Source organism: Alternaria viburni (assembly GCF_023758015.1).
Source record: "Alternaria viburni strain BMP 2772 chromosome Unknown scaffold_9, whole genome shotgun sequence".
In the NCBI taxonomy this organism is placed as follows: domain Eukaryota; kingdom Fungi; phylum Ascomycota; class Dothideomycetes; order Pleosporales; family Pleosporaceae; genus Alternaria; species Alternaria viburni.
Window position 1 is genome coordinate 1022025 of NW_026055778.1, and position 140386 is coordinate 1162410.

General features: G+C 44.1%; 36 protein-coding genes across 36 annotated transcripts; 19 read left to right on the forward strand and 17 right to left on the reverse strand.

Annotated features, from left to right (window-relative positions):
• Positions 1-2742: 2742 nt before the first annotated feature.
• On the reverse strand, positions 2743-4669 carry J4E79_005238 (uncharacterized protein; the record flags this gene model as incomplete). Its single annotated transcript, XM_049354116.1, has 2 exons — positions 2743-4350; positions 4424-4669. 2 exons carry the CDS (start codon positions 4667-4669, stop codon positions 2743-2745), a joined length of 1854 nt encoding a protein of 617 aa, XP_049211736.1.
• A 4639-nt stretch (positions 4670-9308) lies between these two features.
• J4E79_005239 (uncharacterized protein) lies at positions 9309-10286 on the forward strand (the record flags this gene model as incomplete). Its single annotated transcript, XM_049354117.1, has 1 exon — positions 9309-10286. One exon carries the CDS (start codon positions 9309-9311, stop codon positions 10284-10286), a length of 978 nt encoding a protein of 325 aa, XP_049211737.1.
• Positions 10287-11965: 1679 nt separating this feature from the next.
• On the forward strand, positions 11966-14819 carry J4E79_005240 (uncharacterized protein; the record flags this gene model as incomplete). Its single annotated transcript, XM_049354118.1, has 2 exons — positions 11966-13711; positions 13761-14819. The coding sequence occupies 2 exons, from the start codon at positions 11966-11968 to the stop codon at positions 14817-14819; spliced, it is 2805 nt and encodes a 934-aa protein (XP_049211738.1).
• A 180-nt stretch (positions 14820-14999) lies between these two features.
• J4E79_005241 (uncharacterized protein) lies at positions 15000-16646 on the reverse strand (the record flags this gene model as incomplete). Its single annotated transcript, XM_049354119.1, has 1 exon — positions 15000-16646. One exon carries the CDS (start codon positions 16644-16646, stop codon positions 15000-15002), a length of 1647 nt encoding a protein of 548 aa, XP_049211739.1.
• A 413-nt stretch (positions 16647-17059) lies between these two features.
• Positions 17060-19516, reverse strand: J4E79_005242 (uncharacterized protein; the record flags this gene model as incomplete). The annotated part of the gene is made up of 1 exon (XM_049354120.1): positions 17060-19516. The coding sequence occupies one exon, from the start codon at positions 19514-19516 to the stop codon at positions 17060-17062; it is 2457 nt and encodes an 818-aa protein (XP_049211740.1).
• Positions 19517-20403: 887 nt separating this feature from the next.
• Positions 20404-25903, reverse strand: J4E79_005243 (uncharacterized protein; the record flags this gene model as incomplete). The annotated part of the gene is made up of 3 exons (XM_049354121.1): positions 20404-21329; positions 21379-21470; positions 21522-25903. 3 exons carry the CDS (start codon positions 25901-25903, stop codon positions 20404-20406), a joined length of 5400 nt encoding a protein of 1799 aa, XP_049211741.1.
• Positions 25904-26558: 655 nt separating this feature from the next.
• Positions 26559-28556, forward strand: J4E79_005244 (uncharacterized protein; the record flags this gene model as incomplete). The annotated part of the gene is made up of 1 exon (XM_049354122.1): positions 26559-28556. One exon carries the CDS (start codon positions 26559-26561, stop codon positions 28554-28556), a length of 1998 nt encoding a protein of 665 aa, XP_049211742.1.
• Positions 28557-29689: 1133 nt separating this feature from the next.
• Positions 29690-33671, forward strand: J4E79_005245 (uncharacterized protein; the record flags this gene model as incomplete). The annotated part of the gene is made up of 2 exons (XM_049354123.1): positions 29690-31608; positions 31712-33671. 2 exons carry the CDS (start codon positions 29690-29692, stop codon positions 33669-33671), a joined length of 3879 nt encoding a protein of 1292 aa, XP_049211743.1.
• A 550-nt stretch (positions 33672-34221) lies between these two features.
• J4E79_005246 (uncharacterized protein) lies at positions 34222-35277 on the forward strand (the record flags this gene model as incomplete). The annotated part of the gene is made up of 1 exon (XM_049354124.1): positions 34222-35277. One exon carries the CDS (start codon positions 34222-34224, stop codon positions 35275-35277), a length of 1056 nt encoding a protein of 351 aa, XP_049211744.1.
• A 274-nt stretch (positions 35278-35551) lies between these two features.
• ALTA10 (Aldehyde dehydrogenase) lies at positions 35552-37281 on the reverse strand (the record flags this gene model as incomplete). Its single annotated transcript, XM_049354125.1, has 5 exons — positions 35552-35661; positions 35718-36049; positions 36104-36693; positions 36742-37144; positions 37223-37281. 5 exons carry the CDS (start codon positions 37279-37281, stop codon positions 35552-35554), a joined length of 1494 nt encoding a protein of 497 aa, XP_049211745.1.
• A 1630-nt stretch (positions 37282-38911) lies between these two features.
• On the reverse strand, positions 38912-40403 carry J4E79_005248 (uncharacterized protein; the record flags this gene model as incomplete). The annotated part of the gene is made up of 4 exons (XM_049354126.1): positions 38912-39173; positions 39225-39466; positions 40091-40120; positions 40170-40403. 4 exons carry the CDS (start codon positions 40401-40403, stop codon positions 38912-38914), a joined length of 768 nt encoding a protein of 255 aa, XP_049211746.1.
• Positions 40404-40968: 565 nt separating this feature from the next.
• J4E79_005249 (uncharacterized protein) lies at positions 40969-44004 on the forward strand (the record flags this gene model as incomplete). Its single annotated transcript, XM_049354127.1, has 3 exons — positions 40969-41061; positions 41111-42280; positions 42328-44004. The coding sequence occupies 3 exons, from the start codon at positions 40969-40971 to the stop codon at positions 44002-44004; spliced, it is 2940 nt and encodes a 979-aa protein (XP_049211747.1).
• A 782-nt stretch (positions 44005-44786) lies between these two features.
• Positions 44787-46165, forward strand: J4E79_005250 (uncharacterized protein; the record flags this gene model as incomplete). Its single annotated transcript, XM_049354128.1, has 4 exons — positions 44787-44965; positions 45017-45179; positions 45281-45865; positions 45947-46165. The coding sequence occupies 4 exons, from the start codon at positions 44787-44789 to the stop codon at positions 46163-46165; spliced, it is 1146 nt and encodes a 381-aa protein (XP_049211748.1).
• Positions 46166-46511: 346 nt separating this feature from the next.
• Positions 46512-46957, reverse strand: J4E79_005251 (uncharacterized protein; the record flags this gene model as incomplete). The annotated part of the gene is made up of 2 exons (XM_049354129.1): positions 46512-46535; positions 46601-46957. 2 exons carry the CDS (start codon positions 46955-46957, stop codon positions 46512-46514), a joined length of 381 nt encoding a protein of 126 aa, XP_049211749.1.
• A 781-nt stretch (positions 46958-47738) lies between these two features.
• J4E79_005252 (uncharacterized protein) lies at positions 47739-49506 on the forward strand (the record flags this gene model as incomplete). The annotated part of the gene is made up of 3 exons (XM_049354130.1): positions 47739-47795; positions 47894-49055; positions 49124-49506. The coding sequence occupies 3 exons, from the start codon at positions 47739-47741 to the stop codon at positions 49504-49506; spliced, it is 1602 nt and encodes a 533-aa protein (XP_049211750.1).
• A 294-nt stretch (positions 49507-49800) lies between these two features.
• On the forward strand, positions 49801-51299 carry J4E79_005253 (uncharacterized protein; the record flags this gene model as incomplete). Its single annotated transcript, XM_049354131.1, has 3 exons — positions 49801-50424; positions 50523-50868; positions 51001-51299. The coding sequence occupies 3 exons, from the start codon at positions 49801-49803 to the stop codon at positions 51297-51299; spliced, it is 1269 nt and encodes a 422-aa protein (XP_049211751.1).
• A 270-nt stretch (positions 51300-51569) lies between these two features.
• On the reverse strand, positions 51570-52707 carry J4E79_005254 (uncharacterized protein; the record flags this gene model as incomplete). The annotated part of the gene is made up of 2 exons (XM_049354132.1): positions 51570-52473; positions 52523-52707. The coding sequence occupies 2 exons, from the start codon at positions 52705-52707 to the stop codon at positions 51570-51572; spliced, it is 1089 nt and encodes a 362-aa protein (XP_049211752.1).
• Positions 52708-55224: 2517 nt separating this feature from the next.
• J4E79_005255 (uncharacterized protein) lies at positions 55225-55681 on the forward strand (the record flags this gene model as incomplete). Its single annotated transcript, XM_049354133.1, has 2 exons — positions 55225-55478; positions 55531-55681. The coding sequence occupies 2 exons, from the start codon at positions 55225-55227 to the stop codon at positions 55679-55681; spliced, it is 405 nt and encodes a 134-aa protein (XP_049211753.1).
• Positions 55682-56029: 348 nt separating this feature from the next.
• J4E79_005256 (uncharacterized protein) lies at positions 56030-56489 on the forward strand (the record flags this gene model as incomplete). Its single annotated transcript, XM_049354134.1, has 2 exons — positions 56030-56115; positions 56174-56489. The coding sequence occupies 2 exons, from the start codon at positions 56030-56032 to the stop codon at positions 56487-56489; spliced, it is 402 nt and encodes a 133-aa protein (XP_049211754.1).
• Positions 56490-57019: 530 nt separating this feature from the next.
• Positions 57020-58011, forward strand: J4E79_005257 (uncharacterized protein; the record flags this gene model as incomplete). The annotated part of the gene is made up of 3 exons (XM_049354135.1): positions 57020-57302; positions 57358-57577; positions 57627-58011. 3 exons carry the CDS (start codon positions 57020-57022, stop codon positions 58009-58011), a joined length of 888 nt encoding a protein of 295 aa, XP_049211755.1.
• Positions 58012-58433: 422 nt separating this feature from the next.
• J4E79_005258 (uncharacterized protein) lies at positions 58434-59968 on the reverse strand (the record flags this gene model as incomplete). The annotated part of the gene is made up of 3 exons (XM_049354136.1): positions 58434-59481; positions 59537-59657; positions 59719-59968. 3 exons carry the CDS (start codon positions 59966-59968, stop codon positions 58434-58436), a joined length of 1419 nt encoding a protein of 472 aa, XP_049211756.1.
• A 1703-nt stretch (positions 59969-61671) lies between these two features.
• Positions 61672-62401, reverse strand: J4E79_005259 (uncharacterized protein; the record flags this gene model as incomplete). The annotated part of the gene is made up of 2 exons (XM_049354137.1): positions 61672-62315; positions 62365-62401. The coding sequence occupies 2 exons, from the start codon at positions 62399-62401 to the stop codon at positions 61672-61674; spliced, it is 681 nt and encodes a 226-aa protein (XP_049211757.1).
• Positions 62402-62851: 450 nt separating this feature from the next.
• Positions 62852-65204, reverse strand: PRP43 (DEAH-box ATP-dependent RNA helicase prp43; the record flags this gene model as incomplete). Its single annotated transcript, XM_049354138.1, has 2 exons — positions 62852-62971; positions 63021-65204. 2 exons carry the CDS (start codon positions 65202-65204, stop codon positions 62852-62854), a joined length of 2304 nt encoding a protein of 767 aa, XP_049211758.1.
• Positions 65205-65568: 364 nt separating this feature from the next.
• J4E79_005261 (uncharacterized protein) lies at positions 65569-68068 on the forward strand (the record flags this gene model as incomplete). Its single annotated transcript, XM_049354139.1, has 3 exons — positions 65569-65685; positions 65731-67836; positions 67892-68068. The coding sequence occupies 3 exons, from the start codon at positions 65569-65571 to the stop codon at positions 68066-68068; spliced, it is 2400 nt and encodes a 799-aa protein (XP_049211759.1).
• Positions 68069-68458: 390 nt separating this feature from the next.
• Positions 68459-70026, reverse strand: J4E79_005262 (uncharacterized protein; the record flags this gene model as incomplete). Its single annotated transcript, XM_049354140.1, has 5 exons — positions 68459-68545; positions 68605-69066; positions 69116-69532; positions 69580-69881; positions 69939-70026. 5 exons carry the CDS (start codon positions 70024-70026, stop codon positions 68459-68461), a joined length of 1356 nt encoding a protein of 451 aa, XP_049211760.1.
• A 1771-nt stretch (positions 70027-71797) lies between these two features.
• On the reverse strand, positions 71798-73333 carry J4E79_005263 (uncharacterized protein; the record flags this gene model as incomplete). The annotated part of the gene is made up of 1 exon (XM_049354141.1): positions 71798-73333. One exon carries the CDS (start codon positions 73331-73333, stop codon positions 71798-71800), a length of 1536 nt encoding a protein of 511 aa, XP_049211761.1.
• A 1727-nt stretch (positions 73334-75060) lies between these two features.
• Positions 75061-76876, reverse strand: J4E79_005264 (uncharacterized protein; the record flags this gene model as incomplete). Its single annotated transcript, XM_049354142.1, has 6 exons — positions 75061-75535; positions 75597-75921; positions 75984-76148; positions 76205-76366; positions 76425-76523; positions 76585-76876. The coding sequence occupies 6 exons, from the start codon at positions 76874-76876 to the stop codon at positions 75061-75063; spliced, it is 1518 nt and encodes a 505-aa protein (XP_049211762.1).
• A 564-nt stretch (positions 76877-77440) lies between these two features.
• Positions 77441-78223, forward strand: J4E79_005265 (uncharacterized protein; the record flags this gene model as incomplete). Its single annotated transcript, XM_049354143.1, has 2 exons — positions 77441-78036; positions 78088-78223. The coding sequence occupies 2 exons, from the start codon at positions 77441-77443 to the stop codon at positions 78221-78223; spliced, it is 732 nt and encodes a 243-aa protein (XP_049211763.1).
• A 541-nt stretch (positions 78224-78764) lies between these two features.
• On the forward strand, positions 78765-80037 carry J4E79_005266 (uncharacterized protein; the record flags this gene model as incomplete). Its single annotated transcript, XM_049354144.1, has 3 exons — positions 78765-78888; positions 79031-79359; positions 79420-80037. 3 exons carry the CDS (start codon positions 78765-78767, stop codon positions 80035-80037), a joined length of 1071 nt encoding a protein of 356 aa, XP_049211764.1.
• A 904-nt stretch (positions 80038-80941) lies between these two features.
• Positions 80942-82527, forward strand: J4E79_005267 (uncharacterized protein; the record flags this gene model as incomplete). The annotated part of the gene is made up of 5 exons (XM_049354145.1): positions 80942-80981; positions 81090-81317; positions 81374-81660; positions 81713-82196; positions 82268-82527. The coding sequence occupies 5 exons, from the start codon at positions 80942-80944 to the stop codon at positions 82525-82527; spliced, it is 1299 nt and encodes a 432-aa protein (XP_049211765.1).
• A 130-nt stretch (positions 82528-82657) lies between these two features.
• Positions 82658-83739, reverse strand: J4E79_005268 (uncharacterized protein; the record flags this gene model as incomplete). The annotated part of the gene is made up of 2 exons (XM_049354146.1): positions 82658-83332; positions 83386-83739. 2 exons carry the CDS (start codon positions 83737-83739, stop codon positions 82658-82660), a joined length of 1029 nt encoding a protein of 342 aa, XP_049211766.1.
• A 1204-nt stretch (positions 83740-84943) lies between these two features.
• On the reverse strand, positions 84944-86206 carry J4E79_005269 (uncharacterized protein; the record flags this gene model as incomplete). The annotated part of the gene is made up of 3 exons (XM_049354147.1): positions 84944-85102; positions 85156-85797; positions 85919-86206. The coding sequence occupies 3 exons, from the start codon at positions 86204-86206 to the stop codon at positions 84944-84946; spliced, it is 1089 nt and encodes a 362-aa protein (XP_049211767.1).
• A 1190-nt stretch (positions 86207-87396) lies between these two features.
• Positions 87397-88758, forward strand: J4E79_005270 (uncharacterized protein; the record flags this gene model as incomplete). Its single annotated transcript, XM_049354148.1, has 2 exons — positions 87397-87445; positions 87491-88758. The coding sequence occupies 2 exons, from the start codon at positions 87397-87399 to the stop codon at positions 88756-88758; spliced, it is 1317 nt and encodes a 438-aa protein (XP_049211768.1).
• A 1615-nt stretch (positions 88759-90373) lies between these two features.
• Positions 90374-92036, forward strand: J4E79_005271 (uncharacterized protein; the record flags this gene model as incomplete). Its single annotated transcript, XM_049354149.1, has 2 exons — positions 90374-90454; positions 90507-92036. The coding sequence occupies 2 exons, from the start codon at positions 90374-90376 to the stop codon at positions 92034-92036; spliced, it is 1611 nt and encodes a 536-aa protein (XP_049211769.1).
• A 3128-nt stretch (positions 92037-95164) lies between these two features.
• On the reverse strand, positions 95165-96017 carry J4E79_005272 (uncharacterized protein; the record flags this gene model as incomplete). The annotated part of the gene is made up of 3 exons (XM_049354150.1): positions 95165-95530; positions 95588-95749; positions 95808-96017. 3 exons carry the CDS (start codon positions 96015-96017, stop codon positions 95165-95167), a joined length of 738 nt encoding a protein of 245 aa, XP_049211770.1.
• Positions 96018-97908: 1891 nt separating this feature from the next.
• Positions 97909-98210, forward strand: J4E79_005273 (uncharacterized protein; the record flags this gene model as incomplete). Its single annotated transcript, XM_049354151.1, has 1 exon — positions 97909-98210. A coding segment is annotated over one exon (302 nt), but the record flags the coding sequence as incomplete, so codon positions are not given.
• Positions 98211-140386: the final 42176 nt, after the last annotated feature.

The window sequence follows — 140386 nt, forward strand, 5'->3', positions numbered from 1 at the left end:
AATTCTTTGGAGTAGTTTCAATTCATCCCAGATGAAGTTCCGATGTATCGTATAGATGCCTATGGCCTTACATGGAGGACTAGTAAGAAACATGGTGCCAACGAGCTGCTCAAGAGTCGGTTTCATGACGAGTGCTCTGTCTCTTAGACAATGCAGTATGTGAGGCTTTACATCGATAGTGTAGCAGCCCTGTAATAGCTGCACATTTCCCTCAAACTGGTGCGTAAAGTATGGGTTGAATTCGAATTGACTCAGATCCATCCAGCGAGGTCCTCCAACACGACGAAGCAGCCTGTCCGCAGACTCCTGGGGGAAAACAGCCTCGCAGAATCTACGGAAAGAATTGAATGACGACTGCGGAAGGTTCTCTGCATGCGATAGTCGGGCTGCAAGAAAGGAAGCGGAGAATGACCTGGGGTTTGGAGCATCTGGCAATCGCAACATTCTAAGCACTGTCGCCTGGAACTCGTCGATCTCTGATTTGAATGGTTGCAACCAGCCCAGATTTGGCCGAATGACTTCACCATACTCGACCGGTTCGCAGGGATACGGATCGCGGAATTGCGGTTGCAGGATGTAGGTTACCATGTTTCTCCAACTTTTCGATACGCTCCATGCAGCGCATTGAGCGTTTGGCGTGGCGCAACGAAGTATCTTTTCCAGCAGCTCGTTGACACCTAGGGCACGATGGGGTACGCCATGCCCAGTATGCGAGATGATCGCTAAAGTTGCAGGCGATGACTCGGGTTCAAGGGTGTCGTAGCTTGCGATGCGCATGTCGATTTTATGCAGGCAGGAGGCTCTCCATTCTTCGACACCACACTCCAACTCCTCGCGCGGGCGGGTAGGCGGGAGAGGCCACGGTATCCGGTGAGGTGGTGCCCCTATTTCCTCTTTCATAAGCGCCATGTCGTAAAGTTGTTGACGGTTTGGTCGTGTTGTTACGTCCTCGGCGGAGTAGTACTTGTAGATCAGAACGTCGTGCGGATGGTATTTGTCCGGGTCAGCATACCTGATATCGTCGATGAGGATGGGACTTTCCTTATCGGCCGTTGTTTCGTTGTCCATGGCTTGGAAGTGGGAAGAAGAGATGTACGAATGGAATTGTGGGAGAAGTAAGACTGCGGTAGCCGCGATGAACCGAGAGCGTATCCGAAGGCGGGCTACTGCTACCTTATATACGTTTCTCAAATATTCGAGTTTTCGCTGCGAACCAAAAGTTGAGAAACTCTTGGAGCTACCTAAGGCTCCAGTCACCACGTGATGCTGCCTGTTTGGTGTTCCACGGCGCCGCGTCCCCGCAAGCACAGACTTCACGCGTCATCGGTCTCACTCGCATCGACGCGTCGCACCCATCACGACATCAGAAAGCGGGCACTTTATTTCATTGTTCACGCTGTTCATCTCTCTACCGCTTCGATGGCGTCGCGCAGTCTGAACAGGGCACTATCAGTCATGTCTCGATGCAGTCTCTGCAGTTCTTTCCGTGTACGTGCGGAGTCATGACGAAAGCCGCCCAACAAGAAGCGTCCTCTCCACAGGCAAACTGCGTAACTACTGGAAAAGTGCAGAAGGTCGCTGCGCACATCGCACCCAAACACACTCACGTACAACCGAGACGTGATCAGATATAGCCTGAGATGCCTCCAGCTAGCTTGGCTGATGAATTCGGCTAGCCTTGGTCCTGCACGTGTGCTGGCGTCTCCGCGACTAGGCACCAACGCGCCTTTCCATCGCCTCCGTGTATCAGTCTCGTCAGCCTGCAACAACCCGCTCGATCCCAAAGAGAGACGAAAACAGCGCGACCATGAGCGGAGGCCTGGGGAAAATGGGTCGCATATATCGCGTCAAAATACATGTTCTTCCATTCACCGACCATGCTGGCAAAGATGCGCTCATGGTGTTTAGAGGCAGACAAACATGTCCACTTCCACCGCTCTACAGTTTCCACGTCTATTTCACCCATCAAGACGTCAATCCAGGGAATGTCCAGCCGGTCGAACTTCTCGAAGCTCTCATCCGAGACACCCCGTACTTTGCCTATGGATGTCCCTACCGTCTGGAGTTACATTTCCTGCCCCTGCCTGGTGTAACGGTTGAAGAATGCGACAAAGCCTGCATCGCCCACTATCTCGAAGAGAAACGCCACCGAGGCGACTATTCGAGCCAGATCATACACTATGAGACATCCATCATCCCCAGCGGTAGTCTACCTGGCTTCGTACCGAGTTACATACAATACGAAAATTGCGATTGGCTACGAAGTCGTCTCTACAGCTACCAAGGAGCCGACTGGAGCACGGATAAGCAGCCTGCACGCAGTATAAGCTTCGATCCTCTCCCCGAAGAAAAGCTTCGTGTATTGGCCGAGGAAGTAATGGAAGAATGTGCGGTTGATGGTGTACTTCCGCCAAATCGAGTCGATCTACGAGTATTTCAAAAGGGGGAAGAATATGGTGTTGGCCCGCAGCATGCGGGGGAGGATATGTATTACCTTTCCAACGGCGATACGCAAAACATCACGCTCGAGCCGTATCAGCAAGCGGTTGAGCGTGGTTGGTCGACGTGGTAGGCAGAGCTGAAAGCAAACAACTCGAGCAAGTCAATTCGAACATCGCCTGTATGAATTTCCTCTAACAACGTTCAGACGCCATTTCCGAGCTTTGTGGGCATGTGATGATAGTGCTAGAATAGGCTGATCTCGATTCCTTATAGTCATACGGAGGTACTCGCATGTCGTTCTCACATCTTCCAGTCGTCTTTGATGATGTCGGCTGCTTTCTCCGCCACAGCGTACACCGTTGCCTGTATATTACCCAACGTCTCCATCGGGAAGATCGACGCGTCGACAACCCTAAGGTTCTTTGTTCCGTATACCTTCAATCTGCTGTCGACGACTCCATTCAATTCCTTCGGCATCATCGCACATGTACCGGTCGGATGGAACGTGCTCAATAATCGCTCTTTGACGATCTCCTTCGCCGTATCCAAATCCTTAGCTTCTTTGCCCTCCGGCAACCTTCCACTCGGCTTGAGAAGAGAAGCGAACGGCTCGGTCTTGACGATGGTCTCGATGTATCGCGTATACCGGGCGAGGATTTCTAGATCCAGTGGATGAGAAAGATACTGGGGGTCTAGAATCGGCTTTTCCTTCGGATCTGATGATCGGATATGGCAGAAGCCGCGTGAGAAGGGATGATTGTTGACTGCCATTATTGTGATGAAGTTGTTGGGGTGAGTTGGCGCAAGCAATGCATTCATCTGCGTAGCGCCAGAAGAGATGTTCAACTGCAGTGGCAGCATCATCGCGTATCCTGCTGCTTCCTTGGGGCCCAGGATTTGCTTCTCGAGCTGCTCGTACTGCTTCTTCTTCCAGAGTGGCAGTTCCTTGTCGTTGATGTACTCCTTTGTCAATTTCGCGATCTCTTCGTGGCTAATGCGACCGTCAGAGTCGACGAGCGGAAGCATGGTCATGCTGATCGGGATACCGACGAGTGGGCCGGCCTTGGTGGTCATGTATTGTTGGAGTACGGCTTGAACGATATTCGGATCGCGCATGATGTCTCCAGAGAACTGGTCGTCGGCGATCTCGAAAGAAGGAGCAGAGATGGCGTGGTCTTGGAGGTTCTCACCCACACCAGGGCTATCGAGAACTACCGTTATACCATGTTTTTTAAGAAGCTCTTTCTGGCCGATTCCGGAAAGCTCAAGGATTTGCGGTGATTGAATGGCTCCCGCAGAAAGGATGACCTCTTTCTTCGCTACGACCTCATGGTTCGATCCATCTTTTGTTCGCACACTCACACCAGTCGCCTCTACAGAACCGTCAGAGCCCTTCGTCAGTATCTTTTCGACGAATGCCTCCGTCAAGACCTCGAGATTTGGTCTCTTCGCAACTTCTGGGGTGTAGTATGCTGACGCTGCATAGCCGCGAGTCTTCGTCTCGTCATCGATGGACAATCCGCACGCGAATGTACCCAACTTCTCGCCCTCAATAGGATCATCCGTGTTGCACCAACCCATCTTGTCCAGGGTTTTGGCCCACGAGGCCTGGAATGGCCCATACACGTCTGGAATCGTTACGGGGACAGGGCCGTCTTTTCCATGCAGCTCCTCGTTAATGTAGTCTATGTTGAGGAGGTCTTTCGTTTCCGCACTCGGTGGTGTGAAGCGACTGAACTTGCGAAGGTACGGTGCGATTCCGGCAGCGTCCCAGCCCTCGTTTCCGAGTGCTTTCCAGGCTTCAAAGTTGGCGTTTGACGGATATACGATCGCGCCAAAGTTGATGGCTGAAGATCCACCAAGAACTTTTCCTCGGGGATGCGGGATCTGGCGACCGTTGACGTGTGTCTTACAAGCCCGATTGTCAGTTGGGTTCGATGTTCTTTTTCACGGCAACATGGCATCGTGCCGCTGGACTCACCTGAGGCTCAGACATGAAGTCCCAATCGTAGTCAGGGTCTCCATAAAGCGTTGATAGCATACCAACAGTATCGATCCTGGGGTCTCCTTGTCGGTTGGCGCCAGCTTCAATCAGTAGCACGCTCTTGTCCGCATCCTCGCTCAGACGATTGGCAACCACCAACCCGCCGATACCGCCGCCAATGACGATGAAGTCGGGCGCTCTCGTGGAGAGTGCATCGATAGATGTAACGCAACCGATGTGCATGCTGTCGATTGGTAAATCTGTGTGCTTATGGTGGCACAAGGGAGACGCTGTGCGACCATCGCAGCACAAAGCGAAAGCCTAAGCGACTGTCCCGCCATAGGATCGAGGACCTTCTCGAAAGAGAAAGACCTTTAATCTGGACTCATTATCGACTCAACGCGCAACGGGCGGCTGCTCCCTCGGGAGATGGCAAGCGATGATTGGGAGGCACTAAGGCTGCGGGCCGGGGTATGCGGGTCCACAACGGTATGCCGAGCGCCTATCTTGTCGCGAACTTGCCAAATATCCACCTGTTTGCTTGATGACAGAAGACAGAGCGCGATTGATACGGCTAGTATCCCTCCAGGTGAGGGCGCGGAGCCGGAAAGCTTTGCAGCCTCAAGGCCCGGTCCCGCCCGCGCTCCACTGCAGCCTCGAAACGTCCCTAGCCAAAGCAGAAGTGCTCCAGTTACGATTTTCTTGTGGTTAATCGACGCGATAGCAAGCGGCTCACTTTTCATTCCACGCATCTAGATACCGTTGCATCTACCTGGCAACACAATGTAATTACATCCGCACAATAAAGACCCGCACGACTTTCTTTGACGAAGCTTCAAGATTGCAACGCAAGATCCGACGAATGTTACCGCTCGCGTGCGCGACTGCGGGGCATGGTCCTCAACCAATGCCGCAACGCACCCTTCACAGCCTTTTCGACAACAGTGCTTGATGCAATTCCGGTGGCCTTTGGTGACACAACTTTCCAGGGTTCTGCAGAATGCCCGTCCTATTATTATTGATCGTACAATTCGCTGAACGGACCGCTCCGCAGGGAAAGACGTCATGGAAGCATGTAGTAGGCAAGCTTGAGACTGTAAGCTGACATGAGATTGCCAGCTGAATGGGGCTGTCAACTAATATGCGAAGTGCAGTCCTCTCAGGCCAAGCTTTCAAGACCTAGCCTAAACAAGCCCGAGCTGACTCGACCTAGGCATATACACCTGACAATCGCTATCGTAGCTCGATGGCGATTCGTCTCTTGTCTTTCAGAAAAATACACCTGCTTATTGAATCCTGACGTGCATCCACCTCCGTAAAAGATCTTGTTGTTTGACATAAGCATGGGGATATGTCGCATGCACTGCGCAGCAACATATTCTCTGCCTTGCGCATAGCCCCTCGGGGCCGTATGAGGTAGTATGCCATTACGCTCGCCACATTGCGAATGGTTTGAGCCAACGCCATGGCGTTTTCCAACCACACCATCTACCCTGTCGGGTTATTGAACGCATGCGGGGGCGAGATGATTCTGCTATATCAAACAACAGTCAGTCCTCAAATGCCGGTATCTCGTCCCATATCTTTCCAAGGCTATCTAGAACACTGTATCCATTTGCAAACATGCTACCCTTTGATCCATTAACGAAGACGAACATCTTCCATTCCGATCTGGTCACAAGGCACTTGGCTGCGAACATCTCCCTCGTCGGTTTTGCTACCATACTCGTTGTGTTGCGGTTCATCACGAGACGAATCTGCGGGACTAAGATATGGTATGTGAAGACTGACAATATAGGCTAAGGGTCACGTGATCTGACAAAGCTGTAGGTGGGATGACTTTGCCGCAGTGGTTTCACTGATCTTCACTATCGGTAGGTGCAAACAGGCCAGGGCGCAACGCCCATGCGATGCGATACCATACCGTTGGACCGGGACACTAACCAGCAACGCAGGCATGCTCGCAATGCACATCACAGACGCGAATTACGGGATGGGATACCAGACCAAAGAACTACCCATTGCCAATAGCATCTTTCTAGCTAAGCTGCTCATAGCTTACCAAGCTGTGTACTACGCCGCCGTCTCCAGCGTCAAGCTATCCTACCTCTTGTTCTACTTACGCTTTTTCACACTCAAGGAACATCGTATCTGGGTTTGGATATGCATGGGCTTGGTCGTTGCGTACTGGCTCGGTAGCATGCTCGCGACTTTTCTTTTGTGTACGCCTCTCGAGGCGAACTGGAACCCTCTTTTGGCCAGAAAGTACTGCCCGGATCACAAACACAGCACGGCGTTCGTTGCGACTGGCATCTTCAACATGATAACTGATCTGATTATCATCCTGTTGCCCATACCATTCATCCGAAAACTACAAATGACTCGTGGTGCCAAGATCGGCTTGGTGGCGATCTTTGCAATAGGCCTACTGTACGAAACTCTGGGACTTGCTTGTCTGGTTCATGTCAGCTAATCTAAATCGCAGTGTTACGGCCATTTCCATCCTCCGTATCGCCGTTATCTTCGACCTCCTTCATACCGCAGGCAACACTAAAAACCTACCCTACGCAATGACCGACGCGGCTTTCTGGTCCGTCGCTGAGCCTGCTGTAGCCATCATCAACTGCTGCATCATGACTCTGCGCCCGCTTCTCAGACTGATATCTCCTACCCGTCTGTGGACTTCCAACAGAGTCAGCCCCTCGGACGAAGTGAGCCATCCTGCAACTATCGGCGGGGGCTCTAAGCTCAGGCACAAGATTGGAGATGAGCATGACGAGTACCCGATTACTCTGTTAGAGGATGGGAATGTAGACGCGGAAATCGGACGTGTAGACAGTGGGGCTTGCCGGGGTATACATGGTTATGCCGTCAGTGAGAAGAGTGGCGGAAGCATGCCGACCGTGAATGACGTATCGAACTACTTGGGTAGAGATTGATCTCTGCCTAGGCCCTTTGCTAACGAAGAAGAGGATGAGCCTTTGACTCAGGGTGGAGCCTGGCCGTGGTTCGGGCTGATCATCAATGTTACTTTGAGATGCGGAATGATCGTGGTAGCTTTGAGGTGCGTCGCTGTCGGTTGCTTTCCCGTCGAATATATATGAGACATTCCATCCAGACTCAGACTCACATCTTTTGCCTTGTACCAGCAAAGACGGCAACAAGCAAGCGACACGCTCAGCCGTGAGTTTTGACGTGTAGGCAACAGCGCACCACGTGCGCGGCAATGCAACCCCTTGGCCAGGCAGCAGTCTCACGTGCGCCCGCCTAACACCGCACGGCCCCACCCCCATCGTCTATATAAACCCCCCCATCCCCCGTCCCTCATAGACTCACCAGCTCTCTTTGCCAATCTGGCTCTGATCAAGTGTAGTATCTGTTCTTCATAGTGTAATAGCTATGATACCGCTACCGGCGGTTCATCCATTACTCTTATTTTTGAAAGTTTGACCACGAGGTCCCTGAGCTCGCTCATACCTTGAGGTCACGGTGCCGCCAGTATCTCGCACTACTTCTGGCTGGCGCGACTCTTTTTTTCATTGGGTGTTCTTGCTTGCGGGAACCTTGAGGAAGAAATGTTGATGTGGTTTGCTGATGTGTATTTCTAAAGCTAGTAGGCTGGTTCGAAGAGGAGAGCTCTGCAGCCACGAACATCTGGAGATGGGCACTCTGTGTAGTGCTAGGCCAACGTGAACATTTGCTCAAGGCGTGTCAATGTTGAAGTATGTACTCCGCACGTTGCATGAAGTCTACCGATCGTATCCTTTTGCGCCTTCAATAGTCAGTACGGCTCAGACGGAATGAGCTCCTTTGTACCTTCTGCTTTGAACGACGCGTGAGAGCAGCTAACGGAACGCGTCCCGCTGTCGGGTTTAACATGCGCCACACAATGGTGGCAGCAACGGCAGGACGCCTATCGATAATTGCGAAGAATCTTTCCTGCACATGCTCGAGCAGACGTTGGGCCTTACCACGCGACTCTCCTTCACTGATAAGAGGCACCTAGACTCACGATACCTGCACCTAATGTTATACAGAAATCTTGATGCTGCGTATTTGCTCCGTATAACGCGAGTATCACGCGCATGTCAGGGTCCTCTAGCGCCCCTTCGTATCGCAATCGCGCACGCGATGAGACGGCAGGTAGTTGACTCGACCTCGAACCGTTTGCGGAGAAGATATGAGCAATCAATACATGTGCCAAGGCTCGCCCGAGTCTTGTTCTGCCATAGCTGGGAGCGAAAAGTACGAGAGAGGGGTAGGACAAGCTTCTAGTAGTGCCGAGCGTGCCGGGTCTGGGCGAGTTTCTATTTTCGGTCCCTTGCCGACTGACACCTGGGCCACAGCGCGCTTCCAACAGCTTCACAACAGCTGTTTACGCGCCCACGTTCAGAAGCTCGCTGTCCGAGATGTTGAGTGCCAACGGAGGGGTCAAGACACGGTGACCGAGACCCAGGAACGCGTTTTTTGGTCCTGCATGGGACCCGGAGAGGGGTTCTTTGAAGCCATTAGGTTGGACCGATCGCACGCCGGGCTAGCTCGTATACCCCTAGTGCCCACGGAACAGTGGGCGGATCCACAAGTCCCTGACCAGAACCTCGGATCCTCTTTGCCTTGACGGTACGATCGGATGTCCATGGACGACTCCTATAAGGCGTCGGGAGTCGCCCCGTTGATGGAGTGAGGGGACGACGAGCGTACCGCCGTTGTCGTTGCCGCTTCTTCACCCACTACTCCCTTACTCACCACCGTCGCTCTTTCACGCTGTGCCATCTTTTCTTTCTGCACCTGATCCTACGAATACTCGGGTCCGCTCTTTATTGTAGTCGGTTCCTTACGCTCTCTTCTTTCTTTGTAACAATCTTCATCTCACGACTTTAAAATGAAACTCTTCGGTCTTCTTCTGCTTGTGCCTTTGGCTAGTGCACGAGCTGTACGATACCACCACCAAATACCCATTGTCGAAGAACCCCTCGACAAACACACTAGCGCGGAAGCACTTGATGCGCCTCCCAGTATCGGCGTCCATTTCACAACATCACAAGCAGTAGCAGCCGCGCGGTACCCAAACGGCACAACAATCGACCTGGCCCAAATCCCCGGAGATGCCGAATACATAGACCTAATGTCGCGGTGGATGACACCACACAAGACATCATCAAATTCCCCAAACGACAGCAGAATCCTCACAGAATTCCTATCACAAGTCCACGCAACCCTCGAAAAGGAACTTAAACACCCAATCACAAATATCACGTCCGCTGTCACATTCCCCTTCTACGGATCCCATGAGAAGGACTTTGAAACCGCTTTACTATCAGCCGGCCTCGCTCTATCGGAGGATACCCCTTCGATATACTCGGAAGCATACGCCACCCACGCTGGATTAGAACACGCAACATGCGTGTCTGCAACGCTTCCCCACCAACATCAACACATCCTCGTCCTGGCCTTCGACTCCAGTTCCTTCAGCGCAAGCATGCACGAAAGCAGCTGCTCCCCCACCAAGACCAAACCACCAACCCCCCACTCCCGCATGATCAACTACGTCGCGCGAAACGATCTCGGTTGGTGGAGTCTCCCCGTGTACGAAGCGCCCCGCGCAAAGTTCTGGGCGAAGCTGCAGGAAGCTGTTGTTCATGCTGTGGGCGGGTTGGGTGTGCCGCCGGGGAAGATTGTGTTGCTGGGGAGTCATGGTCAAGATAAGGAGTTTGGGGTGCAGGTGGAGCAGGCGCTGTGGAGGGAGTTGGAGGTTGATGTTGGAGCGCTGCTTGGGGGACGGGGTGGGAAGAAGGAGAGTGAGTGGTTGGCTGCGAGGGGGGCGGCGGGGCTGGGATGGCGGAGTCAGAATCGGAGGTGAAATGTTTTTTTTGTGTATTTGGGAGTTGGGAGTTTGGGGCAAAAGTATGTGTGCGAGTAACAAAGATACCCATAATTTATATCGTCATGAACGGAGTCATATTCATTCCCTTGGCCTGAATGCAAATTAGGTTATGTTTTATTCGACTTCGACAACAACCTTTTACTTTCCTCGGGCGCAGCCTTTAATCTAGTCCCCAGAGTGTTACATACATGGGCCTGCCCATGTACAACCAGACTGGAGTTCTTTCACTAAAGACCTTGTCCTTCCCCTCAATCACCTCTTCTCCTCACAGCTTCAGTATCGAAGCACGCGATGTACGCATCTCCGAGCTGGTCACGAGCCTGTTTTCATCTCAGCTTACCCACAACTCGGTGGCCGAGATGTTCCTCTGCTGTATACGCAGTTTCGCAATGCTTGTCTTGTTTGGCGGTGCCAGAGAGAACAAGCGCGTCGTCTCCGGCAGCGTGGTATAGGTAGTTCCTTGCTAACCGTCAACGTGGTATTCCGTTGTTATGGCTTGTCTCGGCTTGAGGTCTTGCCTAACGGTAACAGCAGTAGTGACTCTGAACATATTTTCCTTTCGAACGTTTCCTCTACTTTGTAGTTTCAGCGAACCAGCAGTACCGTTACTATTAGCGTCATAGCGTACAAACACTGCGTCAGGGCTCTTTCGTTCGCGTACAGACACTTGGTCAGGAAGCCGATATGCTCCATCCCAGCAATTCTTTCTTCTTCGTACTCGGCGATGAGTTCGGAAGCCTGGTCCAGCCAGGCTTGTTGTTCATTACATTTGGCTTCCCACGCTGCGATTTGGCCATCGTAGAATTCGGTGAGCTCGTCGAGGACGCCTACTAGAGGTCCGGGAGATGATGGTGGTGGTGGTGAAGGCTTTGGAGCATTCGCGCCTAGCTTTCTTGGTGGTTCGTCGAAGGCGCTTACTAAGGGGTGGGGAGATGGTAGCGGTTTGGGGGTGGACACGCACAGCGTGTTGCCTAGTTTTCTTGGTGAATCCACGAAGGGGCTTATGAAGGGTTGAGGAGATGGTAGATATTTGGGGGTATACACGCACAGCGTGTTACGCTGATTACGTATCTTTCTTGATGATATGGTCATGGTAGTGGTGGATGACATGGTGGTATTGCTGTGCGAATTTTGGCTCAGACTGCTGTGAATGTAGTGGTTTGCTTAGAGAGTTAGTGAGAATGTTTGCTTGAAAATACTTATATTCAATGTCCAGGTGAGGTCACGATGTGTGATATGGGTCGATGACTATGGATCGTTGGCATTGTGAAATAACGGTATAGACTCTGCTTGCACAACTTAGAGCACATGCCACTTCGGATGTTTCGGCGCAATTTCGCGCAAACGTGGATGTTCTGTGTATAGGTGTGGTGGGTGAGGCGGCTGACGGAGGGCTGTTCACATGTCGAGGCACGCGTCGGTTTTAGCGCGGCGGTTGCGTCAGTGCTCCGAATGCTGATCGGAAATATACCGCCCTAGAACAACAAGGAACAACATCCATCCTCAGGCTGCCACCGCGTCCACGCCAGCTGTCTTCTTCACATGAACACGTGAGGAACGGAATACGCGCTAGCACCATGATATGATGGGATTCTCCCACGACTGCTTCTCTTGAAAGTTGCAGCTCACGCCCACACCAAACCACGCCAGACGTCATGGCAGGCAACGAGCCCACACTATCGTCTCGCGCGAACCAGTACGTTCGTGAGGTCCTGCACAACACCGAAGCCCCGCCCACGATCCCCGTCCGCTACTTCTACACGTCGCCGCTCGCTATAGACGACCCGCTGTCTCCGCTCCCGCCGCCGCCCACGGGCACCTCGACTGCGAAGAGAGTGCCACCGCGGCCCTTCTCCGAATACGACAACGAAGCCATCCAGGAGTCGTGGCTGGAGCTGCGCAAGAAGATCCTGAAGCACACCGAGGAGTTTGGGGAGAAAGATGCGACGGGACGCGGGACGCCGACCAATCCGGCGGTGGAGCGGCTGAAGAGGAAGAGAGGCGCTAGTGCTTCGAGCGAGGAAGGCTCGATCCAGGGACGAGACATTCCATCCGGACGGTCCTCGAGCAGAGGGCAGTACTCGAGGTCTGCCGAGCTGGTGGACAAGAAGACACCCGGCTCGGGTGGTGGCAGCTACGGCCAGTCCATGTCTGGCTCGCTGAAGGCCTACGACCCCGGCCCAATATCGCCCCTCGAGCCTGCGACGACCGGCACCCCATTCATCCGAGCCCCATCGAGAGGGAATCTTGCCAAGTCGTGGAAGCCTGCGCCTATGGAGGGAGGCCATCGGCCGACTATACACGAAGTGGACAGCTACAAGTGGGATGACGACATGGAACCTGCTCTGTCGACGGCCAAAGACAAGGCGCCCGCGCGAAGGTCCTCCAAGCCGAAACCAGGGCCATCCGCGAAGGTGCCCGTGGGAGTCTCAAGACTGCATCACGTAGTCATGGACACAGAGTCAATACGGATGGAGCCTATATACTGGTCGCCGCTTAGCGATGTCGCCCAGATAGTGCGAGGAACGTGGTTCTACAAGGACAGCATGATGCCCGTCGAGGTCGAAGTCGCCAACATGCTCGAAGCTGGGTACATCGAACTGAGACCCTGGACGCAGACGTGGACGGACGAGCTCAACAGCGCTGTTGAAGTCGGTGCATTTGGCGAGATGAAGATACTACACCACCTCTGGCCCGAACGGCCGAAGAGAGCAGAGAGCAGGCCGTCGACTTCGCAGCAGATGATGCAAACGGCAGGTCTCGTTCAAAGCACTCTCCCCGAAGAGGATGACGATCCGGAGAAGGAGCGCAAAGAAACCGTGGAGAATGCCTGCGACTTGATCGACATCTCCACAGGTCCAGAGGGGCCAGATCACAAAGCAGCGGGTGATTTGGAGTACGGTGCCGATGGAAGAAAGCGTCTATATCTCAAAGCGGGCGTGATATACTCTAACGACAAGGAAGCCTTCATCCTCAAGCCAGCACTCCAACCATCAGACTACTACGGGCGGCGACCGCTAGCAAACTACATCCGCAAGGGCAGAGCGATCGGCGTCCACGTAGTGCGCGGTTTCGACCAGGCCGTCTGGGACAAGATACATCCGAACAAAAACACACCAAAGGCACAGGCAGCACGGGAAGGCGTCTCGTCATCGCAAGGTGGCACGCCTCAGTATCGAAGGCAGAAGTCGGACCCCGACCTCGCGCAGTCAGAACGACCCAAGGTGTCAGACCTGGTGTTGGTCATACATGGTATTGGGCAGAAGCTATCAGAACGAATGGAGACATTTCATTTCACGCACGCGATGAACGCCTTTCGAAGAGAGATGAACGTCGAACTTGGGACTCCGGATGTCAAGCGGCACCTGCGAAAGGATATGGGAGGTGTCATGTGTCTGCCAGTAGGTCATCGTCGCTGTGATTCTCGATCAACATACTAACACAAGGCAGGTCAATTGGCGACACCGCGTATCTCTCGACGTCGATAATACCGAGGCTCCCGAGCTTGAAGACCCATCTGCGAACAAATATACACTCAAAGACATCACACCCGATACGCTCCCCTCCGTACGTGGTATTGTTAGCGATGTCATGCTCGACATCCCATACTACCTCTCGCCGATGCACAACCCCAAGATGATATCAGCTTGCATAACAGAGGCGAACCGCATCTATCGCCTCTGGTGTAACAACAACCCCGGGTTCGCAGAGTACGGCCGAGTGCACTTGATCGCCCATTCGCTTGGCTCAGTAATGGCCATCGACATCCTAAGCCAACAACCAACCTATGTCGATCCGCAATTCACCGACCCATCCTTCCCCGAAGCCGACCTACCCCAAGACCAATTCATCTTCAACACAACCGATCTCTTCGTTTGCGGCAGCCCAGTCGGCCTCTTCCTCCTCATGAAAAACGCAAACCTACTCCCTCGTCGCGACAAAGAGAAACCTGGCGCCGACTCCTACGCCGCCCCCGGTATCGCAGGTGAGCAAGGCACATATGGCTGCCTAGCCGTCGACAACATCTACAACATCATCAACCCCTACGACCCCGTTGCCTGCCGCATAAACCCCACCGTCGACGTCGTCTACGCTTCAATGCTCAAACAAACCACCATCCCCTCCGCCTCAACCTCCTACTTCGCCTCGCTCAACCCCTTCCGCTCGTCCACCTCCTCCGCCAACAACGCCGCAAACGACAGACCCACCACTATCCGTCTACCCAGCAACGTCGAGCTCGAAACGCACAATTTCACGCGCGAGGAGATTGCGGAGAAGAGAGCTTATCTGCTTAACGATAATGGTCAGATCGATTATTATATGAAGTACGGTGGTGGGCCGCTGGAGATACAGTATCTGACTATGCTGGGCGCGCATAGCAGTTATTGGCTTAGTAAGGACTTTGTTAGGATGATTGTTGTGGAGGTGGGGAGGGGGTTGGGGAAGGAGGGTACGGTTAGGGAGATGAGGGCGCAGAAGAAGAAGATTGCTGTTGGGGGTGCGACGTAGTGGTCTTATTGTTGATGGAGGGGGTTAAGTGGATGATGGCATTATGGTATCGGAGTTTGTGTTTGTTGACACTTTCAGAAGTTATACCCCGTTTTATACACAATTTGGAAGGAGTTGGAAGTAGTATTCGTTTAATTCAGATTAAAGCTATCTGGCACTCCGCGGTTCCTCAACGTCTTCTCACACAAAACCCGCGTCTAAACACAACTCGCGCGACGCAAATTTATGGTGCTGCTCCTGCGCCTCGTCTTCCCAATCAATCTCCACCTCTTTCCCTGCATGCATGGTCGCGAAAGCGCTGCGACGGGATTTAAGCCAGCTTGTATGCGTCGTATCGAGTACCATGGCCACTCGATCGGCGATGGATCTATCGTTTGTACTTTCGTCGGAGGGGCCCTTCAACGTAGGTCCTAGCGCGAAGATAGGCTCGGGGTCATCGATGAAGCCAACGTGCTTCAGAATCGCGTGCATGGTGGATCGTCGGAGCGATTCACCGGGTGCGCACCATGAGTTCTTTCCTAGGGCTTCTATGTCTGCCTCCCAGCCTGGCGCCTGGAGTCTATGTCGCACTGCGATGTTCAAAACGGCGCGATACCACAAATACATCTTCTTTGGCCGGTTGTTGTTTGCAAACTGCAGAATCCTGCCATCGAGCTGTGCAGGGGCAAGAGGCCAAGTTCGGTGTGTCAAGTCGCCAACCCCATTCCTCACTTTTGGGTCCAGCACTCGTATCTTATACGGGTCTTTGTCGGTTTCTTGTACTGTCTTGCCGGTCTCGGGGTCGGTGTCACCCACACGAGCAGGAACGATGATGATCTGAGCTGTGTTGAGCATACGCTTGAACTCGAAGCCAAGAAAGAGGCCGTTTGATGGGTCCATCAAGTGGCCGCGTGTACTTTCTGTTTTGCCGAAAAGATAGTCACAAGCATGGTCGCCCGTGTTGTAGTGCACTAGGTGGATAGCCCCGGTGTCATGTGGCCACGGGTGTACACCTGTGCGTTGCCACGCGATAGGGCACCAGACGTGAAGCCATAAGCGGATATTTTCAGTGAAGTTGCTGCCGCCATAGTAGTCACTGGCATCTTTGTCAAACCTCTCTGGCGCATCGACATCGCGGCCGTCGGGGCCTTTGTACCATGTTTTGTGGACCTGGGGTGACTGGTACGGCTTTATCAAGCGCTGGATCATGGAGTTGGTATACGCCAAATCAATGGCATCAGCATGCTGATGTGCGTCAATGTATTCTCCTTTCATCTGGTTCTTGAAGTCCCTCAGTATGACCAGTAGCTTTCTGAGGTTGGCGGTAGTTGTCTCAGCCTGCACTATCAAAGGCAGTGTTTCTGACTTTGGCATGTTTCCATGTTTCTCGGTTATCTGCCATTGCCGGATGGAGAAGGAATGCGCGTCAATCTCTGCACTGAGCTTGTTGGTGATGTCGCTGTGCCAGGTTTGGTATTGGTGCTCGATTGCTTTCTCCCATTCGTCCTGTGCCATTTTATACGTCCTCTCCAAGGTCTTTGGGATTGACCATGTATCGAAATGATGATCGCTCGAGCTCTTTGCAGCCTCTAGTAACTTGCTAAGTTCGACATGAGCGGTCAAAGATAGCCACATCTTCCTTCGAAGCTTGGTGGTTGCTGGTGACGCAAATCTATCAAGGTTCAGAACGCCTATGAGCGCAACGTTGACCGTTTGTGATGAATCTGAGTCGCTTGCTGAGTCGTAATGACGTGTCTCTTGCACTTTCGCTTCCTGTTCCGTCTTGAGACTTAGCTCTTCTTCTTGCGCCTGAAGCCGCTGCTTCTGTTTCTTGTTCAATTTTGGCATTCTGGGCTCTCTTTGGTGGGCCATAACGGAATATTGGTTTGAGGTGCTGTGGTGTAAGATGGTGTTAAAGTTCGGGTTTCGAGTATGGCGAGTATTGCTACCTCTTAGAATAAAACAAAGAAGAGTGAGTAACATCGAATTGTGAGTCACGTAGATGCAAAAAGACGTGGTTCGCAGGGCGAGCATGACTGGAAACTAGAAGCGACCACGGTACGCATCAGTGAGAACCCTTGGATGACGAGCCACTAACAGTCATCGCAATACAAGCGACCAAAACAACGTGACTCGCCGTTCAATGAGCGTTTTGATGCGACAAGACTCAATGTATCCGCGCGGCGCGAGGGGCTTTTTCAATGACAAGATAGAGCTAAATACTTTTCAAGTCATCACATCCATCCATCACACACCCCAACCTACTGCCCCAACAATATCTTCATAGTCTCGACCCCCACGCCCAGTACCTCCTGACTCCTACTCCCTTGTAACACACCCTTCAACTCCTCCACCACACCCTTCTTCTTACAAACCTCCACCCCCTCCTTAACATCCACCACACTCCTTAGACAAACAATCCCTCGATACCTAATACCTTCATCTTCATCCTGGCACAACCCCACAAGCCACTCCACACTCTTATCCTGCTTGAGGAACTCGAGAACCGCAAGATCCACACTCAGCAACATCGCCAGCGCACCTCCAGCTGCTGATCTCGTCGCGGCATCATCGACATCCGTCATAGCGAGCAGGAGATGGAGTCTATGTTTCGCCCGCGGCGAACCATCCGCGAAGTTCGAGATACAAACAGGTGAAGCCATGAGATTACAAAGGAGTTCCGTAGCCGCACGCCGAATCATCGTGTTGGAACTAAGTAACAAATCATCAACCACCGTGTCGAAAGACTGGCGGATGATATGGTCCTGTGTATTCCTATCCAGAGAAGCGAGGTTCGTGAGTGCGAGGAGCGCTTCAAAAGCGTGCAGTTGCCAGGTCGTAGACTCAGTCCGTGTGAGTTGGCTGAGGAGGGGGCGAATGGCGGATGCGCTGGGGAGTGCGGCGTTGAAAGCGTGAGACGGGTTTATGCTGATGAGGAGCCGGGAGAGGGCTTGGGCTGTTGTGGGGAGGGCGGCGGGAGGGAAGGGTGTGGTGCCGGTTGTTGAGAGGTCGTTGGTCGAGGAGATGTGGTCGTAGATCTGGATGAGCAGTTTTACTGCGCCTTGTTGTGCCATTGTGCCGCGCGATTTGGTGTCTTTGGAGAGGGAGAGTAGGATTAGACTGCTTTGGGTGAGGATGGATGGGGAGCCCTTTTTGCAGACTTGCACCAGCAGAGGGACAACGCCGGCGTCTAGTACGCGCTTGCAGCGTATGGCGACGTCTTCGTCGTTGAGGAGAACGTGCGGGGTCGATGGCTTTTGCACGTTGGCGTAGGCTTTGAGCTGTGCCATGCGCTTTTCCTCTTCGGATTGTAAGGGCAGGTATTGTGTGATGTTGACGAAGATGGTCAGGCCACCGAATACGATGTTCTTGGGTGATGAAGGGTCGCTCATGGTTTCGATGAGGCGTTTGAGGAACTTTGGTGATTTGGAGAGATCTTCTCGTACTTTGGGTTGGAGCGAGGCGTAAGCGAGTCCTTCGACTGAGTCTTGCTTTGAAGATGTGTCGCCGCCTATGACCATGGACTTGAAGCTGGCGATTAGGTCGCTTTGGTCTACCTTTTCTGCCCTCACGATTCTTGGTGCATCCTCAGACGGTTGCTCTTCGCCTAGTTTGACGAGGACAAGCGCGGCCAAGTTGGCACGCTTCTTGTTCTGGCTTTCTGCGACAACATCTTCCAGCCATTCTCTGCAGTTCTTGCTGATCGCCTCTCGACAGTTCTTGTCAACGCAGGCAGCGCTGATTAACTCCAGAGTAGCTTGCTCCAGGTTGTGCGACTTCTTGCTTTGAACTCTTGACACCAACGTGCTGACAAAGCCGTCTGTGAGAAAGAGCGCAGCAGCAGCTGTGACAGCGACCGGAAAGATAGCTGCAGCCGCCGAAAAAGCGATAACAAGATCGTTCGCTTCCCCCTTTTTCGTCCGATGCGTAACAAACTTCGAGATCAACTCGCTAGCAGTCTCCGGCGCAAGCTCAAACAACTTGATACTCGCAAGAGTAGCCTGACTACGCAGACTAGCAGGCAGACGAATATCGAGCGAAGTGAGGATAACATCGAAACTGTCCGCATCGATAATGCCCTTAAGATGCTCCGCGTAATGAGCAAGCAGCTGCGCAATCCCCTTCATCGCACGTTCAGGATGCTCAAGCGCCTCCTCCATCATCATCGCCAAACTGAGCATGAAAATATCTCTATGCCCCGTCTTGAATGATTCGTCGTCGGGCCAGACCGCCCGGTTGAGACAGACTTTGAGTAAGCCGTCGATGGAATCGTCGCCCCGCTCGAACATCTCGTAGTAAATGCGTGTCGGCTGCTCGCGGATGGCTTTGGCGACCCACATCTGGGCTCCGGGGTTCTGGAGTAGTTCGCCTGAAACCTGGTCGAGGATGTCGTCTTCGCCTTTGAAGTCGAAGAGGATGGCCATTGCTTGTTCTGCTTCGTCCTGCTTCAGGCCATGGGTCCGGATCGCTTTGAGTGCCTTTTCGCCATCGTGTTCGTCTTTGCTGATGACCCAGGCTCGACAGTGGCCCAGTAGTTCGCTCTTTCCCTCCTCTTCTTTCAGTGCGACCCATGCCTCTTTGATCCGCGGATGCTCGGGTGCGATCGTACTAGCTTCACGCAGGTACCGGGCTGCAGCGGTTAAATCGCCTGATTTGGTGCTCTCACTTGCCTTCTCGGCAAGTTGCACCGCTCTGTCTTCTTCAGATGTGGAGGACATTGTTAAATGTTTGATGGAAGAAGATCACTCCAGAGTGGTGACCTTTCGAGTTCATGGATGCCCACGTGTCACGGGGCCTGGAACGATTTGATGGACGACGCACGGGCCTCTGCGGAGCTGTTTAGTGGAGCGCGGGGAGGTTGATCATCACTACAGCAGGAGCAACCTTGAAATGTTCCCTTTTGATAACACACCAACTCTATGTGCCTATAGATCCTACGCGTGCTCTCTATGCAAACCTAGTGAAGACCTCGAGAAAGGAGACTTCCACCTCCGCCCCTCCTCCACCCCGCCGCCTCCCCTCCGCCTCCCCCACCCACCCAGGTTGATCATCCCTTCCAAGTTCAGCCCTGGAAAGAAGTAATAGAGTGCGCCTCTGACTCAGACTGCGGTCTGGTCCTAGGTTAGGCTTAGTCTTTGAGATCGTACTCTGGTATACAGGATGATTGTAATAGCCTTGATCAGTTCAGCCCTAGAGCTTTCAGCAGCTATGTCAAAGTGCTCGTATCGTCATGATTCGCCTGCAATGATGACTGTGACTGGTACTTTGGGCCATGGATGTCAAGGTGTCGTCACTGCATCAAATTGCGTCCAGAAGGTAGTATGCAAAGACTATTCTTGATTACCAAATGCACCTCATCCCGTCATTAAAAGATCTAATCCTCGCTTTCCCGCAGTGAAGCGTGTGCGAGGTCCAAAAATATATACCTACGCCTCGAAGATGCTCAAGTATAAATGCTTCGCGAACGAGAAACAATGAGACCGACCACTCTGAAATGATCATACAAAACGCCATGCCAAAACGCTATGCAAAACGTGCGCCAATACCCAACCGACCTCCCATGTCCTTGCGACTCCATGCTCACATGTTCTGATACACCACCACCCTACTTCCCCTCATCAACCGCCGTATCCGCCCTCTTCCTCTGAATAACGCCCAAAAACAGCAACCTCTCCCAAACATCATCCTTAACCAGCACCCTCGTCTTATCAAACGGCAGCCCATCCAACTCCCTCAGACTCCTACAAAGATTCGCCAACATCATCTCAGTAACCCGACGCCTAATCCGGGTCTCGTAGTCCAATCGCTGCAAGTGCTGGACATCGGCTTCGACTTCGCCCTCAGGCAATACAAAGCGGTTGGTGAGTTGCTCGTCGGAGGGTTTCTGCCGGAGAGACAGGATGCGGTTTTCGCACGTGGGGGCGTAGAAGCGGAGGGTGAGGGGGTTGTCGCGCCAGTCGAGGGTGGAGAGCGTGGGGAGCTTGCCGAGGACCATGGCGTTGGCGCGCAGACGCTCGAGTTTGTTGCCGGCAAGGAGGAGGGTGCTGAGGCGCTTGATGTTGAGGAGGGGCCGGAGGTCGGTGAGTGAGTTGAAGTTGAGGTTTATGGAGCGGATGTTGGGGGTTAGCTGTCCGAAGTTGTCGGGGAGTTCTTTTAGGCCCATGGAGGCGAGTTCTAGGCGTTGCAGACTTAGTAGGTGTGAAGATATTTGCAGGCCGTAGGTTGGGTTGAGGGAGAGATAGAGGTTGCGGACTTCGGTGTTGCGGACTAGGTTGCTTGCGCACATTTCCATGTCGGATTCCGAGTTTAGGATCTGTTCGCGGGCGGAAAAGGTGCGGAGGTGGCGCAGATGTTCTAGTCCAGATACTTGCGTCAGGCAGTTGCCGTCGACGTAAAGCGATTCAAGCTTGGGGAAGTACTGGTCGACGTCGAGAAGTGTTGTTCCGTTTCGGCACATACGGAGCGAGCGCAAGAATCTGCATGGCTTCAGAGGCCCATCAAGAAGGGGAAACTCCTCGATTTCGTTGTCATCTTTTGAAAGTCAGTATTGGTCGGATGAGTATAGCAAGGAAAGACATACCAAGGTTGAGATGCTGAAGCTGGGGTAGGCAATGCAGGTTCCGCACTTCAAGCAAACGATTCTTGCGCATATCCAGGTCTGTGAGGGATTTTCTATCGCACGGATTAGCAGGGAACAAGGCATGTTCAAGTTCAAATACTTACAGATTCGTTCGGGTGAATTCAACCATGTCGATCTCGTTACCACGAACACTCAACTCCATCAGACCATCGAGGTGTAGGATGCCTTGGAGGGATTTGATCTTGTTGTTGTCGGCTTTGAGTATGCGGAGATGCACAAGCTCAGCGAGACCGTCAAGCCTATCGACATCGTTGCCGGAAATGTCAAGGTGCTGAAGGTTGACGAGGGTCGTCCAGGAAGTAAGTCCGTTCAGGCAGTTGTTCTGTACTTGTAGTCGCCGCATAGTGTAGGGGATGCCCTCGACCTGATTGATCTTGTTGTCAGAAACATCAAGCTCTTCGAGTGAGTAGCAGAGCTCATCAAGGCGGTGTAAGCTATTGAGATCCTTCTTCCGGAGATTGACGCTGCGAAGATCCTCCCAGTACGGCTCATCAGGCTCAACATCTTGCAGCGCCTTGACGAGCTCCGCAGTACCCTGTGCATAGCGGTCCTCCAGGGCCTTGGAAAATCGACTCCCGTTGTGCTTTACGACAACTCGATCCGGAAGGTCAAATTCGTCGATCTGGTTGAGGGTGAATTCGGGGAGATCGCTGAGCATGAATGTGACGTCCTTGACAGGTGATGACGGTGCGGCCACAAGTGTGTCTCGTCGTTCGTGTCTGAGCGGAGGCGCGACGTTCATCGATAGCTGCATTCGATAGTTCTTTGACGGGGCATCGTCCAAAATTGACAGATCGCCATCTCCATTGAAAACTGGCAAACGACTGGGCCGCCCATGCGACACAGTCCGGGTACCGTTCGTCTGTTCCCAAGCAGATTGTTTCTTTTCAGACCTCTGCTGCGCACTTGATGGTCCCCATTGGTTTTGGCGGCGCTGTGGTGGTGCGCTTTCGGAATGCTGGTCACGCGTGGGAACCTCGTGCTCAGCGATCGAAATAGTAACATTGCGCACTCGCGGACGTTGCACACTGGCAGAAGCATGGTCTCTTCCTTCAAAGTACTGGATCTCATGTTCAACGCCATCTTCCTCCGACTCTGGTATGGCATACGTTGTAGGCGCATGAGGCATCTTGTGTGTACTGTAGTTTCGCGGAGCTTGCGTGCTCCAAGAAGTGGCCCGTGTGTCAGTCTTGGGGAAGCTCCACCCGAAGTTGGAGGCCTTGGAAGGCGCCGAGCTTGTATCTGTGTAAGCGACACCTTTGCCTTCACGGGTCACAGGGCGCGAGTCCTCTTCGGCCCCGGGTCTTTCCGTGTCCTCAAGTATGGTTTCTGCCGTAGGTTGAAGACGAACTGGAGAGCCTGCTTTGTAATCCTGCTCGTGGGTGTCTTCGACTGTCAGATCGGGAATGTTGCCAAATGGATCGTCTTCGCTTGCGTTCATACCACTAGGCTCATCCTCTAGTAGGTGCTGTTGCCTGGAAGGGCTCTTCTGACGCACCCATATATTCTTGTCGCGATCAAAGCTCATTCCGGCTACCTGCTGAGGGATCAAATGCGCGACCGCTTCGGGTGCAAGGGTCGCGACACATTCGGAACGGCGTGATGCATTTGTGACAATTGTGTTTCCAAATGATGAAGCTGTGGATAGAAGCGTGTTATTTCCACGAGGCTGGGAGCTGGGTCGCTCGTCGCTATCGGCCCGATGCCTATTGGGATTGTCGGTGATCCGGATGTCATCTTGCTCAACCACCACACTTTCGTCTTCCGGTGTCGCAGATCCTCTCAAACGTGATACTCGTATGGAATTAACTGAAGAGTTCAGGAATGTGTCGTTCTCGTGTTCCTGATATTTGCGGAGGTGGTCCATGATATCAGCATCCATGTGTTGCGTTCTTTGGTCCTGCCAGGATGACTGCCGACCCTCTTTGCTTGGAGGCCTTTCAAATGTCAACATACTAGAGGGATCATCGTTGACCTCCTCAAGCAGTTGCGTCTCGGCTTCCGTCTCCTCAAGGCTGCCCAGACCGCTAGTTGGTCTGCCCTTGGTACGGATGAAGTCCATGATCTTGAGCGCTTCGTCGAGGAAGTCCTGTGTTGTGACAGATCGTTTGCGGTTCTTATCGCGTATGTTGGGCTTTCTCTTCAAGGTAAAAGCGGCAATCTGATTGGCAACCGCCTTTGCTCGATCTCGCTCCGAGTCAGTATCTGACATGATTGACGAGTCTAGGTGTTCGCGGATGGTGTTGAGCTTCGGTGACGACAGGATGAATGCTTCAGTAGCTTCCATAATCTCTGCTTGTATCTCCTCTCTCCTGCGTTGACTAGGCGTAGGGTTCCGAGGTCTCAAAATGTGTCTGCGGGCCAGTGTTTCGGAATCGGCAATCTTCTTTGAAGGGTCTTGGCCAGCTTCCTGTCGTGTACGTCCAACAACGGCTTGTATGGCTGCGTGCGAGCGATGTACTGTGCCCTGCTCAGCATCACTAGCCGCGTTCTCGTCGTCTTCATCCTCATCCACCGCGGTTATCGTCCTCCTACGCTTCGGCGTCGGGTTTTTGAAAGGGGATGTGGGACCTCTCTTTCCATCTGCGTACTCGTGCACGATTTCTGAGAAGGATTCTGGCTCTGTCTCAGAGACCTTTCGATGTGGTACGAATTTTGGCCGGCTAGCACTAACATTCCTAGAAGAATTCCTTGTGTGGCTTGACAGGTGCCTCTTGGCCTTTGAAGGTTCCACTTTGCCTGGTGATTCGTCGAGCTGGAACTTGAAGGGTGGACGACTGCCAGGGGGTGCGACGTCTGAAGAAGGCGAAGCGTCGGGTGCGCTGTCGTCGTGTGCATCGTAGTCATCGTCGGAACATATCGCCGAATAGTCGCCGGAGTACTCGTATTGGTTCAGTTGACCTTGTCCGAAAGACACAACTCTGGAGGGTAGTTGTGACTTATCCTGGTCGGGGTTCTGGAAGCTTTTCTCTTCTACCGAAGTCAACCTCGATTTGTTCGGCGCCGCCTTGGCTGACTCTATCGTGCCCTCCTTGACACTTGAGGCTTTCACGCTGGAAGCCTTCTCGGACTTGTACTCCAACTGACTAAGTCGTCGCTGTATCCGGTTGCTTGTGAATGTGTCGTGGGCATCGAAGAGTTTCAAAGGACTTCCAGAGCCCTTTGCGCGATCCGGGCTGAGGAACTGTTCGCGCCGACGATGTGGCGTCGTTGGGTTGTTGGTCTTCAATGCTGGGGGAGGAGTAGGGTGCTTCGCGGTGGTACTAGACTGGGCCGTGCCAGCACGGCTGGTAGACGGTCGCGCCCCAGCTATTCTTTCCGGCGATGGGCTGAGTGGTTTCCGGTGGAATGATCCGTCTCTAGAGTATCCGCCTCTTCGGAGCTCCACATTGCGATGGACCTCGCCCATGTCTGGGGTACCGGCGGGGAGGCCTTCGGGTAGCGACTCGTCCTGTAGCCTGGCGAAGGATGAATCCTCGCGACTGTGTCCCAAGGCACTCTCCTCGTGCTCAGTCTCGTACTGTTCTGGCGGCGGAGATCCAATCTGGCGTAGGCGGTTGGCAAGCTCGGATCCTCGGAAGTTGGGAGCAGGCTTGGCGGCCTGGCTGACCTTCATGTTGGCGGTCATGGTGAGATAGACCGGACTGAAGTTCTCGTTCTCGTATTCTATCTGGCCGCTGACGGTGCGAACAGGATCGCTGGGTGGTGGCATGAGGTTTGTGGAGCATTCCGACGATCCCTCTTCGTGTACTGTTCCGTCCTGCGAAGGTCCCTCTTGGTCTGTTTGTTGTTGTTGCCCATCTTGTTCCGTCTGTTGCGCGTTGGGTCGCGATTTGGGCCATGGCGGCGGGCTCGACGGCAGCGGCACGGCACTGAGGCCCTTCAGCAGCCCAAGCCTGCGCTTTGGCTGGGCAGAGTCGTCTGATGCGCCTGCAGCCGGCCGCTGGAAGATGTTCTCGAGGCCTGTGGGGCCGAACAGGTCGGTCTGGTTGCCGTAGCCGACTTCGCCGTTGACGAGCCTGCGTCTCCACTCGGGCGTGTCCTGGGATCCTGGCTCTTTCGTGGGTGATCGCGCGACCGTGTGGTGCGCTACTGTTCCGAATTGCATGCCGGAGCCTTGCGACATGGAAAAGGACGAATACGAGGCGCGACGCGGGGGCTCGACGTGTGACGCGTTGGGCGACGACGGGGCGGGGGGCACGTTGATGTCGCTGAGGCTGCGCTCGAGGAGGGCATTGCGCTGCTTGGGCGGGCGCAGCTCTTTCGCGATGCTGCGCACCTGGATCTCGGAGAAGGAGCCTGACGACTGCCGCATGCGGGGAAGGCGGCTGCGGGCTTTGGCCGACGCGCTCTGGGGCGTTTTTGTCGCGGGCGGGCTCTGGGCATTGTGGGCGCCTGTGTCGGGCGAGGGCTGGTCAACCCACTCCTCAGACAGGCCCTCGAGGTAGGCGAGCGTGTTGGCCATGGTGGTGGTGGTGGTGGATGTCTCGCGTAGGCCGGGTGGCCGTGATGTTTCGGGAGGGCGACGCTGAAGATGCGGTGAGAGGGAAACTTGTTGGCGAGTCCCCATGCGCGTCGAAAGAATGCTATGCTAGCGCAAACGGCATTGCTTCTGCAGCGGCGGCTTCAATGGCGCAAGAGTGGTGCTGCAACGCGTCGCCGAGTCGTGCTGACTTGTTTATCGATATCCTCCAGGGCTAGCATCTACTATGACATCTCGTCCCGACTGCACGGCCATAAAGGGTGCGCTAACTCGTCATCACCACGGCAACCACATCGATCTCCCGCCTCGCGACAATGCGCCGACGAGGCCTATCCCGATAATCCAGAGGACTAGGCCACCCCAAAAAACGGCTATTCCTTCTCGGCGGCGTAGCAGATCCTCCACAGCTGTCTTGGCGATATCCTTCGCTTGACACCCGAGCTCCTCCAGGCCTTGTTCTATTTACGCCGCGTGGCAGCCACGATACACACACGCCGCCCGAACATGCGATCCGACCTGGCCCCACCTATTTCTACCACACCGTCACCACTACGCACATAATACTGTCACATGTTGGACTATACTCGAAGAGGTTGCATGAACAAAAGAGGGCCCTTGGAGCGCACCCTTCAGAGCAATGCCGCTGAGCTTGCATCCTCACTTGAAGCGGGGACTGGACTTTGACGCCTTCCATGTCGACCCCGAAGACACCATCGAAGAACCACCCGCGGAGTACGAAGACCCTGCGCATAGGGCAGCAAAGCGACGCAGAATCGAGGCGATTGCATCCCGATACCTACGCGGCCGACCGCCCGTCATAATCACAGCCGCGCTGAGAGGGCCTTTCGACAATGGCTGGAAGAACCCGTGGACGAAGCCCATAGTAGAGAAGCGGAGGATATCAGGCAAGAAAAATGCGGTAGCGGGCACAAGTAACGCCAATAGCAAGAAGGTCGCTGCCGGTCGCAACAACACCACCAAACGCAGGAGCAGCTCAAGGCTGAATGGAGGCATTGGGAAGGACGTCGCGGAAGATGTTGCGCCCCAGATGGCGTCACCGGAAACATCTAGAGCTGCCAGGGATGATATGGACCAACGCGAACACGACGATAGCCTCGACGAAATCGAAGTCCCGCCCGCGACAGCACCCTTACCCGACGATGATGACGCACCCGGTACCGCAGAGCCCTTCAGCACAAACACGAATAATCGCATACAAAACCGCTCGCCCATGACCAACCCCTTCTGGTTGCGCCGTCCTGAGTCAGCACGAGTCGACATGCGCAAGGCTACGAATAGGAACACTGACACGTCTCCATCGCGGTCGCGGTCGCGAAATAGCACCTCACAAACACAAACGCAAACGTTGTCCGAACTGCGACTCAGCCTGCCAAAAGCGCCCATCCAGGCTCAGAAGTCAGCTCCGGAGACACCAGCACAAGAGGGGTGGAGATCAAGTGCCTCAGCTTCGATGGTCATCTCATCGCCGGCCAAGGACGCTGATACAAATGCTCAGGCTCAAGCTGCACCAACCGCAAGCCCGCCACGGTCACAGCGAACCATACCGATCATCACCTCCTCCATGGGCAGTCAAGGAGGGCCGACAAGACAAGACGTACAACAGTCTGCAGAACGTCTAGGCCACCAAACACCTGGATTGTCATCAGAAGGACAGCCACGGCGCTCAAGTCGTCGATGTACGCAGAATGCACCCACGTTTACAGAGCCCCAGCACGGTCGTGTGGCCTCGCCTTTGCCGGCTCTTTCAACTGGCAAACCCCGTAGAAAGGCCAAGCTGAAGCCGAGAGCAGTGAATTTCGACTCATCGCCAGAGAAGATTCCTTCTGCCAAGAAGTCATGTGCAGAAGACGTCATCCGCAACGAGGCCGACGATGAGCTGCAGGTGGATCCAACAGAGGCAATTGTGGTCGATGTACAAGCGTCTCCACAAGTCGAAGGAGATGCCAGTGTGATCCAGAATGAAAACTCTGAACTGCGCACGAGTCGGTCTAGTCGAGACTCTGACTGGTCTACACAAGCCGCCATGATGCGAGCTCAGCTTGAGTTTCAGCAAAGCACTTTCCCCATGATGTCCCCGGAGGTTCTCCAATTGGACTCGCAAACCTCACTTCTTGATACACCCCGTCCCATAATAGCCGCAGCCAGTGCAGCCGTTACACCTCTTTCTGCCTTCACTGTCCAGCGAGACGAGCCACTTGCACCCGAGACTATTCTCCAAGCTCCACCGATCAGCACGCAAGACCTCTTCGGCGCAGCGTCTCCGTTCGCATTTAGTACCGTGAAAAAGAAGCCGGAAGAAACGCAAAGAAGCAACTTGAGGTTCGCTTTCAGCCCTAGTGATGGGGTACTGAGAGCTGACGCGGTCGCTAAGAGCCCCACTCCCACTGCTGAGCGGGTCCCGCTGAAGAACAAGGACAACTTCACGTCGTTTTGGAGCTTCGCCACGGACAAAGCTTCCCAAATATCTCACGGATCCTTTGGCGACAGGTCGAAAGGGGTATTGAATGAGGTCGGATTTCCAGCGCTGAACATCGACACGTCACTTGGCGACTTCGGCCCTACCGGTAGTCTGGATTTCACAGATCGCTTTCTTCGCAATATAGACGACACTTGAATACTATGACAAAGAACCAAGATCATTTCTGCACGCAGCGCACTCCCGGTAGGAGCACCGCGGAAGCATCGGCATGGCTACGTGCTCCAAGTGGCTCTGAGCGCCGTGGCACTTGGATATTGCCAGAGAGAAGCATTCTGTACCGGTATCACAGCGACGTGCAGCGATAGTCACGTAAGGATGCAGCAGGCGGTGAGAGGCCACGTTCTCGAGTGATTGGCCGTCGACACCTGTCGCCCATGCACAGTCGATGCAAGCAGCAGACCTTGGGGGAGCACGGATTGATATCGGCGAAAGGGGGTGAGGCAATCGCGATGGGACGGTATAGCCGGTACCGCATAGTTTGGATACGGGCCTTTGCACGGCCACGCTGGGGAGGGCGCGGAGGCGGGAGGAAGTCTAGCTTGTGTTACGGTGCCCGGGAAATTGACAGTGGTGTCCAAATAACGTGCAAAGTGAAGCGGCAGCGAGTCTCTGCGCCCTATCGTGACAGCATGTGTCGTGGGTTGTAGCGTCAACGTTGTGCTGCTAGTGCTGTCCGTGAACCGATATCGTCTGCGAGCACGGACGCTCCTTCCTCGTCTTCACCAGACAGGAACCCATGACAAGAGCTGCTAGCATTGCGTGCGCAGTTGCCGCCAAGCCCGATTGCCTCTGTCGCTATCAATCAACAAGCCACCTGTTCACTGCCTCCGTACGGCAGCAAAACAAACTCGCGTCCACTCACTGCACTCGGCGTCGCGAAACAACCACCACCACTCGGACCACCTGCACTGACGCGCTTTGTTACGCGGTAGCAGTCAGGCAGACGTCATTGGGCCGCTCGCTTGGGATAATCTTTGCGCCACTCTGGACTGGACGCCAAACCACACAGAATTAGAACGTGGACCTCTCGCCCTTCTCACTGGTCTCGTCGCTCGCTAGCACCCTGGAACACCGCCTGCAGCCCTCGCATCCGCCAGCGCCTGCTCTGCACGCTAATCTAGAAGATCCGCCCCTGCTGGCCCTCCGCTGTGTCTCCGCCGCGCCCAAACGACCGCATCCTGGCCAACGTCCTGAGCGCCCGCCCGGCAATATCTGCCACCCATCCCGCCACGAGGTGCCTTCCTGACGGTCGAATCAATGTCGAGCCCATGTCACCCCAGCCGGACGCCCAAGGAAATACCTCACCCCCCGCATCGGTGAGGTCGACGGCCAGCCATGGACTGCCCACGCCCGACGCCGAGCACGACCAAGTGACGCCCAAGAGCCTCGCGCAGACGGGCCGTTCACGCACCGCGCCCATTGTCAACGAGAGCAACCTCTGGAAGTCGTCAATTGACCGCCCCCAGCTCGACGAGCGCGACAGCATCTTCGCAACCACGTACCTCGTCTCCGACAGCCCCATCTCCTCCCCGCGGGCCAGCGCACGCAATGTAGATTCTGCCAACGATGCTCCCGAACACAGTCTGGCTGAGATGGCAGCGCCAGCACCTCCCCAGAGGCGATTGATGGATCCGCCCATCATACGCAGGAAGCATTCCACCCTTCCTCCGCCTTCTTCCATCGACCACCAGGCCGTCCTGACTACCCCCTTTAACCCCCGCGCAGCCATTGCAGCCGGCATGACTTTCGACGCCATCCATCACAGTCCTCCGCCCTACATGAGCCCAGTCGACTCGCCCGTACAACACCCCACCACCCCGCCACGTCCCGAGCTCCAATACGAGGCTCTGCTGGAGAGCGAAGAGAGGCGCAGGAACAGGGAGTGGCGCGAAGGGAAGCCTGTGCCATTCAAGGGCAATATGATCTTGGATCAGCCCGTCATGGACGTGGAAATGGAGAAGAAGATTGAAGCAACGCTTGCCAAGACCGAACAACCCACTTCCGCACGCAGTCGAAAAGCAAGTCACTATCTGCGCGTATTCAAGGATGGCGATCCTACCGAAGAGCCCAAGAAGAAGGACAACAAGACAAAAGAGCGTCCTTCTGCTGAGAGGACCCTGTCCGCACTTTCAGAAGAAGGCTCAACCGAGACTATCGGCCTCATTGACCAGCTGCGCCGCGCATCACTAGCTTCCTCCGTCGTGCAATCACCTCTAGGCGGTCCGACTGATTCATACTTCGATGCGAAAGCGGCGCCCCGCACCGAGTCAGGCGTTGCCTCTCCACCTCCCAACGGAAGCACGCGACCAGACGCAAGTTCTCAGGACAAGCACAAATTCCCAAGGCGTCTTCTCGAGGACATTCGCGGCTTCGGCAACCTGACTCCTGGTGCGGACCCACGGTCTTCGTTCTCTCGCAGTCTACCCACATCAGCTGTCGAAAAGGTTCACGCGCATGCACCAACGAACGGAGCGACACCTTATGACGAGCCGTCCGATTATTTTCAGGTTAAAGACGGAGGCGATAAAGAACGTACGCCAGGCTCGGAGGAAGATGAAGAATCGGAAAAAGAACAGATCTCTTCGGCTCTCTACTTTCCCCATCGCCGGCTTAAGACAAGTGAGCAGGTGCCTACAGAACCACAGAACCGAGATAGAGAGGTGAATGCTGTCGATAAGCGGGCTTCAACTCACGAGGTTGCGGGGCCGAAAGGGTGGGCCACAGAGAAGGATGTTCAAACTCCACAAGAAGTAGAAATTTCTCTAAAGGCCCAAGATACCAATCAATGCCTTCATGGTGATATCTCCACGGCGACTTCCTTGAAGAAAGATAAAGAGCAGCCGCTGACCGCTCCCGATGCGCTCTCAGCTGAATCTGAGTCTGAGTCGCACGCCGAGTCTACTCAATCAAATCTTGGTTATGAATCCAGTGCGACTGATGAACTAGGAACGACGCCCACTGCGACTTCGCATAAACAGGAACCTAAGGCTGCTGCGCCTCAGGTGGCTCAGCCGCCGGCCCCACTGGGTGCTGTGGAGCTGAAGCCATACGATCACCAAGTTGGCGGTCATTCTACTGTTTACCGTTTCTCTAGGCGAGCAGTATGCAAACAGCTAAACAATCGAGAGAATGAGTTTTACGAAACAGTGGAGCGGCAGCATCCTGAGCTGTTGGAATTCTTACCAAGGTACGACCTCTCCCCCCGCTATTGATCGAGGCTGAGACATCAGCGAAGATCATTGCCTTCGCCTCGGTTCTTGATTAGGATATTTGCTAACATTGACATCTAGATACATCGGTGTGTTGAACGTGACCTACCGAAAAGCCCCCAAGAAGAAGAAGGTTGCCAAAGACAAAGCGAAATCTGATGCGGTTCCCACTGCTTCAGCGACGCAGTCGGAAAGCGCGTCAAGACAGGCTTCAAAGGCTCCCGAAGACCGGGGCAATGCGGAACAACCTCGAGTGGTCAGCCACTCGCAGCAGATTATGCCCATCCCCCAGGTCATCTTTGAGAACAACCGGCACATAATCCCAGACAATCTGTTCCGCGTGCCACCGCGCTCCACCACCCCAGATCCATGGATGCGCAATGCTTCCTTGTTGCAACAACAACATCGACGAAACCAAAGTGACTATGGTCACATTTCTACGAGCCCAAGTCGGCCCCCATTGCAGCATGCCAGCAGTTGGGGTGTGACGACGATCAACAGAAAGCTACAGGAGGAGGTACTCCGGCAGGTTTTTGCGCCGCCAACTATTCATCATCGACCACGCCATCATCATCACGGGATCTCAGCTCGTAAGGCGGGAGGAGACGTTCCGCAGAACGTGGCTGGCTCTGCGCCTACGATAAGGAGGAACAGCACAGATGTAGCTGGATTGCATCCACCACTCACAGAAGAGTCCACACGGAAACAAGTTCTGAAAGCTGAAGCGCACCGCTTTGCCTCGGAAAGGAGCGCTGATGCTCCCGTTTCCAGCTCCCTTGGCCAGCCAGACACCACCGCCGATGCCCTGAAGCCGCCATCGAACAATCTTCCCCGCCGTCGTCATTCTGGCAGTGGACTTACTAGAAGACCCTTGGGGATAGATACTGTCCAGAGACATAACCTGGAATACTACGAAGAGGATGGCTACGGTGGTGACGCAGAGGAGGAAGTATTTGCTATGGACGAGGATCGCAATGCCATGTCAGACGCAAAAGATCAGCACCGAGGCCGATCTGTGCAAGCATCTGGCGCAACAAACGGGGTTCATCCCCAGACACCATCAGAAGGCACAATGCTACCAGCCCCTGCTGCACCAAATGGCAACGGCGCCCTGCTTGGCGATGAGCCTTCCAATCCCGAAGAAGCGCAACAACAACCCGACGAGCGCGTTCAGCACTTCATCCTTCTGGAAGACCTTACCGCAGGCATGTCCAGGCCTTGTGTCTTGGACCTGAAAATGGGCACGCGGCAGTATGGAGTGGAAGCCGATGAGAAGAAACAAAAGTCTCAAAGACGCAAGTGTAAGATGACAACGAGCGCCCAGCTCGGCGTACGTGTTTGCGGCATGCAGATCTGGAACGCCAAAACCCAAAGCTACATCTTTGAAGACAAGTACTTTGGCCGCGACTTGAAGGCTGGTAGAGAGTTCCAGGATGCGCTGAAGCGCTTTTTCTGGGATGGGACAAGTTATAAAGCAGCGACAAGACATATTCCTGTCATACTGGAGAAGATCAGTCAGCTGGAGCGCATGATACGGAATCTTCCAGGCTACCGATTCTACGCAAGCAGCTTGCTGATGCTCTACGATCGTGGGGATGGAGAGTCGAAGGAAAAAGACGCGCAGCCCTCTCTGCCCAACGGTCTATCGAACCCAAGCAGCGAAGACGTGTCAGTAATACCATCCGGACCTACGTCACCAGGACCAACATCCGCCACCAAATCGACACCTAAGAACCTCCCAGAGATTAAGCTCAAGATTGTCGATTTCGCAAACTGTGTCACCGCAGAAGACCCGCTACCTGACGACTTACCTTGCCCACCCCAGAACCCGGATGGCATTGATAGAGGCTACCTCCGTGGTCTACGCTCGCTGCGCCTCTACTTCCAGCGCATCTGGCACGACATCAACGAAGAGTGGGTTGAACGAGGCGAGGGCGAAGGTATGGCGCGCAACCATCACCACGGCCCTGGCCTAGGTGAAGTCGGCGCGGGTTGGATGGACGATGCTGGCGGCGAAGACACAGGCTATGCCAGCTTCTAAAGAAGAAGTCGAGTGAAGTCAGCAGAGCAGAAGTTGGTCCCCAGACACGTCTTTTCTCTAATTCCTTTTTGACTGGCGTTTTGATTTTTCTTCGGCTTCAGGGACGCAAGCATGGCGTTTGGGCGCAATCACGGAAAGACAAAGGTAATGAAATTGGTACCTACTCTGGCATGCATCGGCGCATAGCATTTATGGGCGGCAAATCCTTTGCATTGCTTTTCTTTTTTTTTCATTCTGGGGTTTGTCGGGCTGGGGTGGGGTTTGTGTCTAGGAGTCCGGTTGGGGTTTCTTGTATATTATCATTGAAAGAGTAGGGTAGCGCTAGCTTCATTAATGCAGCATTTTGAACATTGAACGCTTGTCCGTGGTAATGGCGGAAGTAGTGACCTTCCTGTTACGTATCTCAAGCTATCATGCTCCCAGCGGCACTATACAAAGCTTATCACCGCAACCCCACTTGCGCAGCCAGATGCCACGTGCCATCAAACTCGCAGAACCCGTTCACTTTCCAAACCATTTTCCTACCCTGACCGGCAATCGGTATTCAAAGATGGCTTCCTTGAACATCGACCCACCCCTCCTCAATTCCGCAAACCCATGGTGCACAAGCCTTGAGCAACTCCAGGAACTTTACGATAGTCCACACACAGGCGCCATCACAACGCGCACATCCTTCTTGAAAGGCTTCCCACACGATCCCGCGCACCACCAATTCACTTTCTTCAACCCATCCACCCATAGTTCCAGCACCCCAAATACCGATCTGGCCGGCGATGCCACAACAACAGGCAGTTTAAACACACTCGGCTACTCACCCCTCGTTCTCGGGCAGTACCTCAACTTCGTAGGCAAGATCAGCGATGCCCTGCTTTCCGACCCGCCAAAAGGAAGGGAAACCTTCAAACCAATTCTCATCTCCGTAACCGGAAGCGTGGAGGAAGTGGCGCAATGCTACCAGCTCATCTACACTATCCAACACAGTGTGAAAATGCCACTAGCCATGGAAATCAACCTTTCCTGCCCAAACATCCCAGGGAAGACACCACCAGCCTACAACGCTGACGCCCTACGCGAATATCTCGCCGCGCTCAAAGTAGCCATCGATGTTGGCCTCACGAAAAGCGGGGGCGAGACACAGATACCCGTTGGCATCAAGATACCGCCGTATACGTACCAAGAGCAATTCGATGCCTTGATAAGCGTATTGGAGGAGAGCGCGGAGAACAAAATGAAACCAGTCTACCTCCCCTGCCCTATTTCTTTCATCACCGCCGTGAACACACTCGGTTCGTCTCTGGTCTTGTCTCCACAGGACGTGGGTGGTGAAAGCAAGATCAGTCCTGCGCTCAACTCAGCGAATGGGTCTGGGATTGGGGGGCTGGCGGGCGCGCCGTTGCATCCCCTTGCGCTGGGTAATGTGCGCATATTGAGGGAGATGCTGGATAAGAGGGAGGCGTTGAAGCGGATTATGGTCATTGGGACGGGGGGTGTGGAGGATAAGAGTGGGTTTGAGAGGATGAGACATGTGGGTGCGGGGGCGGTGGGCGTGGGGACTGCGTTGGGAAGGAAGGGGGTGAAGGTTTTTGGGGAGATTGTGGAGGGATGATGTCGTGACTGTCATGTACATAGTTTCTATAACTTTTTCCCGTCACAGAGTCTTGGGCAGTGTGACGTCGTATCATCAGCGTCTTCACAGGATCGTAGACACTGGTCTTGCGCATTGGAGTTGACGTTTCCTTCAAACACCGTGTATACGAGAACGGTCATGTCACACCATATATCAGAAAACTTGCTGTGGTTCTTTACATTCATTCATTCAGATTCTCCATGATTACTTGAACTATACACAGTACTCACTCGAACCCATCTCCACCGCTTACTTAACCGAACAGCACATCACCAAGACGAATGGAAACAGTCTTAGTCTGGATGTAGTTGTCCAGCGCCGCCTCACCCAACTCGCGGCCAATACCAGACTCCTTGTAACCACCTGTAGATAAGAAGTCAGTATATATCTCACAAGCATTTCGTACAGCCAGAACTTACCGAATGGCAGCTGCCAGTGAAGAGTGTTGTAAGAGTTAACCCAAACAGTTCCGGCGCGGAGCGCGTTGGCAACCTCGATGGCAGTGGTGAGGTTGGAAGTGTGGACCGCGGCGGCAAGACCGTAGGTGGTGTTGTTGCCGATCTTGATGACGTCGGCCTTTGTCTTGAACTTGGAGATTGTGCAGACGGGGCCGAAGATTTCTTCTTGTTGGATCTTCATGTCTTCGGTTACGTTGGAGAAGATGGTGGGCTCGATGAAGTAGCCCTTGTCGCCGTGGCGGTTGCCGCCGGTCTCGACGGTTGCGCCGGACTTCTTGCCCTCCTCGATGTAGCTAGAATTTATATTAGCATTGGCTTCAGTTTTGGAAGGATATGACATTGCTCACCCCATGATACGGTCGAATTGGAGCTTCGAGACCTGAGGTCCCTGGAAGGTGTCCTTGGCGAATGGGTCACCGACAGCGTTCTGGGCGGCCCTCTCCTTGAAGCGGGCGATGAACTTGTCGTAGATTTCTTCTTGGACGTAGATACGCGATCCAGCGCAGCAAGCCTGTCCGTGGTTGAAGTAGATACCGAAGTTGACCCAGTGAATGGCCTCGTCGAGATCGGCATCGGCGAAAACGATGTTGGGGCTCTTGCCTCCAAGCTCAAGAGTGACCTTCTTCAAGTTGGAGCCAGCAGCGGCCTTCATGATTTGACGGCCGACGACGGTCGAACCAGTGAAGGCAACCTTGTCGACGTCCATGTGAGCGGAGATGGCGGCACCAGCGACCTTTCCGAAACCGGTGATGACGTTGATGACACCTGGTGGGAAACCGGCCTCTTGGATGAGCTTGCAAGCTACGTATGCGGAGAGAGGAGTCTGTTCAGCTGTCTTGATGACAACGGTGTTACCAGTGGCGATGGCAGGACCAATCTTCCATGACCACATAAGAATGGGGAAGTTCCATGGGATAATTTGTCCGCAAACACCAATCTGAAATTGTTAGTCGCGGTTTTGGGCATGGAAATACGTAGAACTTACGGGCTCCTTGCGGATGTAGTTGAAGCTGTCGGGTGCTGTGTCGACGACCTTGCCCTCAATCTTGTCGGCCCATCCTCCGTAGTATCTCAAGCAACCAGCGGCAGCAGGGATATCGACGTTCCTGGCCATGCTGAAAGCCTTACCGTTGTCGAGAGCCTCGACTGAGGCGAGAAGATCGGCATTCTTTTCAAAGAGGTCGGCGAGCTTGACAAGCAGCTTTCCTCGGTTCTCTGGTGTCTCCTTCCGCCATGGGCCGTTGAAGGCCTTGCGTGCGGCAGCGACAGCAATGTCAACATCCTTCTCGGTGGCCTCGGCAACATTGCAGATGACCTCCTCGGTAGATGGGTTGATGACCTCAAAGGTCTTGCCGTCAACGGCCTTTACGAACTCATTGTTGATGAAGCTGGTTGATGTCAGTATTGAAGATACCGAAGCATTACGAAGTCCCCGAAGAATATCGGAAACTGGATATCTGACTTACAGTCCGGTGGGCTGCTCGTACTCGCCCGTTTGGGGGGTTGTTAGCTTTACGGATGTCATTGCGAAAGCGAATTGGGGTATATGGACAAAACAAAGCTGTGAAGTGAAGGAGGGGTAGAGGCACAAGCAAATCCTTAAGTACTTTCAGGAGCTCCGCATGACGACACTAGAGGTTATCTCCACTCGAGACAGGACAACAGTACGATCGCCCAGACAGCCTCGGCCATCAGGAGCCAGTCTCAGGAAAGCGCTGCAGCCTATTGCGTGTCTCGACGATGCATGGCCGGGTGGCGCTTGATGCAACGGCGGAAGCTCTTGCCCCGCTTTCGTAGCCAGTGGTAAGCTACCCCTCCCCCGCAGTTCTGCTCTGGAGGTCGTCGAAGCCGCAGCTAACCCTGCTACACGCGGTATTGGAGTCTCTAATTTGGAATAGACACCTATTGGCAACTGATGCGCATCCGCAAAAGGCATTTCTCCACTTGCGGCGCGTGGTCATCTCGATACAGCATCTTTCTGTAACGCATACCGCAGGACTAAGCTCGGAGCTCTAGACACGTATCCAAGCAAAACATACCCACCATCGGAGCCACTACACTAAAGCCGAAGGGGCAGCCCTACGGACCATATCGTCGTACCCCCAGCTAGCTCGGCCCTTTTTCGAGCGAGCACCGGTATGGCGAGGATAACACTGATCCACAACCCCGAGCTAGAGTAATCGCTGTATGCACGTGGGCGACGTGGATTGCAAACATTGAGAGTGCAAGATACTCAGCTCATCCGGTCCGTCAGCTGTGTCGGATGAACGCTCCTTTCACCCAGCCGAATCCTGGTCAGAAGCTAGAGTAGCCGCGGGCCTCCACACCACCTAGTAAATCGCGGGGAAGGTGCGACAAAATTTGAACTAATGACGTTGGCGTGAGAACTTCGCACGAAGGGGTACTGCGGCGCGAATAGGAGCATGCAAGGACCGAATAGCTATCAACCGGAGAGCACTACACATGAGCAGATGGTGGTGTGATCCGGGCTGCTGGGAAGCGCCAACCCGGTCAGCACGAGTAGAGTTCACATTTTGTTGTTGCGGAGTCCTTCGGGGAGAAAAGCACGGAGCGATTCCGCTGTACCGAGTCGTACTGTCTAGCAAGCTTTCTAAGCCTCGCTGATCTTCTATATGATCGTCTCTCTGCAGCATGTCATTGCCGTCTTGGGTTCGTGCAAGCCTCAGTATTGCCATGTTGCCACGCTCTAGGAATGTGGCAGCTCTCCATTTCGGTGTGTTTCAGCCAACACACTGGCCGGGTTCCGTCCATAATATCAACAGAGCCGGAAGGACAGTGTATGTGAACATTCGGATAAGGGTACTTCACAATGGATGAGTCGACGAGATAAGTCTTCATGATCATGTTTCCGATTCATAGCCATTCTGATTGAAGCTACCAAATACCCGGCGTGCAATTTAGGAGCCGTGAATAAACGTCCATGAATAGTGTACAAGAGCCGAATTGTGTCCGATGCTGACGTTCCGTTGGCAGCAGTAGACGTTCGTTATAACGCAGTTTCCGAAAAGATGACGCCTCCAAGAAAAGAAAGATTGAAGCAGACCGACTAGCAAAGGGTCGAACCGATTCCGTTGGATGTTGGATTAAACCGTGACAAGTGAAGTGAGTGGAAAGCGTCTCAAAGCGAAAGAAGCTCAGAGCATCTCGTCGTCCATAGCAGTGTCACCGCCGGCGGTGATTTGTGCAACCTCAGCGCCGCCGGCAGCAGCAGTGGTTTCGCTGCCAGGGAAGTAGTCGGCCATCTCGGCATCGAGCTCCTCGACGGTCTTCTTCTTAGGGCGGGCCTCGCGACCACCACGGCCCTTTCCTTTGCCACGGGTCTGGCCACGTCCACGAGCGGCACCGGGAGCAGCCTTCTCAGCGGTGGCCGGCTTCGGCTTGTCCTTCTTCGGCTGACTGAAAACTTGTTAGTTGCTGGTTACACTGCAAGGAACTTTTGGTACGTACGTTACACGATCGGCGAGCGAAGATGGGCGAGTGGCGGCGGGAAGGGCGGCGGCGCTGACGAGCATCTCGACGCGAACAGGGCGGCCGTCAATCTTGACGCCATTGAGGTGGGAGGTGGCCTTGGCGGCTTGGTCATGCTTGGTGAAGATGACGGTAGCGCTGCCAACGCTGCGGCCCTGGGCATCGTACTGGAGAAGAACCTTCTTCGGGCGACCTACACCAACAGCATTCACAAAGTAGTCCTATGAGGCGTATTAGTCGTCGTACCAGGGTAGTTTTCACGCGCGTAAAGCAAGATCGACAATGAGGTTCCGGCGTCGGCGGTGGGTCGTCGTCGATTCCATATACTCGGTCAGAAGGTACCGCTCAGAAAGTGGGTGTCCTGGTCAGATTTCAATGACCGTAAGTTCTGAGACGAAGCAAACTCAGCGCGAGAGCAGTTGTGCGAGAAACGTATGGAAACGCTGCGAACCAATCTTATAGTGTCTGCCCACACCCATCTGTAAGCCAAAAGGCTATCCGAACGGATTGGTTTCGCATCTCGCTGCTCTGTATCGGGCTAAAGTTGCTGCAAGGCTGCCGGGAATATCACCGGTGCGCTGCCGTCTGTGCTGACACAGTGAAGTGGAGCATATTGACTTGGATCACCCACTTTCGTCGCGGCGGTACCTCGGAATGTTCGCATGCTGCTAGTCTTCTTCCTGTCTTGTGTGCCCAACACAGATCTTGGAGTGACTTTGGGCAAGCTATGGCTCAACATCCATACCGGTGCGGAGGAGGAAGTCTCGGTTCGTCGGATCGAGTTCGTTCATGCTTGCAAAAGCGAAGCTGCAGTAGGCTCAAAGACCTGCATCGGTCTTACATACCTGGAGTTGGGAGTTGTCAATGTCCCGTGGCTGCGACATGTTAGTGATGATTTGGGTGTGGTTGTAGGACTGAACATACCAAGTTGGATACCATGATCTTGGTCTCACCGCCGCCGAAAGAAGCGGCGGGAGCAGTGGGCGCAGGCTTGGATTGCTTGTTGCCTTGCTTGGTCGACTTGGCGACACCGCCTACGGGGGCGGCAGCAGCGGCCGGTCGTCCAGCGCCAGAGCGGCGAGCGCCACGGCCACGGCGGGAGGTCTTGGAAGCCTTGAGGATGTCGTCGAGGCTCTGCTCCATCTTGTTTGAAGACATGATGAGTGGTTGAGGGATGGTAATACTTGGGTGAGCGGGCGTTGATGGAAAGGCGCGCTCGTGTCGAGTGGGCGACGTAGATGCAAACAAGTAGCGAAGGCTGAAAGTCTCTTTTATGGAGGCGCGACTGAACCGGTGAGGTCTGAGGACAAAGGGGCGCGCTGTTCGATGACAGGGCGCGTCGCAGGAGGTGAGACTCGTGAAAGGAGAGTCAAAGTGGGCTTGCGCGAATGTAGAGTGAGTTGCGCGGGTTGTGGGAGCTGCTGTTGATGAAGAGCAGATGGGTGTGGGAGTATTATGTGGGAGGAGTGTGAGAGTGAGATGAAGAAAAGGGAGAGCGCGAGGCAGCACTCAAGAACAGAGGGACGCGCCAAGCCCCGGCACTGCCACGCACTGCTACCTGGTGATTGGCGGTCCGCGCACGGACGCACTTGCCCGCAGCTTCCATGGGAGTCGCGAATGACGATAGCTCCTGCCATTCAGGCAGTAGGCGATGACAATGGAGCAATAGCAGTATGGCAGTCACTCCGGTGCGTATTGGCTCACCCACATTCCGCTTCGCAAAATGTCCAGGCTAATGCGCGAACAGTGGCAGTTCAAGTTCTTCGACGTCTCGCAAGTCAAGCTCCCCGACGACGAGAGCTCCTTCCTGTCCGAGGTATGACGATACCTCCTCTGCGCATGCACAGTCTCATAAATGCCATTAGATCGGGAACATCACGTGCATAGTATCTGGGTCAGAGAGCATCTTCCTCGGCAGCGCAGATGGCATCGTCCGCATCGTGTCGCAGGCCTTCAAGGTCGTGCGCGCATTCAAGGCCCATGACGCAGGCGCAATCACCCACATGAAGCAGGTTGAAGGCACCTCGCTTCTCGTCACCATTGCTGAAGACCTTTCTGGGGAGCCAGTACTGAAAGTATGGGCTTTGGACAAGCTGGAAAAGAAGACGGGCATTCCGCGATGTCAGAGCACCCTCACCGTCCACAACGGGCGCAAGCAGTTCCCCATATCCGCTTTCGCAGCGCTCGATGACCTATCACAACTCGCAGTTGGATTCGCCAACGGTGCCGTCACTGTCGTTCGAGGTGACCTCATACACGACCGCGGCGCGCGACAACGGACGGTATTCGAGTCGGAAGAGCCCATCACAGGCATCGAGTTCAGAGAAGGGAGCATCACGACCTTGTATATCGCAACGACCGGACGTATAATGACACTTGTAATATCTGGAAGGGGGCAAGGACAGCCGGCCAAATCGCTTGACGAGTATGGCTGTGGTGTGGGTTGCATGGCGGTGGATAAGGCGTCGCGGGACGTTGTCGTCGCACGAAACGATGCCATATACTACTACGGTCAGCACGGCCGCGGACCACCGTACACATATGAGGGTGAGAAGAAAATGATCTCCGTATTCAAGGACTATGTCGCGATAGTCGCACCCCCCAAATCAAATGCGATGCCTCGGTCGAACCCTCTCCGTGCTTTCGGCGTCGGTGCCGCCGACGACGTCTTCAACACTTCGAGCTTCACCCTGCTCAACACAGAGCTGAGGTTTGTCGCACATCAGGAACAGTTGACTTCGCAAGTGAAGGCCGTCATTTCCGAATGGGGCGACCTGTTCGTCTTCACGATCGACGGCAAGATCTTCAGATACCATGAGAAGCCCTTCGCTCAAAAACTCGACATACTGTACCAGCGCAACCTATACGTTTTGGCCATCAATCTGGCCCAGAAGGCCGGACTAGACTCGTCACAACAGAACATCATCCTCCGAAAGTTTGGTGACTACTTGTATTCGAAGCAAGATTACGATACAGCTATGCAGCAGTATCTGAAGGCTATCGATAACACAGAACCCTCTCAGGTCATCCGCAAGGTATGCAATGATGCCATCGCCATACGACCAATACTAACATCACGCAGTTCCTTGATACGCAACGGATACATAACTTGATTGAGTACCTCGAGGAGCTCCACGACCACCACAAAGCCACATCAGATCACACAACGCTCCTGTTAAACTGCTATGCCAAGTTGAAGGATGTGGAGAAGCTTGAAGAGTTTATCAAGTCACCGGACGATCTGAAGTTCGACCTCGATACGGCCATTTTGATGTGTCGACAGGGCGGTTACTATGACCAGGCGGCCTTCCTTGCTCGGAAACACGGTGAGCATGAGTTGGTCGTCGATGTACTGATCGAAGATTCGAAACGATACGCCGAAGCTCTGGCCTACATATGGCGACTGGAGCCCGAGGTGGCCTACTTCAACCTCATGAAGTACGCGACAGTACTGCTGCAGCACCTTCCCAAGGATACGACGCAGTTGTTTATCGACTATTACACTGGAACATTCCGACCCAAGCAGGATGCTATAGTCATACCCAACACGCCTGCAACGGGAGGAGGCGGTGGTATGAGTATGGGTCTTGGAGTAGCTTCCAGCGCTGTACAAAACCTTGCTGCACTACTTCCACTGCCATACATGAACACCAACGCGTTGGCATCGCCTCCGAGTGGTGAACAGAAGAGTACCATGAGCCAAGCTCAGATCGTCGAGACGACCTCAGATGAGCCCGCTCCAGAGTACAAAGTACCGAAACCGCGAACTGCGTTCTCCGCATTCGTTGATCACCCTCAAGAGCTCATAGTCTTCCTTGAGGCCTGCATCGCATCCGATGATCTCCGCGAAGATGACAAGGTCGATCTTTACACCACCCTGTTCGAGATGTACCTACACACTGCATCGTCGAAGAAGGATGGCGAACGACAAGAGTGGGAGAACAAGGCCAAAAAGCTTGTCGAAGGCAAGGACATACCCATAGATACGTCCAACGTCCTGCTACTTTCCCATCTGTCCAACTTCCGCGATGGCGCGATTCTTGTACGCGAACAGCAAGGCCTTCACTTCGACATCTTCCGCTCCTATACGGCAGCGAACGATACGCAAGGTGCCATCCGCGCACTTCGCAAGTACGGTCCCCTAGAACCAGCACTTTACCCCGCGGCACTCGCCTACTTCACCTCCACGCCCTCCGTCCTTGCCGAAGCCGGCGACGAGCTCGACTCGGTCTTGAAGAAGATCGACGAAGACGGCCTCATGGCTCCCCTCCAAGTAATCCAAACTCTTTCCACCAACGGCGTAGCAACCATGGGCATGATAAAAGCCTACCTCAGCACTACCATCGAGCGCGAGCGCGCCGAAATCGCGTCCAACCGGCGCAACATCGAGACCTTCCGCGCCGACACTGCAACCAAGAAGACCGAGCTGGAAAACCTAAACACCAAGCCCGCGGTATTCCAGAACTCACGTTGCCAAGTGTGCATGAAGAGTCTCGAGTTGCCTGTTGTGCACTTCTTGTGCAAGCACAGTTACCATCAGAGTTGTTTGAGTACGGATGAGGATGTGCATGATGCGGAGGTGGAGTGTCCGATTTGTAGTTCGAGTAATGCGACGGTCAAGGCGATCAGGAGGGCGCAGGTGGAGAGCGCGGAGAGGCATGATCTCTTTCAGGATGCGCTCAAGAGGGGGAGGGATGGGTTTGCGGTTATTAGTGAGTGGTTTGGGAGGGGCGTTATGGGGGTTGGTGGTGCGGACTAGAGACCTGGGTATGTACGAAATTAGCAGCAACACGGCACAGACGGAGAAACTATCAGATGTTTGGGATTTGGTGTACATGTGAGCTAGACTGAGTTCTACTCTGCAATCGATCTAACGTAGATATTAAACGCCTTCCGCGGATGCGGCTCGATGCCTGTGCCACGTTGGCGACCGGCCCGCGCCCGTGTTCGTGGACCCACTACTAGGCCTTTCTTTCCGCATCCCACCATCTCACCATACGCTCTCGGTCCTTTTCAACACTGTTTGGCGACATCAAATGGAAGCCATACATAACTTCTCTTCATCTCTAAACACACTAGTTTCTTGCTGCTTCAAACCCAAGATAAATCAGGCACCGTGCCGTCGGCAATGCCAACCATGAACCCGGCAGATTGGCTAAATACCCGCCAGGATCCTTCGGCATCCACCTGCAAAAGAGTATTGTTGAGCGAGCAAGGGAAGTGATCTCCCATCTCCTCTCGTCCAAACTTCCGAGGCTGCGTCCATTCACATTTGAGCAGCAGTGCTATGGACCCTACGCGACTCCACTCTCGAAACTACATTGCGGCACAGCTGCATATGGCAGAGTTCCATGCAGAAGGATGCAGAAAAATGGATCAGCGCGAAGATGAAGATATTATAAGCGAAGGGGATATATAAGGTAGGGTTTGTGTAGTGTTGTTTCGTCAGGACTAAGTCTCACGTTCGCTGTTCCACCAACACTTTATTTCATACCTCGCGTCAAGGTATCTACAGGCGTAAAACGTCTTCATCATTTCAAGATGAGATTGTTCGGTATACCAGCACTGGCGCTTGCCAGCAGCGTCACCGCCGTCAAAGTTACTGAACACGACAAGCTCGCCGTTCTGGGATTGGAAAACCTTCAACGTTATGTAGCGGAGAACGGCTCTCCAGACCCAGGTACATGTACTCCGGAAACGGCATCAGTACGAAAAGAGTGGTGAGTGGCTAGCATCCGGAAGATATTCTTGCAAGTCTGACATAATCTTAGGTCAACACTCACGAAGCCTGAGAGGCGGAACTACATTGACGCTATCAAGTGTCTACACTCCAAGCCTGGTCTTACACCAGCTTCTGTTGCTCCCGGAGCAAGGAGTCGCTTCGACGACTTTGTCGTGACACACGTTAAGCAGACATACTCTATACATGCAACTGTACGTCCGAGACTAGCAGCATCTCGTCAATGCGAACGGCTGGTCGACTAGCAAAAACCTACACCAGCGTTCGAGGCAACAGGATAAGCTAACTTCTCCAGGCCAACTTCCTATCCTGGCACCGCTACTACATCTGGGCCTACGAGCAACTACTCCGCAACGAATGTGGCTACAAAGGCTACCTCCCCTACTACAACTGGGCATGGTGGTACGAAGACCCCGCCTCATCCCCCCTCTTCGACGGCAGCGACACCAGCATATCCAACGGCGGAGACTACGTCCCCGGCCGAAACTACACCTGCGTCGGCGTACCAACCGGCTCACCAGACTGTCCCATCAAGCTCGAGCCCGGAAGCGGCGGTGGCTGCGTTTCTGGACCCCTGGCGAACTGGACTGTGACTCTCGGACCCATCGCCACGAAAGTAACGGGTATCAAACCGAATCCGCAGGCGGATGGGCTGGGATATAATCCCAGATGCATAAACAGAGATGTTAATAAGAATTCTGCGTATTTGTCGAGGGATGAAGTCATCACTGAGCTTCTCGAGAACAGCGACGATATTCTTACTTTCCAGAACCGCATGCAGGGTGATTTCCCAAATGGATACCTTGGCGTTCACAGCGCTGGTCATTACACCGTGGGAGGAGATGCTGGTTCTGACTTTTTCAACTCGCCGGCTGACCCTGTAAGTCTTCCCTTACATTGCTGATTCATCCGGGATGTTCACTGACTCCATCGTTAGGCCTTCTACTTCCATCACGCACAGATCGATCGCACGTGGTGGATTTGGCAAAATCAGGATCTCGAGAACAGGAGAAATGCGGTTGATGGTACTATCACGTTCCAGAACGACCCGCCGAGTCGGAAGGGTACATTGAATGATACGTTGACGCTGGGTCCCATGCTTCAGGATGCGTTTGAGAATATTACGATTAAGGATGCGATGAGTACGCTGGGTGGGCCGTTCTGCTATATCTATGTGTAGACGAATGCGGCGAAGATGTATCGAGATTAATGAACGTAATGTAACGCTCTACCACGAACCTTTGTGATGTAATGGTCTGGAGTTGCCATCCCGAGTGCCAGTGTAGGAACGGGTGACTCCAGGATACAGACCGTCTCAAATATCCAAAAGCCTGACATGCTTAACATCATTCCGCACAACACACTCCCCCGTATACGCAGAAGCCTCCCTCTCCTTCCCTTTCCCAAACAGTTCATATTCCGCAACAGTCCTCCAAGCAAAAAGCGTCACAAACACATCATCCTCTCCCTCCTTCTTCCCAACACACCACCCACCTCCAATCCCGCCTTCCCCACTAAAATAGGTCCTATCCAACTTCTCCTTCATCTCCCTGAATTGAACTTCGAAAGCTTCTCTTTTCCCAGCCTTGATAGTGTAATGAGTGATACTCCACACCTGTTCCCCCCTCCTCGCTCTCTCCAACTCCTCCTCCCCTCTCGGCAACGGCAGCTCCGCATTCGGCACATCGAGATGTTCGAGGTTGGAATCCACAGTGATGTAGTCTTTCAAGCTTTCCAACAGTGCTTGGTTATCCGCGCTGGGGATGAAGTCGTTCAGGTGCTGGTCTAGCGAGTCCCATTCTCCCACAACGTAGATGCAGCTCGGATCGGAGATTTGCTGCATGTAGTAGAAGGGCCGGTTTGTGTAGTTCTGTAAGACGGTTTTCGCGTGGGAGAGGTTGGCGCGGAGGGTGGGTGATTCGAGCGTGGTGCCGGGGGTGAGGTGGAGGAGGGCGAGTTCGGTGATGGGCATTTTGGGTGGTGGTGGATGGGATGTTTGGAACGGAACTATTGCTGTGGTGAGTGGGTTAATGCGGTGTTAGTAGGTGATCAAAGCGAGATTGCGCGTCTTTATAGCATTGATGAGAGGGGTGCTGCGAGTGTAAGGCAGACATGGCTGCGTAATCGAGTTCAGGCAGAAGGACGGTTACGCGGAGTTGGAGGAATCGCGTAGGAGCGTGTTGCATGACGCAACGGCAGGATGCCTGAGCTGGCTTAGTCAGCGGCCAACGCGACTTTGGCGTCCTCGACTCGCGTCATTGACTACCACGACACACACGCGTATGAAGCAGCTCATTTCTTATGAGTGATACTATCGATGATATTCTGAAGGCACACGTCTCTGCTTGTTCTGGCTGAGTCGAAACTTATCGCGTAGAATCCCTGGGCACATTCTTAGTCGAGGGTGCCAGTTAGCGTCTCCTAGGATTGCATCGATCCACCAGCTTTATCCGGCAAGTGTACGCGAAAGAGATATCGAGCTCATAATGGCTTCTCCTGCATTGGCTAAGAGGCGATTTCGGCGCGTTGCGCGGTCTCCAATGAACTCAAAGGTGGGAGTTGTACTGATAAGCAGCCCGTTATCTTCGGAACGGTTCCGAATGCACCCCTCGCGATCATGCATGAAAGCATTGGATGCCGGTAGTGCCCTCGCACACCTGGATGATGGCATCTATAAGTAACCGTTTCGTTGCTTTGCTAACAATTTCTTCCCTTGCTGTTGCTTTCAAGGATTAGTGGTACCGAGTTCTAATATGGAGCATCTGCCGGATATCGTACCCCATGCTAGGTATATGCCTTCTGGTCATCTAGTAGTGGTATCAATTGTTGCAGCTATTGTTTTTGTAACGTACAAGGTATTTGTTTCATCTGAACCCAGCTATGATCAGCAATGTTGACAGTCACTTAGGTACTGAGTCGCACCGACATCCCATACATACGCGGTATACCGGAGATACCAGGTGCTCTTCCAATTACAGGTCACCTCACCCAGCTCGGCGACGACCATGCGACAGTGTGCGAGAAGTGGTGGCGGCAGTATGGCGACTCGGTCTTCCAGATTCGACTTGGCAACACGCGTGCTGTGATCGTCAACTCCTTCGAAGATTGCAAGAAGATTCTGGTATCAAACTCACAGGGACTTATCGATCGGCCGAAACTGTATACCTTCCATGGCTTGATCTCATCGACACAAGGATTCACTATCGGAAGCTCACCATGGGACGAGAGCTGTCGTAACAAGCGCAAGGCCGCATCGACTACCTTGAGTAAAGGCATGATGAAGAATTACTACGACATGTTCGACCTGGAATCATATTGCATTGCCCGCGATCTCTGCCGCGACAGCAAAAGTGGGGAAGTTGAAGTCAGCATCCGACCGTACATCCAGCGCTACGCCCTGAACACAACGCTCACGTTATGCTACGGCATTCGCATGGACGCAGTCTACGACGATCTTCTCCGCGAGATCCTCGAAGTCGGGTCAGCTATTTCGCTCCTCCGCTCCGCTTCGGAGAACTATCAAGACTACGTCCCCATTCTGCGATACCTGCCCAACAACGAAAAGAACCGGCGCTCGAAAGAACTACGCGAGCGACGAGACAAGTACCTCAACGAGCTTCTAGACAAGGTCCGCGAGATGATCAAGAACGGGACGGAGAAGCCGTGCATCAGCGCCGCCATCCTCAAAGACGAAGAAACCCGCCTCACAGGTGTCGAAGTGAGTTCGATCTGTCTATCCCTCGTCTCCGGCGGCTTCGAAACCATACCCGGTACGCTAGTCTCCTGCATCGGTTCTTTGTCTACACCCGAAGGCCATATCTTCCAAGAACGCGCTTATGCGGAGATACGCAAAATGTATCCGGACGACGCAGCGTTGAAGGAAGCCTGGGCAACGGACTTTGAGAAGGAAACTGTGCCCTATCTGAACGCGATTGTGAAGGAAGCTGGACGATACTACACAGTCAGTAACATGAGCCTACCGCGTAAGACGATGAGCGAGGTCAGGTGGGGCGATGCGGTCATACCAAAAGGGACGATGGTATTGATCAACGCTCAAGCTGGAAATCACGGTAAGCCTCTGTTCCACTGCACTAAACCCATACTCCTTTCACAGAAGACTGACATCCCACAGACACAGACTACTTCGGTCCCACCGCCGCAACCTTCAACCCCGAACGCTGGCTCACACCTCCCACCACCCCATCTTCCCTCCACACACCGACTCCCCACGCGAACCCCCCTCACCTCTCCTTCGGCGCTGGCTCCCGATCCTGTCCCGGTGCTTTGATAGCAAGCAAACTCATCTACGCTGCGCTGTTTCGTTTGCTCAGTCTGTATAGGATCGAGGCTAGTGTGACGAATCCGCCGAATACGGATTACGTGGATTACAATGCTATTAAGAGTGCGCTGGTGGCTATACCGAGGGACTTTGGCGTTAAGCTTGTTCCGAGGGACGGGGAGATGGTCAAAGCGGTGTTGGAGGAGGGGAGGGTGAGGACGGCGGAGTTGTATAAGGAGTGAGGCGTAGCAGCGACATTAGGTTCGTGGGTGTAGTTCCGGGGGATTCTATTGTGATGTATCTGTTTTAGGACATGATGACCGCAACGCTTCAATCATGTCATATCTGACCATTAACCTGGTTTCACAGTCTTGCGTCAGCAAAGCGATCTGTTCTCTCACCTGCTCATGATCCATTCACTCACTTGACCGATGGGTGCGGTTAGCGTATACCTAGCGACACACACTCTTACCTTGTCTACCCCTCACTGCCCAGTCTTTGATAACCCCCCACCACTCACCTTGTAATTCCTAGTTATGAGGCTGCGAATCACTCTAGCCAGCACTATCGCACTCGCTGCCTCGGCGATCGGTAGACATGTTGATAGTCCTGTTGTTACCAAAGTCTTCGGTGTCGACTCCTCAAAGGTTCCTCCCCGATTCAGTCCTCTTGACTTCGATGCTCTCCAGTTTAGTCCTACCCTTGACGCTCGAGGCCCCGATGACTTCAATAAAGGCGCGTATGCTACCAAAGCTCTATGGGACAAGTACCTGGAGAAGGGAAATCGCTTGATGTGTCTCATGGAGGCTACTGATAGAGGCGCTGGATGGCTCTCCCAAGATACTAGACAACCGCCTTCTGCAGCGAGCAGGTGGACCGGCGATCTCAGAGCTGAGCTCAAGTTATGGGGCTGGCGCGAAGGAGACATGGACAAGGGTTGGGAGTGCGAGTTCACAAAGCTGGGGCTCAAAGAGGCATTTGAAGGCCTCAATCTAGACCCACGATCCATGTATGAAGAATCTGGCCAACCTCAAGAGGGGGCCAATGACTGTTACTATCTTCAACACTACGACGAAAGGTCTCAAGACTCGGAGGATGAAGATGGCGAAATGAAGGATGTCAAAGACCAGAAGTATTACGTTGGGGGCAGGGAGTATACGGTATGTCACTTCCAAACTGACAGCACGCAAAGTCGTCACGGACTATTATGAAACAGGCATTCCTTCAATTGTCAAAGCACGTAGCTAATACGGTCCAGGCAACAGGCGCATACTATAAATTCGCTGTCAACCACGGCGGAGGCATGATGGCTCAGAACATCGAGAGTCCACGCCATGCTGTTACGATGCCGGGAGCATGGGGTCGACAAGCAAACCCTGGAGAGCTTCCTGAACTCCAGTCCGCGTCTGACGTCTTCTGGGGATATTGGGTTCGTGATAACCCTGATGTCAAGAACTTCCGCGTCTACGGCGCTCAACAAGTCATCAACACGGATACTACTCTTCTGGTTGCTCGGGCGTTAAAGAACGTGGGTAAAGTACAGTTATCGGTATGGCCGGGTGACGTTTTCTCTCTTGGGACTGATGAATTCCGGGCCCTAGTTGGTAAGTTGATTACTTTTTGCAGCATACATTGCCCCTCGAAGAGTGTCTTTGACGTCCAAGATATTCTTAACGTCCTCCCGGCCTAGATTTCAGGTCGCGGCTGTAAATTAAAACCATACTGACTACCTCCAGGCTCCCCTATCGGCGCGACTGCTGCATATATCCTTGCAACACACAAGGCCGAACTCGGGATTAAACGCATCACCAATGTGGTAGTTGTGACCGATACGATAAAACCGTATAAGAGTAAACGTCCCAACGATACTCTGCACATGTTCTTCATCATGGAAGATGTACCACCGGACGTTGTGACGAAGCCCGGTGAAGAGGACGCTGTTGCTAAGAGGCAGACTGAGCGAATCTACTCCAACATCATCAGTGTCAGGAATAACGGGACAGATTTGGTTCGCGTGCATACGATGATGGCCTAGAGCTGGGTGTTGCGTGTGGAAGGGTGAGCATAGCTAGAGGGGGATGGTCGGCTTTGTGTCAATAGACATGTACGTGGAACATAGTGCGGATACCCTTAGACTCTAATAGCACTTGTTGCAATCTCTTGCTGTATGACACTGTCATCCTGGATAGTCGCCAATTCGTGTCGTATTGTACAACATATTTTTGAGGTTGAAGTGTACATTGCCTTGGCAAATATACACTTATCAACATTTAGCAACGTGTTGTAGCATACATGAATTCCGCCACTAGGCAGCTCCCTCGACTTCCCGCACCCTCGCTAGTATATCCTCCTTCCACCTCATATAATCCTCCTGCTGGCGCTCCCCCAAATGGTCAGTAGCGTCCTGCATCATCGTCCCCAACCCAATATAATCACTCCCACCAGATCTCAGCCCCATACCCTTCGCCTTGGCCGCGGCAGCAGCGTCGCCCATCTCTACACCTTCCATCTCCTCCCCATCGCCCTGCGGCTTCACGCTATCGAACCACTGCATTTGCAGCCACCCCTCTTCCTTCGCCATCTTCATCGTCTCTTCGATCTTGGCTTGTAGCTCGCCATCCTCGACATCCTTTGTAGCGGGGAGGACCAGAACGGCCTTCACTGCTTTGGCTAGCCACTCGTTGTATTGTTGTATGGAGACGTCGATGTCTTTCATGCGCGAGTAGACGAGCAGGAAGACTACAACAATCAGGCTTAGTACGCGCGTGTCGCTGACTTCTCCCGATGAGGAAGTGATGGCTGCGGTTCGTTTCGGTCGCTTGCTGGGTGTTTCGGCAGCGGCGGCGGACATGCGAGATAAGAGGGGGTAGATGGATTCCACGCCTGTGTATACGTGCGGTATCAGACTTGTGTATTCGAACGTTTTAGCCAGGGAGCGTATCGTAGGCATCACCCATTCTGGTGCTTCGCCATTGTTGTCGTCAAGCCTCCTTGCGGTTCTCGGTGTTTTCCTCGCGCTTAAAGGTGTCTTCGGTGTGTTGCGTGCTGATGCGGGGGCTGAGGCTTTTGGCTTGCTCGGTGTTGTTGGCTCGCGAGGCGTTGTGCTGTCGGGGAGTGCGCTGCTGAGGTAGTTGTATAGTTTCTTGTATATCCGCGGGGGACAGGGCGGTCGTGATGCGATGGTAGGGAGGTTGAGACGCTTCTTGAGTCTTGGAATGTCAGCATGTCGTGTCTCACTATGTCAAGGGCTCTCTGTACCTCTCGCATGCTAATTGCGCACACGCGTATGGTCGTGCGATCTCCTCATCTGGCTTCATAGATGTCGCGACACTTCGCGAACGCGTGAGGAGAGAAAGCGCCAATTCTATCAACTCCGGCGGCAGAGGGCCGCTCAATGTGGGTACTAAGCCCGTGAGGGCTTGCTCAATGCTTGCTCGGCTCATTTTGGGATATGATCGGTATTGGTTTGGAGGTGGTCTCGGAATGTTGGTTCTTTGTCGACATGCAGGCGCGTCAAGATCTCGCGCTGTCACGTGGACGCTAAGGCCGCCCCTCTTTGTCGTCTTCCAACATTGATGCGTCTTTCTTCCACGTCTCCTGATCACCTCTACTATGCCGTCAAATCCGCGCGTCACGTCAAATCGATCTCCTCGGCATCAAGTTTTCGTCCGAAGCATGATACAAGCAAGCTCGCCATTCGTGGCCTGTACCGCCGTACAGGTATGCACTATCTTGCATTCTTGTTATCGATCGGCGTTAGTTACCACGAATTTGTTAAAATACAGGACTATTTCCGGATGTTACCTGCTGGCTACGAGCTCATGGTTCATGCGCGATGGCACATGTCCACTCTTCTCGACGCCATGTCCTGGATATTTAGAACACGGCATACACTGTAACATACCGCTTTTCGTTTCCAGCCGTATCCGTACTGATGCTGCTAAACTTGTTCGTAATACATCCGTATAGAGGATTGGTACGACTGCATCAAGCGCTACTTCTCGTCGTTTTCTTTCGTCATACCGTTGCAGTAACACCTCTAGCTATACTCACCGCTGCCGACATCCAATCGGTGATCGCGATCCTGCAAAGATGAAGTAGCAAACCGCGCCAAGCACACCGAAGCTATGTTATCGACACAGATATTGCGCCATACTACTGCTACTACTGTCTCGAATACATTCCAGCGTCGCACCGTAGAGGCGCGGTTCGGCGGTCAGGCTGCTCCTACTTCCGAACACGTCAACTCGGCTTGACCGACATATTGCGCATATGGCTCCTGATCGTATTTATCGTGCTTGATAGGGCACCATCATGGGCGCATTCGTCAAGAAGGCGAAGGTGACATGGAATCGGTATATGTGTGCGACGCTCAACGTCCATGATAGGCAAGGGAGGGAGTACCAAAGCCATGCTGATGACGGGATCTTGCATTTTGACAGCTCGGTTACTACTGGCGAAGATGGTGACATGAGCTCATCGCGATTCACATGTGGTATTTAGACCTGCTTCACATCCTCTCTGCTAAGGCACACAGCAAGCAAGCACATAAAGCCTATTCAACAAAGATATCTCGAAGCCACTTGAATAACTTGTTCAAAACTCCTTCACTCTACATACCGACCCGGCTTCAAAACAGCAACATATCTATATCCTGTCTCCATCCGAGCGAAACTCACCAAAATCCAAGATGTATCTTGCCACCTTCCTCACAAGCTTGCTCTACAGCTTGCCCACCACACTTTCAGCTCCTGTATCAACTACTCCAGAACTCTACGGCGAGCCATACAACTGCGGTTACGTTCTTACCATTCGAAACAGTAGCGCATATGCCGGTATCTCAGCATACCCTCCAGCTCAGGCTGAGTGTACAGCAATCTACTACAATGAGACGATCCCGGGATTTCAAGACGCCTACGCCTATAGCTTGTTTGGGGGCTGTGAATGTTCATTTCACCTGTAGGTACCCTGAGGGACACATACTGTTCGACCTTGCATATTGGCAGGACCATGACCATGCCTGGCGGCTACATGCTGTTTGCACTCGTGTATTTGCAGAACCATAACAGTAGCTGACAACTACCGCGTAGGAGCGAGGACGACTGCAAAGGAGCTACCGATCCACCGATGTATGAGGGACCGACTGGAGAGCCTGGCGAAGAACCTTGCTTCGAGGATCCCAATCCCAAATGGTACAAGTGCGCGACCTTGGGTTGATTGCATCATAGCGGACTCGGACATGGCCAGAGTCAATAGCCCTCGTCACATCTCTGGGTGTCGTATCAGCATGGCAGTGCTAGCAGTAGTGGTGGCTTCTTGTCGATGATGTATGTTTACGGCGTTGGTAGGCCAAATCATGTTTCACTCAGCAAAATAAAACGTCACTTTCTTCATGGCCTCGGACTACACGCACGCGCGTGACTGATACATAAGCCTGGATCACTTAGAATCGACTCGTAATGCGGCAGCCTGGCACCTTCATCGTGTTATTATCCGCACGCGCAACAAGAGGACAGACTGCGAACCCATTCACGCTCCACTCAATCGCCGGTAAAGATCCATCGTTGCGGCACGGTATTCTCAAAGACCCCGATACGAGTGGGGTTTGAAGTGGTTGGAGCAGACGTTCGAAGAGGTGTATCGGCCCCCAGATACGCCACACGGGTGCGTCGATTGATGAGCTGGCAATATACCTGCATGTACGCGAGCGTTGATCAACCCTTCACAAGAGCGAATCTGTAGTTCCCCGCACAATTTGGACCCACGGCGAGGGAGGCGCGGCCCGGGCCTTCACCGGGTGCGTTCGCGCATTCCTCATGTGATTCACGCACTGGCTTGGCGCATTCCCGGATGTTGATATAAGAAGTCGCGGATCGACTCTTGCTCCTGCTGACAGAATTCAAAACCTCCCGACAGAACTCGTCACCTTCTTACAACTCACTCCGGACAACCCCGACAACATGTATCACTTTTACTCCTTCCTCAGCCTATTCGGCTTCCTTGCACTCGCTCTTGCCGCCCCTCGATCCTCCCCACCGAGCCCTAGCGTCTTCGCCGCAAGTGACGAATGTCACACCCAAGGAGATATCTGCGCCGAGACCTGGATTGGAAACAAAGTACACCAGCGTCTTGAATGGGGTGGCTGTATTCCCGTCAAAGACTACAAGGAGATCACCGGATTCAAGGCCTTCAACTGCGACTGTTACTTGTACTAGTAGGTGGCGCGAAATCAAAACAACATACACGTGTATACTGATTCATCCCAGCGCCGTCGACTCGGGCACATGCAACAACGGCGGAGACGAACACATCGACCAGTTCTCGCGCTGCAGCGGGCTTCTAACCAAGGAAGAGCGGCGTTGGAAGAAGGCGCCCAACTACTACAGCTGCTCGCCTGGACCCCTCACTCAAGGCTGAAGGGCTGAATACTAGCGCGCGCATGCTACATATGTTGGGGTGTGTAGCGTTGGGAACTTTCCAAGCTTGCCGAATACATACAGTCCATGCAGCGAACTAGCTACATGGAGGACGCGTTGTAGCTTCCAGAGCACGCTAAGATGCTTTCTTTGTTTTTTTGTTGTTTGCTTTATCTCGCGTTCCACGGTAACGGGCTTGTGTTGGGAAGGCGCTATCACGGTCGAGAACTTTGTGCAACGGTGGAGTAGTAGTACAACGGGAATCGTCTTCCTGACGCATCTGGTTATAAACGTCTTTACAGTCACCGTACTTCTTCTGCAGTGAAGACCCAAGAATCGCTCGTCCACCATGCAGTTCCCCACGATGTTCTCCACCCTATTCATCTTCGCCTCAGTGCTCACCTCTTCCATCGCTATCGCTGCTGAGGCCCTTCCGTAAGTACCAAATCTCAGCTCAGCTCGACCTCAACCTCACTCACTAACCCCCCCTCAGCCCCGTCGCCCACGTTACCGACTGCAACGGCAAAACCTACATGCTCGACACCACCGGCCAAAACAACGTCCGCGTCATCACTCAGGACAGAGCAGACGGCTACTACATCCAACCTGTCAGCTACCACGTAGACTCAGGCACCACGTGCAATTTCTACAGCGAATCGACCCGCGGCGTTGGGTATCCCATCGGCAAATACTATGGCCCCGTAGACGGAGACTTTGTGGGTGACTGGGCTGCGTTTTACGAGTGCTGGGATGTGGAGTCTGAGATTGAGTCTCTGACTAGGCGGAGAGGGCGGAGCTTCAGGGCCTAAGTGAGAGAAGAGCGATGATTGATGGTATGTGAATTTTCCGAGGGTACGTGTGGTCTTTGAATGGGCTTGATGTCGCAGCTTGCTGACCATACCTGTAGTAGTGGACGTGGTCTCAGCGGATCAACCCTGGACTTCGTGGTAGATGATTGCGTAAAATCTCAAGTGGATTTATGTTTCGGAGATTGGGTCTGCAAGTGATCCTTCGTTCAGGACATATATGGTACTGAAAGAGCTTCATGGCGGGGGAAAGGATTATAGGATCGGGCCGGAGAAGGGACGCGTGGATTGTTACATTCTTGTACATAGTTGAATCATATGTTGAAGGTACCAAATGTACGTTCTGAGAACGAATTACGGCATGATGAGAACTGATGTCTCTGAGTGAAATCGGGAGTCCGGGGCATTCACATTGGCGTGATCTTATCGATAATCCGCGCGACCCACTTTTCTTTTCGTCGCCCGGTCGCGAACTTTCCAACTTCTACATGCGCCTCAAGTAACCCTCCCAATCCACACCACACACCGCCAACATGATCCGCAAACAAGCCCGAGAACGTCGCGACTACCTCTACCGCCGCGCGCTCACCCTCCGCGACGCCGAACTCGCCTCCAAAAGAGCAGCGCTGAAAGCTTCCCTCGCCAGCGGCAAGCCACTGTCAAAAGATGTCGCCAACGACCAGAACCTACGACAGGATTTCAAGTACGATGAGAGCAGAGCGGATAGAACCGCGGAGGAGGAGCTAGGGCTGGACGACGAATATGCGCAGCTGTCGGGTGTGGTGGATCCCAGGATATTGGTCACAACTTCGAGAGGTACAAAAGCCTGGGCAAGATTGGAAGGCAGAGCTACATGCTAACGCTTGGATAGATCCATCAAGTAGATTGGGGACGTTCGCCAAGGAAATCAGATTACTGCTACCTACGTCGATACGATTGAACCGCGGAAACATGGTCCTACCAAACCTCGTCGAAAGCGCCAAATCAGGTGGTCTCAGCGACATCGTCCTTCTTCACGAGCACAGAGGAACACCCACTGCCTTGACAGTATCGCATTTCCCCCACGGCCCCACCGCCAGCTTCTCATTACAGTAAGCCATATCCCACCCCTCCAAACAACACCTACTAACATAACCCCAGCAACGTAGTCCTCCGCGCCGACATCCCCAACGCCTCCCGTGGCACAGTCTCCGAATCCTACCCCCACCTAATCTTCGAAGGCTTCTCTACCAAACTCGGAGAACGCTGCGTTCAGATCCTGAAACACCTTTTCCCGCCCCGCGAAGCCACAGCCAAAGTTGGCAACCGCGTCGTCACGTTTAAGAACATCGAGGATACGATTGAAGTCCGGCACCATGTTTTTGTCAAGACAGGGTACCAGTCTGTGGAGCTGGCCGAGGTGGGACCCCGGATGAGCATGAGGTTGTTTGAGATTAGGGCGGGGACGTTGGATAATAAGGAGGGGGATGTGGAGTGGCATCTCAACCAATACACGAGGACGGGACGAAAGAAGGAGTATTTGTAGAAGGCATCGGAGAGAGCCAGAGCGCGTGTTTTGTGTGGAGAAAAGAAGAGGAGAACGCATATATGGCGCAAAAGATTATTTTCTTTATGAGATACCACAAATCAAAAGCGATATCCGGAATCTGATAATGGACAAAGAACAGGAATTCTTGCCGCGTGCGTCAAGTGTTTGAACTCATTTAGATTATAGAGTGCCTTCTTATTACACTACTCGATTGTAACCCTTACACCTTTATGATCCTTCGTCATCGGCACAAACATATCATGATCATACGCCACATCCTCTTCCGTCGTATCAAACAAACGCATCTTCGGTATCACACGCAGCACCGTCGCAGCGAGACACAGATTGAGCTCACACAAAGCCAAACTACAAGATTCATGTTAGTCCTCCATATCCAACTCAGGATAAACACAATCCACTTACTTCTTCCCCAAACAAGAGCGACTCCCCTTCGACCAAGAAAGTATACTGCGCTCCGGCTCTTTCCTCCTCTGATTATCCGCATCCAACCACCGCTCCGGCGCAAAAGCATACGAGTCAGGAAAAGCGCGTTCATCGTGATGTGTAACGTACGACGACATGCCGATCGCATACCCCTTGGGAAGGACGTATTCAACAGGCTTCTTATTCCACTCGCCACGGTACAGCAGTGTTTCCTCCGTGGGAATACGGGCTGTACGACTAGAAACACCATAAGATAGTCTCAGTCCTTCTTGGATGACAGCGCCGAGGTAAGGTAGTGATTCCAGAACAGTCCACCCAGGGAGGTTTAGCGGGTCTTCTACAACGGTTTGCAGTTCTTGGGTCAGTTTAGCGAGGATTTGGGGGTTGGTCAAGAGATGGTATGTCATCACGGCCAAGGCCCAGCTCGTGGTCTCTGTGCCGGCACCCAATACAGCTTGTGCCTCGTGGACTAGGCGCACCACGCCCTTATCCCCGGCACCGAGATCGGACTGTAGGAGCGAAGCAAAGATCGTCGGTCGGTCGTACGTTATGCCTGCGTCCAGATCCGCCTTAGCCTTGAGCACTCTATTAGGCAAATCAACCTGCAAAGTATTTACCATCAACGCAATATCCTTAGGCAAATAATCAATAAAAGTCGTCGCGAGCGCCGCACTCTTACTCGTCCAAGGAAAAAACCGAAACACGAAAACGGGTCTAAGGACTGCGGCTGTTGGCTCTCGGAAATTCGGGTACCACCCTTCTTGATCGAGAAACCCAAAGCTTTCGCCGAAACTGTAGCTGGAGATGGCGTCGGAGGTGAAGCAGCTGTATGCCATGGCGATGTCGAAGGGTTCGTTGTTGCCGCCGGATTGCCGTAGTAGTTTGTCGCAGAGCTGTTGGACTAGGCTGTGGATTTCGGGTTCGAGCCGTGTGATCATGGCTCTGGAGAAGAATTTTGCTAGGGGGACGCGCCGGAGGCGGTGGAGGTCGTGGTTGATGGTGCCGAAGCCGGATAGTGAGATACTGGGAGAGGTTAGTGAGACTATATGGCTGGTGTGTTGTAGAATTAGTGACTTACGAAGAGCCGTTGACTTGGTGCTTTGGCTTATCGCGTTTTCGGCTACCGGTTGCATATATTTCGTCTGCGAAGCGGATGTCGTCGCAGTGGACTTCGTTGGGGTTGATTCGCACGATGGGGCCTGGTAGAGATGTCATTGATTAGCTTGCGAGTTGGTCTGGGATAGCTAGTGATGAGCTCACCATAAACTCTATGCATTTTACTGATCTCCTTCGTATAACATCCAAACTTGACCACATCGTGGTAAAACTCAGGCAAGTACGTCGCAGCCGCCAGTCTTGGCCCAGGGATCGAGCTCAGCGGGTGGAGGGGCGAGATATTGTAGATAGCTTCTAGCACTTTGAACACTAGCCAGAGGCCTGCGAGACCGAGTATATGACGCGCTGATGGCAGCCATGTTGTAGATGGTGTCTCAATGCTCGTTGCATCCATGGTGTACAACAATGTGAGGAAGAGAACGATACTTTCGCATGGAACGATATTGCTTTTACCCTAGTTCCAGGGTTCTCTTCTCTTACAAGGTAGAAAGCCGCTATGCCATGCAGCCGCTTCCTGCGGCACACGCTACATGTCTAAGTGGGGGAAAGTGCCGGAGCGTGTCATATTGGGAACTTTTTGGGGGCCATAACGATTATTCGGTGCCAGACTACAGTTTTGGATACGAAACATGTGACAAAGAAAAGCAGAGCGGGACGCCAGCACATAGGTGGTTGGGATGGACGTTGACGATGATGTTCTAGGCTTGCGGATGTGGGGTGCGGCTCGTCTCGAGTCATGGAAGCTAAAGATCTTGATCGGAAACTAGTCATCCGCGAGTGGGCGCGGTGCGGTGGCGCGTAAGGACCGGTGTAGCTATTTTCATCTCACGATGTGTTTTGTGAAGAGCTGTTTCGCGGTGAAGGATTTGCGTCGGTGTGGAGTTTGCCAGAAGCAATTTGTTGTCATTTATCATGCTCATAACCAAGTATCTCATGCATCCCATGATATGCCAGACCTGCAGGCTTTGTTCGACTGTATGTACAACTGTCCATTCCCCAGTCCATCAATCCTTTGTCTTCATCCATCACGCGCTTCTAGGCAGTCTGACCATCTTTCCCCTCGCGGCCAGCGCCAGCCAGCCAGCAATAAGGCAAGCGCCACCAATTGGCGTGACAGGCCCCAGTTGCTTGTACTTCTTCGCATCCAACACAAGCAGGTATATGCTTCCAGAGAACATAGTCATGCCAGCGGTGAATAGGGCCATGGCGATTTTGTTTTGCGGCGCGACAACGGATGTCATGGTCAGGACGACGGAGTGGACGAGCTGTCATGTCCATTGTTAGCATAGATCCATAATCGACAATGATGGCAGGAGATGCGGTGTCCAATGCGAGGAGGGGCAAATCTTGCGCCTAGATGCACCTTGCGGTGACGCAGATCCACAAACCACTCTCGACTTCCGCAACACATGCCCATCCCATACATCAAACCACTCTCTCTCTCTCTCTCTCTCTCTCTCTCTCTCTCAAAGAACAACACACATACCTGATAATTCGCCGCAGTCCCCCAATTCGCCAACGCCCCCGGATCCCTAATCCGCGTCTTCAACCCATGCGCCCCAAACGCACCCAGCGCCACACTGCTCGCCCCCAGCAGCGTGCCAATCGTCCAGAAAGGCGACATGCTGCTATACGTCGTGCCGTAGGATCTGCTGCTGCTGCTGCTGTAACCGCTCTCGTAGATGGGGTCGTGGCTGCGTGATTTGCGGGAGGATGAGGAGGAGGATTTCTTGGATGAAGACATAATATGGTGGGTGGGGTGGGGTGAAAGAGTGTGGGTGGTTGGATTGGGGGGTTGGGGAGGCGAGGGTGGGAAGGTGGTGGGATGGGATGGAATGGGTTTGATGGGGGATGCTTGCCGCGGTTTGCTGCGGCGGGAGACGGAGGTGTGCGTTGTCTGATTGGTCTGTGCTCACGAGGGACGGGAAGTGGAGCGTTTGATGAAGGTTGTTATATTTGTGTGTGGTATCGTAGATGCTGGAATTTGCATCTTGCTTTGTTTTAAACGCCATAACGCCGTTTTGATGCGAATGATATGCTGCGCATCTCGCAAGAATGCGGCCAAATAGACCAGTGTAGTGTCCCATCACCCACAACCTAGTCCGAATCGATCTCCATGACTTCTCCGTCCGCCTGCTTCTGTGGTTGTGCCTTCATCGCGCTCGTGGTAGCTTTCCTCTTCCCTTTACCAGCCTTTTGTTGTGCCGCCTTAATCTCCTCCTCAGAGACCAGCGCTCCGTCAATGCGCAAGAAACCCTTGCCCTTTCCTTTTCCATCCATCCTGCCCTCAACGTCTCGTATCCTCACTCGTAGCTCTCCCTCCACCTTCTCTCCGTCGCCGTTCACCCACCAGCCTCCCTCGTCCGACAATTTGCCATCGTATCCCTGCTTTGTTTGACCACTTTCTTCCGAATGCCACGACCAGTCTGAGGGCAGACATTCCTTGAGTATGCTGACGGGGAAGGTGTTGAGGTGTGCGAGTGTGAGATGCGTCTTCGCTTGGTCGGTGATGTGCGCGGTGAGGTATGCATTTCGAGTTGGGCGCCATACGATGAAAGAGGCTGTGACCCAAAGGAACGGCGCTGCGTATTCATCGACATGCCTGAGTAGCAACGGCTCAGCAGGCGCATTGTCGTTGGAATCGGATTCGCTTCGTTGTTGTGACTGTGATTTGTTCTTGGATTTCGGATCCGATACGGCGGGTGGTGTACTTTGCAGCTCTACATTTTCGTATGCGAGTACTACGCCCTTCGCAGGTGGGAAGTAGGTGAGGAGTAGTGGTGATAGTACTGTTGCGCACACTGCTGAGAAGGGATCCGCGAGACATGAGGGTGGGATGCAGACGTATTGCGATATGCGCTCGATGTGAAACAAAGACGCGTCTTCACTTTGTACCGGGGCCATTTTCGAGAGAGACCAAGCCTGTGTCGTCGCGTAATGTGGTTTGCGATCGCGTTGTCGCGGAAATGCTGAGCTGAGAAAAAGTTGGAGATGTCGGCACGCGCAGACGCCGACATGTGGGGGTCGACGCTAGCGTGCATGCAGTTAGTCAATACCAGCAGCTACAGTGAAAGTGAAGATGTCATAGGATTCAATTAGAATACGCTCAGGTAGCGTTCTCGACTTCAATCATGGCAACTGATGCAAAAGCAAGCCTAACGCCAAGTAGCACGACATCGAGTCGAGCGCCCTCTATACGGCGCCCATGATGCTGCCCATGTTCCGCTTGCCTTGGACCTCTGTTTTACATATGCTTCCACGGCGCATTTAAAGCGCATCATCTCCGTCCTCCCTTCTCTACCTCCTTCCGCTGGAGCTTGGTAACCACTCGCTGCAGAGCCGTCTTGATCTCGCCCTTCTTAAACTGCGATAAGTCGTAGTAGTTTGGTGAGATGTCCTGGTAGAAGTTAGTATTACATTATTACAGTAGAAGAGGATGCACTGACCATAAGCCACTCTGGCTTGACGGAGGTCACTGTTCGGATGTAGTTCTTGGTTGTCAAGACGAATTCGTTGTAGATGACCCATTCACTGTCTTCTGCAAGAACAGTGCTAGGGTGCAGAAGAACGTTTTGCTCATCCTTGACGGTGATGTAGCTCTTGCCGTTGCCATCGCGCTTGGCGACTTGCATGAAGAAGCCGGCAACAAGTGCACGCTGGATGTTCTCGTAGTACTTCTTGTTCTCGAACGGCGTTGACATAAGTTCAAGTTCCTCGCGCTCCATTATGCGCTTGAGTTGAAGACGGACGTTGTCAGCTTGCTGAAGCGCTCGGTAAGAGAGGAAATGGTCGTGGCACCACTGCTTTGGGTTCGCTTGCGCCTCCTCGCTCTTGAATGCATGGTAGACGTTGAGCATGGTAAGCTGGTCGCCCTTGGGGTGGGCGAACAGCTCCTTCATCTCGTCTGCGCGCTTTCGGTTGTTGGCTGGACGGACGAAGATTTGGGGTACAGAGAGGAGCGCAGTAAGGGATAGGATCTCGTTTGAGCAGTAGAACTCAGGCGATGTGATGAGCATGACTGCCAGTGCGGGATCCAGAGGGAATTGCGAGGCAAGTCCTCCGAGTGTGGTCAGCTCACCCTCGTCATCAAGACATGCCAGGTAGTTCAGCTCCTCCAACGCACGCATCAGGGTCTCAGGCGCGGGCGGGTCCATCAGATCAAAGTGTACCAGATCGTCGACTCCAAGCTTCTTCAACTCGAGAACGGTACTAGCCAGATTTGACCTGAGAATCTCGGGGTAGGTTTGCTCGATGAGCTCCTTCTTAAAGGCTTGCTCGGTGTATAGGCGGAAGCATTTACCGGGACGCGTACGTCCGGCACGACCAGCTCGCTGTTGTGCTGAGGCCTTGGAGATGGGCGAAACAAGGAGGGATTCGACACGGATACGGGGGTTGTAGACCTTCTGCTTGCTGAAACCGGGGTCCACGACGTAGACGATACCGTCAATGGTGAGAGATGTCTCAGCAATGTTGGTGGAAACGATGCACTTGCGTCCGGGGCGGCCGCCGTGTGTTGCGGGCGGAGGCGCAGGGTTGAAGATCTTCTGCTGCTGTGCGGGCGGTAGGGTTCCGTACAGCGGGTATACGACCAATGGTCCTGCACCACCTTCGCGAGAAAGGTCCTGGGCCTCGAGGTTTATCTTCCTGCACGCATCCTCAATCTCCTCCTCACCAGTCAAGAACAGCAGAATATCGCCTTCGGGCTCGGTGGCGTGGATCTGGAGGACGGTGCGCAGGGCGGCTTCGACGTAGTCTCGCTCGGGAGCAGGCGTATAGAAGACCTCGACGGGGTGGGTTCGTCCAGGTACGGCGAGCAGGGGCGCGTTGTGGAAGTACTTCTGGAACTTGGTAGCATCGAGCGTAGCACTCATGATGATGAGCTTGAGGTCCGGCCGCCTCAGGACAACCTCCTTCAGCAGACCCATGAGAATATCTGTAGCCAGGGTTCTCTCGTGAGCCTCGTCGAGGATGATGGTGCTATAGCGCGTGAGGTTGTGGTCGTTCATGGCCTCGCGCAGCAACATTCCGTCCGTCATGTACTTGAGGATGGTATTGGGCCCCGTCTTGTCCTCGAAACGGATGCTGTATCCGACCTCCTCGCCCAGCTCGACGTCCATCTCCTCGGCCACACGCTGGGCGACGGACATGGCAGCGACACGACGCGGCTGGGTACAGGCGACCATCTTGGCATTCTGCTGGGGCAGGTCGTCGAAAAGGACGAACTGCGGGATCTGTGTCGTCTTTCCGGAACCCGTCTCACCGACGAAGACGAGGATCTGCGACTCCTGGTACAGCTTGAGGAACTCGTCGCGCTGCTGGTGGACGGGCAGGTCTCGCCTCTTCTTGAGGATGCTCATGTACTTGCTCGAGAGCGGGCGGCCGGTGAAGGCGTTGTTGGGGCCGTCTTCGGCGGCGTTGGCCTGCGCAGTCGTCGTCGCATGCTTCTTGAAGCCCTGGAGGCCGGAGGCGCTGCCGCTGTACTCGCTCTTGACGGGCTTGTCGTCGTTCCAGTGCGCCAGGTAGGGATTCGCAGCCGCGTCCATCTTGCCCTCGCCGTTGGACTCGGTCTTGACGCGCTTGACGCGGGCACTGTCGTCGTCGCCGTATTCGCGCTTCGTCATGGCTGTCATTGTGGTGCTGGGGGCGTTTGCGCGTGTCGGTGTCGCCTGCACTCGCCGTCCCAGAAAAAGTTATGCGACGGGCCCTTAGCTCCACTTACCGCGACTGCTCGCGCTTGGCGCAATCGACGACAGGCTGCAAGGCACCACAGCAATATCCACACGCCGCCATGTAGTAAATATATCTTCTCCACCCCTGGTGGCCCCTTCCTTCTACTCCACGTTCCTGCCGCTGTGATCACGTACCGCATCCCTGGTCGCGCGCCGCAGCATTGCATCCGCGACTTTGCTGACCCCGCGGTAGTCCGCAACATTCACCAACTTTTCTCCCACTAACACTTTTTCTCATCTTGGCCTAACAAATCCCGATACTATTATGGACTACTCGGAAGGCATGGGCGAGCATGCGCCCGTATTTTATATTGGCCAACATGAGTCGAAGCGTACCCTGGACGTCTCGCCCGAGTTGGTGCAGCATGCCCAAGATCTCGGAGTAAGTGCCTCCAAAACTAGCCAGAACCCTACTGACAACCTCCAGTATGATATGCTCACTAGCACCATCACCAACGACCACTTCCAGAACCGCGTCTTGAGTCTGCTCAACTCCTACACCCAAGCCCTCGCTGAGTCGCAATCCCAACCGCTCCCCTTGATACCTGCCTTGGACAACTTCGATACACCACTTAGCCCGAATGAGATTATTAGTCAATTGGTAGCATTTACCAGCTCATGGATCGATCTGTCTTCTCCAGACCCGATCATCTCCCATTTGTCGCGCCAAGTCTTTCACCTTGAGGTTGCCTATGCAGCTTTCTGTGGTGTTACCAATCTAGTCATCCCTGGACCAAGACTCGCTCACGGCCAGACCGGCGTATCTCAGTATGCTCGTTCTATCAAGGAGGCGCTTGTCACTGGATCCTACATTCAGCTGCACGTCCAACTACCCATGGACGGAACGCAATCAGACTCCAGCAAGGACGACATGGGAGACCTAGCGCGATTCGCACGATCTGAGTTCGAGGCAAGCAGTGAGTCGAAGAACGTCGATTCTTGGAGCTCATGGGATGCGTGGAACACCATTCGATCGATTTGCAAGTACCATAACAGGTTAGCAGTCATGCTCGATATGCCGCGTCGCCTGCCATCCTTGGCTGTCCAGTCACGTTGGTTCTCTGAGCCTGTGCGACTTCTCAACTTGCACGCTTCCTCTTTCCTAGTCAACGCTCGTCAATCTTACGTCCTGTCCAAAGCACACCAGGTTTTCATTTTCCGTTGCATGCGCCTGCAGCGCGGTCCTTGGCTACTCATCTCAGATGTCGGCCAGCTACCAGGTATTGACGATCCGGACATGATAATGTCATACTCCACAGGCCACCTATCCCCCCGCACTGTAGAAGACGCACCGAGCCCAGGATCATCAGGAACAGTCGCACCAACCCCAGCTGAAGCAGCCGAGATTGCAAAGAAGCTTCCCAAGAAGAGCAGTAGCAACAACGACCCAACACCTCACTTGAGCTACATGCGATACTTGCAGCGTAACCAGCCTCCTAAGAGCCAAATCGAACGGTTTGGTGGTGGATTCCAGGACTATCTCCAGAGCCCACTGCAACCCCTGACGGACAACCTGGAATCTATTACATACGAGGTGTTCGAAAAGGATCCAATCAAGTACGCGTGGTACGAGCGCGCCATCGCTCAGGCGCTGAAAGACTGGCATGCCGAGGGCAAATCAACCAGTTCTAGCAACGGTGCCGTCGTTGTCGCAGTCGTAGGATCCGGTCGAGGTCCGCTTGTGACGCGCGCGCTAAATGCCAGCGCGAGCTCTGGTGTACCCGTACAAGTCTACGCCATCGAGAAGAACCCCAACGCATACGTACTGCTTCAACGGCACAACATCGAAACCTGGGGTGGACGCGTCACAGTCGTTAAGACCGACATGCGCGCCTGGAAAGGTCCAACCCTCGCCGACGGCACATTCGGTAAAGTTGACATTCTCGTCAGCGAGCTTCTCGGCTCTTTCGCCGACAACGAGCTATCGCCCGAATGTCTCGACGGCGTGCAACACGTCCTAAACCCCACTCACGGCATCTCGATACCCTCCAGCTACACCGCGCACTTCACCCCCATCTCCACGCCAAAGCTCTGGTCCGACCTGTATACTAGAAGTACCAGCGTCGACCCCAACGCTTTCGACATACCTTGGGTCGTCATGCTCACTCAATTCGACTACCTCTCCACCTCCTCCGAAGAAACCGTCGCATCCAAACAACTCAGCAACGGCACAAGGATGCAGCATTTCAACCTCGAGGCCCCTCTCACACCCAAGGTTGAAACAGCCTGGGATTTCACACACCCCCTTCCTCCCTCCGTTCTAGCGCAGTCTTCGCTCAGGAAAGGCGGTTCGGCGATAGGTGGCGGTGGTGGCTTCAGCGGCGGCGACGGCGCAAACGAACATAACCTACGCTACTGCCGCATCGCCTTCCCTATCCAAGAACCGGGTGTATGCCATGGTCTCGGCGCGTACTTCGAAACCGTGCTGTACAGTGGATCGGAAGGACCTGTGGAGTTGAGCACGAATCCAGTCACTATGGAGGCGAAGAGCAAGGATATGATTTCTTGGTTCCCGATCTTGTTCCCACTCAAGGTACGTTATTCACTGATTATAGGAAGTTCAGAATGGTGGCTAATTTATGTTGCAGACTCCCATGCAGCTCCCCGCAAACTCAGAGGTCGAAGTCAGTTTCTGGAGGCAGACGGATGACCGTAAGGTTTGGTACGAGTGGCTGGTTGAGAGCTATCTGATGGTTGAGGGACGGAGGATACGCTTGGATGTTTCGGATTTGCATTCTAGCAAGTCGAATGGGTGTATGATGTAGTCTAGTACCGTCTGGTGCGTCGCTGTACAGTTGGAATGAGAAGATGAGGGTACTGGTTTCAGTGTCCGCTATACACCGCCTCTAGTGCGAGATAAAGGTTGATGCTTTTCTTTCCAAGAATTGGATTCCGATGTATATGGAAACGTGCTTTGTTGCAGTATAAAGGACCTTCTTGGACCATGTTGTAGTCATTATGATACGTTAACGTGTGATGTAAGAGACAGAAGATGGGCATTCGTATGTTCATTGCGCATAGTATTCATTGATAATATAAGAATTCATGTCATAACCTGAAGCTACTTGCTACATCATGCACTGGGTAACGACATACTCAGCTCGAGCCAGGAATCTGAGCTCATCCTCTCTGCTGAAAAGCGCACTCCAAGTCCACTACGAAGGCGGCGCATCAGTATTCTGAGTCTTCTCCTTCCTCTGCACCCACCCGAACCTCGGACTCCCGTTGTTCATGTCGAAGATCTAGTATAGCACATTAGCATCATTTCCAAAAATGAAGCAACAGTTTCAGCACAACTTACAGCATACATAGCCTTCAACACAGCATCGCCATAGATATCCATATCCATAGACCCCCTACTCTGAATACTTCCGTACACCATACCGTTTCCAGCATCCGCAAAGCCCAAGTCCTCTTTCTGGAACGTCACCATGGCGTCTCCGATGGCGAGCTTGATATCGGGCAAGTCGTCCGCGGAGGTGGAGGTGGGGAAGACATAACCCTGGTTGCTCTGGTCGTATTTGGCGCCGGGAATGGCTTTGTAGACGGCGTCAACGAGGGCGTCATCGACGAGGCAGAGAGTGGTACCGGTGTCCATAATAGAGGTGTTGCCAGATCGGTCGACAGTCTGGCCGTTGATGGTCGCGGATGTGGAGGCGATTTGCCAGAAGCCTTGGCTGTTGTCGACTGCGGCGTAGTTGGGCTCGGACGCGCCGGAGGCTGTCATGACGTCTTGGTCGATGAAGCCGAAGGTGTAGAAACTCTGATGTCTTATTAGAATTGAGTACGAGCACACGGCACGAGACACTTACTTCTCCCTTGTCAGCCTCGTTCGTGTCGCGCCAGCTACCAAGGTACGCGGTGAAAAGCTGCTCCTTAGCGCTCTTCTGTGCGATGATATTATCGACGGGCGTCTTCTGCGGGGTTGGAGAAACAGTGTTGATGGAACTGAAGGCCAGACCAAGGAGTCCGCTGCCATTGCCCTCGGCAAATTGCTGCGAAAGCTCTTTTGCAAGCTCTACAGCTTGGTTCTCAACTTTGAGGCCACCCAAGTTGACGACATCGGTACCGACGTCACCGCTTGCGGAAGACGAGTCTCCGTACGAGATCTTCCATGTCTCGCCGTCGAGTTTCTTGAATGTGCTTGACTTTGAGGGGTCGAAAGCGACCTGCTGCTTCGACGCATCTGCTGAACTGAGGATGTTCTTGGGGAGTTCGGTGGACCAGACCTGCACATCTTAGTAATGTGGTCAAATCGTCAAATAACGCAACATACCCAAAGATCCGAAGATCCAGTATCGAAGTCCAGGTAGATCTTCTGCTCGGGTCTTCCAACGCCGACTTCACAGAGATACAAGGAGTCGTTTTGTATGTCTTCGGCGGGAACTTCACCTTCAGTTGGAGTGCCATCGCTTGGGGCTGCGGCTTTGCTTTGCGCACCACCTGGTGCCGATGTTTCGTTGCGCTTCTTGAGAACGTAGCGTGATCGCATGCGGCCGCCAATTCTACCGAACTTGCCTTGCTGCGACATGACCTTGGCTTGGAAGTATGGGCCCGGTTTTGTAGGGTGGAAGCCATCTGTGCATGTTAGTTTGAGACTATACGGGGTAAAGATGGAAGGAACGGGTGACGGACACTTTGTCATGGCATAGACGTAGCTCTTGACCCCAGCGGGCTTGTAGGCTGGGCTACGCTGGATCGCGAGGCGTTGTAGAGATGCCATGGTGATGTTGTGTTGCTGGATTTGATGGATTTGTGGATGTTGGTGACGAGATTCTTCTTACAACACAGAAGCAACAAGACAAAGTCGAGAAAGAATTACTTCCCTCGAAGCAACGACGACAAGGCGGCATAAGTACCTTCGTGCCTTCCAACCAACGCATGCATCACGCCCACCTCCAAAGAAGCAAACCTACCTGCCCAACTGCAAACGCTCCAATCACCAGCGCTCGACCAGGAACAGGCGGTCACACCGGCCGGATTGTCGCAGCCGCGATCATGGGCCTACAAGCATGCGACCAAGCTTTCCAAGCTTTTATCAAGCTTTCGTTAAGCTCCGCGTGCCGCATATGGTGCGTCTGAAACAACGCATACGCAGATCACACGCACGATGATGCGCCATGGGAGTACGGCTGTGGCGTTTGCGCTGATAAGGACCCGGGCGGCATGACAGGTACAAAGGCAGCTGCGGCTGCGGCCGAGGCATCGACGTAGTCGTCCATGCGAATGACATTGGATAAGTGATATGTAAGGTTGGAAAGTAATCTAATTGCTCTAAGAGTAATAGAAAGCCTGCATTAAGATAAATATATAAGCTATAGAGTATCTTTAACTAACTATCTAAGTCTAGTATAGCTTTTTACTAGTATTAAAAAAGTTATAAAATAAAAGTATATAATATATTCTTAGCTTAAAGAAGCTTAAACTAAGCTTTATAGCTTAGTACTTAAAAATTACTTAGTAAAATAGCTTTTTTTATAGTAATTAAGTAATAATAATAGTCTTATATATAACTATAGAACTTATAATTAATAACTATAGCTTACTATTATAATAATAAAGTAACTAAGTATTATAATTTTAAGATAATATAAATTTTTATATAAAGAATATTTATTATATAGCTTTTTTACTACTACTTTTTTCTTTACTACTACTACTATTTCTACTAGTATTTTTAGCTTTATAACTTTTTTTTTATTAAGATTTAAAAATTCTTTTTTAATATATATAATGCCTATACCTACTAGAGAATAGTGTATTAAGCTGCTCTTTAGTAAACCCCCTACATTCGGCTCTATTATGGCTGCCTTTCTGGCATGGGAAGCCTGCTTCAAGATGCGAGTCGAGGCCCTATCGGAAGCCCCGCAACATACAGCTCTTTGTCCCCGCGTTGTGGATCGCCCGCGATGCTGGAATGTGTCCACGTACTCCTACATGCGCAGTGCGCTTTGTTACAGCGTAGGACGAGAGGGAGGTTCCTGGTTTGTGACATGTCTTGACTTTGGCTCGTCGTCGTGAATCGTTGTGTGGACCTGGGTATGTGGTGTTTCGCAAGTCACGTAATGACGTCATTGGATACGCGTCATCGCTCGCACCTACCTGTTCCGGTGTTAGCAGGCATCTTCTTGTCGCCAGCCACCACGGCAATGCTCCTCCTCGCTGGGGGCTGGTATCTCTTCGATCATATACCTGATGCACGCATTGTTTGTACGGATCGGATCGCGAATCTGGTCATGCCATAATGTGAGTAACGCGACGCTTGATTTTGACGTTATTCTACAAACTTCCTGTGCTTGCAGAAGCACTACTTGGGTATATCCTGTAGCAATTTGAATGAGAGACGAACATCCTGCTCATTGGAGATGATGAGATATGTTCCAATTCATCAAAGTCATCCATACACTCGGCACGCTTTGCCCAAGGGAGTGACATAAGTACTAGAGGAGACAAGAGAAAAGAAAATAGAGTATTGAAAGCCTCAACACCTAACATCACGCGGTCCTGGGCTTGAAGATCAGGTCACATCGATCGTGCCTGCTCCTGTATCCATTCGCCTCAAAAGGCGCCATCGCCTCTGGCGTTGTCTCCGGCGCAAGTTCAACCTTGAACGCCCTGAATGTAGCCGCCAAGATGACTCGCATCTGGTACGTCGCCATGTTGCCTCCTGGACAGCGTCTCGCTCCTACACCAAAAGGAACAAGATGCTTCTTTCGCTCAGCACTGTATTCATCCTCGACGAGCCAGCGTCGCGGGTTGTAGGTATCGAAGTCGGGGAAGAGGTCGGGACGCTGGCGAGACATGCTGAGGGACTGTGTGGTGACGACCGTGCCGGCGGGGAGGTGGTAGCCGAGGACATTGATGCCACCCTCTGGTACGAGGCGGGAACCTGTTAGAGCGACTGGTGGGCGGAAACGCAGACCTTCGTTAACGCATGCACAAAGGAGCTTCAACGAGTCAAGCTCTTCGTAACCCTCGTGGGCGGCAACCTCCTCGTACAGTTCTTCTTGAAGACTTGGGTTCTTTGCTAGCTCGTAGTAGATGAATGCGAGGGCTGATGAGGTCGTCTCAGTAGCAGCGAGTACCTGGCCTGCCATTTCCGCGCCGATTTCCGGGTCCGTCCATGAATCTTCGAGGGGGTACTTTGCGTCTGGGTCAGTGAAGAGCTTGAAGACGTTGGCGGTTGAGTCCTCGGCCATTTCCTTGGCCTGCTTGCACAGCGCTGCGCCTAGGTCAAAGAGCTTGTCACTGGATCGTACGCGGAAGCGCGCATGGGCGAACGGGCTGTACTGGAGCCATGCGAATAGCCATTCTGGGAGACACAGACGCCAAACGACGAGAAAGTTGTACTCGCCGACAACGTGTGGGAATTCGCTGGACTCGAGGTCGACACCTGTACCGCCCATAACGACTTGCGAGTTCTTGAGGGTGCAGATGCGGAGGTGGTAGACAATGTCTTCCGACTTTTGACCCTCTGTCTTTCCGAGATCACGGACCATGGCTTCGATGTTGGTCACGAAGGTATCGTGCCAGAACTTCATGTTCTTTGTCGTAGTAGCAATCATGACGGGGTGACGTCTTTGCCGCGCGATGGGATGTTGAGGGTACGTGACAGTCCAGTCATGGCCGCCGACACGAAGGGCTCGAATAGATTTTGGCGAAGTGTCGAGATCTTTCCTGACGAAGATCTTCTCCACTGACTCGGAGTCGTTGAGAATGACGAGATTCGGTGCGATCCTGACGATGGGTCCGTACTTTGTCATGAGCTTGTCTGCCTCAAAGGACAGTCTGCCATGCCAACGTTGCCAGCGGATCCAGGCTGATGTTGCTGAACTGATCCAAGGTCCGGGTATGGCCCGCAGAGGGTCGATGTGGGCCCGGTAGATCATTTTGGTGATCTGGGTAACAGCCATGAGGACCACAATGGCCCCGACGAGCTTCCAGCGAAGCACGTAGGCATTTGACATTGCGCCTTGAACAAGGCTGGGCTTGTCAGTGACCAGCAGGTCGTGAATAGTTTCGTTCAACATGATGAAGAAGGCAAAGAATGGTCTTCAGACAATGAAGTACAGATGGATAAGCACGGGACGGCATTATATACTTTTCTCTGAGAATCGAACCTGTATCGCCGTTACTCACATTACCTTTTGCCTCGACTGGGAGCCATGTGCGATCGAAGTCAATCCTACCAGCCCGGTACCCGAAGGACCCTGATCCCCGCAGACCCTGGAGCCTCAAGGTTCGGACCTATCTCAAACCTTATACAAAAAAGGGTTTCGGTAGTTGATGTCACAAAGACGCGGAGAGTAACTGTGCACTAGAAGTCTACTGGCTGATGGAAGTATACTACCAGGTGACCGAAATCTTGAGGCAGCCCTGGTAACTTCTGCGTTTTGCGAACTGCGTACGATGACCTGATGGTTCCTCCGCAGCTCGCACAGCCCTATGGTGATGGACAGCAGTTGAGAAAAAGGAATGTTCGCAGCCGAGGCAAGTGGCAATGTCAATCATGTGGAGAGCACACAGAAGGCCCGACGTGTCGCGATGAAGTACCGAAGCACTGTTGTATGTTCGCCTTGGGTACCTAGTTAGGTGTTGATCGATCTCCCAAAGGCTTTTGCTATTGAACAAGCGCCCGTGTTCTGAAGCGTAGCCAACAACGTGAGAGTTAAAGCACCAATAAGGCTACTGGAAAGCTGGGCAGCAGAGCGCCGTTATACCCCAAGAGCGTAGGGTATGCCGTTGATGACCTCAGGTTGATTAATGCCCGATAACGCGGTGGAGAACGAGTTGCGAAGTCAGCGTAGTTAGAATTACTCATGTTCGCAAAGGGCGCATGTCGTGGTGATCGCTGACTCCGACGCGTAGACATCGTACTGACCTCGCCGAACCTCGAGGGTGTGTAGGACCTGGCGAAGTTGGAGGCGCCCATCCACGAGCACTCATTTCACATGAAAGATAGCATTTGTGCCCAATGTGGGCCCATAATTATTCGACCGAAGTGGCGCACAATACGAAGCTCATGCTGCTGCTTCAAGAAGCGAGTGCTTCAGCGTTGACGGTATCGAAGGGCGTCGTTAATGACATCGTGGGGTTATTAAAGTTGTGGTCATGTAAACTATACGGTGCAGGGTTGGTCAATTTCCCAAGAGAGTTCTATTTCTGTTAGAGAAGTCTAAAATTGTGCACATGGGGACTGTTGGTGAAAGCCAATATTGAAGCGACGAACGCACAATCAGGTTTGTTTGCCTTGGGCAACAATTTTGCGTTGCGCTACCACATGACGTCTAGGAGCAAATAGGGACGTTGGAGTAAGACGGTTTCATCAGTACTGTTGTACGTCGTGCAGGCGAACGTTCTGTGCTGTAGGGATCACGCTGCCCGTTCGGCGCGTCCACGGGCGCTTACCAGGGCGTATATCCGCGATGCGCATGAACAGGAGATCGGCAGGAGGCTTCGATGAATTGGAGACAACTGTGTGTGGAATCTGGTGATGAGCTTTGACATGGCGCTCACGGTCGTTGTTGAGCTGACTAGGAAGGTCGGAAGGCTGGGCACGCGTGCGAGAGCGAGAGAACAGGGCACGCTTTACCGTTTCGGGCGTTCCGACACGCGTTCCGCAAGCCTATGATAAGCATAGACCATTTGACGTCACTGACCCCGGTCCTCGAATCTCTCCTTCCCATCTTCGCTACCAGACCTCGCTTCATTTTCCCATCGAACGCATCTTCCCGTCTGCCTTTCGGTCCGTCCCAGATTATTCATCCCGTTTCTTGAGTTGGTCCGAGTCGTTGTCAGCAAGGTGGACCTCATGTCCGCGCAACACCCCATCAGATCGCGGCTTCGGCAAATAGTTCGCAACCACTGGCATCAATGCAGCGATCAACACGCCAAGCCATAGAACGGCAGTCGATACGGCAAATCCCTTCAGGTTGCGTGGTCCCTCAGCGCTGGGCCATAAAAAGCTTCCATATATGAAACTCGTGTGACCAAAAGAGTTGACCAGCGCAATGGCTATCGATCGCTTGCGTGCTGGTTGGGACATGACTTCGCTTGTCCAGTTGAGGATCAGAGGTACCGTTGTATACATCGCACCAGTCTGCAGGCATAGCATGGCATACTTGACTGCGCTATTGCTGACAAGAAGAGCTACTAAAGTAGCAACTCCGGCGAAAGCGAGAAGACCAGCGTTGTGCCATCTTCGGTCTTCGGTCTTGTCAGAAGTCCAGGACCTAACAATCGGTGTACGATTAGTGGATGTCTCTTGCCGTGCCTTTACAAGGGTTTACTTACCAGAACAGCTGAAACACGGCACCACAACTCCAGATGGGTACCGTCATCCATTGGGCACTGGTGCTCGTATATCCCATTCCTCGAAGCATGGTCGGAATGAAATATGAAACGGTCAAGGCCAGGCAGTTCGAGGTGTAGATGACCATAAAGAGATATGTCCGTCCATCTCTGATCACTGCAAGGAATGCTTGGAATGGGGTGAGAGCTGCCTCATCGATGTGCCAGGACTGATCTCGATCGCGAAGGATACGGACGTGAGCAAGAAGGCGTTGCTCCGGAGAAAGCATCTTGGATTCAATTGGCCAATTGGGAAGGATGAAATACACTGGCAAGTGGGACGGGACATATTAGCAGTGTTCGCACCTTCGGCATATGTAGATTACTTACGCCCAAAGCCACAAGCAATGGTAATGATGCTCTCGATTATGAGCAGCCATCGCCAGCCCGGAATACCACGAGCACCGTCCAGGCTGGAAATTATGGCACCTGCCATGATACCACCCAGCGCTGGAGATACGCAGCCGGAGGTGTAGAAGATGCAAAAGCGCTTGCCTGGAGGATTACGTTAGCCACATGTCAGATTCCGAAGAGGCTGGCTAGGTACTCACCAACTTCTTTCTTCGTGTACCAGCAGGTCAGGATGAATAACGCGCCTGGATACAGTCCGGCCTCGATTGCGCCCAGAAAGAAACGTCCAATGAGGAGTCCTGTTGCGCTCTTTGTCTGCGACATTCCGAGGACTACGCATCCCCAGACCCACACAATCGTGGCTAAACCGACATTTATGAGTATTGACTCAGCATCGTTCGGCTGACTGGGTACGCTTACACAAATAGATCGACGGTTTTACCTTCATGAGGATCATGTTCGAAGGAACCTCGAAGATAACGTAGGCCACAAAGAAGAGAGATACGAGCATTGCGTATTCTACACACCGTCAGCTACCTCACCTCGGACACTATTGTGTGGTCTGTATTGGCAAACGTACGATTATCCGACAGGCCAAGTTCCTCACTCATGCCCGCCGCGTTGGCGTTGGCAATGTTGCTCCTGTCGAGATGGGCAAGTATGTACATCCACCAAAGGATTGGTAGCAAGATGAAGTCAATCTTTCGGACCAAGCGTTTTTCTTCCACAGTATCTGGCACATAGCCTTGCAGTGCTGCTATGATTGCCGCATCTTCGGCCTCTCCATATTGTATTTTCGGGGTTTTCTCATCGCTTGGATCAGAGGCAACTCGTTGTGCCAGATCCGGTGCTTCACCATCTTTGGAAGTCATGATCTTCGATCGTTGAGGCTTGCAGGGGGGACAGGGCGCCCGAGGAACAACACGAGAATAGTGAAGCCAGGCAACTGACAGAAACAGCAGATTCACAGCATATACATTAGTGCTACGTCGAACGGCTGCAACCTTCCCGCCATCTATCTGTATGGCACCCGTTGACAGCTCGATGTTATCGCAATCCTACTCACGACGTAATCAGACCGCCACTGTTGCGAAACCATGACCCCGCTTCCTATCTATCTCTATCAGCTTAGTAAAACCCAACAGGATTGTGAGTGGGCGTGTCCCAAAGCAATGCTGGCATCATGATCATGCGGAGTTCGCCAAGACAAGGCCCCTACCTGGCCAAGATGCAAGTGGAGCAGCGCTTATCATACCCGACAATTCGCTCGACTCTGTCCCCGAAATTACCATGACATACTGTACTTCTTCATAGCCATCCGAAGAATGCGAACTTGACCAACAAGCACGGTCTGCTGTCACCCTCTACCACCACCTACTCCAAGGCCTCATAAACCGCGACGGAAAGCCGATTCCTCGAGACACAATACTTCCGTCATGTCTAAATCCAGCAAACATGTAGTGTTCGATATTGTCGGCACCTGCGTCTCCTATGATGCCATATTCGATGCTCTGGAGCACTGCTTAGGCGACAAGATGCGTGCTGAAGGCATCAAGCCACGACTATTTGGCTACCTCTGGATTGAAGTCACCGAAAGAGAGTACACTTATCTCAGCATGAATGGTCGCTACATGGCTTTCCGCGACGTCTTCAGCAGCCTCTTTTACCGAATGCTATACATGTCCGGCATCGAGGAACCCCAAACTTTCGCTAGCGACAAGGATTTGCAATACATCCTAGAGCAGTACAAGAAGCTTGAAGCGCGGCCTGGTGTCGCGGAGTGTTTCCAATTGCTCCGGGATGCTGGCTTCACGGTGTGGGCGTTGACGGCTGGGGATGTTGAGCGTGTTGGAGGCTACTTCACGCACAATGGTATCCATATGCCCAAGGAGAACTTCATCTCATGCGACACGGCCAAGATTGGTAAACCGGATCCAAAAGTGTACCAAATGATGATGGAGAAGCTGGGCAGTGATGAGAAATGGTTTGCAGCTGCGCATAACTGGGATGTTGCGGCTGCTAAGATTCACGGGTGAGTTGGCACTACCCGTCTACCTGCGCAGCTCCATTAACCATTCAACAGATTCAAGGCTGCGTATTGCACGATATGGGAGAAGATTCGTTGCGACAATCTCTTCGGCGAGATGGATGTGACTGCGGACTCCTTTCCCGAGATGGCTCGTGGTATCATAGCTGCATCTGATGCCGACTCAAATTAAGCCGTTTGCGTTTCGAAACATAGCGATGTCAGAACATCTCGCGCGATCTGGTCAGCTGCAGAAACTCAGAGTGCTGAACAGTCATGCCAAGTCAACGTCGTGCAGAAGGATTGCTCAGAACGCCGCTAAACATCTTCGTGTACTTGATGGGATGATATATGCATGACCTCCTCAGTCAAGCGAGTAATCACCCTTGCCGATCTACGTTTCGGCAAATGTTCTCCGTCCTCGTTATCGAGTGCATCCCCCACTCTATCATCGATAAGAATGAATCATGGAGCAGAACTCGCTAAGCACCCTGGAGAACTCCAGCCGTTGAGATGTTCAGGAAGTGGGGGAACCACCAGCGCGCTTTGCGCCGCGGCCATCTCCGTGCCTCATCATGTGCATACCCGTGTACCGTTGTCGGAAACGCTCTGTTATCTTCTTGTAACCATGTCAGACCGTCGTTTGGGCAAAATATTTGTGGCCTTGGTTTTGATAGGCAGTCTTCTGCGATCCGGTACAAGTACGTTTATGCAGCACACATCGATATCGCAACATGAAGAGCGACCGCACACCGGTAGCAGATCCCGTACACTCATTCTGGACTTCTGTATCCAATCCTCTTGATGACCTACTGAGTACGGATGACCTTTCCACTGAGGCAGACATTGTAATCATCGGTGCGGGATTTGCCGGGGTTGTACGTCTACATCACGAGTTGATTTCCGAACGCATATGTGCTGATTGCAATCTACTAGGCGACAGCTTATAATATTCTCACATCATCCTCGTCGTCCCCGAAGCAATCTGTCCTCATTCTAGATGCTCGCAAGATTTGTTTTGGTGCCACTGGTCGCAATGGCGGGCACGTAAAGCCAGACCTTTACTTCAACGTCTCGAAATATGTATCCATGGATGGTGCGAGCGCTGCAGCGGAAGTTACAAATTTTGAAGCGGCGAATGTGTACGCAGTCAAAGAGCTTGTTGAGGCTGAGAAGTTGGACTGTGACTTACATCTTACGAGAGCGATCGATGTGTATCTGGATGCCGATCATGCCAGGCAGACGGAGGCGGCGTGGGAGATGCTAAGGAGGGATAATATTGTCGAACTAAGAGACGTAGCTTGTGTCTCTAAAGAAGATGCAGAGAGGGTGAGCACGCTTGTCTTTCATAAAGACGTATGAATCGTAAGGCTAATTGTTCTTCCGAAGGTATCGGGAGTCAAGGGCGCTCAGCTGGCTGTCAGCTTTACTGCAGCGCACTTGTGGCCACGAAAGATGGTGCATCAATTGCTAGCGAAGCTACTCGAGCAAGACCATAAGCTCAATGTTCAAGCAAATACACCAGTGACGTCTGTATCCGACACGACGGACGAGGCAGGAAGATGGATAATAGAAACATCGCGCGGCACTATCAAAGCCACAAAGGTCATCCACGCCACCAACGGCTACGCGAGCCAAGTTCTGCCCGAATACACGCGAAGCATAACTCCGATCCGCGGCGTCTGCAGCCATATCGACAGCGCATTGAAGCAACACGCACCACATCTCAACAACACTTACGCCCTTCGTTTCGACGGCCGAAATTACGACTATCTCATTCCCCGAGCAGACGGAAGCATCATCGTTGGAGGCGCAAGGCAGCGGTTCTGGCACAAGCCTGAGCGCTGGTTCGACACCGTGCGCGATGACGAGCTTGTTGATGAAGCAACGACCTACTTCGACGGGTACATGCAGCGCCACTTCCGCGGATGGGAGGATACGCAAGCGCAGACAAAGAAGGTGTGGACTGGAAGCAAGTATCGTAGTCTCCTGCCCATGCGCAACTAACGCATTGAACAGTCATTGGCTATAGTGCAGACTTCATGCCGCATATTGGTTCAGTTCCAGATAAACCTGGACAGTTCATCATTGCGGGGTTCAATGGCCATGGGATGCCGCAGATACTGTTGTCGAGTAAGGGTCTGGCTGCTATGGTGCGAGATGGAGTGCCTTTCGAGAAAACTGGGCTACCGCGTTTATTCAAGACGACAAAAGAAAGGGTTGAGATGCGAGATAGCCCACTCGAAGATTCGTTCCGTCCGCTGTGGGAAGAGCATGCCAGGTCGAAGCTATAACGATTGCGTCTCCACGGTCGAGACAGTCAGCGCATCTTGGCTCAGAGTATTGAGGGAGTAGTTCAGACTCGGAAAGATTGGAGTAGAGATGCGTTGTTGCTACGTAGAGGTACGGTACGGTAGTGAGCGATGGCACCTGGGAATCGAGGTGCAGGTTGAGAGGACAAAGAAGTTGACGACAGACGCTAACCCGATTGAGCTACCTCGGCATTCAGCCACCGCAGTGTGGGGTCGTGCGGAACAGCCACAACTCCTCATCCCCTTTTCTCTCCTAGACGCCCTTAACGATCTTTCTTATCAACATACACACCGACTGAGTGATGAGCTCGCTAATGCTGAAGATGCTAACACATCCCTGCCAACATCTCTACCCGAGGGATGCAACGCCCATGTGCCTACTGGACAGCGCTGATTCGCATGGTACAACATGCTGCAGTCAGCATTCACTGTTGCATGTTGCAGACAGCCATGGTCGATAGCGTAATAGCGCGCTATGCTCGTTCTGAACAAACGTTTTGAGTATACAAATACGCGTAGGTCGCCGGCTCATTGTACATAATTGAGTGCGCAACCCTCGCTTTTAGCCTTCCATCCATCCTGTCTTCGGTATCTGCAACATGGCTTCCTTCGAACCGGAGTTTGATCAAGCCTACAATGGTGCGTACTGAACCTTCATATCCATCGTCGATGTGCGTAACTTGCTAACGCGCATCTCAGACCTTGCGTCATCGCTCGATGGCTCCACGGTGCTTAAACAGCATCCAGAGTACAGAGATGCTCTTAAAGTCTTTGCTGTTCCCGAACGCGTCATTCAATTTCGTGTGATCTGGGAGGATGACAGGAACTGCGTGCAAGTCAACCGCGGCTATCGTGTACAATTCAACTCAGCACTGGGGCCGTACAAAGGCGGACTGAGGTTTCATCCGTCCGTCAACCTCTCGGTGCTGAAGTTTCTCTCGCTCGAGCAAACCCTAAAAAATGCTTTGACAGGCTGTAAGTCTTACATCTCCAGTCAGTCAATGTCCAGATCTTTCTGACCATCGCAATAGTGAATCTTGGTGGTGCAAAGGGAGGGTCAGACTTTGACCCCAAAGGCAAATCTGATCACGAGATTCGTCGCTTTTGCGTGTCTTTCATGCGCGAACTGAGCAAGTACATTGGAGCTGATACGGACGTGCCTGCTGGTGATGTTGGCTGTACACGGCGCGAAGTGGGATGGATGTTTGGCGCATTCAAGGCGGCGACTACGAGGTGGGAAGGTTGCATCACAAACAAAGGAGATGCGTTTGGTGGAAGTCTGATGAAGCTTGAGGCAACTGGCTTTGGGCTGGTTCAGGTACGTCAAGCACCGAAAAGGCCTGATTTACTCGCTAACAGTACAATCACAGTACGTCTCTTTGATGATCGAATACGCTTCCGATGGCGCTGAGTCTACGCGTGGCAAGAAGGTCGCGATTTCAGGCTCTGGAAATGTCGCACAGTATGCCGCTATCAAAGCCATTGATGCGGGTGCTGTCGTCCTTACTCTGTCCGACAGTAAGGGGACGCTCAAAGCTATCTCTGTGGAAGGCTTCACAAAAGACGACATCGCCCTCATCGCCTCTATCAAGAAGAAACGCCTTCCACTTTCCGACATCATGGCAATGGAGCAGGGTCAAAGGTTCGAGCATCTCGAAGGCGAAAGACCCTGGAAGCATGTGAAGGAAGTCGATATTGCGTTACCCTCCGCCACGCAGAACGAAATGTCCAAAGACGAAGCAGAAGCACTGATATCTGCTGGCTGTCGCTTCATCGCCGAAGGCAGCAACATGGGCTGCGCACAAGACGCTATCCAACTCTTCGAATCGCGCAGGGCAGATAATCCGAACGGACGTGTGTGGTTTGCTCCAGGTACTTTGGCAACACCACTCTAAGTCTCATCAACTCGCTGATCCAATCCATAGGTAAGGGTGCCAACATTGGCGGCTCGGCAGTGTCAGGGCTCGAAATGGTGCAAAACAGCCAGCGCATCGCTTGGCCGGCCGCACAGGTCGAGGCTGAACTGTATCGCATTGTCGAATCATGCTTTCACAGCGGTATTGAAGCCGCCAAAAACTACACGGATATGCGCGCGGAAGACTTACCCAGCCTTTTTGTGGGAAGCAATATTGCCGGGTTTGTCAAGCTGGCGGATGCGATGCATGCCCAAGGAGATTGGTGGTGAGTCAAAGTACAAGGCATTCAAACATGGGTGACTACAACAGTATTACGATATCATATCATTCATTACTAGAACTATGGGCGAAAGGCGCTTGCAATGATTGACAAATCGCGATACTAAGAAACCCAAATCATCACCAGCTCGTAACGCAACGCTCCCTGTCGAACCCACCACGCAACTGCCGATCAGGCTTGACAACTTTTCCTTGCAGAATGGTGTACCGAACGATGTTCTCGCAATCTTCAGGCCGAACTCTCGCCAACCATATACACTGCTTTGCTTCTCTCAGTGGAAGTGATGCAGCGCCATCCGTACTCTCCTTTGCTCCATGAAATGGCAACGGTGTCCGACGATACACAATGACATTTGCGGCAAACTTGTGCCCACCAAAATGACTGACGAAGTGAACACCCACACCCCCGGGTCTCTCGTCAAGCGAGTCGCGATACAAATCTCGTTGCCGGAGATGGCGTTCGAATTCTTTCTTCAGGAGTGGTGCAGATTGACCGCACCGGGCATCGCGGGTCCGGTGACTGCACAGTAAGATGAGGTAGTCGTGTGGGCATGAGCGTATCTTCAGTCCGGATTCTGGCGGCACGCTAAGCGAGTTGAGCGGAAGCAATGACGAGGTATTGCATGGGCTGCGGTTGACGAGGTGTGATATGAGATCTGGTGTCCGGGATGGTGTGACGCAATCAACGATGACGAAAGCTGGGAGAAGGAGGACAGAAGAGATTGGTTCGTCGTCGGGATTCTTGTTGACGCTGTAGTCCGGTACGGGGATGTTGGATGCGGAAAGCATGAACTTCTAGAGGCTCTTGTTAGGCATCATCGCTTTTGATGTGGAGGGGTTTATTTTACCTTCTCGACCATATGTCCATGTGTCTTGGCTATGGCTTCTCCGATGCTGCCTTCCTCACTCATGAAATTGCTGATCCAATTGGCTTTGCCAGTCGCAACGAGGAGATGTCTCTCCCAAGGCATGACAGTACCGTACAAATTCTCGGTCTCATTGATCTTGAACTTCTCCGGGTATGTGATGTCACATGATGAACAGTCCTGAATGCACTCCGGCCCGTCTTTTGCCGGGGTGGTCGGCTCGAACAGTGGTGGTGGGCCACTGGCCACTTTCGGCAAAAGACTTGTCAAAAGACTCTCAATCGGTGCGACCTTTTGCGTGACTGGGGTGATGAGGAGGGGAAGTAAAGACGGCATCGTGGATGATACTTAAGACTCTTTGAAGATACTCAAGCCGTAGGAAGAGATTGATAAGATGCTGTTTCGCTTTCTTATACGTCGTCCAGGAGTGTCATTGAGGGTGACAATCTCATAGCACGGATGCTCTGGTCAATGACATCATAAAAATGCTATTGAGTGAACATTGGCACACACATTAGCATGCAAAGTTCGTTCATCAAGATCGCCGTTACGAAAACCTCGATCCTACTGAAGATGAGCGATGTCCAGGATGTTGCACGTCAAGAATCCCCTCGACGTGACATCATACCAACTACTCAGCGCACTGATATGATGCTTTACCTTCACGGAGATCGCAGGCATCGGCTGCGATCGATGCTAGAGCTGACACTACAAGCTGTGGTGATACGAACCTCCATGCCGCGGTGTACGCATACAAATGCACAAGACCAATAACGGACCGCCTAAACGCACGCTCGGCTGACGGAATTGCAGCCGAAACCGTCGAAGTCTCCATTACGAGATACTCGGCCGTTCATGATGAGCCAAGCTATGCAGGTCGTGATACATGGGTACGTGTAGGGGTCACACCAAGCGATCAGCATGGGTCTGATACATTGAGTGAAAGTTGGAAGCTTACATGTCCTGCAGTCGATCGAACCAGAATCCTCGATGAGCTGCAGGCTAATTGCGAAGTTCGTCATGCGGGGAAACAGATTGTCTTACAGATAGGCGTCAGGGGCGTCAAAAAGACATGGCAGGACATACAGGTTTAGCATGCAATCACCGGTTTCTGTCCGTACCCGGGCGTTCATCCCCACATTCTTCGACCCAAGTTTGAGGCCAGTAGCGTCATAAACTAAAAGTGGTTCTCGTTTTGGAGTATACACAATGGAAACAGTCGGGGTTTACTCGCTGCCCAAGCTGATGTAGCTTTCAAGGTCCAATTTCACCCCACAACTAGTTCTAGATGTATCCCGACATACGTGTTTATTGATGATACGGATTTAATGGCAGAGGGCTTGATAGTGCATGATGTGGTGTGATAAGACAACTTCTTTGACGTAAACACATGTTTATTGGTATGCTACCTTTGCCGTCTACATGCAAAGAAAAGCCAAGGAAAACATGACTTCCTGGTGGGCCGAAGCAATCTTAGCGAGTGAGAGTAAACAAAGAAAGACAAGGAAACGACCCGCTCAGCCACTGAACACTTCTCCGCCTAATGCGCCTTATGATCCGTTGGAATGACACCCGCTCTTGCGTACACTTCATCGTACTTACCCCTGACGAAGTCCTCAATCCTGATGGGCCCAAATTCTGGACCTACGGCGGGGTCGTAGCACGACTTCTTAGCCTCAATCATGTAGTCAGGGTTGCCCTACGAATCGTTAGCGGCTGCCTCACTTCCTGAATCTTGGTAGTTGAACTTACGTGGTACAAGTGCGCAATAGAGTGGCGGTCAGTACCAGAGAAGTTGAGTACCCGATGTACGTTCGAAAGGTACTTGCGGTTGGTCCAGCGTTCGAGCAGATTGCCAAGGTTGACAACAAAGGCGCCTTCCGTAGGCGGCACGTCGATCCAGGACTCAGACGGCGCGTCCCAGACTTCGAGACCGGGGTTGCCGTCTTGCAGGAGGAGAGTGACAAAGCCGAAGTCTTTGTGCTCGCCGTGGCCCTTCTGGCCGATGTCGTCCATCCGGGGTGGCTTCGGGTAATGGTTCATCTTGAAGTAGGTGATGGGCCCTTCAGTGAAGTGCTTGATGAACTCATTGGTCTCTTCGACATTGCCGTCTACCGACATGGAGACAGCTCGCAGCACTTCAACACTGAGGAAGTTGAGTTGCTCAAGGTAGTCCATGCAGACATCCTGGAAACCTTGTCCCAGGCTTTCGGGCCAGTAGTTCGGCCCGTGGGCGAACTTCCCAGCCACAACTTGCGGGTGGTCCCAAGATAGCTCAGGACCAACGTAGTAGCCCTCCTTGAGATCTGGCGCCGTATCTTCTTCCTTGTACTTTTGCGAAAGAAGAGTCTGGTAGCCCCGGTTGTGATCGTTCTGGCGCTGATCTAGCTTTGCCTATCAAGCTGTTAGCACGAATAATAAGATGTCTTAGAACTGCGTTAGCAAAGCATAGCAAGAAGGCTACATACTAGTAATAAGTTAGCAAGATATCTTAAGAGCTACTTGTGGCGGCTACTTTACCCTTCTCCTCTCGTGGAAGTGCGAAGAAGTCGGCAGAAGCCTTCAAAATGGCCTTCTGAGTCTCGAGAGATACCGGGTGGTTGATGATCTGGAAGAACCCATGCTCAACACAGGCCTCATGAAGCTCGCTGAGGCAGAACTTCACACGCTTCTCGTCTCCCGACAAGAAGTCACTGAAGTCGATGGTCTTGATGAGGCCAGGATCAGGCTTGTTTGCCCATGTTTTGATGACGCCCTGAGCTGTTGGCTCAGCCGATGAGGTCAGAACTTGAGTGTTGGCCATGTTGATTGGAGATGTGAATGGAGTGTAGAAGTGGAGATTGAATGAAGTACGTCAAAGCTTGTTTCTGATACACAGATACACCTTATGTTTTCCTATGGATCATTCATGTTATATGAAAGCTCAGACATGACGGTGACGTCAATAGTAAGTCAATACCAGTACAATCTGCGCCAGCGTATTCCAAACCGGATCGTTGCAAGCCGTATGAAGCTCATGTGTCTCACTTCCACGTCATTCTGCACCAGTGAAGCAGTCTCGACGTATGCTAGAGCTAGGCAGTGCGAATTCGGCATGCATGTGTTACCGAAATAAAGGGTGGAAGCGCCTCAATCTCATGCTTCCAATAGCATGTAGGCATGATGAGGCAGTTTGGGTGATGATTGCGCGAGACGCTGATGATGCATGGTATCGACGATCCACAGTATCACCCGGTGCCATGTCAAACCAAAGGAGATGCATACGCGTCGAGTGCTGATGAGGAGTCGATAATCGTGTAACCGATCTGCTCATCATGCTCGATGCCACCGAAAGGCGCTACGTACCTTCTCCCAACCGACGTCCCCATGGGGAACGAATCCATGGATGTACGAAAGATGCATGCGGCAGCCGCACGCTAGATTACTGCGGATACGCCCGACCATGGTTCATCTTCCTGTATGCGAGATCAATTAATTTATGCTAATCCTGGCAAGCACGCCAGCATCACGAGGTGCACGTTGGCCACTGTTTGGTTGACTCGGCGGTTACACCAGATTCTACGGGGCGGCCGAGTCGCTCATGCAGCAGCTATAGTCCTTTGAGATATTTGGTGCAATGCAAGCCAGCCGTAATGCTGACATGCAAGGCCCGGATTCAAGTGCTTATGGCGGTACTAGGTCGACATTTTGGCGTTCCGTCTTCCAAGGTTTCACCACAACCGGTGGGTTCACGTTACACAAGCGTCTCTGGCGTCAAACCTCACGACAAGTGCGGAGAATCTCACCTGCATCGCTATCATCGCTAGATTAGGCCACTACTTTCAATCAGTGGGGAGGTTGATCAGTGATTCCATACTGCGCCATTGAACTCATTTAAACAGGAGTCCATCAGATGTGCTTCTCCATCCATGATCAAGAAGCTTCACCGACTTCAGTCTTCAATCATAACATAATTTTGATCTAACCATCACCCATCATTCACTTCCTCCAACCATGGGTTCAATCGACACATTGGAGTCCTCTGTCACGAGGGCCACCATGTGTAAGAAATGCACCAATGGCAACAAAGTCACTATCGACTTTCCAGATGGGAGCTTCACCTTCCACTCTCAGTGGCTCCGTGATGCTCGTTTCGACAACGGTGCAGCCCGGAATGCCGAGACAGCAATGTGCCAGCAGCCGCTCCAACTCGCCCAAGTCGAGAAGGTTCGCACTTCAAGCTATGGTCTCAAGGAAACGCTTGACATCAGCTGGAAGGATGGAGTCAATACTCAGATCCCGCTTCCTTGGCTTCGTGTCATGGCGCCTCTGGTAGCTGCTCCAGCCGACGACCTTACCGCTTCGCCAGCCCAAGCCGAAGTCAAAGGTTGGACAGTTGACAGTCTGCATATCCCAGAGGTATCCTACTCGAAACTGTTCGCTGGAGAGCTCGAGCCCAAGGATCTTGAGGAAACCATTCTTTCCATCATCGACCGAATTCTGGGCTCCTCCGCGCCCGGTATTGTGAAGATCGTGGATCTTCCCGCTCCGAACATGGAAGAAGAGCACAGCCACAAGAAAAACATCAACACCCAAGTCCTCAAACGTCTTTTTGGTGCTGTCTTCGTCCACCCAATTCGCGGTGCCGATCAGACTTTCAACGTATCGAGCCACTCCGGCGATGCCAATCGCAAGATTGGACTACCCAATTACGACACCACCCAAATTCTTCTGCCGCACACTGACCATGCCTTCTACGACAACCCCATCCAAGTCCAGGGATTCTACGGCCTCGAAGGTACCAGTGAGAACACGTGGATCTCGTCCCTTCAAGCGCTCGAGACGCTGCGCAGCGAGGACCCAGAGTCTTATCGCCACCTATGCAACGCTCCCGTAGCGTTCGGGCGTGTGTCCAAATTCTACGGCGAGCCGCTGTATCAAGCCACCACTGACACGGCTGTCACCATGCACCCAGGCTATCCAGATCGCGTGAAGCGCGTGCGCTGGCATCCGAACTTGACTGGCTACCTGTGCAGCCCGTATGCCGACTACAAAGCCCATCGGCTCGCGCATCAGAAGTTTGAGGAGATCATGAGGCGTCCAAGCCACCAACTCAAGATTGTGTTGAAGCCGGGAGACCTGTACGTCTGGGACAACTTCCGGCTCATGCATGGCCGAGAAAAGGTTCTGACCACGCCACGTACGGGTGTTGGCCAGACGGTGCCTGAGAATGTCGTTCATGACCGATACCGGGCGTTGTGCGTCAATATGCTCAAGGGGCATATTGATGGTGATTGGCTGTGCCATATGCCCATGCAGCAGCTGCGTGAGCTCGTCAAGCTTTTCCAGGGTGGCCAGGAAGACATCGGGAATTGAGAGTGCGCATTGAAGCTCGTAGAAAGATCGCTGAGGTATGCCTCTTCGGTCTAGATTGTGGAGATGAATCAAGCCCGGGCATGCAGTTACCCTGGTTCTTTTGAATTTAGTAGACTGACCTATACATTCTTTCACTACCACAATGCAAACGGTCCTCATTTGCTCGTGATCCATGGTGGTAGTGACGCGTCTTGGTTGACTCTGATCATTATCCGTTCTGAGCGATGGCTCCGTAGCTGCCGCATGGAATACCTTGGTACTCAAGAGTACTGTCTTGTTGTTAGCATTATGCGAGATGAAATGACTGCTACCTTAGCTTTAGGCGTCCCATGCGGAAGGTTTTGCACAAAGACCACCCGCTGGTCTAGCCTAAATGTTTCTCGGGTCCAATCTAGGAGCGACCTCCGTGAGGTGGTCATGCTGTAAATCGAATTAGGCCATGCATATGCCGAAGCGTCAACCCGCCATGAGATATGCAGGTGCGGCCTAAAGCGCGAACCGAGGCTTCGATGAATGCCATTTAGAGGCTTCCAAGGCAAGCGTAAACGACGATGAATGATCCGAGGTTTCCCATATCAGACTGACTTTGAGCGCTTGACTCAATGTAAGCTTCTGGAGTTCTGTCGTAACTCTGAACGATGGAGATGTGCGCTTCTCGCGAAATATCGATCAGGCTCAACAATGGGGCTCTGACAAGCGTTGGTGGACGTACGCGTACGCGAAAGCAGACTGTTGATAGTGGTGGCTGAGACATCGCGTTGTACTACATGCGTTGTCGTAGTACCTGCTCATGCAATGGAGGTTCGGACCGGAGCTTCGTCCCAGATGACTGGTCTGATTGCTGCAACCTAGCCTGGCGCGCAGACAGTCGACGATACCCCATCTGGTACCAATGTAGTTGCATATGGCGAGAAGGGAAGTAAGACAAGGACGCGACGCTAGTGGTGGGCCTTACTGTGTTACATGAACTTCTGGCCACGAGTCTAGAGTTCCTTTGTGTCGGTCGCGTAATCCTTGGAAAGTTCTGACATGCAGCATGCGGGGCGAAGTTAGAAACAGCAACGAGCAAGCTGGCTTGGCCAGCCATTTCGCGACCATTCTTCTTCTGGTCAAATACTAGCTTGATCAGGGCAAAGGCATGCGAAACACAAACTGCTTAGCTTGCTTGACGTGCTTGCGACATCTCTGCACGGCTTCCGCTGACCCCGGGCCGCACCGCATGAAGCTTGCACAGACGCCATAGCTTGGCTTTCAGGAAGATGCGTTTCGAGAGCAATGTGCATGTTACCAATGATCACGCTTCTCCTAGCCACATGCAAGTACGATCACCGTCGCACAACTACTTTCGACCGTGAACCGCAGTCTCACCGGGATGGTTAGTTCCGAGCTGTCAGATCGCTTGACAGTGAAGCGTAGCGTACGTTCAACTGATTGAACGCCATCTTTGCATAGGCGAGGAGTATCATCAGCACCTACCGCATTGTGCTGACGATCATGTCCGTTCTATGCATCGAGAGGAGCTTCATAGTAGCCGGGGAATGTTTTCGAAAAGACTTAAAAGGGAGGTCTCTTCAACCTTCGGCGACTCAAAAGCTCGACACAGCAATACTTCATCATGAGTCCTGCCATTACCCACGTCACCGACCCTACCGCAGATGCCCATATTTTGACCTCGCGTTCTGAAGAGGTCGAGAAGGTTAGGATGCCGATCTGCACCTGTGTAGGGGAGATTTCACTGACATTTGTAGTTGCTGGGCCAAGTCCAAGATCTGATCATCCCTTTCATCCACTCAGCAGACAACCACAAGTCTCCCAATGACCTTCCGAATGGTCACTCCAACGGAGTGAACAAGAAGGGGTTGCGCAAGGCATTGGTCGAGCAGCATGACCCGAGGGAGCTGCAAAGGCTTATGGCATTGAGCTTTCCCACTGCTGGGCTTCTTGAGGAGGGCTTCTTGGAGGAAGTCGAGAAAGTCCTTCGCTACTCTGTGAACACCTGGGATGCAGGTTTCATGAGCAAGCTCTACGGCTCCACCGACGCACCAGGTCTAGCAGCTGAACTAGTGTTGGCCTCTCTCAACACCCAGGTCCACACCTTTCAGGTGTCGCCTGCACTAGCCGTCATTGAGAAGTTCACCGCACGCGCTCTCGCGAACCTGTTCGGACTGAATGGGGCTTTCGCAGGCGGCGTAACCACCTCAGGAGGATCAGGCTCCAATGCAACTGCTATGCTAGTAGCACGTCATACTCTGTTCCCCGAGACGAAGCAGCTGGGCAACAGTGCTGGTGGGCTTCGACTGGCCGCTTTCACTTCAGCCAATGGTCATTACAGCATCGAAAAGGCTGGGTTGATGCTTGGTCTCGGCATGTCGTCGGTGTTTGCGGTCCCTGCCGATCCAACGACTCGTAGCATGGATCCGGCGGCGCTTCGGTCCTGTATTGAGAATGCCATCTCTGAAGGATTCACACCCTTCTTCTTGAACGCCACTGCCGGAACAACCGTTTTCGGCGCTTACGACAATCTTCGCCCACTCCATGCTATCTGCAAGGACTTCGGCATGTGGCTCCATGTTGATGCCTCTCTGGGTGGGCCCGCTGTTTTCAGTGCAAAGCACAAGTACAAACTTGACGGAAGTCATCTGGCCAACTCCATCACCATCAATCCACACAAGATGATGGGCGTACCCGCAACTTGTTCCTTCGTGCTCAGCGCGGATATACGTCAATTCCACACCAGCAACACATTACCCGCGAGCTATCTTTTCCACAGTGCTGATAGCTCGGAGGAAGTGTTTGACTTGGCTGATCTCACCATGCAGTGCGGACGTCGTGGCGATGCATTGAAGATGTACCTGAGTTGGATGTATCATGGCTACGAGGGCTATGCCAAGCAGGTTGACGCAGTCTTCAGTACCGCTGCATATCTTGCAAGGCTCGTGGAAGATCATCCAAATCTCGTTTTGATTAGCCCAAACCCGCCACCTTGCTGCCAAGTGTGCTTCTACTATGCAGAAGGAGGACGGTTGAGCGAGGATGCTGGTCGCAATGAGGAAGTTACGAAGCAAATAGCGGCGCAGCTCGTGCATCGGGGGTTCATGGTGGATTACGCTGGCGGAGATACCCGTGGCGCGTTCTTGCGACCAGTTGTCAGCAGGGGAACTGGCATCCAGAAGGTGGAAGAGCTGATCGAGGTCGTGGAGCAGATCGGATCCACTGTCTGGGAGAGCAATGTGGAGACCTTCATGGAGGACTCAACGGGTTCAGACGTTTCGCCCTAGCGTGGTAGTACTATTACCACTATTTCGCTTCAGTTTTCGGATTGATGATAGCGCACAATATCATTCGTTTGCCACATGCATCATCTGCAGTCCAATGTCAGCCGAGTTCCCGATCATCAAGGCGTGTATCAGCCAGTGATTTGACACAGCCCGACATGAAAGTACAGGTACTCTAAAGAGCATACATGGCTCATACCCACATACAGCATGCCGCCGTGAAGGAACCATTCGGCTGCAGGCCAATGTGGAAAATGATAACAGCCTGTAGTAGTCCAGAGCCCAGGGTGTTCTTGTCATGGTGCCAAAGATGTGACGGGCGTGTAACAAGTGCTTACCCCCGGTAGTGTGGCCTCAACGCCGGGCATCGTGTGGGTGTAGGAAAGGGGCTTGACCCATGGCGATGCCACCGAACTCGGGGCACGCGTGGCAGAAGCTGCATATGGGCAAGTAGATTAAATGAAGGGCGTAAATCTAAACGCCATGCTGTCTAGATGCAAATGCCTGCTTAGATTTTGATGTAACGTAAAAGTGCGGGTAATAAATAGGTTTGCGCGAGATATGCAGAGTCTGCGGGAAGAGCTAGCGCGGTTTTAGTGCGGGGCTATTACCTATATATACTAAAAAGTATTAGTATTATTTTAAGTACTATATAAGCTATAAGTAAGCTTAATAGTAAAGTAAGTAATAACTACTTTAATATAGCTAAAGTAAAGTTAAAACTTTTAAAGTTAAACTAGATTAAATATAAAAAAAAGATTTACTTACTAAATTTACTATTTTAAAGCTATTATATATTAGTATTATTAATTATATTATTAGAACTCTATTTAAAGAGAGAAGTACTATTATAGCGCTAGTCTAGATAGCTAATTAGATAGCGCTAAGCTACTAAGTAAGTAGCTCTATAACTACTAAAATTCTTATATAATTATACCTATTATATACTTCTTAAGCTATATTCTTATCTTAGTCTAACTCTAGACTATTAGTAATATATAGTAAATACACTAATTATATATATCTATCTTCTCTACTAGCTAACTCTATTATAAGATTATACTTTCTAGATTTTTCTTCTTAGTTAGCAAACTCTAATATAATATCTAATTAAGTGTAGATTATATATAGCCTATTATCTTATATTAGTTAGAGTTAGCTTAAGCTATTAAGTAAGCTTCTAGAGTTAGCTTAAGCTATAAGGCTAGTACTAAAATTTATAGATACATAGACTATATTTAATAGAATTTAATAGTAAAAGTTATAAACCTAATAAACTTAGAGATAGATAATAGGTATTAATATTATAGAAGAGAGCGTAGAGAGCTTTATAGCACGTAGTAAGATAGTAGAAAGATAGTAGAGAAGGTAGAAGAGGCAAAAATAGAGTAGAGAGTGTTACAGCAAGAAGAGAAAAGAGAGGTAAGAATAGAGGTATAGAACCTACGCTAATTTTAAAACGTAGTAGAATTCTATATAGTCGCTTAGAGGTTAGTCTATATTAAATCTTTTATGCTCTACAACGAAAAACTACTTCTACAGAAACAATACTTTCTTTGCTAACTTAGGTCGTTTAGCCTGTGCCTAAGCAGCACCTGTCTTCTCGTTGTTGCATTTCGTGGATACGCAGCCGTTAGCGTATCCACATCCACTGTAGGTCCCCGATCCGGGTTTGATACAATAATGGCTGATATCCACCTTGCCATTACCCTTGGTCGTGCTGCTCATGCCATCGCTCCTGCGAGTTGTCTCTATCTTGTTTGACAGTCCGTAAATCCAAAAATTGTCGTTACCCATAACGAGCGTTTGCTCCAGGAACGTAACGTTCGTGTCTATCGCACCAAAATTAGCCTCTTGCACTGAGCTTCGCAGACGTGGATGTCCGGCAGATAGAATAATCAAGATGACTTACAGTCCCATTCATACTTCAATCCCGTGCTACACACATCCGTCTCGGCAGGCGCACTGGTTCCTTGTGGCACGAAGCTGTAGTGACACTTTCCCTCAATGACATTGGTGATTGATGAATGGAAAGTAGCGTTGAAGTCGCGGATGCTGTAGCCTGGGCGACCGGACTGTGTAGAAATGCTCACGTCCCAGTATGTGTCCGCAAGATCGGGGCGGTCGTATTCGCTCTCTGCGACTGTCACGGCGGCCGAGCCGGCGAGCGCAAGCGCGAGGAAGGAGAAACGCATAGTCAATTGATTTAGGTTGTTGTGACTGAGGTGTGTTAAAATGCGCACGGGGCGAACTGTCTTATTTCTACAGCTGCACGGAAAAACACCTCTAGGCACCAGGGAGCTATACGAGCATGCCCCAGATAAACGGTACGCCTTACAAAAATCCTTTCGTGAACGGGCCGTGAGTGGGTCTCCCCGTCCTCGGTTCCTGAAGCTCGCTACACCTAATTGGTCGTGTAGACGGACCTGCATCTCCGACCTTCCCCATTCGGACATTCTAAAGTCGAGACCCTTTCAAGGTAAATTTGATGTGTATTTATATCGTGATGCTTAAGATGCGGTGAGTGTCTATGCATGTTGTCGTGAACGAGATATGGCAGTAGTATTCCATATGTATCTAAGTATTCGTATGTCCTCAATGCATCTCTCAATGGAATAGCAACCCGCAAACAATGGCCAGACGTACCACTATTTCAACTCTACCATGTCTTCCCATCTCTGCAATATTCCAAAAGGACCATGTCCATTCATGCAGGGTACCTCCATATAGCAGCCCTGATCGTACGAAGTTCGTCCAGGTGGGCCAGATCACGTTATGAGCATCGTTCAAGCTGCGGCGCAGCTGCCGCTTACGCAAGTGTTCGGCTTCTGACATGGCGTCGAGGCATCACAGGTCCATCCAGTGCATCTGTAGATCCAAGTTAGTTTTCCACGACTCGTCGCACACGTAAAGATCGCTCACCCCCAGTTGCACTGCGCGCTGCTGCAAACGCCATCGGGGCTCAAACATGTCAAGCCAGAGTTGCAATCTGTCGTATTACTGCATTTCGCACCTACGGCGCCGGTGGTCGGAGCTGCGCAGGCGCCGTTTACACACGTGTTTGGTTTCTGGCACGGCGACGAAGCACTACAGGTCCATCCGGTACATCTGAAAATTTTGGTTAGTAAGTCTCAAAAGCCAAAGGAAGGAGGATCTAACCCCCAATTACAAGCGGCTGTGCTGCAGACACCATCAGGTGCTAAGCATGTCATGCCAGAATTACAGTTCGTCGAGTCACTGCACTTCGCACCTTCGCCACCACCAGGTGGAGAGGCAGACGGTTTTGGTGAAGCAGAAGTCTGCATCTTTGTAGGAGCAGGAGTCGTTGGTGCTGCTCCAGCTTTTGTTGGCCATACGGCGCCATCCGCAGCATACTTCGTGTTGACGCGTCCTGTAAGCTGCCACTCCACACCCTTGATGACGTCGTTCTTGTTACCGTTGGGGTTCCCGTGGATGTTCGAGAAGGCGTCGATCATGATGTCGATAGACCCCGGCGACTGATGAACCGTGTTACTAAGTGATCTTGCGAAATAGTACTCGAGGAGATTACTTACAAGGACATATTTATCATCAAATGCGTCGCCAATGTACATAAGCATTTGCTTGCCAGTTTTGGGATCCTTAACAGTCGCCTCGAGACCACAGTACTTTTGCGTTGCTGCCTTCCAACCCGCTGGGTCCGAATTGTAGGTCTTGCCGCCCATCGCTTTTAGGGACTGAGCATCGTTCTCGTTAGTGACAATTCCAGAGATCTTGAAAAGGGTTGTTACCTACCACAGCAAAGACAGGATCGCTGTTATAGTACGTGTACGCACACCAACTCTTGCCGTTTGTCGAGTCTTGGCCGGCAGAGGCACGGTACCATGATCCAATACCGCTCTGTGGACCATCGAAGAAGTTCGAGGGAAGATTGACATTGTGGATGTCTGCGAGCGCGGACCCAATGAGAGCCGCAAGAGCGATGGGATAAGCAGGTGATGGCATGTTGGATTCGCTTGGAACTGTTTGTTGAAGCTTGTGAATGTTGATGATTCTGTCTGCAGCGCTCCAGCCTGTCTTTATACAACGCAGACGTCGACGTGACTATTCCCGCAGTGACCTCGATACTCTGTACCTTCTCCTGGTGCTCGATCGATGTAGGCACTAACTGAGCATATGAGGTGCACTAAGCTACACGAGGCTTAAGCTGAAGCTTGAACATCAGAGGTCACTGCATAGTAGTCCTGCAACTGCAGCCTAACTCGATTCATAACGGAATGAAGAGTCCGTGCTAGCGGGAAATCGATAGAACGGATGTTAGACTAGGCGTCCTGTGTATTTGCCTACAGTGGCATCCAAACATACAGCGGCAATGACGATCAAACAATCGAGACGCATCTGTTTTCCTTCCTGGGCCTAGCCGGGGCTATTTGAAGCCCCGACACCGAATTCATGCGCTAGAAGTGCATGCCGTACATGGTTCAACCTTCTGTTAGATCACCACAAGGAATAAACGATCTTCCATAATTTTCTTGCCAACACATTACGTATACACATGTGCCGAGGCATGGCTGCAAAATTGTGGGTTGAAGCGTGCCTCACGCGGCTTCTTGCAGTAGATCAAACCTTCACTTGTCCAAATCGGGCCGAACCGGACGTTAGTAGTCGGACGCTCCGAGATCGTGATCAACAAGACCCGAGTTCGAGAATACGAGCAACTTCGATTGGGTGACTTCATTCCTGATGAAACATGAGGAGCTTGCTACTACAGCCACAATCTACGTGCGAAGAAAGACGGCTGCATGCTATGGAGATGTCGCTGAGCTCATGAATATCTGCGAAGGACACCGAAAAGCTTAGCATCAGAAGCCTCTAATGTTTCTTGGTAGAAACATGCGAATACACACGAACGCATTATCTGCCTGAAAGTCTGAGGTGATCAAAACCAAACTCGCCTCTTGGATCTAGCGCAGATGATCGGTGTGACATGAAAAGCGGTAACCCTTAGGGTTCATTAGATCTATGAACTAGATATGAGTACGCCGGACCGACACAGTGTGCTGCCCTTTCAAGCAAGTATCAGTGTATAGTGAATATTGAAAATACGAGGGCGGTGACAGATAAAACTCTTCATCTCTTTAGCGGCTGTCGTCTATGGCACTTTCATGAATTCAATCGAAGTGAGAAGGTCGAATTGCAATGGAATTAAGAAAGCTACGTGCTTCCACTTGTTCACATAATGACATGATGATGAAAGACCGCTGCGACATCAGCGTCCGCAAAACCGGGGCAGTCATGGTCGTGCAAGAGGCAATGTTATCATATCAGCCTATTTTAGGGATACAGTCGGATAAGCTGCTCTAATATCTGACAGGCCAGTCCATGACAGCTGCACGGACGTACTTAGGCTCATGACTGACGCGTCATGTCTAAGTTGCACGCTTTGGGCCATGGTATAACAGTGCGATGTCATAGTATAATAGTGGCGGTCAACGAACTCAGCACGAGGCTGTGTACAGGCAACGTATGCAGGCAGTGACACCGGGCCGCTTGACGCCCATTGATGTGGCAGAGAACAAGAGCTGCTCTGGTGCTTGAGCAGTTGATCGGACCAAACATTACGATGGAGCATCATCAGACGCGAGGCGTAAGAAGCAGGATGCAATCGGTCCTTTGCCGGGATCTCGTATATCTGTAAGACAACTGTTAGAAGGCGATGCAAAAGCATATATAAGCCCACTAAGTCTCTGTCCCCAAGCTTATCAAAGTCCTCAACATTCGATACGGTTGTTCCACTACCCTCCATCGCTGTCGCATATCCGAGTGCCTTGTTCAAGTGAGTCAAAAGGACAGCCTGGGATCAATATGTACTGATACCTATCCTAGCATACCCAACATGGTCAAATCACTCCTCCTAGCCATCTACGCCACGACTGGTACCCAAGCCCTCTGGCTAGCTGCCGTAAACATGGATTACGGCTCAGCTGTCGGCACTGCGATATTTAGTTCCCCGTATTGCCAAGTCGGTAAGGGCAATACTGAAGCAGAAGCCCTCTCCAAAGCCAGCAACACCGTAGGTGGCACTGCAATCATTGCTGGTGGTCACTGCGATCAGCTTCCGTACCAACATACCAACCAGCTTGGCGGATTCTGGGACGATTACGGAACGATCAATTATGAGGATGACAACTGGCATTGGTATTGCAATCCTGGCCACACGAACAGGAACTCATGCGACGCCGGGAATGGATCGCCGAAGAAGAAGAGAGCAGTGAAGCTCACTGCTTAGCTCTCAGGCGACGCTAAGTATTGTATCGGAGATCTTTCAAAGGGCGTGGTGAAATGTAAAAGAGCTTAGAGACCACGTATCCATGTGGCATGGAGGACCTCTGGCTAATTTTATGAGAGCGTCTCTGTTCAACACAGCAGTTATGTAGTCACCCATTCTACTTCTTGTCAACATGAGTCATGGAAGCCTGTATCTGCCAGCCTCGCATTGCATCGTCTTAGGGTGACTACGTTCCTGCTTTAGGATCAACAGATCTTGAGACTGCTTAGACGCGAGAACGAAGTGGATATTTTCGACCACTGCGCTGTCGCTGTTGAAAGTCCGTATGGGACATACTGCCCTCCGAGCACCGTGGGCTCCAGTGTAACAACACCCGCCATTAACACGCTTCTTTCCTGATGATCCGCGCGTTGCCGAACGTCCCAGTGCAGTTGCTCGAGTTCAAGTTTGGTCATTGTGGGTTGTGCGGCTTTGCGTGCGACGGGGTCTGGGGCTCACCGCCGCCTTCGATTCGGCGGACTGAATCAGGGGAGTGCAGCGTGTCATCATCTTGGCAGGGCGAAGGAGAGGAAAATAGTATCTCGCGTTCGTAAAATTAAATGTGAAGGAACTTCTCCCCATTACACAGAGACGCATGTCGCCTGTAGAATTAACAAATCTAAACCAGCGTATTTGTAGGTAGGTCCGTGTGCCGTTTAGCAGCTAACTTTAGATACAAAGATAGAGCTCTTACCTAAACTATAGAGATTAACAAGCTACTAATTGTTCTAACCTTGCAATTTATCTTGCTTTATAGTCTCTAACTAAAATTTTCTATAAAGGCATAGTAACTTAATAGTACTTAGAAGACTAAGTTTTAGAGAAAGTTCTATAGTATATAATATATTAGAAGAGATACCTACTTTAGTTAAATAGTTATAGTATATAGAAGAATTAACTAAAGTAGATAAGTTGTATTCTAAATCTAAGATATAGTAACTAATATAATTATTAGGTTCTATATTTAATACACTATAGTATAGATTTAGTACTCTTATTTAGGTAGTTCTAAGATAGTATTAATACTATACTAGTGTATAAGGTATTCTTATATAAATTAGAATTATAAGATTATCTACTACCTTATCTTTTACTTATACTTATTAGTATTAGACTTTAGTATAATACTTTAGATAATAGAATCTCTTTATAATAGAACTCTTTTCTACTAAACTAATATTTATATACTTTCTTACTTATACTAATTACTTTACGTTCTTATAGTAATATATTTTTATACTTTCTAATACTTATATAAATAGTAAAGTTTATAAAAATATATTTTACTATATAGTATAAAAAGTAGTTAGTATACGTTAATATAATATATATAGTAATAATAACTATAATAAATATAATAAGTATAGACTTAGCTCTTTTCTTTAAGTTAGCTAGAACTATAATAGTAGTTGTATTTAGGCTAACTACGTTCTTACTACTAAGTAATATTAGATAAGATAATTGCGTAGATAAAGTAACTACTTAGAAATACTAGAAAATAGTAATTTAACTAATACTTAGAATAGTAGTATTAGAAGTATAATAAAATACTAGGCTAGCTAGATTAATATAATACTATAATAGTATATTTAGAATATATACTAGTGTAGAACTATAGTTTAATAAAACTAATAACTTAATAAAGTATTATAGTAAGTAAAACGCTAAGCTATACTAACTATAAAGGTATTTAGAAAGTATTCTCTACTATTAAGTAAAGAGTATTAAACACTATTAAGTATTAAGAACTTATCTTTTAATTATATAATCTTAAGAGAATAATATCTATTTAGTATTTAAGCTATTAAGTAAAGAAGTATTAGCTTCTTTATAAGTTATTTAGAACTATAATAACTACTAAAGAAATAGAAAAAGCGTAAGATATTAAGAGATCTAGTAATTCTCTTTTTTAAGTATTTATTTACTACTTCTTTAACTACTTTAATACTAAAAATACTAACCTCTAGAACTATCTCTAAAGTAGAGAGTATATTATTATTTATAATAGTAACTAATAGTATAGTCTTTATAGTTTACTCTAGATATACTACTTTAGTTTTTACTAGTAATAACGTTACTAAGTTTCTTAAAAACTATAACTAATAAGCTAATAATAGAGGTCTCTCTAATAAGATAAGAGTCTCTATTCTTCTAGATTATATTAGTAATAAGAATTACTCTATTACTTATATTATTAAGCTCTTTACTAGTTATAAGAAGAAGAACTAGGCTAAGCTTAAGGTAAATATAAAAAAATACTAAATAAATAAGAATATAGCTATTAAGATAGATAAGCGCTTATACTTATAAGCTTTTATTTATAAGTATATAAATAATCTACTTAGTCTTACTAAGTATTATACTTACTTTTACGTAATAGTAGAAGCTTATATTACTAATAAGTAAGTTCTATAAAAAAAACTTAGCTTTCTTTTCTACTATAAACTTCTAAAGTATAATAAGTAAATAGTTACTTTTATAATACTTAATACTTCTAAAAGTAATAATTAGGCTAAGTACTATATAGATAAGATTTATACTTTTCTTAAGAAATACTATAAAAAGAATAACACTATTAATAATATATATACCTAGAAATATAGTAGTATAGATACTAAAATAAAATATATTATACTTACTAATAAGCGCGCTACTTTTAACCTAGAGAAGGTAAAAAGTATTATTACTAATCTTAAGAAGTAATAGAAGAAGTAAGAATCTTTACTTTTTTTTAATATAGATTCTAAGGTAGAATAACTTATAACTTTACTAAATAGACTAAAGCTTAATATAAATATAGTTTATTTCTTTATAGTCTACTTATTAGTTACTCTAATCTTTAAAAACCTTTATAATACTTTATACTTTATAAACTATATAACTAAAAAAGAGCTCTCTATTAAGAGAAATAATAGTTCTTTTATTACTAAAGTACCTAGAAATATAGCTTCTAAGAGAAGAACTATTTAGTATAAAAAGACTAAGTATACTAATACTTACTATATATATAATAAGAAAAGTTATAAGATTACTAATTATAAACTCTATAATAACTTCTATAATCTAAGTTAGATTAGTTACTATTAGAATAGTAAGTGTAAGTAAGAAACGTACTATTTTAGCCTACTCTATAATTACCTTAACTAAATCTCTAGTGCTTTTTTATTAACTTATAAGCTTAAATAGCTTAGGTCTAAGATTAAGAAGTATTTTAATATTACTAATAATATAATAAAATAGTTTATATCTAGTATTCTTTCTAAGAAGTTTAAGAGAGACTTTTACTCTAAGTATATTCTTAAGTAATTAAACTTAGCTAATATAATTACTTACTTAGACTATTACGTTAGTTATAAGAATACTTAATAGTAGTTTATCTAGTTTTAGAAAGATATTAAGTACTCTAAGAAGACTTAGCTACTTAATAATATTAATTCTAATAGTATTATTATAAGTAGTAAGAATACTACTTTTCTTTATAGCGCTAAAGGTAATACTATTAGATACCTAAATAAGAGTATTCTTAGTAACTTTAATTAAGTTTGTAATAGCTATATTAAGAAAAGAAGTAGACTCTCTAAGTAATTATAAAGCTCTTAGCTATTACTTAAGAAGAATATAATTAGATAGATTTCTAACTTATAGATATTAGATACTACTATAATACTAGAGAATAGTTAGTAAGAATAGCTATTTCTTCTATAAGCTTCTAATACACTATTTATAGTTATATATCTATCTACTAATATCTATATTAATAATAGTATATTAGCTAATTCTAGATATTTATTATAAGGCTATAAGAAGAAGGTAGTTAAGTTCTTAGACACACTTTCTAATCTAGAACTTAAGAAGCTTATTAAAGAATAACCTAATTATATTATAATAGCGCTTCTAAGTTAGAAAGTATAAGAAGTAATAGTTTCTAACCTAATTAGTTAGAATAATATTACTAATTAATTACGTAATCTTCTAAAGAAGAATAGTATTAGTATAAATAGTATTAGAATAGTAAATAGCTTTAAGGCTAGCTATAGTATAGATTTTAGATAGGCTCTATTTTTATCTAAAATCTATATACTCTTCTACGCTTCTACGCTTTACTATTACGCCTTCTATAAATACTTATTATAACCTCTACTAACTATATAGTTATATTAATATAATACTAATACCTCTTATAATACTATTAATATATACTACTTAAATATATAAACTTAATATAAAGTTACTAGTTATAGTAACTTATAGAGTAATACTTTTAACTATATATCTACTAAAGCTATATATAAAGTATAGTAACGCGCTAAACACGCGTTTATATAAATAGACCTACTAGAGACCTAAGTTTATATTTATAGTAATTCTATTAAATACCTTATTAATATAGGCGTGTAGATAAATATTCTTTATCTTAGTGTAGCGTGTGCGCTAAAGATACTATATAAACTCTAAATATAGAAGCTTAGTAACCTACTATAAAAAGTTATCTCTACTAATAGTAGCTATAAGCTATTTATTAGTACTATATTTAATATCTCTATATGTATTAGTACTATAGTTATTTATACTACCTTCTATATTATTATAAACCTTATATACTTAGCTATACCTAGAGAACTATAGTATATAGTATTATATATTAGAATATAATATAACACGTTTAGTAAAGTGTAATATTAGATTTAGTCTAAAGATAGAACTAAGTTAGTTTTCTTTATTATCTTAGACTCTAAGCTTATATATCTATTCTTTACTATAAACTATAAATAAAGAGATAAGAATAATAATACTATAAAATATATATAAGTTAGCACTATAACTAACTCTACTTTAGAGCTACCTTAAGATTTTTCTATAGTTTAGTACTTATACTAAAAAGTGTAGTATAATCTAATATATAGTTTTAGGCAATATAATATACTATTTTTAGTAAGTATCTAATAAATATAAAAAAGGTAGATACACTTTCTCTTTAATAATAGCGTAGAGGTACCTTAGGTAGATAAGAACACTAAGCTAATTATTTAGTATAAGTAAAAACTTACTAAGTATACTATTATATATAAGATTAACTATAAAAAGATACTTAATTATACGCGTAGAACTTATTAGTAACTAGAAGTTACTACCTTATATAAGACTATAGGTAAGAAGGTTTAATTTATTAATATTTCTTAAGTAGATAAACTAATAGAGTTTAGGTAGAAAGACTAGAAGAAATAAGCTATTTAGTGTTAATAACTTTACCTATCTATTTATAAACTAGACTTAGAACTATATAATAATATATTTAAACTATAATACGCTATATTTTTATAAAAAACTTATCTTATACCTAAAAGACTAGCTAACCTTTATATTAGATTATAAGTTACGTAAGAAGAGAGAGATCTTTTTATTTAGATACTCTATAATAGAAAAGTAGCTTTATTATAGAAATTTACTAAATCTAGTAGAATATATTCTAATATATACTTACTATATAAGATCTATATAGTTAAATATAAAGCTTAGTAAGTATAAGGCTTTACTATTTCTAAGAAGCTTAAGTAGGTTATAGTTAATATAGCTAATACTTACCTTAATAAAAGTACTTAGAAACGCTATAATAGTTAGTACTATAACCTATAGTATCTAGTTTCTAAGAAGAATAGAAAAGCTTAATAAATCTCTAATATATAAAAGATTAATACTATTAGTATATATAATATAAATCTACTACTAATAGTAGATAAGTTCTCTAAACGCTTTACTAGATATTTTATTAACTTTCTTATAGATCTCTATTCTAGTTATAATTAGATTACTCTTTATACTATAAGCTAGAATATAATAGCCTTTTAGACACTAGTTAGTCTTCTTTATTTATATACTATAGTTATAAAAGTAACTAACTTAGTTATAGTATTCTAACGCGTTATAATAAAGATTCTTAAGAACTATTAGCTAAACACTATAGTATTTATTAATAATATTACTTATAAAAGCTCTAAGATAGACTATAGTAGTAAGATAGCTATATTTAGTGTTTATTACTATATCTATAAATATATTCTCTAACCTAACTATATTTTTATAGACGTTAAGTACGCAGAAAGAATAGTCTCTAGTAAGAAGTACTACTTTCTTATAGAGCGTCTAGAGGTTATTAGCTATAAAATTAGCTCTAAAGAATACTATTCTAATAGTAAAAAGATTTAGAAGCTTTTAGACTAGCTACTTTACTATAATATATATAATATTTGCTCTTTTTTTAGACTATATATCTACTACTACATCTAGGTAAAAGAATTTACTACTATTACTAAGCCTCTCTTCTATCTTTTTTATAAGAATATAAAGTATAAGTAGAGTTTAGATTAAGATTAAGTAATATATATACTTAAATACGCTATATACTTAGCGCTAGCGCTAGTAAGCTTTAACTACTTAGATATATTAAAGTATAAGGTTTTTCTTATAACTAACGCTAGTTAGAATAAAGAAAAAGCTTATCTTAAATAGCTATAAGCTAATAGTAAACGCTACTCTATTTAATTTAAAAGTATACTTTAGTTAGTAAGAGAATATCTTTAGTATTCTACTAAGTTAAAATATAAAGTAGTGCTATAGACTTTAAAGAAGTTTTATATATATCTATATAGTATATACTTTACTATTAAAACTAATATAGTAATACTTATTACTTAGCTTAATTACTTTTCTATAGATAACCTAGAATTAGTTATAAATTAGTAGATCTCTACTATTCTTCTTTAAAACTTTAATATTATCTACGTCTCTAAAAAGAAGAATATTATTATAGATACTTTCTTTTACTACTCTAAACCTAATAATTAGATTCTACTAAAAGAATCTAAGAATAATCTTAAAGAGTTTATTAACTATATAATTAGAAGTATAGAAGAAAAGCTACTACCTATTAGAGTATTCTAGATACTTAAGTATAAGTATACTAAATAATCTAAGTAGATTGCTTAGTTTCTTATTAACCTTAAAGTTTTTAAGAGTATAATACTAAAAGAGCTTTACGTATAAAAGAAAAGAGCTTTAAACTTTTTTATATATAATTATACGCTCTTTTATAAGATCTTAAGAAACGTTACTATATACTATATTATTAATAATACTAATATCTACTTGTAAACTATATAGTTAATATATAAGACTATTAGCTATTATAGAACTAATACTATATACTCTATACTCTTCTAGTGTTACTAGTAGTCTAATATATATAAAGACGTTTAAGAAAGAATTTAGTATTATTCTAAATATTAGCTTTACTTTTTAAAAAGAAGAGTTAATATATTAACTAATACGTATAGCTTTGTAATCTAGAAGTTAGTTATAATTAATATAGTTTATATACTTTATTACTAAGATAAGAAGTATTTTATTATTACTAAAGAATACTTAAGTAGATAGCTAGAGGCTAGAGCGCTTTCTAATAATAAGTCTAGTACTATTACTAAGTTTACTTATAAGAATATTATCTATTAATAAAGTATAATGCGTAAGCTCTTAGTTAATAGTAGACTAAACTTTACTAAAGTAGTAAAGTATCTTATAGCTAACTATAAGATTAAATATATTTAGTTATTCTTATATAACTTATAGGCTATAAGTAAAATTAAGAGTAGATATAAGCTTATTATTAATACTCTTACTAAGCTATTAGGCCTATAGGTAAATAACTTATCTACTATTTTTCTTACTAACTATATTTCTACTTAGTCTTAGATAGGCTATTTACTATACTAGTTAATTACTAGTTAAAACCTAGTTCTACTATTAGAATTAGAGCTTCTAATATAGTAAACTCTTTTATTCTAGAAAGTAAAGAATTGTATATAACTTTTAGTAATACGCGTAATATAACTAGACCTCTAGAACTAGTTTACTAAGAAAGCTATTACTTACACTAATTAACTACGTTAAGCTAAGAAGAATTATTAGAATAATACTAAGAAGATACGCTATAAAAAGCTTTAACTTAGTAACCTAGTTCTCTTATAGAACTCTATATAGAAGATTAATATATCTAGAGATAAGAAGCTTAACGCTAGGTAGATAAGCTTTTATTATATTTAATAGCTATAGCTAGAGTAAGGTACCTATTAGATTAAGAATTTTAATAGAATACTACTTTTATATACTATTTTTAGTAAGAGGCTAAAGCTCTTTTACTAATAAATACTAGAAGATATTACTAAGTAATATTATAGCTAGATAAAGCTCTATAACTTAGATAACTAAAAGAATACTAACGTCTCTACTAATATACTAGCTAGCTCTATTAATAATTTTAAGAAAGATAGCTAAAACGCTTCTTTCTAACTATAACTTAAGAAAAAGAAGGTAAGTAACGCTCTAAAGCTTATTAATTAGCTAAGTATTCTTCTAAGACTTATTAGTTAGCTAAGTATAGTTATTACTAAGCGCCTTATAAAAGAAGAATAGAAAGTATTTAGACTAGACTTTATTTCTTTTTTTAATTCTAATATATTGTGCTAGTGCACAAAGTGTTCTTATATAAATTAGATCTTTAACAACCTAAGAATTACCTAGAGAAAGAACATCTTTTAATAAGAGCTCTTTAGAATTATAGAATTACCTATAATCTTATCTTTTACTTATACTTTTTAGTATTAAACTCTTGTATAATACTTTAGATAATAGAATCTCTCTATAATAGAACTCTTTTCTACTAAACTAACGTCTATATGCCTTCTTACCTATACTAACTACCTTAAGTTCTTATAGTAATATATCTTTATACTCTCTAATATCTATACAAATAGCAAAGCTTATAAAAATATATTCTACTACGTAGTATAAGAAGTAGTTAGTATGCGTTAATACAACGTATATAGTAATAATAACTATAATAAATATAATAAGTATAGACTTAGCTCTTTTCTTTAGGTTAGCTAGAACTATAATAGTAGTTATGTTTAGGCTAACTACGTTCTTACTACTAAGCGATATTAGATAAGATAATTACGCAGACAAGGTAACTACTTAGAAATACTAGAAAATATTAATTTAACTAATACCTAGAATAGTAATATTAGAAGTATAATAAAATGCTAGGCTAGCTAGGTTAATATAACACTATAATAGTATATTTAGAATATACACTAGTGCAGAACTATAGTTTAATAGAACTAATAACTTAATAAAGTATTATAGTAAGTAAAACGCTAAGCTATACTAACTATAAAGGTATTTAGAAAGTATTCTCTACTATTAGGTAGAGAGCATTAAATACTATTAAGTATTTAGAACTTATCTTTTAATTATATAATCTCTATAGTATAATATCTATTTAGTATTTAAGCTATTAAGTAAAGAAGTATTAGCTTCTTTATAAGTTATTTAGAACTATAATAGCTACTAAAGAAATAGAAGAAGCGTAAGGCGTTAAAAGATCTAGTAATTCTCTTTCTTAAGTATTTATCTACTACTTCTTTAACTACTTTAACACTAAAGACACTAACCTCTAGAACTATCTCTAAAGCAAAGAGTATATTATTATTTATAATAGTAACTAATAGTATAGTTTCTATAGTTTACTCTAGACACGCTGCTCTAGTCTTTACTAGTAATAATATTACTAAGTTTCTTAAAGACTATAACTAATAAGCTAATAATAGAGGCCTCTCTAATAAGATAAGAGTCTCTATTCTTCTAGATTATATTAGTAATAAGAATTACTCTATTACTTATATTATTAAGCTCTTTACTAGTTATAAAAAGAAGAACTAAGCTAAGCTTAAGGCAAATATAAAGAAATACTAAGTAGATAAGAATACTACTATTAAGATAGATAAGCGCTTATACTTATAAGCTTTTATCTATAAGTATATAAATAATCTACCTAGTCTTACTAAGTATTATACTTACTTCTATATAATAGTAGAAGCCTGCGTTACTAATAAGTAAGTTCTATAAAAAGAACTTAGCTTTCTCTTCTACTATAGACTTCTAAAGTATAATAAGTAGATAGTTACTTTTATAATATTTAACGCTTCTAAAGGTAATAATTAGACTAAGTACTATATAGACAAGATCTACACCTTTCTTAAGAAATATTACTAGAAGAATAACACTATTAATAATATATATACCTAGAAACGCAGCAGCATAGATACTAAGATAAGATATATTATACTTACTAATAAGTATACTACCTTTAACCTAGAGAAGGTAAAGAGCGTTATTACTAATCTTAAGAAGTAATAGAAGAAGCAAGAATCTCTACTTTCTTCTAATATAGATTTTAAAGTAGAATAACTTATAACTTTACTAAATAGACTAAGGCTTAACGTAGATATAGTTTTTTTCTTTATAGCCTACTTATTAGTTACTCTAATCTTTAAGAACTTTTATAATACTCTATACTTTATAGACTATATAACTAAGAAAGAGCTCTCTATTAAGAAAAATAATAGTTCTTTTATTACTAAAGTATCTAGAAATATAGCTTCTAAGAAGAGAACTATTTAGTATAGAAAAGCTAAGTATACTAACACTTACTATATATATAATAAGAAGAGTTATAAGATTACTAAGTGTAAACTCTATAATAACCTTTGTAACCTAGGTTAGATTAGTTACTATTAGAATAGTAAGCGTAAGTAAGAAATGTACTATTTTAGCCTACTCTATAATTATCTTAACTAAATCTCTAGTACTTCTCTATTAATCTATAAGCTTAAATAGCTTAGGTCTAAAATTAAAGAGTATTTTAACGTTACTAATAATATAACAAAATAGCCTACGTCTACTATTCTTTCTAAGAAGTTTAAGAGAAATTCTTGCTCTAAGTATATTCTTAAGTAATTAAACTTAGCTAATATAATTACTTATTTAGGCTATTGCGTTAGTTATAAGAATACTTAATAGTAGTTTATCTAGTTTTAGAAAGGTATTAAGTACTCTAAAAAGGCCTAGCTACTTAATAATATTAATTCTAATAGTATTATTATTAGTAGCAAGAATACTACATTTCTCTACAGCGCTAAAGGTAATGCTATTAGACGCCTAAATAAGAGTATTCTTAGTAACTCTAATTAAGTTTATAATAGCTATATTAAGAAAAGAGGTAGACTCTCTAAGTAATTACAGAGCTTATAGCTATTACCTAAGAAGAATATAATTAGATAGATTTCTAACTTATAAGCGTTAAATACTACTATAATACTAGAGAATAGTTAGTTAGAGTAGCTATTTCTTCTACAAGCTTCTAATACGCTATTTATAGTTATTTATCTACCTACTAATATCTAGATTAATAATAGTATATTAGCTAATTCTAGATATTTATTATAAGGCTATAAGAAGAAGGTAGTTAAGTTCTTAGACGCTCTTTCTAACCTAGAACTTAAGAAGCTTATTAAGAGATAGCTTAATTAAATTGTAATAGCGCTTCTAAGTTAGAAAGTATAAGAAGTAATAGTTTCTAACCTAATTAGTTAGAATAATATTACTAATTAATTACGTAATCTTCTAAAGAAGAATAGTATTAGTGTAGATAGTGTTAGAATAGTAAATAGCTTTAAGGCTAGCTGTGCTATAGATTTTAAGTAGACTTTATTTTTATCTAAAATCTATATACTCTTCTACGCGTTTATACTCTACTATTACGCCTTTTATAAATACCTATTATAACCTCTACTAACTATATAGTTATATTAATACAACACTAACACCTCTTATAATACTATTAATATATACTACTTAAATATGTAAACTTAATATAAAGTTACTAGTTATAGTAACTTATAGAGTAATACTCTTAACTATATACCTACTAAGACTATACGTAGAGTATAGTAACGCGCTAGACACGCGTTTATATAGATAGACCTACTAGAGGCCTAAATTTATATTTATAGTAATTCTATTAAATATCTTATTAATATAAGTGCGTAAATAAATATTCTTTACCTTAGTATAGCGCGCGCGCTAAAGATACTATATAAATACTAGATATAAAAGCTTAGCAACCTACTATAAGAAGTTACCTCTACTAATAGTAGCTATAAGCTATTTATTAGTACTATATTTAATGTCTCTATACGTATTAGTACTATAGTTATTTATACTACCTTTTATATTATTATAAACCTTATACGCTTAGCTATACTTAGAGAACTATAGTATATAGCGTTATATATTAGAATTTAATACAACATATTTAGTAGAGTATAATATTATATTTAGTCTAAGAATAGAACTAAGTTAGTTTTCTTTATTGCCTCTAATTCTAAGTCTATACACTTATTCTCTACTATAAATTATAAGTAAAAGAATAAGAATAATAACACTATAGAACACGTATAAGTTAGCACTATAACTAACTCTACTTTAGAGCTACTTTAAGATTCTTCTATAGTTTAATATCTATACTAGAGAGCGTAGTGTAATCTAATATATAGTTTTAGGTAATATAATATACTATTTTTAGTAAGTATTTAATAGATATAGAGAAGGTAGATGCGCTTTCTCTTTAATAATAGCGTAGAGGCACCTTAGGTAGATAAGAATACTAAGCTAATTATTTAGTATAAATAAAAGCTTACTAAGTACACTATTATATATAAGATTAACTATAGAAAGATACTTAATTACGCGCGTAGGTTTTATTAGTAACTAGAGGTTACTACCTTATATAAGGCTGTAGATAAGAAGGTTTAACTTATTAATATTTCTTAAGTAGATAAGCTAATAGAGTTTAGGTAGAAGAACTAGAAGAAATAAGCTATTTAGTGTTAACAACTTTGCCTATCTATTTATAAACTAGACCTAGAACTATATAATAATATCTTTAAACTATAATATACTATATTTCTATAAGAAACTTACCTTATACTTAAGAGACTAGCTAACCTTTATATTAGATTATAAGTTACGTAAGAAGAAAGAAATCTCTTTATCTAGATACTCTATAATAGAGAAGTAGCTTTATTATAGAAATTTACTAAATTAGGTAGAATATACTCTAATATATGTCTACTATATAAGATCTATATAGTTAAATATAAAGCTTAGTAAGCGTAAGGCTTTACTATTTCTAAGAAGCTTAAGTAGGTTATAGTTAATATAGCTAATACTTACCTTAATAGAGGTACTTAGAAATACTATAATAGTTAGTATTATAACCTATAGCACCTAGTTCTAAAAAAGAATAGAAAAGCTTAGTAGATCTCTAATATATAAAAGATTAATACTATTAGTATACGTAATATAAACTTACTACTAATAGTAGATAAGTTCTCTAAACGCTTTACTAGATATCTTATTAACTCTCTTATAGATCTCTATTCTAGTTATAATTAGATTACTCTTTACACTGTAAGCTAGAATATAATAGCCTTTTAGACACTAGTTAGTCTTCTTTATTTATATACTATAGTTATAAAGATAACTAACTTAGTTATAGTATTCTAGTAAGTTATAATAAAGATTCTTAAAAACTATTAGCTAAACACTATAGTGTTTATTAATAATATTACTTATAGAGGTTCTAAGACAGACTATAGTAAAGAGATAGCTATATCTAGTATTTATTACTACGTCTATAAATATATTCTCTAACTTAACTATATTCTTATAGACGTTAAGCGCGTAGAAAAGATAGTCTTTAGTAAGAAGTACTACTTTTTTATAAAGCGCCTAAAGGTTATTAGCTATAAGATTAGCTCTAAAAGACGCTATTCTAATAGTAAGAAGGTCTAGAAGCTTTTAGATTAGCTATCTTATTATAATATACATAATATTTACTCTTTTCTTAAGCTATATATCTACTACTATATCTAGGTAAAAGAATTTACTACTATTACTAAGCCTCTCTTCTATCTTTTTTGCAAAGATATAAAGTATAAGTAGAGTCTAGGTTAGAATTAAGTAATATATATACTTAAACATGCTATATACTTAGCACTAGCGCTAGTAAGTCTTAACTACTTAAATATATTAAAGTATAAAGTCTTTCTTATAACTAACGCTAGTTAGAATAGAGAAGAAGCTTATCTTAAATAGCTATAGGCTAATAGTAGACGCTACTCTATTTAATTTAAAAGTATACTCTAGTTAGTAAGAGAATATCTTTAGTATTCTACTAAGTTAGAATATAAAGTAGTGCTGTAGGCTTTAAAGAAGTTTTGTATATACCTATATAGTATACACTTTACTATAGAAACTAATATAGTAATACTTATTACCTAGCTTAATTACTCTTCTACTAATAACCTAGAATTAGTTATAAATTAGTAGATCTCTACTATTCTTCTTTAGAACTTTAACATTGTCTATATCTCTAGAAAGAAGAACGTTATTATAAACACTCTCTCTTACTACTCTAAACCTAATAATTAGGTTCTACTAGAAGAACTTAAGAATAATCTTAAGAAGTTTATTAACTATATAATTAGAAGTATAGAAGAAGAGCTACTACCTATTAGAGCGCTCTAGGTACTTAAGTATAAGTATTCTAAGTAATCTAAATAGGTTGCCTAGTTTCTTATTAACTTTAAGATTTCTAAGAGTATAATACTAAAAGAGCTTTATATATAGAAGAAGAGGGCTTTAAACTTTTTTATGCGTAATTACGCGCTCTTCTATAAGATTTTAAGAAACGTAGCTATACACTATGTTATTAATAACACTAATATCTACTTATAAACTATATAGTTAATACATAAGACTATTAGCTATTACAGAACTAATACTATATACTCTATACTATTCTAATATTACTAGTAGTCTAATATATACAAAGACGTTTAAGAAAGAATTTAGCGTTATTCTAAGTGCTAGCTTTACTTCTCTAAAAGAAGAGTTAATATATTAACTAATATATATAGCTTTATAATCTAGAAGTTAGTTATAATTAATATAGTCTATATGCCTTACTACTAAGGTAAGAAGTATCTTATTATTACTAGAGAATACTTAAGTAGATAGCTAAAGGCTAGAGCGCTTTCTAATAATAAGTCTAGTACTATTACTAAGTTTATTTATAAGAATATTATCTATTAATAAAGTATAATACGTAAGCTCTTAGTTAATAGTAGACTAAACTTTACTAAGATAGTAAAGTATCTTATAGCTAACTATAAGATTAAATATATTTAGTTATTCTTACATAACTTATAGGCTATAGGTAAGATTAAGAGTAGATATAAGCTTATTATTAATGCTCTCGCTAAGCTATTAGGCCTATAGGTAAATAACTTACCTACTATTCTACTTACTAACTATATTTCTACTTAGTCTTAGATAGGCTATTTACTATACTAGTTAATTACTAGTTAAAACCTAGTTCTTCTATTAGAATTAGAGCTTCTAATATAGCAGACTCTTCTATTTTAGAAAGTAAAAGATTATATACAACTTCTAGTAATACGCGTAATATAACTAAACCTCTAAAACTAGTTTACTAAGAATACTATTACTTACACTAATTAACTACGTTAAGCTAAAAAGAATTATTAGAATAACACTAAAGAGATACACTATAAGAAGCTTTAACTTAGTAACCTAGTTCTTCTATAGAACTCTATATAGAAGATTAATATATCTAGAGATAAGAAGCTTAACGCTAGGTAGATAGGCCTCTATTGCATTTAACAGCTATAGCTAGAGTAAGATACTTATTAGATTAAAGATCTTAATAGAACGCTACTTCTATACACTATTTCTAGTAAGAGGCTAAAGCTCTTTTACTAATAAACACTAAAAGATATTACTAAGCAATATTATAGCTAGATAAAGCTTTATAACCTAGATAACTAAAAGAATACTAACATCTCTACTAATGTGCTAGCTAGCTCTATTAATAATAATAAGAAAGATAGCTAGAATACCTCTTTTTAACTATAACTTAAGAAAGAGAAAGTAAGTAATGCTCTAAAACTTATTAGCTAGCTAAGTATTCTTCTAAGGCTTATTAGTTAGCTAAGTATAGTTATTACTAAGCGCCTTATAAAAGAAGAGTAGAGAGTATTTAGACTAGACTTTATTTCTTTCTCTAATTCTAATATATTATTAGTGTTAGATAGAGAAAAAGCTTAGACTATAGAATAGCTTTTACTTAAGAAAGAGAAAGAAAAGTCTACTATAGGCTCTCTTATCTAAAAGCTTCTTTAATAATATATAGTCTACTATTACTAAGTATTTAAAGCATACTTCTTTATTCTCTTTTTATTTCTTTCTCTTCTAGTACGTTAACTATACTATAAAGAATCTTAATATTATAAATATATATAGACTATATTAGTCTTATAGAAAAGTATTCTATAAGTTCTACTAAAACTAAAGAGATAACGCTCTTCTTACTTTTAACCTTAATTTATTCTAGCTTTTTTTTTACTATACTTATACCTTAATAGTAATAATAAGTCTTTACTTATTACACTCTCTTCTTAGCTTCTATTAACTCTTACTACTACTAGTAAAAGAAGTATCTAACTTCTCTATAGTCTTAAACTATACTAAATAAATGTATTATAAACTATAAGATAAGTAGTAATAAAAATAGCGTAGCGCTTATAGTAGCGTTTAGCTAGAAGCTACTACTAGAGCCTAAGGTAAACGCTACTCTAAGTACTCTTTACTACCTCTAACTTCTCTACTATAATATTAATACTAGATAATATAAATAAAGAGTTTACTATATATAGTAATATCTCTTCTTATAAGCGCTAGGTAGTATACGTTTAGATACTCTTAGTAGAGTATAAGTACTACAAACTTTAAGATAAAGTAGAGAAGATAGCTACTACTATTCTTACTACCTTACTATATTCTATCTTATATTAGATTTTCTACTACTAGTTAACTAGACTATAGAGTTATACAACTACTAAGGCGTTGCCTCTACCTAGTAATAACTACCTAGACCTAGTTAGTTTACTATTCTAAGCCTCTTAAGCTACTTAAATTAGAGCTTAAAATAGTAATTTCTAGTTATGTTAGCCTACTTATAGTTAGGTCTCTAGAAAGTAACTACTACTAGGTAGATAAGAATATATCTATTCTACTACTATCTTAATACACTTAGAACGCCTAAAGAATATAGTAGCTATAATCTTATATATAATAACTATCTATAACTCTACGCGTAACTATCTAGAAACTACTATAATAACTATAACTACTTTATCTTTAGTAGCTAATTCTCTATTATCTTTATACGCTCTTAGAGGTAATAAGAGAAAGAGCTATAAGTATTATAGCTCTCTTACAACTTTAATATTAGAAATACTAGTACTAATTATAATAAGTATTATCTTTTTAACTATCTTATCTAGCTTTAAACTTTCTTTAAACTATATTTATATAGCTATTATAGTCTTTTAGCTATAATTCTAATAGTTACAGGCTATAATAGTTCTAATATATAGATTTTAGGTAGGTTAGAATTTTACCTAAAATCTAGTTATTACTACTATAACAATATAACGCTATCTATTTACTAATACTACTATACGCGTAAGAACACTACTAAGTATAATAGCTAATTACGTAATTAATTGCCTTACCTTTACTATAATTTTGCCTTCTAACTTTACCTATTAATATTATAATATTATAATACTATAATAGATAGAGGTCTCTTAATTATATATATATATATACCTCTCTTTAGCTATTACTTCTTTCTTTCTTCTCTAACCTTCTTAATCTTTTCTCTCTACTTCTATATACTATAGTTACCTCTTAGAAGTAGGCTATGTTTTCTTTCTCTTTTTATTAACTTAACCTTTCTTATTTTCTACTTTAGTAATTATAACTATAACTATAACTATAACTACTACGCCTAGTATAGAGAAGTATAATAAGTCTATAGGCTATCTAAACCTTCTCTATAACTTCTAGTTACTATTAACTCTATATATAAGAGCGCGCGCTTAGCCTACTATACCTATAACTAATTCTGTAAATAAGCGTATAAAAGTAACTATATATATATATATATATAAGCTTAGTACTATTAGTTCTATACTCTAAGCTAGTCTAGTAAGAGTTTCTTTATAAGAGCTAGTTTTAGATTACTAAAGAAAGATACCTACGCTGCTAGAGGCTTAGTAGAAGATAGCTAGTAATAAGAATAAAAGTAAGAGCAAAGCTATAGATACTAGAAAGTTAACTTTTTCTTATAGCTAAGGCTCTTCTTTATAAGAGACTTCTTTTTAGAAAGATTTACCTTTTAAGCTCTATACACCTAGTCTAACTAAGAATTTTACTACTCTAAGTATCTATAGTTAAGCCTCTAAAAGTAACGCTAGCTTTTTCTCTACTACTCTATTTAGTTTACGTCTAAAGAAAGACACTCTTGTAATTATCTAGGCTCTATACACTAAAGCTAAGAACTAAGTTCTTATCTTAGCTTAGAACTAGAATCTCTAGAATCTAAATATTAATAGTAAGGTAATAGAGTTTATTACTAGTCTTAAATAGTAGTCTTCTAAGTAATAAAAAGTTATTCTTAACACGTTTATAACTAACGTAACCTTTCTATTTAACTAGATTACTAACTTTATTCTTAAAGTATCTAATATAGTTAAGGCGCTACTAGAGCTTATAGATAAGTATAGTAGTGTTAAAGTATTTAATAGCTAGTATTAAGTCTTAAGCTAAGCTAAGAATACTAAGAATAAGCGTATTATAGAGCTAACTACTACTACTAAGAGTATTAATATATTAGAGCCTAGTCTTATAAGCTACGTCTTTTACTTTTTAAGTAAGGTTCTATATAACTACTAAGCTATATCTAATATATAGTTCTGTCTTAGACGTCTAGACATTAGTAACATAGCTCTTTTCTTAGTCTAAGTAGTAGCTATTTATATCTACACTCTACGTAAAAGTACTAAGACTAATATTATTATATAAGACTAAGCTATCTTAAGAGATTCTATTAAGGTAACTATTTAGTTTACTAAGAAGAACCTACTTTCTAAGACACTATCTCTTTTAAAGTATTCTATTAAAGTATTAAAAAAGAACTATAAGAAGTGTAGTATAACGCTAAGTATGCTTAGCCTTACTACTAGAAATATTATAGTTCTTTTTGCTTATAAGTATAAGAAAGACAGCACTTATAATAGTTAATATAAGTTTTAGTAATATATCTTTCTATATATAGCTAATAGATATTCTAATAAGAACTACTAGATTACGTACACTCTTTATAGTAGTAATAACGTAATAATTACTAACACTATAGCTAGATACTAGATAAAGCTTTACTCTACCTATTAATTAGCTATTTCTATTATAATAGAACTTAGATTATCTCTATATAAGTTAAGAGTAATTAATAAAAGTAGTAATTATATTAAAGTAGAGCTAAAGAAGATTAGAGTAAAGTAACTAAGTAGAGCTAGATTAGTTACTTCTTCTATAAACCTAGAGAAGTAAGTATACTAAGAGCGCTAGGCTAGTCTTAAGGTAGTTAAGAAGAGAGTAGTAGTAGCTAAGTTATAGAAATTAAGGCTTTATAGTATATAAACTAGTCTTCTACTACTACTACTACTATCTAGCGCTAGCGCTCTAAAATCTACTCTAGCTTACTAATCTTTATCTAAGAAGATAGACACTACGCTTAATAAAGATAATTTAGAAGATAAAGACTAGAATTCTAATAAGCTTAAGACTTTAACTATAGCTAAGAACTATAAATATCTAGATAGAACTTCTAATTTTCTTTAACTAATTCTTAATAGCTACTTTAAGTACACTAAACTTAATAACTATAAACGTATTAAAGTTATCTAAGCGTAGTATTAAAAAGTTTATATTAGTTACTACCTTAATAGCTTATTAATTAATAGTACTTATATCTATTAGACTTATACATAAGTAATAGCTACCTATATAGATTTCTTTAAGTAAGCTATAAATATAAAAGCTATAAATAATATCTTTCTTCTTCTATATCTTTTCTAAGATAAGTAGTATAAACTCTAAATCTACTTAGTTATATCTATTCTCTTTATTAAGCAACATAAGCTTAGTAAATAAGACTCTAACTTTCTTAGCTATTACTTTTATTCTTAGATAGCTTATAATCTATACCTAATTTCTTTCTAGAAGGTAGTTAGTAAAAAGATAGGTTAGAGTAAGCTAGTAGAAGACTTTAAGTAGAAGAGTAATATTACTATAGAGAACTTTAAGTAGCTGTTCTTTAATAATAAGAAACTTAAGAAGATTATTAAAGAATCTTTTAAGATATACTATTACTACCTCTAACGTATTAATAGTAATAAGAACCTTAGCTAGCTTTATATTATATACTATTCTCTTATTTAATAAGCTATCTATACTAACCTTTATTACTAGATACTCTACTTAGTACTTTGCAAAGAATATACTATAGTTTTCTACTCTTACTACGCTAAGTATACTATACTAGGTAATAAAACGTTCTTCTACTATATTAATCTTAATTTAGCATTTACCTACGCTTAAGGTTAAGGTATAGATATAATTTAAGAATTAGTTTTAATTAATAATAAGAACCTTTAGAACTATATAGAGGTCTTAGAGAGCTTCTATTAATATATAGAGCTATACTTATAATAGTATAAGACTACTAAGAAGAATTCTACTAGCTTTATTAAAGAATAGTATAATAATATTAATTAGACGTAAGAAGTATAAGTAATAGCGCTAGGCGTAAAGTAGAAGAAGTCTATTTATAGAAAAGAAGACGTTTATATTACCTACTCTATAACGCTCTATAGCTTTATAGAACTAGTAACTAAGATTTATTAAATAATTCTTCTATAGTATATTATAGTACGCTAGAGTGTTATAGAAATTCTAGCTATAGAAACGTATAATAAGATCTTAAAGGCTTATTATAATCTTATAGCACTTTCTATAACACTATCTAGATATTATAATAAGTATAGTAGTATTAAGTAGGCATTTCTAGTAGATATATATATTAACTTCTTCTTCTAGATCTAGAACGCTATTCTTACGTAAGTCTTCTAGAATAACTCTTTTATGCGTAAGAAGATTTATAAACTTCTTAGTAAGAATAAAAATAGTATTCTAGAGTATATCTAGAAAGAGCGTAAGTACGTTATTAGAGAGATTAAGATACTATAGCTAGTAGTTAAGAAGCTTAAGAAGGCTATCTTTACTAAGAGCGCTAATAGTAAATATCTAGATATTTTCTTCTTTACTAATAAGAGTACACTTTCTTTTTATAAGAGATAGTAGTATATTTAGAATTATAATTATAGTATAGAAGATGCTATAGAACGTCTTATTAACAAGATTAATATAAAACTAGATATTTATTACTACTTCTATAACGCTGCTAACCTTAATACTATATCTACTTCTTTCTCTTTATTTAAGACTTCTTAGACTTACGCTAGTAGTCTAGTATCTACTCTATTATTACTTTCTAGCTTCTTGCGCTCTCTAATAATATTACTACTACTAGTTCTACTACTTTCTTCTTAGTTTAAGATACTAATACTAGCTCTATTAGCTTCTACTGCTAGCCTATCTAAGCTATATTATAGTAGATAAAATGTAAAGTAGGCTAGACGTACTAGTAATATTACTAGTAGTTAGATTTTAGGTAAAACTAGAAGCTTACCTAAAATCTAACTACTACCTACACTATAGTAGCGTATTACTAACATCTCTATTTAATTATTTATTTTACTTTTTACTTTCTTTTTTATACTTTTTCTTTATCTTTTCTTTGTACTATAAGTAATTAATATATTCTAGATAGTATAATAGAACTATACTACTAGAAAGAGAAGGTTTATACTAGTGTATAAAGTGTTCTTATATAAATTAGATCTTTAACAACTTAAGAATTACCTAGAGAGAGAATGTCTTTTAATAAGAGCTCTTTAGAATTATAGAATTATCTATAATCTTATCTTTTACTTATACTTTTTAGTATTAGACTCTTATATAATACTTTAGATAATAGAATCTCTCTATAATAGAACTCTTTTCTACTAAACTAACGTCTACATGCCTTCTTACCTATACTAACTACCTTAAGTTCTTATAGTAATATATCTTTATACTCTCTAACACCTATATAATAGTAGTAGACTAGAGTAAGCTATATTCTATTTATAGTATAGTAGTTATATAGTTAATTACTAGCTAGACTTATAGTAGAGATTACTTTTAGGCTTTCTATTACTTTTCTATAGACTAGTTTCTTTACACGTTTTGTATTATACTATTAAGTAAAGATAGTAAAATATTTATAAATAACTATATAAATTTTATAAAGTATAACTTTCTATATAAAGAATATTAGTTTAAAGATAACTAGACTAGAATATAAGAGTATTAAAAGTAAAATCTAATATACTTCTAGTTACCTATTTAATATAAGTATATTACTACTATAGTTTTAATAGTGTACTTATTACTCTATAAGTAACACTACGTTAGTAGTGTATAATTAGACTATTTAGCTTAGAATATATAGAATAGAAGTAGAGTATTAGATTAGCTATCTAAAGTAGTATACTTATTAGCTATATATAATAATCTTATTATAGAGGTTAGTATTTTACGCGTATACTATAGTAGTAGTTTAATATAAAGTATTACGTTTACCTACTACGCTAAGCTTAGTAAAAGATATTAAAACTTTATATAATTACGCGCGTATAAGATATAATATAATATATTATATTAATACTTTAGATAGAAGTAAAATTCTTAGATAGAAGTAAAATAATTAAGTAGTAAGTGCCTAAGAGTCTACGCAACTCTTCTACCTTAAAAAGTTCTATTACTACTTTTTAGTAAAGTAAAGAAAGTAAGTTAGCTTAACTCTATATAGAGCTACTTTAAATTTTATTTTAGTTATCTAGTATATAAGCTAGACTAGAGCGTATAGAATAAGAGTAGGCGCTCTACTTATCTAGTTAATCTAATACTACTTTTTTATTAGTTATAGTAATTATTATATTATTATAAATACTAGTTTTCTATACTATAGTAGTAATCTAATACTTTACGTTCTATGCTGTATCTACTAAAGATATAATAGTTTTAATAGATAACTATATAAGACAAAGTAGTATTTAAGTATTAGTTTTATATAAAATACGCTAACGTAGTATAGATATCTAATTTAGAGAACTCTAAGGTAGATTACTTTAGTTTATTATCTTCTACCTTTTCTAATTTTATATCTAGTAATACTAAAAAGTGTGCTATAGTCTAATATAACCTCTACTTCTAATTCTAAAGACTAAAGTATAATATTACTATATAGACGCTAATAAATTATTATATATTAGGCTTTCTTATATTCTAATACTATTAACGCTATTACTCTTATAGTCTTACGTTTTTTAGTTTTTATACACTTTAAGCACTCTATTATATATCTACTCTATTTATATATCTACTCTATCTATACTATCTATATTATAGTTTTATATACTATTATCTTCTATTCTAGCTATATCTCTAAGTGTGTTACTTAGATTAGATATAGAGGTACTACCTAATACGTAATTACTCTACGTAGCTAATATTAGAGTAGAGTATAGTTATAAGAAAGTAATATAGCTACTCTATATAAGCTAGTAATAGATTACGTAGTATTATAATAATATATCTAGATTATATAAGTAGTTAGATTACGCTAACACTTATAATTAGAAGTTAGAATTAGAATTAGCTATATTATAGTTAGTTAACCTAGCACTATCTAGTTATATAGTAGGTTCTAGTAGTTCTACTATATTATTACTAGAAAGATTAAATTAAGCTATAGTTATATTTTCTATATATAAGCTACTTTAGTTACTATATAAGACTAATAAATTTAAAATCTAATATAAGTTAAGTTCTCTAGATAACATTTAATAGTAGTAGTTTATTACTATAGTAAGTAATATAGAGTTTAGTAGTATTATAGAGTTTATAGTATATATATAATCTTTATTATACTTATAGTAATAAATACTTTTTACTTACTTTTATTAATATAGGTAAAGAGAGTTATACTAGAAATTTAATAAGTAGTATTATTAGATAAAATAGTTTTCTTACGTCTATAGTTAGTATAGTAATTAATAAGATATTATATAGGTAGACGTAGTCTTAAGATACACTAGTATAACTAGATTAATATTTATCTAATCTAACTTTAGATATTCTATATTACTATATTCTATACTAGTGAACGTAAACTCGATTTTAGTAAACTATGCCTACTTTTTCTTTTCTTTATAGTTCTTAGTTATAGTGTATAGTTATAATATATATACTATTACGTACTTTAGAACTTATATATTATTATACTATTATTATTATTATCTATGTCTTTACTAATTGTAGGCTCTAGTATACTATTAATATTATTATTACTATCTATAGAGTTATTATTAATAGAAACTATCTTAAGCTATTTTTTAATAGTATATACTAATAATACTATATTAGACGTATACTAGTTCTTATTAGTATATTCTAGCTAATACGCGTTTATAGAGTACTTCTTATTAGAGTCTTATATATATAGATATTACTTATTACGTATATATATATTAGAGATAGTAAGATTAAGGCTCTTAGTGTACGTAATATATATATTACTTACACTAGTTTTATTACTATTAGTTATTAGTTTAGTGTATATAGAAATAGTGTATATTATACTATAGTTTAATTTAAACTAAAGAAAAAAGTAGTTATAAAGTAGTTTAATAGTAACTATATAAGAGTTAGAAATAGTTCTAATAAGAGATAAAGTAGAAGAAGAGGCTTTACTAAAGAGTGCGTTAATTAATATAACTATAGTTTCTATTTTACCTAAGTAGAGTATAATCTAGTAGAGTCTAGACTCTATATTAATTATTATAGCCTAGTTATATATTCTACTACTTTTAGAAGTTTCTATTAGTCTATTAATTTTACTAAGTATACACTATAGTTAACGTAGTAGTCTTACGCTTAACTCTATTAATAATTAAAGTATTAGTTAGAATTAAAACTTAGTTACTAAAAGTACCTATTATATTAGGTATAGATAGTATTATATAGTATAAATATAGATTTAGGTCTATAGTAAGAGAATAGTATAGACTATAGTAATAAGATAAGTATTAAATAGAAAGCTATAGTTATAGTAAAGGTTAGAGTTATAGTTAAGATAAAGACTACTTAAAGTGTAGTGTAGAGGCAGCTATAAAGTAAGGCTATAATACTCTATCTACTAATACTAGTTTAATTATATTATTATTAATATAACTAACTCTAACTTAGTAGTAACTACTATATATATATAAAATTAACTAATATTTTCTATATCTATCTATTACCTATAGTAGGCTCTCTACTACTAGAATCTACTATTACTTACCTACTAGGTTAATTCTCTATTACTACTACTAGCCTACTAACTAACTTACTTACCTTTCTCTACTATCTACTACTTACTTTTAATATAGCTAATACTTTCTTACGTAATATTTATAGGCTTACGCTCTTAAATTATAATAATATTAATATCTATAATACTTTTAGCCTTAACTCTTATACTAAGTAAGCTTTTACTAATATTAAAACCTTTTATAAAGTCTACTATAACGCTACTCTATATCTATATCTAGATAAGTTAGTAAGAAAAGGCTAGATAGTACTACTAAATACTTAATTTAAAGAACTAATAGGTTTAATAGATATAATCTTAAATCTCTTACTCTATAACTAAGGCTTAGTGTTCTAATTTATATACTATAACGCTTAGCGCTGCTACTATATAGTTTAGAATATTAAAGATTTTACTAGACTATAGGCGCTAGTAATAAATACTATAAGTAGAGTCTAGATACTACTACTCTAAGCACTACTACTTTAAGTACTTCTACTCTAAGTACTTTTACTCTAAGTACTACTACTCTAAGTACTACTACTCTAAACACTATCTCTACTATTTCTACTACTTACTTAGCTATAACTAAGATTTATAATAATTTTTTTATAGAATACTAGTAGTATAGAGGTAGACTAGAGTTTCTATAGACTATCTAACTAATTATATCTATACCTACTAAGTTCTTAGAGTAATTACTTAGATAGTAAGTTACTACTTTATTATAAAGGCCTAATAATTAATATATCTAATAGTAGTAATAGTAAAAAGAGTATACCTAGACTATTAGTGCGCTATTAACTAGCGTTAAGTGCTACTAACTATAATAATAATCTACTCTAGTATAACTCTTACTAAGTAGTGTAATTTTACTACTAGCACTAAGAATACTACTAATATATAAAGAATACTAATAATTATACTCTTTTTAGATACTTACTTATAAAAGATAAGTATATAATAAAAGAAGTACTTTTTAAAATAAAGCCTAACTTAATAACTATAATATATACTTTTACGCGTAGCTAGAGTAACCTATTCTATAAATATATTATTATAGCTATACTTAGCGTAAATAATTATCTAGTGTTTATAGTTAGAAGCTATAATCTAGAAAAGAAAAAGCTACTAATATAGAAACTAGATAAATTAGAGCGTTTAAGCGCTATTAGTAAGTAGAATCTTACTAGATTTATTCTCTCTATTAGAGCTTAGAGTAGTTTAGGTATATATAAAATAAAGATATATCTATAGAAGCTTAGAGCTAATAGTAGTAAGTTATTAGAAGTAGAAGAGTAGAGTAGCTAATTAAATATCTTTAGGCAGCGTTAAATTAAGTGTATAGATACTATATAGCTATTATCTACTTAATTATACTAGTTTATATTTATACTTTCTCTACCTATTTCTATATAAATTATAGTATATATATAGAAACGTATATAGAGAGTTATATATTTACTTATTCTTTTTAATACCTTACCTACTTAATTACCTTATACGCTAACTATACTTCTATTCTTAAGTACTACTTATAGAGCCTAGTCTTATTATTTATTTATAATAGCTTTATTATTACTATTAGATAAGCTAACTATTTATATCTATAGTAGGCTATATAATGCTATATATATGCACTACTAGATCTTATAGATAAAGAGGCTACTAGTAGTATAGACTAATAACTAGTTATAGATTAGAACTTCTATAACTTATATTAGAGTACTATTAATATTAACTTTATAGTTATTATAATAGAACGCTCTATAGTTTTTAGTAGCGTAGATAGCTATAAAGAGATAGATAATAAGGTTTCTATTCTTATTAATAGTAACCTAGTTAGAATTATACTTATCTAGAACTATCTAAGTAAAGACTAAGTAGGTCTACTAGATTTAATAATAGTTATAAATAATAAAGAAACTATTAATATTATCTCTAAATTCTTTAAAAAAGATAGTACTAATCTCTATCTATTTATTAAGTATAAAGCTAGCATTAGTAAGAGCTATACTATTAGCTAGTATATTACTCTAAGAGCTTTCTTTAACACGTAAGTTAGAGTCTAGATTAGTTTTATAGTTAAGAATATCTTTAGATAAGAAAACTAGTAGAGTAGATAAGAGTACTAGTAGAGTAGCTACTAATACGTAACTAGTAATAATCTATATACTACGTAGTGTTAGTAAATATTATACTTACGTATATAGAATATAAAATATATTTATCTAGTAAGATAGAAGAAGTATAAGTAACTATAAGTATAGTATTAGTTTTACTATAGTAAAGTAGAACCTCTTATTAGTAATTATATAGTAGAGATAAAGCTAATAGTTTAGTATAATATATACGTAATAGAAGTAGAAAGTAGGTAAGATAGTACTATTACTAGATACGTTAGAGAGAAGCTATACTAATAGGCGCAGCTGCTAAGGCTCTTAAGTATTTACTTTTACTTATAGTTAGTAAGGCTTATAACCTACGCTCTTTTACTATAATATATTATTAAAATATATATAATATATTACTTAACTTTCTAAAACGTCTATATTTCTATAATATATTTATTTAATAGTTTAGATATATAGTTTAGAACTACTTTATACTAGAATTTATTTACTAGAAAGAATATAGAAATCTTATATATATAGCTATTACTATTTTTAGTATAGTAAAATCTATAATATATAGTTATAGTAGTAGTTATTTTTAGTATATATATTCTATACTTATAGTAGCTATTATTTTTATAGCGCTACGTAGATAAGATTATTATATTTATAATAGTTATTATTTTTAAAGTAGTAGTTTAGAATTCTATAATTACTTTTAGATTCTAGAATATTACTAGTCTAATAGCTATTTTTTAGTAGTAGAAGAGTAAAGTAAGAGTATTAGAGAATTATATATTTATAGCTAATAGTTTAAGTACTTATATAGTATTAAGATATTTCTAGTTTTAAAAATAGTATAGTATTAGAGCTATAGGTAGATTAGTTATAAGATTAATAGTCTATATAGTAAGTGTAGTATTATCTAATTTCTATACTAATAGAACGTATCTATAGATATTAAGTAGTTCTATCTAAGTTCTAGTTAAACTAGACGTATATAATTATTTAAGTAGTTTCTTTTAGTTTTAGAATATATATTTAAAGTTCTCTTATTCTAGTTAAAGCGTCTATAGGTACTTATAGACACGTAACTAAGAATAGTATAAAAATATTACCTAGGTAGTCTTCTATATATACTCTAACTTTATAATACTTAATAAGTATTCTAAAAAGAAACTAAAAGAGCTAAATATACGCTAGTTCTCTAAAAAAAATAACTATAAATCTCTATATAGCTTTATCTTTTCTTAAAAATAGTAAGTAGTCTATTACTATAGAGCGTAGTCTTTTTACTAAAATAAATAATACTTACTCTAACTATATAACACTTAATAAGCGTTCTAAAAAGATATTATATATATTAAATATACGTTTTTTTTCTAAAATAGTACACTACCTATTACTATAAAGCGTAGTCTTTTCTCTAAAATAAATATAATAGTTTACTATAAAATATTATTCTTAAAATAATAACTATATATATATATACTACGTATATACTAGTTTTAGTAGTATATAGACTAGATAGCTAACTATATATATTACTATATATAGAGATACTTATTTCTATTATTATATACTTTACTTATATAGGTATTTTTAAAACCTTTTACTCTATTATAAATATATAGTAGTAGCTAGACTCTAAAAACTAAAGGCTTATTAGCCTATAGATATAAGATTACGTTAGTGCTACCTAGATAGTAATAGTATTAAAATTACAAAGTAGTAAAGCTATATACAAAATAGTCTAATATAAAAGAAGTATTAGCTAGCTATAGGCTTTTTAAATAATAGAGCGCTAAGATAATATATAAACTAGCTTTATCTATACGCTTCTCTATACCTTATCTTAAGAAAGTAAATATATAATAAGAATATAAAATGTTAACTATATTTAATATACTTTTATTTTTATTATATTCTACTTCTTCTAAATTATAAAAAAACTTCTAGACTAAGATTTATAGTTTAAGCTAGTAGCGTAGTAGAGTAAAAGACCTTAGTAATAAGATTATAAGCGTATATTTAATACTATATTATAAATAATAGATACGTTATTAAACTATAGAGGTATATATATTTTCTATACTAGACATAGTTTACTATTTTAGAGTTTATATTATCTTTAAACTATACTAAAATAAAAGTAAAAGCTTTTTATAAGTTAAGCACTATTCTATTCTACTAAATTTATTAAAAGTAGCGTAGGCGTAATAAAAGAGCTTAGTAATAAAATTATAAGTATATATATAATACTATATTCTAAATAAGTATTATTAGACTATAGAGATATATAAATATTCTATACTAGATATATTCTACTATCTTAGAGTTTACTTTATATTTAAACTATACTAAAATAAAAGTAAAAGTATTATATAAGTTAAGTACTATTCTATTCTACTAAATTTATTAAAAGTAGTGTAGACGTAGTATAATAAAAAAGCTTAGTAATAAGATTATAAGCGTGTATATAACACTATATTTAAAACGTATACTATAATATATTATAATAAGCTAAGATAGAGTTAACTATACACTAATTAATACTAGAATAGAGTATAAATTAACTCTTCTAGCACTCTATCTACTTTACACTACTTCTCTATATACTAGTTTTCTAAAATAAAATACCTAACTCTAAAAGATTATAAGTGTATATATAATACTATATTCTAAAAGTATACTCTACTAATACTATTACTTACTAATATAGTAGGTAGATATAAGTCTATGTAAAGTAATAATTTAATAGTCTAATAATATATAAAATATTAATAGCGTTTAACTTACTATAGTTTCTATTATATCTACCTTTTCTAGTTTATCTAAAAACCTTTAGCTTATAATTCTATAGGTTAAGCTAGCTATTAAAATATAGAAATAACTATATAATATTATAGTCTATATATTTATATCTCTAAGGCGTAATATAGTTTATAAATCTTTCTATCTATCTTAAAATTAAAGATTACTTATTAATAAGTTATTATTTTATTCTTCTTTTTTATCTCTTACTAAAAGCCTATATATAGAAAAGAGTAAGAATAGCTAGATATACTAGTAGAATAAAAAAACAAGTAGTTTTCTACTACTAATATATACGTATTAATATATTACTAATATCTTTATTAACACTAGAGCTTATAAGACTAGTATTAATAAATAGTAGCTATCTATCTACTAGGTAGTAGTACCTATTTAACTATATTATATATAAGTAACACTAGTACTACCTCTAGATAGGTAGATAGCTATAAGTTTTTTTTTTATTTTCTTACTTTTTAGCTCTGTGTTTAAAATATAATAAGGCTATATTAAAAGAATTTAGTAGTAGATAACTATAAAATATTATAGTAAAATAAAAACTTTTATTTCTAAGAAAATGTTAGGTCTTAGCTCTAAAAAGCCTAGGCTAACTTAGCATTAGCTATAAATATCTTAGAATCGCTATTATAGCTTAGTAGCAATTTATCTCTAGTCTTTTTAGAATAATATATCTAATTATAGTCTAATATTATATATCTAGTATTTAACTAACTCTATTATTTAATATTTAAATTACTTTACTTTATAATACTCTTATATATACTATTTAGATATAATAAGCTCTAAAGTAGGTTTCTTTAGCGTAATATAATATAGTAGTAAGTAAGCTACACTATTCTTACGCGTAATAGATAATAACTAGAAGAAATTAGCTTCTATATCTCTAGAGATAGTAACACTACCTACTAAGAAACTTATAGATTTATTAGAAGCCTCTTTAGGCGTTACTAACCTAGCCTTAATTATTAGAGATAGTAATATACTATTAGAGCCTATTTTAGAGCTAACTAGGCTCTTATAAGCTACTACTACTAATAGTAAAAATAAATAGACTATTTTAATCTATAAACTTAAGAAGTTATATAAGTAGAAATAATTAGAGCGTACTTATTAAGACGTAGCTTATCTTAAAGAATTAAAGTATAAGATACTTATAGATAACTACTTAGCTTTTAAAGTAGATATTATTTACTATACTTTAACTATAAGAGGTAAGCTCTAGTTAAATTTAGAAGCTTTACGCTCTAAGAATCTAAAAATATTTACTATATATAACTACTTATAGTATAACTACTAAGTACGTAATTATAAAGCTATTTTTAGAAAAGTACTCTCTACCTTTCTAATAAGTACCTAAAAGGTAGACTTTACTATAAGATTTCTTAATAAAACTACTTACTCTACTTAGAATATCTACTTCTAAAACTATATAAAGCTTAAGGCGTCTTAAATGCCTATCTAAAAGAAACTTAAGATAGTTATACTTAATATACTTAGTTCTAAGTTATTATAGCGTCTTATAGCCTATAATAGACTTAAGTAGACTAAATAGAGGCTAGATTAGAATTCTAACTTTCTTTTAGTCTATCTTAATACGCTTTAGAGTAAACTAAGTAACTATATAGAAGAGTAGCACTATATAAACTTTATAAGTACTTTTCTTTCTAATATTTAAAAAGAACTTTTACTTTAAAACTAGAAAGACTATAATATAGTCTCTAAGCTTAATATCTTAGCTTACTACTATTAGAGTAAGATAAAGCGTACTACTACGCTTTCTAAGTATCTAGCTTATAAGAAGAAGTCTTATAGCTATTAGGCCTAGAACTCTTTTTTAGAGCTTTCTTAGACCTAGAAAAAGGCTAAGAAGGTAAATTTAGTAAGATTTAACTTATAACTAGCTAAATTAGACTAAAATAGTCTAAAAGACTCTAGTATAACCTATTAAAGATATAATAAGACTAGATACTTTTAAAAAAACTATCTAAAGTCTAAGAGAAACTCTAAGAGCTTATCTAGCTAGAGATTAAAAAAAGATAGTAAGTAGAGAAGCTAGAGTTCTTCTTAGCTACCTATATTACTCTAAACCTAGTATTTTAGAACTTAGAACTACTTTATAATACACTTTACTTTAAGCTAGTAAAGCTACTAATAGTAAAGATATTACTTAGCTAATTAAAGTCTATTAAAGCTTTAGTAGATAGAAGTTTCTAGTTAAACCTTATTTTAGCGTTACTTACTATAGAGTAAGGCTTACTAGTTTACTTTCTATCTAAGCTATTAGTAGATAGAGTAAATAGTAAAGAATTAAAGATTTATAGTACTACTATAGTAACTATAAAGATAGTAGATTCTTATAGAAAATAAAAGACCTAGAATATTCTATATATTATTATAGAAGTTTATAAGTATTAGGTATACTTAGATCTACTCTAGATAGACGTATATTATCTAAAGATTAGCTACTCTATATAGAGGCTACTCTTTTAGAGCGCTAAGTCTAAAAATAGAACTATTTATAAAAAAATTACGCTAAAAGAAGCTAAGAAGTTTAAGAAGACTATATATAATTCTATAGTAGATATATATAGCTATCTTATTATCTTAATACTCTAGTCTAGCCTAAAAGAAGCTAAAAAGAGTAGTTTACTTTTATAATATACTAAGTTTACGTACTTTAGGTTAGAAGATAACTTAAGAGTTCTTACTAACTATAGTCTATAAAACTTAGCTATTAACCTACTATCTAGAACTATAGCGCTCTATTAGCTATTATATAATCTCTCTAAGATAGAGTTAGAGCTCTTATATAAGTATTTAGATAAGTACTTAGCGTAAGAGTAGATTAAGTATAGTAAGTTTCTAGTAGAGGCGCCTATACTCTTTACTAAGAAAAAAAATAGTAGTATATACCTATATATTAACTATAAAGGCCTTAATAAGGTTACTATTAAGAATTAGTATTCTTTACTACTTATTATAGAGTCTTTAGAGAGATTAGCTAGTACTAAATTTTATACTAAACTTAATATAAAAGAGGCTTACTATAGAGTATATATTAAGAAAAGTAATAAATAGAAGACTACTTTCTATATAAGATATAGTAGTTTTAAGTATACTATAATATCTTTTAGCTTTATAAATACTTCTACGTAGTTCTAAACTTATATCTATTAAGTTCTTATAGAATTAATTAATATAACCTATATTATATACTTAGATAATATTTTTATCTTTTCTAATACTAAAGAGAAGTATAAGAGCTATATTAAAGAAGTCTTACGTAGATTACGTAATATAAAGCTATTTTTAAAGCTTCTAAAGTATAAGTAGTATATCTAGCGCACTAAGTACTTTAGGTATATAGTTTCTCTAGAGAGAATATAAATTAATAAGAATAGAATTAAGATAATCTAAGAATAGCCTAAACTACGTATAGTGCGTAAGATTTAAGTATTTATTAGCTTTATAAACTACTATAAGTAGTTTATTACTAGATTCTTCTAACTTACTCTACTATTAACTAAACTAATCTAGAAGAGGCTAGAAGTAGCTAAAAGTAGCTACGCCTAGTAGAGAGAAAAGAGTTAGGCTCTTAATCTTAATAAAAAAGCTAAAGAGGCCTTTTAGAAGCTAAAAGACTCTTTTCTAAGTATTTCTATCTTAACTTACTTTAAGTAAGATAGAAAGACTAAGGCTAAGATAAATATCTTAGGTAGTATAATTATAAGTATATTAAGCTAATATATACTAAATAGAGCTAAAGAGTACTAATAGTGTCTAGTTAACTTCTTTTTATATAAGCTAATTATAGTAAAGTATAATTATAATATATATAACTAGAAGCTACTTATAATAGTTAAGAGTCTAGAGTATTAGCACTAATACCTAGAGAGCGTACACTTTAACCTCTAGACTAACTATTAGAACTTAAAATAGTTTATAAAGACTAAAACTCTTAACTATTAATAAGTTAGATCTTATATTATACTATTTAGATTTAATTTTAATATCTACTATAAGGTAGAGTCTACTAACTTTATAGATAGACTTTCTTACTACTTTAACTATATAGTAGAAGTCTAGAAACCTATCTAGAAGTATAATAAAGCTTTTATCTAGCCTATAAGAGATTTTATAACTAATAGTAATAAAACTTCTATTTTAGTAGCTATAGTATAGATACGCTCTACTAAGCGTACTAAGAAATAATAAGACCTTACTAAGAGACTAGAGAGCTTTAACTAGGCTAGTAGATATACTATACTAGAGCTCTAGACTCTAGAGAAGTATAATAAGATAGATTATATCTTCTTAAGTACTTCTAATAAGTCTAAGTCTAAAAATAACTAGTCTAGTCTAGATAGAGCTAAAACGCGCTATTATATAGTAAGAATACTAGTAACTACTAAAGAGAAGTTATAAGCTCTCTAAGAATATTATAATAACTTTTTAGTAAGCTACTTTAAAGTAAGATATACTTTAAAAAAGCTATAAAGGCGCTACTTTTAGAAGAGTATACGTAAGAATATAGAGTAATACTATAAGAATTACCTTATATATAGAAAGTCTACTTCTATAAAGTATAGGCCTTATAGCTTATTATAGCCTTTTCTAATATCTAACTACTTTTAGAAGAAGGTAATAATAGACTTTATTATAAAACTACTACTTAGTATAGTTTCTAGTATAAAGTATAACGCTATACTAGTTATTATAGATAGATTAACTAAAATAGTTTATTATATACTAGTATAAGCTAATTAGAATAGTACTAACCTAGTATAGGCCTAGATATATAAAGTTATCTAACTTTATAGTATACTAAAGTGTATTATCTTAGATTAAGGCTCTTTAATAAACTTTAAGTATTAGAATACTTTTCTTTACTACTTTAATACTAGAAGAGTTCTTACTTCTACTTTTTATTCTTAGACTAATAGCTAAACTAAGAGGTAAAACTAAACCTTAGAGTAGTACTTTTACTACTATTACTTTCTAGAATAAAATAATTAGGCGCGCTAGATATTAATTAGAGAGTTTACGTATAATAATAGTATATACTCTACTATTAGAATTACTTTCTTTTAGGTCTACTATAGAAAGTACTTTTATAGAGTAGATTAGTTTAATTTAGCTTTTAGTAAAAGAGAAAGCTCTATAAAGGCTAGCCTTACTAAATAAGTAATTAAACTATAGTAAGAGTGCTATAAAAAGATTAAAGTAGTAAATACTTACTAGAAAAAGTACGCTAATAAGTACTACGCGCTAATACTTTTTAAGGTAGAAGACTAAGTTCTAGTCTCTAACTAATATATTAGAAGTACTTACCTAAAGAAAAAGCTAGATTAGAAGTTTCTTAGACCTAGAAAGATTATAGACTAGATTAGCCTCTTAGCCTTCTAGGTTAACCTTTTAGAACTTAATAGTATCTATTTAGTATTTTATATATTACTTTTAGAGCTTTTTAATCTAAAAGGTACTATTCTATACTTTAAAGCGCCTAAGTAGAATACTTTAAGAGAATTTAGTAATAATATATATAAAGTAGAATATATTATTAAAAAATAGTATAATAAGAATAACTAATAGAAGTATCTAATTAAATAGGTTAGGTATCTAGAGAAAGAAAACTTATAGAAACTAGGTTTAAATATCTTAGCTAATACGCTATAGAAGTTCTAGAATAAGAAAAGAATATAATAGTATAGAAAATCTTTAAAGGCTTAGCCTAAGAAGTAATACTATAGATAGCTTTATAAAGAGAGAAGATAAGTTAAGTTAAGCTATAATAGGCTATTCTAGTATAAACTAAAGTATACCTTTACTTTTTTTCTTTATATAGAGCTTTTTAGAGTATTTAATAGTATTTTAAACTAGAATAGCCTCTAATAGTCTAAAAAAGCCTAGTATAGGCTATTTTACTCTAACTCTTTCTAGTATAAAGTTATTAGTTCTTTAGGCCTTATAATTAGTTTTAAAGAATAAAATATTATACTTTAAATAAATTTATATAGATAAATAACCTTAACTACTATAAAGAACTTTTATATTTATAAAGAAATTCTAACTTAGATATTACTTAAGAGCTTCTAACTATACTATAATAGCTTATAATAGCCTAAAGTAGACTAGTACTACTTAGTCTAAACTAATTCTATATAAACTTTATTAAAGGTCGCGTTTTAGCTAGTACTTTAGTACTAGGTTTGTTAATTAAACTTATTCTAATTTTATTAAATTTAATATTTATACCTATTCTAGCAGTAACTCTTCTATACACTATACGCTACCGCAAGATATTCTTAGACACTAAGGTGTCTTAACACTAAGCTAACCTATACAATATTCTTAGTACCTAATAATAACTTTATAAACGCTGCCTTATTCTTATTTATAATAATATCTAGGCTAATCTTTAATATTAGCTTCTCTACGCCTTATATCTAGCGTTCTAAGTAGTACGTTGCTATTATAGAGTTAAGTCTATTAACCTTTATAGTATCTAGAAGAACCTACTATTCTACTTTTATAACTAGATAGACTTCTTATTCTATTAGTACCTTTATAGCTTTGCTATTAACGTTTTAAATCTTATACCTATAGCTAAGGCCTATAAGTATTAAGGTAGCTACCTAAATATTAGGCTTAAGTCTAGAGAAGCTGTATAGAGTCTAGATTGTCTTAATAATCTATAGCGCAGAGGTGTTAACACTAGTTTATTATAGTATTGTAGGTATAGAGTTTTTAGGCTTTATAGAAGTAAGTAGAGCTACTAGAGCGTAGTAGTTAAATATAGAGAATATTTTTAAGGCTTTTAAGTTAGCAAGAGTAATAGCAACAACTAATAGTAGTACTTACTTAGTGTTCTAGGCAATATAGTGTAAGAGAGAAAGAAAAGAAGAATTAGAGCTAGATTTTGTGCGCCCGAGGCCTCTACTATTCGCTACTACAACTATACTTTATAACCTTAGTTATTTCTTTATACCTAAAAGAGCTTATAGAGTTTTGTAGTACTGTTATAGAGGTACTTTCTAATAATTTAAGAAATTTTTTATTTATAGCTCTGCCTAGGCTAAAAGGTCTAAGACTATTACTAAGTATTTATTACTATAGATAGGTAGAGAGCCTATTTTCTTATAAATATAATTTATCTAGAAGTACTCTACATGCTTTATTACTCTAGTGTACCTACTTAATTATTAAACTTTATTAAACTTTATCTAAATATACTAAAAGAGCTTATATTACTCTAGAATAGACTAAAATAGGCTATAAGAGACTATTAGAAGTTATCTAAGAGTAACTTAGAGAATACTAGCTTTAAGATACTTAATCTTATCTTTTTTAGCTTTAATTTACTTCTTAAGCTAGCTCTTCTTAGTAGTAGCTTTATTACTTTTTAGCTAAAAAGTAAGCTCTATCTAAAGTTTTTAAATAGTATTTTATAGATCTTTAACTATAGAAATAATAGTCTACTTAGTAAGCTTTAAAGTAGAATACTATAAAAAGAGTTAGTATAGGCTAAAATAGGCTATAAAAGACTAAAAAAAAGTAAATAAAAGTAAAGTAGCTACTAGTAACTTATAAAAAGCTAATTAGAGCTATAAGAGTTTAGAAAAGAGTATTTTAGAACTTACTAATTACTTAAATAGTAATCTAGTATTAAGCGCACTAGTAACCTTATTAGCTCTCTTCTTAGATACGTAGAAAGTACTATTAGTAAAGCTAGTAACTATAGCTTTAGCTTTAGTCTTATTATTAGAGCGCGCGCTAGACTTAGTAGTAGTATAGCTATAGAGTACGCTAAAATAAAATTATAAGTACTTCTAATTAGAGAAGTAGTTACTACTAAAGTTAGTTAAAATAGTCTAGAATAAGCTATTATAAGCTAATCTAGCTTTTTTAAGCTCTATAAAAACCTTACTAACTCTAGAGAGAATAGAAAGGTCTATTAAATGCTAGATTAAGCTAAAATAAACTAATATAGATTAAAACTTACTTAATAATATTATTATAAACGCTTTTATACTCTTCTACTAAGTTTATCTTTAGGTAGCGTAAGTTACTACACTTAAAGTTCTCTATAGCTAGTAGAGTAGGCGCTAAAGTATTATTAGAGGCTTAAGAATATAGAATAATAGGCCTCTTACTAGAGAGCTTCTAGTTAGTTAATAATTAGTAGATAATCTTATATATAGTTTCTAAGTTAATAAGATTCTCTAGAAGCTATATTAGTTAGTATTAGTATAAAAAGGCCTAAAATAAGCTAAGATAGACTAAAACTATCTATTCTAAAGCTATTTACTATATATTAGCCTTATAGAAGCTAATAGAGGGTAATAGTAGCTAAAAAAGAGTAAAATAAATACTTATAGTAAAGCACTACTTATTTATAGCATAATACTAGCTATATAGAATAGTTTAAGTAATAGTATCTCTAGATAGTACGCTAGTAATCTTTCTAATTATACTAGTAAAGATAGTACACTCTTTCTTAGTCTTAAGAACTAAAAAAGTATAGCTATAGTAGTTAAATATATAAAGCTTATTAAGCTTCTATAACTATAGGTAACTAGTATATAGTGTATAACTAATCTTAAAAAGTCTAAGTACGTAGAAGTAGCTTATAGTAATCTAATTATTACTAACTATAGTTAAGTTAAGATAAAAAAGGCTATTAAAGCTTAAAATAAAGTAATATAGAGTATAAGAGGTAGATATAAATAAAAAGAAAGTAAATTAGTGTAAAGTACGCGTTAATAGTCTTAGTTAGAGTACTAGAGGCTAGTTAGTAGTAATTTAGTATAATTTACGCTAAAAACTTCTAATTTAGACTAAACTACTTTATTATACTCTAAAATAAGCTATAATAGGTTGCTTTAGACCTTCTTAGAATTCTAGAAATAATAAGTAAAAAAAGCTAATACTTACTATTATAAAGTAATTAAAGAGTAGAGAATAGAAAAGAAAAATCTAACTAGCTAGAAATATCTAAAGCGTATAGGCTTACGCTAGCTCTACTAGCGTAGGTAGTAGCTTTATACGCGCGTTTATGCGTAATTTTCTAGAACTACTACTTTTTATAATAAATTTCTACCTTTTTATAGATATAATATGTCTACGCTAGCTTAGAATAGACTATTATAAACTAAAATAGTCTATTATAGGCTATAGTTACTTTATCTAGTCTATTAAATAACCTTAGAAGTAGATTAAGAGTAATCTACTCTAAAAAAGAGAATAATATTAGGTTCTAGCTCTAAAGAGCCTAGGCTAACTTAGTATTAGCTATAAATACCTTAGAATTGCTATTATAGCTTAGTAGTAATTTATCTCTAGTCTTTTTAGAATAATATATCTAATTATAGTCTAATATTATATATCTAGTATTTAACTAACTTTATTATTTAATAGAAAAGAGTAAACTTTTATATATATTAAGCTATTTTATAAATATATAGTAAGAGTAGCGTTATAGAAGTAAGTATAAAAGATTAATATTTTTTATATACTTTTTAGCTACTAGTGCTTATATAAGCGCTTAATATATAGATTTATAGATTAGACTACACGCTAAACTTTAAACTAGCTTACTCTTTAGATATAGATTATATTATATATATATAAGTAGAATCTATAAGAACTATAGTAGTATTATATTAGTAGCTATAGCACTATATAAGTATCTTAGATATAGAGTAAATAGGCGTTAGTAGAAGCCTAGTACCTAGTTAGCTAAGCGCTGCTAGCAGCTCTTATAGTAACTAGAAATCTCTTTAACTTAGCTAGGTTATTAGTAATATTTTTAAATAAGTATTCTATAGCTATAATTATATTAAATATAATTTAGTTAGTCTCTCTATCTAATAACTATAGTAGTAGCTTATTACTAGTAATACTTAAGTTATATACGTTAAAGCTAATAGTATTAATCTTAGATAGCGTTGCTATTATAATATATTCTAGTAACGTCTTTTTATTACTTTTATATCTAACTACTCTAATTACTAGTATTATTATCTTTTCTATCTTACGCACTAACTTTATAAGTATAAGAAGCTTATTCTTAGTTATATAATATCTAAACGTTTTACGTAGTTTACCTAGACTTATATACTTAGTAAAGAGAATATATTATAAGATTAGATATTAGAAAGTACTACTATTAGTTATAGTTATAGCTAGGTAGTTATTAGCGCTATTATTATTACTATATAAGTTAATAACTAGTATAGACTCTCTAGTATAACTACTACGCTACTAGTAGTTATCTAGAATAGCTATACACTACTTTTATAAAGAAGTACTATCTATAATATTATTATTATTAGAGTTATTATTAAGATTATTAGTTAAATTAATAATTAGTAGTTATTTACTAGTAGATAGAGTTACCTTACGCTACTTACCTATACTATCTACTAAGCTAGATACTACGTAAGTTCTAAAACGTAGTAGTAGTAGTATAAATATTCTATTATTACTAGCTAAACTAAACGTATAGCGTAAACTAGTGTTAGTAGATACTATAGACGTAGTAGATATAGTAGATAGTAGATAGGTAAAGGTAAATATATAAGTTAATAGTGTATAGTATAGAGTAGAAGCTACTAGAGTAGTAGGTATAGTAGTTAGATTTATAGAGAATATAGTAACTAGATATAGCGCTTATATATTAGTTATACTTATAATATTCTAGGTACTTTATAAATATAGAATTATATTTATATAGATTATAGTTAGATAATATACTTACTCTTATAGACTTATATTTTTTATAATATTAAATAGTTCTCTAATAGCTATATAGTTAGTGCTAGATAGTGCTAGGTATTCTAGAAGCTTATTAGGCGTAATATAGAGAGTAGTAGTATTTAGTTATACTTTAAACTTATATATAGTCTATATATAGACTAGCTATAGATAGATACTAAGTGTATTATAAATATTAATATCTTAATAATAGTTAAGTTTAATACTACGTATAGCTATAGTAAGGCGCTAGAGTAGGCTTTTTAAGTAAAAGTAGAAGTAAAGATATAAATAGAGTTAGCTATATTTAGAGTATATTATAATAGAAGTGTTACTTAAAAAGCTATTATAATAGAGAAGAAAAGAGTAGATATAATTAGAGCTATAGCCTTATAGTTATAGTAAGTAGAGCTAGTAAGTAGTAATTTTAATACTTTACGTAGTAGTAAGTAAAAAGAAGATATATAATAGATAAAGCGCGCTATATAGTAGAGATATAAGTTATAAAAGCGCGTAAGTAATAGATAATAAGTAGATAATATAAAAGTATTAAGGTAAAGTAGTAATATAGTTAGAGTGCTAGCTAAGAGTTATAGAGGTAGTAAAGTAAGTATATTTAACTAGTATTATAATACCTAGGTATTACTTAGTTACTTTAACTTTAAACTTTATACTAAATCTATATCTAAATTTATCTCTATATTACTATAAAATTTATACACTAACTTCTCTCTTTATAATAATCTAAGTTACTATCTTACTTCTTCTTTCTATTATATTAACGTATATACTTATTTAATCTTTATTTTCTCTACTATACCTAACTACTATAAGCTATAGTATACTTATTCTAACTAGTATATTAATTACTAGTAAGATTAAGTATACGTATACTAGATATAACTACTAGAATAAATAAGACTAATACTCTAATAGG